Genomic DNA, 112211 nt, shown 5'->3' on the forward strand with positions numbered 1-112211 from the left:
ACTGTAGAGCAACCAATGAGTTTATTGGACTTCCTTGCAGAGCAAAGGTGAAGTGTTACTCACAAGCAGGTGGGACCTTCTTTCACAAAAGACCATGCCCCATAGAACTGCCACCATAGCCTGAGGACTTCATGTTTTCTTTCTAAGGCCTCTTGTATCAAAGCCTCTTATGCTTACGGGTATAAGACAGTAAGTACCTCTGGCAGAATATTTTAAATGAACAAACGGCACAAAAAATGCAAAAACCATAGCACTCAATAAAATGTAAGGGATAGATGTTCACAGTTAAGCTACAGGAAAAAAACAGTGTTGCCTTGCTCAGCATCGATGGGAGCATGTGCTCTGACAAGCCACATTACTACTCTGATATCTACTAACGAACAGTAAAGTGCTATACTGATTCCAGGTTTACATATAAACTTTAGGAAGTAGGTGAAGGAGTTCACCTAATGCTAACCCCCAATCTGCTGCCTTGCTCCACTGTTTGCTTGAGCTTAAGGCTCCTGAGAAAGCAGGGGTGGGAAGGAAGCTCTGCCTAAGAGCAAGCATAGTATTTCCTTAGAGAGAGGAATGCTCAGTGTACCTGGAAGAGAACACTCTGAACTCTGGAGACTGGGGCTGGGCAGTGGCACACGCCTTTAATCCCAGCACTCGGGAGGTAGAGGCAGGTGGATCTCTGTGAGTTTGAGACCAACCTGGTCTACAAGAGCTAGTTCCAGGACAGCCTCCAAAAGCCAGAGAAACCCTGTCTTGAAAAACCAAAACAAACAAACAAAAACCACTGGAGACTGGGAGTTGATATCAGAGCAAACCTATGCAAATAACTCTTATTCTTCATTAGTTCCACAGCCCCCAGGTATTTTCAGGTCACTGTCACATTGGCCCTAGCCCAAGTCTCTTTCATTTGTCACATGTCCACAATGTTCATCGGTCTTATTTAAAGCAGCACTGAAGCTTTTGGACACAGTGGCTTTTTCAGGTCTTTATTTTCTTTATGAAGACACACATGCATAAAATATTAGATAAAACTTCCATTTCTCAAACTGGGCGTTGGTGGCACACGCCTTTAATCCCAGCACTCAGGAGGCAGAGGCAGGTGGATCTCTGTGAGTTCGAGGCCAGCCTGGTCTCCAGAGCGAGTGCCAGGATAGGCTCCAAAGCTACACAGAGAAACCCTGTCTCGAAAATTCAAAAAACAAAACAAAAACAAAACAACCTGCCCTCCCCCCCCCAAAAAAAACCCTTCTATTTCTCTTGTCACTGCTATGGACTGACTTCAAGGTCTAGCCACAACAACTTGAGCATCTAGAAGTTTTTCCTCTGATATAATCAACACAGAAGTTCGTGTCTCCACAAATGTGAAATGTGAATAAGGATTAGCTGTATTATTATGACAAACTAAACTCTGAATTACATGTAAAATCACGACATCAATAAGAACAATCCCCAGCTCCCACACACATCCTTGAGAAGATGTGTGTTGTGTCCTTTGTGTTGCAGGCAGATGGCCAGACTGACCCCCATCCCTTTCCCAGGGCACCACAGAGCCCTGTATGCTCACTTGTAGTTTTCAGATTCAGGAAAAATGAGGCTCTTGCTCTTGTTTCATTCCCTCTGCATCTTCCTCAGGTCTTATTGGGTCTTGTGAGGAGGCTACCGCTGGAAACCTTTCTTCAGGAACACTTTCTCCACATATTTATTTGACAGCTGCTGAGCACTATTCCAGAACACTGGAAAGGCAGACACCCATCCCTGGCCTGCTGGAGCACACAGTTCTGGAGAGGCAGTGTCTCGAGCCCTTACCAGGTTTTGATCTGGGAGGAATGACAAACTTAGCGAGTTGATTTTGAGTATTTAAGTTTTATTTCACACTTATGTCAAAGTAACACACAAGCATAAGCAAACAATCCTAAGAACTACAGACATTTGGCTCACAGCAGGGAGTACCTCTACTGCAGCAGCCCACAAGTGGCCCACAGGTTCGGGCTCAGGACTTCTGTTTCTCTGGATTCAACCTGTTAAGTCTCCTGAGGGCCCAATGTCGTGGTATGGGGTTCAGAATCAGCAGGCGGCACTCAGCTTGATGGACTGGTTGTTTCAGGTTAGTGGAGGAGAGCTCCAGGACATAGAGTTGTGATACACTCTATAATATAAAGTTCCCAGTTCTGAGCTGGTCCTTAAATAGTTTGCTAAATCTTGCTTATCACATTTTGCCACACTCCACACATTCTCACTCTTATCTACAATGGCTGGGTAGTGGACCTATACTCCCTTTCTTTTTAATCTTTCTTCAGCCAGGCCTTTGCTGCCCAGTTGTAACCTTTGTCTTAATCTCCCTCCATCCAGGCCCTTTTGCCTGCCTGGTTACAAGGCTCCTTACAGGCAGATAGACAATAACCACTGAGCGAAGTGAGGCACAGGAGACCTGGAGTGTGGAGGGGATGTGCTTATCACAATGGCAGGTAAACACAAATGACTGGTGGAGGCAAAGTCAGTTGCTGTGAAATGTATATGCATTAATGCACACACAGACTCATATACATTCCTTCTTCTAAGGGGAGGCAAGCATTAAAGTTAAGAAAAAGTAAAAGTTTGCCAAGCTCTATTCCCTTTGTATTATGAAAAACTAATAAAAGATTACTAATTTGAAAGTTTGACAGGATGATGATATATTTTTACTAATGGAAAGTTCACAATTTGTTCCTTATTTTGTACAATGGAGAAATTGGGTTTAATTTCAGTTTTATTATGAATAGATAACATTTAAAGTCATGAAAAGATTTTGCATCTCATTGTATGAGTGGTATTGAAATGCCTTATTTTTACATGTCATAGCAATGTTCTTATCTCAATTTTATAGACTCAGAATAATAGAAAAGAATACATTAAGTTAGATTTTTAGACCTATGGTAATCTCTTCAAGTTGGGGAGAGATACATCAGGATGTATTGAATGCAAGTACGATTCTCACATTAAGAAGTTGTGTCTGACTTTACTGAATTCACTATCAGGGAATATTGTAATTTAGCTGATAGACCTTCAAGTCCAATTAACCTTAGTTTTAATGACGGCTTTCCTGATATTAGTATTCAAGAGTCTCTGATACCCAAGTTTTTCATCTGTGGAATGGTAACTACAGTACTGAACTCAGAGAGTTGCCATAAGGATTGCATGAGTCAATTCACACAAGACTGACTGACAAAGGTGAGTGTGCTTGATGATTGACAATGTTTACAGGTTTTCTTAATACTCTCTAAACATTCTGGGAAACTATGGAAGGAACCTGATATATTAGAATTTTAAAAATAACAATTAGGGTTTTTTTGTTTTGTTTTGTTTTGTTTTGTTGTTTTTTGGTTCTGGGGACAGGACCAGAACATTGTGCTATGCATGCACTGATCCACACCCCCAGGACTGTATTTCTACATAACCAGCCACTACAAAATCTATTTTGTGACAAGGTTCCACGTTGTAGTCTTAGTTGACCTGGAACTATATAGACCAGGCTGGCTTCAAACTCATAGACATCTGCCTGCCTCTATTTGAGTGCTGGGACTAAAGACATGCATCACCATGACAGACCCTAAAATTGCCTTTGAAGTAAAAAAAAAAAAATCCAATTACAGCTATTGGTTGATAAACAGAGAACATGACAAAGACTTAGCTCTAAGGGAGCCACACAAAGACTTCCCTAGAAAGACAGTAGGGCAAGGAGTGGGAGAGAGGGGTAGGGAATAGAGAGGATGTCTTCAGCTTGCCTCTTGAGGAAGGCAGCTGAAGAGAATGGTAAAATGTTAAAGTTAATGACAGTAAAAGAGGAGCCCCTGGGGAGAGGAGTGGCCATGAGGGTTGGGCCGATAGCTGCAGATATGAGCATACTGGAGGAACAGTTTAACACAGCAGGTTATCGTAGCCAGTTCAGCCAGCTTGGTCCTACCCGTGTTAGCTGGATGGGGCCAAACTTCATCTTAGCCTGCCTGTGCTTAGTCTGAAGGAAAGGCAATGATGATGACAGTACCCTGTCTCACAGTGTGCTGCAAGTTAAATCCATTCAGAACATCAGTGTCAAATACCATACACTATGGCCATTAGCTATCACACAGACTTATTGTTTTAATACATGAATCAATTACATTGTGGTCTTTATTCTTGGTTGTCAACTTGGCCACACGTGGAATTAACTAAAAACCCAGGCAGTCTGGCACACCTGTCATGGATTTATCTTAATTAGATCATTTGAGGTGGGAAGATCCACCCTAAATAAGGGCCTCACCTCTTGGCAGCCTAGATAAAGGACATGGAAGAACGCACCTTTTGCTTTTTGCCTGCTTGCTTTCATTCTCACTGCTGAGGTACTCCACTGGTCCTAGAGCTCATTTTCTCAGGATCCTGACATAGTCTGATGACCAGCTAAGACATCCAGCCTTGTGGACTTAACCACCATTGGATTCTTGAACTTCCTTTTAGGAGATAGCTATTGTGGGACTTACTGGAATATATATTCATTCTATATGTTCTGTTCCTCTAGAGAACTCACATATGACATTTTTAAATACAAAATAAATTCACCAATGATCACAAAGCCAACACTTTCAAACCCCATTTAATTTTTTCTTATATTTGTTGTATGGAAGAAAGGAGACGTGAGAGACTGGGGGGTGGAGAGCATGTGCATGCCATGCGAAGAGGTCAGAGGACATGAAGGAGTTGGTTCTCACAACCACATGGGTCCAAGTTCTCACAGCCACACATGGATCAAACTTGGTTTGTAAGGCCTGTCTGGCAAGCATCTTTAGCCACTGAATCAGCTTGTTGGCCCCTCAAATCCCCTGCTTTTTAATGTATTCCCTTTAAACTTAGGCTAGCTTCAAAGGCTTGCTTCTAAAATAATATTCCTCATTAGTATATTCATATCCAAGCAGATCAATTTTTAATCTAAGAAAATGTTACAGTTGCATCCCAGGAGTGAAAATTTGTGTCAGGAAAAAACAATTACTCTTCACCAAACCCAAAATGTGATAATGAAACAAACACTGAGAAAATGACACTCAGCAAACAACTAGACAGTTGGGAATAAAGATTTGGTGTCTGAGTTGACAACTCAACAGACAACAGCAAGCCCTTGCTAGGTTGGACCACTCTTTCTGGCCTGGGAATGAGCCTGTGCCTGGAGGGTTTTAGGCTCTGGAGCAGCTGATGGGCAGATTTTTGACTATTAGGAAACTCTGCTGGCAGGCAGCGGTGAGCAAAATGTGTTAACAGCTGCCTTATGACTTCTGAATTCATTCTCAGAGTGTAATTTGGAGTTGTGGGTACAGCCTTGAACCAGCATGACAATTTCAGAAAGTCGCATCATGCTTACCTTTTCACTGGACACCATCCTGTTAGGTCTCCTTTTAGAGAAAGGCTCTTCTCAGAAATGGCATGTGCTGGAGAAGTAACCAAAAGGTAACAACTTTGTTGTTACCACCGTGGGAAATGCACATATAAACTCTGGAAGTCACAGGTGCAACTTGACTGTGGTTTTGCTTAGCAGAGCCTGTTATTCAGGACTCAGTCTCAACTCTGGCCATCTACAGTTGAGAACCACCCAGGAACTGAATGAAGACAAATGCTTTTTTGATGCTCTGATCTCTGTGCAGCCTGGAAAGGCTTATGGACAGGAGGATTTGGTCTTTCTCAATGGTTTTTCTCTACTTGGAGAAGAATGGTGTTCTTAAAATGGACACAGCTCATAGCGCAGATGAGTACTGAAAGAAGACAGAATGCTCAAGCATTGCTCTATAACCAGGTGGCCAGGAGTTTGGTGGTCATTTCAGGTCATTTCAGAAATGACAGTGGTCATTTCTATCATGTTACATTTCAGGAATATCTCACAAAACACTAATATTGGAAAAATAGCATTCTGCAACACAGGTTGAATCCTCATGTCACAAATGTTCCCTGACTAGCTAGGATGTGTCAGGCATAAACACAGATACAACCCTTACCTTCAAAGTGCAGAGACAGTACATTAGTGGAAGGTACGAAGGAGAACAGAACTGGGGGAGGGGCCTCCGTAATGATGTCTAAGGGAGGCTCACAGAGACGATGTTTGAGAAAAGGTCTAGAACACTTGTTCTCAAACCGACTGCTTCGACCCCCTGGAGGAGGAGCCAAATGATCCTTTGATGGATTGATTCATAACAGCAGCAAAATTACAGTTATGAAGTAGCAGTGAAAATAATGGTTGGGGGTTACCACGGCATGAGCAACTGCATTAAAGGGTGGCAGCATTAGGAAGGCTGATAACCACTGCTCTAGAAGATTCGTCTTCATCTTCCAAATCCAACTGTGTTATGGTCTGAGTCTAACTCTAGGTCAGAGCTGTAGCCTATGAGAATAGCACAGCATTTCACTCAGGGAAGCTCCAAGTTCTCCCTGCTAGGGTGTGTGCTCTGCAGAGGTTTGTCTCTTGGCCCTCTGGTGACTTTCCAGTCCTTGTCTATCTCTAGATTGGCTGTTTCTGAGGACTAGGTGTCTAAGCCTTTTATGATTCTATGAGGGGTCACTTCTTTTGTCAGGACAAGCTGTGACTTACTTTTGTCACTCAGGCATCCAAGTGCCATCCAAACACTGGGCCCGTTCTCTGTAAGATCACAAGTCTGGACTTCTAGGAATGCCCTCCAAATACTCCAAATCTACATTGAGTTTTAAGGACCTTAACAATCCAGCCCCTTTTCAAGGTTCAGCAGCCACTATCTAACAGCTCAGGCTCCTAAACAGATGCCTGGGTGGTGCACCCTGTTAGTGAGGTAGGACAGGCACAGGTGAGACACCACAAGATAAGTGTGGTTGGGTTGGCAGAGTGCTTGCCAAGTATACCCCAAAGTCTTGGGTCAACAATCTGTAGCTCTGTGGTGTGTATGCATACCTGCAGTTCAAGCACCTGGGAGCTGGGGGAAGCTCAAGCTAAGGAGTTCAAGGTCATTCCTGGCTAAATATGCCACTGTGGTTGAGGTTGATTCATAACTCTTTGGGGCATCAGGGTAACTAGCAAGTGTCTCGGTACAGAGTGGACAATGGGGGTCATATGGAAAGAAAGAGGAAAGTGGGAGGTGGGAAGACAGGCCAGAAGCTGAAATGAGAAATGGAAAAGATGAAGTTAGAGACCAGGGATTAAAACAGGAGGCAAATGAAGGAAGAAAGACAATGAAGAAACAAACAGCACTGTGCCAGCTGTGTTAAAGTTATACTATGTTCAGGACAGCAGAGGTGTGACCCAGGCCAAAATCGGTTTTTAGATCAAGGTGGGTCTCCAGATGTTGTCTTTGAGGGGGTCTAGCCAGGAGTCCCCCTGCAATCTCTCTTGGATCGTGGATCAGATATAAAAACAGGCAGGTTTCTTGCTGTGGCTGTTAGAAAGTTCACCTCTCAGGTAGGCCAGGGAAAACAAGTCCAACTGCCCAGCTCTGCCTGATGAAACTTAAGTTATAAACCTACTCCCATGTCTGGTGCCCCAGATATCCCTTGGTATAGGCCCTATATTGTCTTGCAGCACTTTATCCCTTTAGAAGCCTGTAAGTACAGGAGACATCCTTTGTCACAAGGGCTGCTAGTGTGATCTCTACCTCAGAACCCTTGCTGCTATGGCTGGTTATTGAAAACCCATCTCAGGGCCTTTGTAGCCTACAGAATCACCAGCTTTGATCTAACAGTGTTCTCTCTGGTGTCTCCGAGGAAAAACCTGCTTTCCTTGAGTTTTCCCAATTCTAGAACTGTACTTTTTGGCTCATGGCTTCTTTCCTCTATCCCATGGCATCTCTCAGAGCATTCTTCTACAGTTTAAGGATTTCTGTGATTTTACTGGATCTGTCTGTAAAATATATGGTAATCTTGTCTCAAAGTTCATATGATCAAATCTGCCTGGACATTTTGCTATAAAATGTTTCATGTTCACAAATGCTGGGAATCAGGGTATGCAGGAGGTGGAGTAGCATATGCACATCACAGAAATCCTATGTCTTTAGTTGGAGCCCTCTTTTTATGTCAGGGACCAAGCAGCACCCTTTTAGGTACATGGATTTCCAGGCTAGCCATCCCAAATGGCTTTTAGCTTACATACCATTTGTAATATAGAAATAGCACATCAATTACTCTAAGCAATGATATATAATATATATACATATATAATATATGTAATATATATACATATATAATATATGTAATCAAAAGCTAGCATCCACATATAAGAGAACAAGTGCAATGTTTGTCTTTCAGTGTCTAGGTCACCTAAATCTGGATGATTGTTTCAAGCTCTGTTCATTTACCTGCAAGTTTCATGCTTCTGAGTGGGATGATATCCCACTGTGTAAATATAGCACATTTCATTGTTTATCCATCAGTTAATGGGCACCAAAGCTGTTTCCAGCCTCTGGCAGCAGTGATCATGGATGATCAAGTATCAGGCCCCATATACAGGAACAGCTGACCAACACAAATCAGATTCTATTAGTTTTGTTGTGATTTAAATTATTTTGTGCTGTGTTTTTCTAAGAGGGAGAAAGGACTTGAAGTTGGAAGGGAAAGGAGAGGGGAGGGCCATGAGAAGTTGGAAAGAGGGAAAACAATATGGTCAAAATGCATTGTATGAAATTCTCAAAGAATAAATATTTTTGAAAGATTATATTCTGGTATAGATTGGCAAGGACATAAGTAAATTACTGAAATCACCCACTGTGGTAGCATGATACCAGCATTATCTAGAAGCCACCAAAGAAGGCTGCTTGACTCTGAATGACCACTGCCAAAGCTGATGGCTAGCATCTCACTTTTCTTGGACAGGTGAAGAATCGTCCTTACTTCTCTGTGGCTGAGGCACTCTCTTAAGAACTTCTTCCCTCATTCAGAGGCATTTGTCTCATATCATTGTAGTCAGAAACAAGCTGGGTTGAGAATATGGCCAGATGCCCTCTGAAAGTTTGCTTCTGATTCCAAATCATGCCTGGCTCTCACCTTTAGCACCTTTGAACCAAATGTCTGAACAAGCTGGAAATGGAAGTTAAAGATTCCATGTGGGAAAGAAAAAGGAGGTCCAAGAGAGAAAGAGGTGAGCTTTGTGATCATAACTTGCTATCCAGAATAAGCCTGGCCTTCCGGTAGCCAGAACACAGGAAGGAAACGTCAAGCCCAAATTACCCACAGATTGGGCTATTTAGCCTTTTGTTTCCTCCAAATGCAAAGTAGTATTTATTTGTTGGTCACAGAGTTCCCAGCACTTGCTAGTTATTGGGGCTATTAATACTGGGTATCTCCATGGGTCTTATTGGGTGAGTGAGTTTATATGCATAAGAAGTCACACTGCATTTGCCTGCTTTGGGCACATCATAATTTGTGTAAAACCAGCTCACATTTGCTAAATGCTTAACATTCCAGAAGCCGCTTTAAGACAGGCGCTGCTGCATCTGGTACCCAGCAACTCAGAGGTCAGAGGAGACATGAAGTCAGAGAGAGATTAATCATCTTCTTATCTCTCTTGGTCACAGATGAGGCAGGATAGAAAAACGGCTAATCGTGGTGCCATGAGGACAAAAGGCTGGGGAAGGGAGGAGGCTGTGATCCTGAGATCCCATCTGCTTTTGATGCTCAGAAAGGCAGGAGACCAGGCTTCAGGGGCTGCTGATAGGGAGCAAATGGTCAAATGGTCCACCAAGATATGTGTGTTTCTCAAAAGGTATCACATAACAAAGGCTATTAATAAAGTGTGCTCACTTAGGGCCAGGTGATATGTTCTCAAAGACATCTTAATTGAGGGTATAGGGGCAGTGATTAGGTTGTGCTAAATTGGGCTAAAATGGTGTATAATTGTGTATTAGTCAGGGTTCTCTAGAACTTATAGAATTTATTAGAATGACTTACAGGCTGTGAAAAGTCCAAGAATTCAGTAGTTGTTCAGTTCACAAGGTCGGATGTCTCAGCTAGTCTTTAGTACACACTGGAATCCCAAAGAAATAGGCTCTAATGCCAGTGAAGGAATAGATTTGCCAGCAAGGTGAAAGCAAGCAGGCAAAGAGTGAAAACTTCCTTCTTCAATGCCCTTATCTGTTGGGGGCCAAACATCTCAGGGCTTGGCCGGCCACATAGCTATATATTAACCTTTACATAGCAGCTCCTTAGAACCTCAGAAATGAAACAACTTGACCCAGTCCTCCACCCACGGGCTCAGTCACCTAGGCAACCCTTCCTGGACCTCTTACTCATGAATTCTTTACCCTGCCAAACATCCTTTCTTTGTGGCTTCCTAATATCCTGCCCACACTAACACCTGGGGCACAAACAACCCATTCTACCCTTCCCCATATCCTGCTCTGCTGACTATATAAGCTAGCCCGAGAAAAATAACGTTTGCCACTTGATCAGAATCCTGTCTTGTGGTCATTCTTTCTGAGTCTCTTGTCCCCATTCTCTATCCCTGACTCTCTTGCTCCAGGTTGATGTCCTGCAGGTCAGGACACTTATCAAGGCTTGCAGAAGTACATGTATCCCAGATTAGAGGTGAGATTTCCCAGCTCAAAAGATCTGGGTTAAAGGTGTGTCTTCTACCTCAAAGATCAGATTAAATGTCGATCTTCCTACTTCAGATATAACAAAGATCCCTTACAATTGTGCCCCTACTTTTGAGTTTTAGTTAATTCTAGATGCAGTCAAGTTGACAACCAGGAACAGCCATCACAAATGGTATGCTCCAGGATCTCTCCTCTCTTGGACTTAGATGATTCCCATCATAAATATACAACTTTGTTTACTGATTGTGATGGTTTGAATGTAACCCGCCCCCATAGGCTCACAGGGAGTGGCACTATTAGGAGATATGGCCTTGTTGGAGTAAGAGTGGCCTTGTTGGGGGAAGTTTGTCATTGGAGGTGTGATTTGAGGTTTCAGATGTTTAATCCAGGCCCAGTGTCTCTCTCTTCCTGCTGCCTGCAAATCCCAATGTAGAACCCGTGGCTGGCTCCTTCTTCAGCACCATGTCTGCTTGCATGCCACCATGTTTCCCTCCATGAAGATAATGAACTACACCTCTGTGTCTGTAAGCCAGCCCCAGTTAGATGTTTAACCTTGTAAGAACTGTAATGGCCATGGTACCTCTTCACAGCAATAGAAATCCTAAGATACTGATTAAAAAAATACTTCAACTTTAAACCTGTTACTAATAAAGTCTTTGGACAATGTTAGACAGGAGTGGTTTCTTAGCAAGCTTTCTAGATGTAACTTGAGCCACCCAAATCCTACATATCACTATTGTAAAGAAACCTAGCTGCAGCTCTCCCTTAGAGAAGACTGACATATCCTAATCGGTGTGCTTGACTCTCTCCTGAACACCTGTCTATTTTCAGTCAGTCTGAGTTTGCTTCACATGTGACTCACCCTGAAATCTACTGGCTAAGCCACAGGTTCCATTTCATCTGGGTGAAGGTTTTTGAAAAGAACTCTTCAGGAAGCTGCCAGTGTAGTGTGCATCTGTATCCCCACTGCCGGTGACACAAGGATCAGTCACAACATAGGTTAAAACTAGTTTTCTTAACTTCCAAATCAAGTCTCTTTCTGCTTCGGTGTGTAGGGGGAGAAATTCCAGTCACTGCACAGTTTGAGCAGAGTTTCAGTGCCTCTAGAGCTGTCAGAGATGTAACACTAGTTTTCATTTACGATATATATTTAGCAGCAATTGACTATAATTTGGTGGGGTGAGGAGAAGCAACAAAAGGAAAAGAAGATGGCATTTTATGCAATGTTATACAAAAATATAACAAGAACTTGAAAATGAATATTATATAAAGAACCAAAAGGGCTCAGGAAAAAAGCCACAAATCGCTTTGCTGTTATACCATTTTAGAAATAGCACGTGGTTCCTTCGGCATGGTGAGATAAAGGAATCAAACAAGCATATACAAAGGTGACTTTGAAGCTTCAGAGCCCAGCGTGCAGAGCTGTTCAGTATAATAAATTTTATGAAAATCGGTGCTATCTATGCTTTACAATTAATGGTGTAGACATCAGAGCCACATCCCTTACTCCATATATGTCTTTCTTCCTTATCTGACTCTAAGGGCAGGTTCTACACAGACCATTTTATTAAGGAAATGTCAATGTACTTTGGGGGCTAGGTCAGGCTCATACTGATTCTCAGTTCTGAGATTTAATCAGGTTGAGCATTTTTGTCATTTTAAAGGCCGGTCTAAAAGCATGCTACTAACCCTATCTGTTCCTGTTTTTATTCATCAGCTTTTGATAAATGCCATTTCTCTTTTAGATCATGTTTCTGCAACCATTTTAAATATCAATGAAGAGCTCCACAAACACAGATTCTTCAACTCCTCTGAGAGTTTTTCTCATGGCACGTGTAGCAAGTGTGACTATTGTGTTTAGTTAAGTGGGTGAAAAGTGTCTTTTCTTCTATGTTAGTCTGTGAGGAATAACGTCTGGCTCACCTTAAGACCAGACTCATGAAGACTGTCCACTGCCTCAGTCTTAGCTCATGCAAGCAGCATCGAACAACGCTTTGGGCCTTTATTCACCAAACTGAATGCTTTTCATTAGGAATTCTACTCATAGAGAAAGTCTGAGAAAATTATGTAGCAATCATCTTCCCCTTAACCTAAAAATAAAATACAAATGTGAATATGTTCACAGCATTTCATGTTCCCACCTCCCCCTTAACCACCCAGAGACATGGCTGAACCAAGAAGAGGTGCTGTGAACCCTTCATGGGCCCAACATCAAGAGTCTGTGAAATAACTTCGAGATCCTTCACTGATTAGCTGTGTCTTCTCATTTGCATTTGTAGGCTGGAGAAGAACTGGAAAGTCCATATCTGGTGGGGGAGGGGAGACACAAAGAATTAATAATCAGACCAGTTTTTTTTTTTTTCAAGTTCCTTTGATAATGGGGCAAAGGGCAGGTGTTTGGTTGAAATAACAAGCAAATCAACTCACAAGACATTGTTTTGCTAATTACAGGATGATAACTAAACCCATGTTGGACACTGCACATTCCAGGTTCTGTTTTTCATGAAAGCTACAACATGTATGAAAAATGCCATTTATATGGAGAATGAGCTCTAGAGTCTAGTAGTCCATAGCTGCATGCATGGCTTTGTTGGGACAGGAGCTAAAGCTCAGAGCTTGCTTTGTTGGAGAACCCAAGAGGAAGTTTAAAACATAAGGCTAGTGTCCAGAGTAGCCGCCCTTGCTCTTAGGTCTACATGAAGCTCTGTTCTGGTGCTCAGCTGAAGAAGCTTCCTTAAAAACATTTGATGACAAACCAATTAGCACATGAGTTAGCAGCCCATGTCTTTTCGGTACCCATGTCTTCTAGAAGATACACAGAAAATCATTCAGCACAAAACTGTTGGACTCTCAGGGACCTAGCAGAAATGAATGACTTCACATTCCACCTAGCACTAAAAAGTCCCTATAAGATTACAAGAAACTTGAGCTTATAGTCAACACGTGTGTGCACACACACAAATCATGCTCACAGAAAAAGAAACATAGAAACAATGTACATGGACTGAAAAGCTGATAATAACAAAGGATGAGATAGGACCCAGAGAGACATCAATGTTTGCATTTATCAAACAGAATATAAAATAATAGTGTATTTAAAGTTATCAGACTGTGAAATCAATAAAAAAGCCAGTGATTAATGTACTTGAAATTGCATTAAAAAACCAAAGAACTTTAAAAAGCTAGAAAGGGAATTCATGAAGTGGAAGCCCTATCCAAAGAGATTATTCGGAACATAACCCAGACACAAAAAGAAAATGTGATAATGGATTAAAAACTATGAAGGACAGTGTGAAGACAATATGCCTTTTAGGATGAAATTACAAAAGCTGTAACAGTAATATTTGAATTCACAGACCCAAGAACCAACTGGTTTCTCCTACAAAGGCATGTCTCTTTCTTTTGCTTGCTTCTTTCTCTCCTTGGTGATGGTGTGTTTGTGTGTCCAGGTGTCTGTTTATGTGGGACAAGCACACATGCATGTGTGGACAAGTATATGTGGAGGCCAGAAGACAACAAAAGGTGTTGTTCCTCAGAGTCATTTACGTAGGTCATCCTTTGGCCTCCACACATGTACACACACACATGTGCTGAACCTATACTTACACATACACATACCACACATGCATACAAGTGTTCAACCTTACTAGTAAATGAAGAGATAAAAATTAGAGGCACAGCACTATGCCATATCCCAGGCACTATGCCATATCCCACACTCTAGATTGACACATATTTCCAGTCTGGCAATATCAAGTGTTGGCAAGGATGTAAAGCAACAGAAACTCACATGAACTCTTAGTGGGGATGTAAATTAACTCATCAGTTTTGCAGAACTGCTTGATGCTACTTAATACATTGTAAGTGTACATACCCCGTGCCTAAGGGATTCCAGTACTGTGTGTAAACACAAATGCCCTTAGCACTCATGCATCAAGATGTAAGTACAAGATCATTCCTACCAGCTGTTTGTAATGGCAAATAAGGTGGGGTTTACTCATGTTCACCACCAGTAGAATGGATACTAAATTAGGGATTCTTTCTCAGTGAGAATAAACTGACAAAATCCAGACAAAATAAGACCAGAGGCTTAGACAGTGGATTTCAGGTTGAGCCAAATGTGAGGCAAAGTCAGACTGATTAAAAACAGGAGAGAGTCAAGCACATCAACAAAGTGAATCTCAGGCGTGTAATGTTGAGGAGAGCAAAACAAGTTACAGAAAGTGTTACTATACAAAAAGGACATTCGTTTAAAATCCAAAGATGTGCAAAACCAAGCAGTCCTGATGAGGAATATAAATACGGTGGGCATACCAAAAGCAATAGTAGGGGGGTTCCTTCTAAGAAGGAATCTAAGAGGGAATGCCACAGATCAGGGTAACATTATTTTCTCTGGTGGGAAAAGTTTGGTCTCAATATTTGCTTGTATCTGTTTAATAGAAACAGTAACAATTAAAAGTTCTAAGAAGTGAATTAAATAAGAAATCCTCAACCACATTTTGCAGAACTGGGGGGTGACACACCCCTCTGCCTTAGCAGCTAGCAGTCTGCTGCTCTCAATTAGGCAACAAAGGGCTGGAATAACTTTCCCACATCCCACGCTTAACGAATATTTTGCTCTGCTTAGGCCTATTTCCTCCATCCCCACCCCCATCCCTTACTTCTAGTCACACAATTCACCACCTCTGTGTAGTTGCCAAATGTTTCCCTGGACCAAAATGGAAGCCATTGGGGCTGCCCTTTGCTCTCCGTTTCCCCTAGGTCTGGGTGACCACCAACCTATTTCTCCTCCACAAATTCAAAGGCCCTGAATGTTTTTTTGTTTTGTTTTGTTTTGTTTTGTTTTCCTGACTGGAACCGTGGCACACTTGTCTTTCGTGCCTAGCTTCTTTTGCTTAGCATCACACCCCTAAGTCTGTCTCTTTACAGAGTGTGCTGGTGCTTCCCTGAGTCTCCATGGTTCTCTCTGGACTCCTTTACCTCTCTCCTAGCTGCCCCTGCTGATTTTGAAGCATTGAGACCTTCCTTGTATAAACACATCTTAGTTCCGGGCAGTAATTCAGTGATAAAACTGTCTGGTGGAGCCCCCTAATATACTTCATCTGCCTTGCCTGGCGTATACAACACCATTCACTATCTTATCTGAGGGATTTAGGGAGGGACCGTACCAAATAATTTTTGGGTCAAGATTTGTTTCTTCAAAGGCTTCCCATCTCCACAGTCCCCTGCATCTTGATCTTCTGTGTTTCTGCTTGAAATGTTACTTTTCTGGGGAAGCTGTGCTAACCTGAATTTAGGTCAAGCCATTTATTGTTCACTTTGACAGGCCCCATGTTTCTCTTCTGGTAGATTTATTGTGCAAATTGGCCAGCTCTCTGTGTTTCTATGTTTAATATTTGCCTCTAAATCTTATTTGCTAGATTGTAATCCTCAAGATTCCAGGGACCAGGTCTGCGAACATACTGTCGACAGATACCAAGTGCTCTATAAATATTTGATATAGAAAGATGATCTCAGTACACACACACACACACACACACACACACACACACACACACACACACACACACACCTTACTGGGTTTTCTTGGCAGCCAACCATTCGAAGGTGCACTTTGAGCTGCCTTGTTGGGGACAGTTCTCGGCTGCCTCACCCTTCCTACTGCCCTGGCCTGGTGCCTTAATGCTTGATGATGTCTTTGCATGAAACATCACAGATTTCTACCATTACTTTCCTTGCACTGTTCTTAGACACTGAAACCAGTGTCTAAGTATGGAACCTGAAAAGAGAGGAAGAATTTCCGTTTCCCTCGGTGCCCTTTCCCAGGACAGGCAGATGTAATGAATGCTGAATGGTGTTCGATGTGCAATTCATGTCTCTGTATCTTGGCGGAGAACAAGAACCATATGGCTGCTTCTGCTCAGTGGTTGTGAGTTTATTTGAGTTCTATCCAGGCAGGTGGCAATAACAACTAAGCAATCAACATTTTTCTGTGCTCTGAATCATACTCTTTTAGATCCAAGGTCAGTACTATAAACTCTCCTCTCCTTTGCGACTCTATTCCACCTCTTTCCATAGAAAGGAAACCATTAGTCCACAAGGAATTGTTAGTATTTGTCTGAACAGTTTTGGTTGGATTGAATTCTATTGGCTTTGACTTAGAAGAGAAAAAAAAATACTGAATTTAATCCTTATCTTTTTGATGACTGGCTGCAGTTTAAGCTTTTGTTGCTTTTATTCCTTGTTAAACACACACAGGGAGGGGGAGGGGAGAGGGAGAGATATAACACTGTGGAATATGATTCTATCACAGCTGATAGAATTCAGATTTCCTTGTGGCCTTCAGATGTCAAAGGGGCACAGGGTCTAAACAGTCTGTTTTAATCACGCTTCTCAACATTTCATACAGCGGAGTTTCTAAATGTGAGAGCAAGGCACATAATGTTTCACTGTTTAGGTTTTAATTCTTCAAAGACTGAAAATTACCCAAGGAAATTTCTTTTGATACCGACAGGTTTCCAAGAGCCTTCTAGATTTGCACTGGGAGGGTATTTTGAGAAAGACAGGAGACCTCATTTGTGAGCTCTCCAGCTGGCAGCAAACACTGAAAGATGGCACTGTTTGAACTGTCTGCTCTTCATTTTTTAACCATAGCGGTTGGATAACATTTTTCAACACCATCTAAAGAAACAGAGCAACTCAAACAATTCTCTCTCTTCTGCCAGCAAAAGCTACCCAGCGTGTCACCACACCCAAGCAGAGACTAGTATACAGTTACAATTACAAAGACATCTAACAGTTCAACAGCAGCAGCAACAGTAGCAAATGGAGGGTGTGGCTGAAACACACACACACACACACACACACACACACACACACACACACACACACACACACAGGACAGAAATGTGCAAAGACAAAGCTTCATGTGCAAAATCAGACTTTATGCTATTTCAAAGCAAGTTAACATTTCTAACATTTTTAAAGATGACTCAATGGGTAGAAAGTATTTGATATTTCAAATTTAGATTTTTTACAAATTAAGAAATACGACATTCTATAATATGTTTTTAAAGTGAAATTTGAAGGGGTTAATCACTTAATTTAATCAGAAATGTACTTTTATAGTTAGCTCCCTTTCTTTTTCCTTTTTCATATTGTCTTTCTTTTTTCTTACTGTTTGAGAATTTCATAACGCACATAGTGTGTTTTGATCAATTGCATCATTCCCTCCCTTTCAATCTCTTCTCTGCCTGCTTTTCTCTCCCAACTTCACCTGTGCTTCTCTTTCTCTTAACCCATGGAGTGCATGAATTGAGCATCAATTCTCAATCTGTGGGTTGCAACCCCTTTGGGGGGTCAAATGACCCTTTCACAGGGTTTGCCTAAGACCATCAGAAAACACAGATATTTACATTGTTATTCATAACAGTAGCAAAATTACAGTTATGAAATAGCAACAAAAATAGTTTTATGATTGGGGATCATCACAACACGAGGGACTACATCAAAGAGTGGCAGCATTAGGAGGATTGAGAACCACTGCTTTAGAGCCTGACACCGTCTCTCCAAGGCTCATGAATCATTGCTGAAGAGAGGCTGGAAAGATTCTAAGAGTTGGAAGTAGCAGACTTTTTGTAGGGAAACACGATTTTCTGGACTTGACCTGACCATTGCTTATATGAACTTGCAGTGGCTGTGGCCAATGTATAAGACTTGTACAGATTAAGCCAACTGTGGAAGATGGGGAGGATCATGAAGTTTCTTGCTAACTCCTGTTCTTTCTTTCTTTTTTTTTTTTGGTATAGTAAGGTATAAGGGAAAAGTCCAGCAGTTGTTAACTTTTATCCTGGAAGGAGAATAGCTTCACCTAAGTTTCATTACATTTCATATTTCAGCATTTCTGGATGAAGAAATAACAGGAGAAAGAAATGCTGCCTTTTAAAATCAGTATTCATGCACAAAAATAAATTTTTAAGTCATAACCTTCATTTACGGGTCAAATCTCTAAGCACTGGGTAACTAGATGTATAGCACTTGGATGAACAGTTAATATAAATGCCCTGTGACCCTAACAATCCACACACTATTCTATCTTATATCAATTAACTCCCCTCCTTCCCCTTCCCAGGGAGATGTGTTCAGTACCACCATCATTCAGACACAGATCAGAGAGTGAAGTCCTCAGATAGGTCTGGTTCTCCACCTTACCAGTATTAATTTGCATTAAAAATGTTGTAGGCTACTTGCATCTTTCAATTAGTGAATGTAAATCTGGACCTAATTATTGCAACTGGCCACAAATGAAGCATAACATCACTACCAGATGTTTACACTAGAGATCAATGGTGGGCTCAGGGCACAGCTAGTGAGACCTAAGCCCCAGAGACCCTTACCAATGCAGAACATAGACTGGGATCGAAAGACATTCTTACCAAAATCAGAAAGAGCCCTGTCTCTTTCCACACTGACTTTTCTCATGGTAACTCTTTTTGACAATGGATACAAAAGACCTATTAAGAGATTTGGCTAAAGGAAAGCTGAATTGGAGATGGATTCTGTTTGAGTTCAATGGGACTTGATTTTGTGATTTGCAGAAAATCTGGTTAGCTAGTTATTGCTTCCTAGACAGGTGTAGGAATGGCTTAAACAATACTCCTATGTCTTACTATGCCAATGCATGTGCTGGGACGACATTAAAATCCACACCAGACACTGTGACACATCATATGAATGTGTCCTCTGGGCTCTGACCCCAGCAGGATTAGGTGCTGTAATGCCAACAAGGTTTCAAGTGTGCAGAGTAAAGGTTGTCTGTGTGGGGCTGGAGAGATGGCTCAGAGATTAAGAGCACTGACTGTTCTTTCAGAGGTCCTGAGTTCAATTCCCAGCAACCACATGGTGGCTCACAGTCATTTATAATGAGATCTTGTTCCTCCTAGGCCATGCAGGCAGAACACTATATAAAAAATAAATAAGTCTTAAAAAAGAAGTTGTGGGAAATTCTCCCAAATCTTACATCTTATATGTATTAAATAAACTAGATAGGCCTCCCAAATTTGACAATAATCTCTAATCTTATACAACACTGTCAATGTGAGTTGTAAAGGTAGAAGAAATATTTTTAATTCATCAATTATAAAAAAGTAAATTTTGGTCAAATACTGTAAAGGCAGAATTTATTTTTATGCTTTCTACAGAAAATGATATAGTGCATTTACGTTGCATGAATAAGCATTCAAAGAATATGCAGCCATAGGAAAATGCCATATAGGTGAGCCGGTAGCTCCTGATTTTATTTCCCCTCTGATTTTGTGACATACATGGTATTTGTCCATTTTTAAGCACATTAATTTGTTGATTCCTTTCTCTCATTTTAAGCAAATACTCAAGTTCAGTGTGTGTGTGTGTGTGTGTGTGTGTGTGTGTGTGTGTGTGTGTCCTTTTTAAAGAGACCTGACCAAGATTGTATAAATTTTGGGACCCATAAAACCTGGGTCTCCCTAACATAAGATCTTTCAAATATTTATAAATAAGAAAATAGTTCATTTCTTTAACACAGAGGTGTAGGATTGCAGATCTGACCTCTGTAATGGAGTCAGTAGCTCTGGGGTGTCAGGACAGGGAGAGAAGCACAGAATCACCAATCACCCAGCAGCAGGAGCCTCAGGGAGAAGCTGGCACCTAGTCTAAGCTTCTGTTCCAGAAAAGAGATCTTCCACCAAGGTCTACTGAAATGACCTGCAGGTGCTTTTTATCCCACTTAACAAGGAAGGGCAGCAAGGCTTTTCAGTAAGTATGGATGCTGGACTCGGTAGATCTGGGTTCAATTCACCTACTTTAGGTTTTCCTACTACAAATGAGAAGTTAGGAAGAATTAGAAGTGCCATGACATGTGTTAAAACACCACAATGAAACTCTTTGCTTCACATTTTAACTCAAAGTCAACACAGCCCCTGACGCTCTCATTTCACTGTCCCACCCTGTGCTGTCAGTGGCTGATCATTGGGCTGACTGATGGGAGTAACAGGGTGACAGATCATATGGTCAGAGACACAGTTTTATAATACTGCACCCACAGAGACCTCACACTGTACCCCAGAGACCACCCATGCACCCCATCTCTTCCCTTGTAGGAACTGACATTTCAGTTTCATTAAAGGTCAGTTTACTGGTTTTCCTGATAAGTTACACCTAGAGAAAATTCGGTATAGCCATAGAAATGAAGTGTGGCATTTTCTTTTTAATTCTTAAGCACCTCCCTCACAAGAGTGTATGTGACGTGTACCCTGTAATCGTCACTTGTGAGCAAGTTGTGACACAGACCCTGCCTTTCCCTAATGAGAAGCCCTTTCCATGTATTATCAGTGCTTAATTTGTTTGTTAGTACTCCTGAATTCCTGTTCCTTCTGTACATTCTCATTAAAAGATTCAATATTTGTCATTGTCTAACAAAATATCACAAAGTAAAAGTACAACCATTGTATTTCCCCATCAGGCCACAGTTTGGTTCCAATATCAGTAACATGAAATGATCAGAATACTTCTAGTTGCTGAATGGCCATGACCATAGCAAGACATCACAGTTTGCAGGAAAACAAAACCAACCAACCAACCAACCAACCAACCAACCAACCAACCAACCAAAAAATCCCACAAAACCAAAACCAAACCAAACCAAACAAAAAACTTCTCTGCCCTCTTTGAGCTCCCAATTCTGAGAGTATGGGATTCAGTAGTATTTGCGTGATTAAAGACATCCTTTTTCTGGAATCTTCATGGTTCACTCACACAGTATGTTACTTAGCATTACATCTGATGGGAAATACAGGAGGCATACCGAAGCCTTTAAACAGCCCTGGTGCTGTTTTAGTGTGACCAGAGAACTAGGGGAATGCACCGTTCTGGTTCCAGTAGACCTGAAGACAGTAGCTTTTTTCAATCATCAAGTAATCCCTTAAGTTGTTTGGGCGGACTTGGGAGTGATAAAGTCTGCACCCCAAGATCATAATGTATTCCACAGGAGAAAATGACAGAAGAATGGCTTCAAGACAGCAATACAATGGCTGGCTTGATCCTAGATTGCTTAAACAAAGACATTGCCCAACGACCATAAAATATCTCTGGTGTTTTGAATTCTGTGAGATCTTTCTTTACAGTTTTTTTTTTCTTTTTGGATAACATGAACTTGAAAAAATAAAACAATGTAGCAGAGTTGTATGCACACAGAAGGACAGACAGAGGTGGCTGAGCAGAGTGGAGATGTGTACTACATTTTTTTATATTGTGGAATATTTGTTTAATGATGCAAAGATATGTTGCATTCTTTTATGCTGCATTTGTTTAACTCTGTGAAGTTGTGTTACTTTGCCTGTCTAAAACACCTGATTGGGGGCTGGAGAGATGGCTCAGCGGTTAAGAGTTCCGACTGCTCTTCCAGAGGTCCTGAGTTCAATTCCCAGAAACCACATGGTGGCTCACAATCATCTGTTATAAGATCTGGTGCCCTCTTCTGGTGTGCAGACGTATATGGAAGCAGAATGCTGTATACATAATAAGTAAATAAAATCTTTAAAAAAATAAATACCTGATTGGCCTAATAAAGAGCTCATGGGAGGGACTGTCAGGCAAAGAGAATAAATAGAAGAGGGTGGAGGAAGAAAACGAGGAGAGGAGGACACCAGGCACCAGTCACTCATCCACACAACACAGCCAGCCATGGAGTAAGTAAAGAAAGACATAGAATAGAGAAAGGTAAAAGCCCAGAAGCAAAAGGTAGACTGAATAAGTTAAGAAAAGCTGGCTAGAAACAAGCTAAGCTAAAACCGGGCATTCATAAGTAAGAATAAGTCTTCATGTATCTATTTGGAAGCTGGGTGGTGGGCCTCCAAAGAGTACAAACAAACAAACAAAAAACCCCAACTACATTAGCTTTCCAGTACTGGGTACTCTCACCCTAGCTTCCCGGAAGCCAGAGCCCATTTCTCTTGTAAAGAGATGGAGAACAGTACTTGTTTTACATCATCATGGGCATTTAATTATTTTTCTCTAATGATGTTTAGCCTTTCTCTATGCTCAGTCAAGGTAGATGCCTTTCATCTTCTCCGAAATATCCACCAAAGCGGATGGAGTTGGGAGACTGATCCTGTATGGTCATTGGACCTGTTACTTCAGGAAGACCCTGTATCCACTTGGGTCTCTGACATGATGCCCATGACCCCTACTCTCAACTTACCCTACCTTTTTCCATGTCAGTCCTGATCTGTTCCTCAAGGTCCTCTGGTGACACGTAGAAGTTCTCTTCTGATGTCGATGATTTGGGTCTACAATGTCCACAACAACAGTTGCAGCAGCAGCAAAGGCAGCAACAAAAATAGCAGCCTGTCAAGAGGCCGATGATGATGAACAGGGTCTGGGGTAAACAGATCAAATTCTAAGTGAGGGGCATGCCGAGGAAGATGACCTCAGAGACCAAGTCTGGAACTGTGTATCTCAGAGGCATGATGACATCGTAGCATGCCGTGCACCCACACACCCGCCCTTATCCTTACCCCTGCAGAAACCACCTTGTACGTTCCTTTTAAATAACTTCTTCTCTCACAAACGTTTGTACATATGAGACCTAGAGGAAATTATTTTCCTTCAGAGTAGTGAAGCTTGGCACTTTTTCTTCTTTTTTCCTTAGGCCGTTTTGAGTACTAAAAGTGAGGAAATCGAAACAAAAACCAGACCACCCGCTGGACAGAATACCCATTGGTCAAGTGAACTAGTCCCACTGACTTGTTCATGAAGGTCAGTCATCACCCCGGAAGCATGCACTGCAGGGAAGTGCTCCTGTAATGCCTCCCCTGCAGCCTCAGGTCCCTGTGAGTAACCTGGTCCTGCATAGCCTCTCCATGACATCCCTACGCCTTCGCCCCCTTCCCTATTTGGGTCAGAGGGCTTTGCTGATTCTTCTCAGGGTGTCTGGTGTCACTTAAAGAACCTCCTGTTGGTTGCTCTGCCCTCACCCTTGCTTCATTTGACCCCACCCTGTGCAGGGCTGCTGGGGTGAACTATATGAGACCCTTGTTCTCTGGAACTCGTGGGTTTCTGCCAACTGTCCCTGCACTACCACAGCCCTCTTCCCACCATACAGCTCTACTCTCTTCGTACATTTGCTTGCCTAGACATCCCTGCCCTTTCTTCGGTTGACACCCACCTGATGTCTAAGATCACCTCAAAAACCACCCTTATGATGCCTTTCCTGAATCCACTCCAAAACAAGGACTTTGCCTATCCTTCAGATCCCAGTTGTAGGTCAAGACAACTGAGATCTCTACTCGGTTCTTCTGACAGCTGGAACACAGACTGGCTGACAGGTCCGTCTCATTATACCAGGCTTAATGTCTTACAGGCTACAACCAACAGTCATCCTTCAACCCCTTGGGCCTGGTGGATTAGTACCTGACATGTTGCAGACACCCAGTTCCTACTGAGTTAACGAGTATACAAAATAATAGGCAAACAAATTATTTGTTTCTCCCAGGGAACAGTACCAAGATCTCCATACAAGCACCAATGGCTTGCTCACTAAACAGGAGACACTTTCTCTTGACTTCCCCAATCTGAAATTCCAAGAAAACCATTTTTTTTTGTCAACTGAGAAAAATCAAATTTATTATAATACATAAGGAAGTTTGTACATCTTAAATCTTAATGAAGATTTTATGTAATCAATGAGTTGGGGTGGGACACAGATAAAGGTCACGTGTATGCATAAACACTTCTTCATCGACCTAAGAAGAATTCAGGGTTGACATCCCCACTTTCTTTCTCCTCATTACTCATCTACTTATTATGGCTCCAAGAATGGGATAGAGCCTGAAGGTGGCTTGTAGAGGGCATCCTGTGATCACACACATTTAGTCTCTTTGCTGTGTATGCTGTACGATTTCCTCATTTTAGGGAAATTTAAAACTCCTACTTGCCTCTAAGACCTTCCTGTAAGCATTCTCCATCCATGGTCCTCAAGGACTACTACTGCCCTTCTTCACCTCTTCTAACCCACTTTCTTTGTACTGTGTAACTTCCGTACTGTTTTCTGATAGTCCCCCTTTCAACTCTGTCCTGTTTCTTTCTCCAGGGAAATTGGCTTTTGTGGGAAACAGCCTTACTTCATCCCTTACCACATTCATGACACTGTTATGTACAAGCAGGTATCTGGTATTTTTAAATGTACATCTTGGTGGTCCACTGAATCACTCATATGGAGCATATTTAGTGCCACTTTGGCTAGCACCACTTTGTTACAGCAAGAAAGAGAAACACATTTCTTTTTACAGAACTGTGCCTGTAACTGCTTTGCCTCAGATGTCTTTGCTACTGAGTGGGTGAGGCTCGTCCGGTAGAAATTTTCATTATTTTCTTCAGCCTCCTGATTAATAAATTACTGATTAATAAATCAGATAAAATTCTGATTTATTAAGTCTCCATATTGTCTTTTTCTTAACCAGGTATCTATCAATTTCTCTCTCCCTTGTCTTCTCTGCTACCTCGAGGCTGACTCCAGCTGAGCCTGTGATGTAATTACCACTCATTCTCCTAGGTATTGTCTTTGCTGATGTAGCCTATGCTATAGATAGTAAAGTACATGGCTAAATTTGTCTTATAATAATTTATTAAGTAGTTGTCACACTAATAAATTATTTTGGGTTTTGAGCAATGAGTCAGTTCTTAATTAGTCACCACAGGAGAAGAGGGGAGCAGTCAGAATTAACCTGAAGCTCCAAACTCAAATATAATTAATGTCTAGAAGTCTGTTAAGTCATGTTGGATTTCATAATTAATTGATGGACTGAAGAAAAATGGTCTCCAAATAACAGCTTTCAGTGGAAGTGATGTCTCATTTTATTTACAAGAGTTTAATAGAAGGTTGGTCTTTCTTTGAGATGGGGTCTAAAAGAATGAATAATACTGTGATCTTCCAGGAAATTGTTTTTGAAGAAAAAAAAGTAATTTACCTTTGCCCACCAGCTTGACAGCATGAAGTATGTGTTAACGTTTTCATCTCCAAATTGCTCAGCCACATAGAGTCCCAGCGATCCGTACTTGTCATATATGTTTCTCTTTGACGAGTCTGTGAGGATTGTGTGGGCGTTGTTGATTTCTTTAAACTTCTCAGCAGCAGATGGGTCATCTGGATTCTTGTCTGGATGGTACTTTAGGGCTAATTTTCTTTTTAAGTTAAAAGTTAGGAGGAAAAGCATTAACTGTTTATCAAAAATTATAACATTTTATAAAAGGCAGGCTTCATTTGTACATCATACACACACACACACACACACACACACACACATATATATATATATACACACACACACACACACACATACATACCATGGGATGCTAAGTTTCACACTCGTGGCAACTTGCCTAAAAAATAGGTTCTTATTAAATGAGGTCGTTTGTTTCCAGAGTGCAGAAGCAATCAGACTGTTTCTCCCTCCACATTATCAAAGGAATTCTCACTAGGGGAATAAAGGCTGTGCTGGAAACAGCATACTACTGGCAAATGAAGGTGATTGTAGACCACCCCAACACATGGAGATCTTTATGACATCCAGTTTACACTAAAATTCCACATAGAACCCATAGGGCTACCTAGAGTGGCAGAACTTCATGTTACATATTCTTAAAGTATAAAATAAAAACTCTTAAATTTATATTATCATGAACAAGTATTAGAATCCCCTCATAAGTCCCCTGCATGTCTTTAACTCCTTTTATGTTTCTAAAACAGCCCATGATTTCTTTCTTTCTTCTTTCTCTCTCTCTCTCTCTCTCTCTCTCTCTCTCTCTCTCTCTCTCTCTTTTGGTTTTTCGAGACAGGGTTTCTCTGTGTAGCTTTGAAGCCTATCCTGGCACTCACCCTGGAGATCAGGCTTGCCTTGAACTCACAGAGATCCTCCTGCCTCTGCCTCCTGAGTGCTGGGATTAAAGACATGCACCACCAATGCCCGGCACAACCCATGATTTCTGTTGCTTCCAAGTACACACTTGACTTCTTTCCACAGAGTTCTTTCCACTTCCAACAGTCTGGGCATATGTAATAGTGGGTAGAAGGCTCTTCCTCCTTCCCATGGGGATTATAAAGCTGACCCTGAGGGTATGGTCTGTGTTCTGTGTTGGAGACAGTCTTGGATTGTTTTTAAATATGCTCAGCTATAAAAAGCAACCTGTATAATGGACTTAACAGGTCAGCCATGTGGCCTCCTAGCCCATAACCATTTCTCTCACTTCCCTCAAGAAACAATTCAAGTGATTAAAGCCATGTTCAAAATCGAACCTTCACTTTCTTTCTCTCATAAAGTCAATTATATGACTCAGTTAAAATTCCACATGCCTGTTTTCCCTCCTGTGCCTATCCTGGCTGTGCACAGGTGCTGAGCATTGCTGTTTACTGTATTGATTTAGACACAATGGTTCATTTTAGTACTTTAATAAAAGCCCAAATGCAGAACAGAAGAGTATCATACATTAAAGCCAACCTGAAAAATCACACCTATTTTAGGCATTAAAATATGGATTAAGAAATGGATAGATATCTACACAAGCTAAAAATCAAGGATGCTTAAGAAGTACCAAAAATACTTGGAAATGTAAATTGAGGTGTATAATGCATTCTAACCCTCAATGCAGAATAAATATACCTTAATCAGAATTATTCCTTTAAGTGACCGGGGGTTGGTGGCACACGCCTTTAATCCACACTTGGGAGGCAGAGGCAGGCGGATCTCTGTGAGTTCAAGGCCAGCCTGGTCTCCAGAGCGAGTGCCAGGATAGGTTCCAAAGCTACCCAGTCTCGAAAAAAACAAACAAAAAGAAAAAAGAATTATTCCTTTAAAATTCTTTTTTTCTTTTTGCTTTCAGAGATGTTTGGAGTACCATTAAGTTCTTACAGCTGAAACTACTGGTGTTGTGGTTTTTAAATGTGGAATTGATAAGAAAATGTTTACTTTTAGCCCAAAATGCTTGCCTTGTTATTTTTGAACTTTTTCAGTGTTTACTGTATGTCATCACTTGTAGCTTGGTATAAATACTCCCACCACAAGCATGAGAAAGGACTTACAACCATCCCATTTCACATATGAAATGCACAGATGAAAAGTGAAGAGCCTTGCCCAGCACCACACAGCTAACTGAGCTATCCAGGCTTGAAACACACGCAATTTGACTCTCATTCCATGCACTCTTTCTTACATTCTGCTGTGTTGGGATCTAGAGATTAAAACTTTTGACTTTAGTCTGTGTGACATGAGAGACCACCAGAATATTCTGAGATCATCAATATAACGAACTTTATCTTCAGGAGGCTTATGTAATCTGAAGGATGGCCAAGGCCAAAGGCGGCAATTGCTTCTAGGGCCTTTTGTAGTGCTCCAGGCAGAACATGTGGTAGCAGAGGACAGAATAAAGAGTGTTTGGATTCTGGGTACATTTTGAGTGACATCCAATGATTTGGATATGAGGGAGAAAGAACAATGAGGACGACAGCAAAGTTTGGCCTGAGCAAACAGAGATGGGAATTACTATTTAATGAGCTAGCAAGGGACCTTTTTGTAGTGAAAAAGTTTTGATGGATTTAAAGGCTCTATTTTGGACACTTGAGGTGTCTATTAAAACTCTAAGTGGATGTAGAGAGCTTCGAGTCCAGAGTTCAGAAGGAAGATATTGTAAGAGACACGCACGGGGAAGTTCTTGGTAGGCAGCTGATATTTACAATCATGAAACTGCAAGAGAGTACAAACAAAGTGGTACAAGAAGTTCGAAGACAGATTTGGGGTAGGATTTAAGAAAAACTGTCCATGTAGGGTTGGGCACATTTACAACCCCAAGAGGCCAAGGCAGGAGGGTCTTGAGTTGAAAGCAAATATGTCTCAAAAATCAAAAACATTTTAAAACAAACAATAAAAAGCAAGAATCAATGAAACAGAGGAAAAATCTGGACAGTGCACAGTCTTGGGATCCAAGGGAAGAAGGTATTTCAGAGAGGAATAATCCCTGAGACAGCTGATTCAGGGAGGCTGCGAAAGCCAAGGGCTCACAACTGACCACTGGATTTGGTGACCTAATTGTCTTTGTGACCACACACACACACACACACACACACACACACACACACACACACACACACACGGGGGGGGGGGGGCAGGAGTTTCTAAAAGGGGGACAATAAGGGTTAAAGTAGGAAATAGGAAAAATGGAAAGTAACAACCAAAATTGACAGTGTTTATGGCTGTACATAAAAATTACAGGTAGTTCTTTGCTTTATTTTTTTGAATTTTTTATTTGAATTAGAAACAAGATTGTTTTACATTTACAATTCCAAATTCCCTCCCCCCCCACCCCAGCTAACACCCTACCTATCCCATACCCTTTCTGCTCCCCAGGGAGAGTAAGGCCTTCAATAGGAGATCTTCTGAGTCTGTCATATTCTTTGGGATAGGGCCTAGGCCCATGCCATGTGTCTAGGCTCAGGGAGTATCCCTCTATGAGGGATGGGGTCCCAAAGTCCATTCCTATGCTAGGGATAAGTACTGATCTACTACAAGGGGCCCCATAGATTTCCTAGGTCTTTGCTTTATTTTTGCTTATTATAAATATATGTATATATTGCTAATATGTGTTTGTCAAAGCATCTTGAAGCTCCAATGACAAAATTTGTTCTTTTGGAACATCTGGAAATTGCAATTTTATGACCTGTTACTGAGCCAGAGCGGGCTGGAGAAGATGAAAGAAACGTCCACAGAATAAGTTCAGTGCCCACTGTCTCAGCCTCTCTGGCAGATTCTTCAAGCATACATGTCTTAATGGCATAATATTCCTGGAATCCTCACTGTGTGCAGCATTTCTCCAGGTTAGTTCTCAAAATACCATGTGTTATCCAACCAAATGGAAAGACTATGACCTCTGCCCAGAGGGAAAAATTCCCTGGAAAATGGTTCTGATATGCCTTGCCTTGTTTCCAGGCTTCAGTGGAACACTATAAACCCTACCCAGACTATGCCAGAAGCCCGGCTTCCTGTCATTTTTTACCCTGTTGGATCTTAGTCAGATCACAAGGGCAGATGCACTCAATCCATTTATCACACTCCTCTAACAATGCTGTTGGCTGATTTGGAGGGTTGGAACGCCTCCATTTGTAGAAAGTCCAAGTCCTGGTTGTCAGCAGTGTTTTGACTCCTCTTGGCAGACACTCTTGGCTCTGAGATTCCTTGGCACAGATGGCAAAACAGGGGCAGCTGCCAAAATTACACAACTGCTCAAGCAGGTGAAGTCACTGTGTGTCCCACCTTCCTGGGGACTGCCCACAGAGAAAGGAAACATGCAGCTGATGCAAGGATTGAGCAAAGCTGGGACTGCATTTAAATAGAGCAATCACCAACATGTGCTGAAGGTGTTTCTTGGCATTTCTAATTTTATGTGTAAAGTGGCATGGTATTCCACTAGAATGTAAGCCTTCTTCTCCAAACCTCTCTTGCTTTCTAAAGGTGGTCCTTGAGGAAGATAAACAGGACATAGCTAACACTCTCAGATGAGACGTACTTCCTACTCTCACTAGCCTCCTGTCACTTGGGGCAGGTCCTGACCGTTCACTCAGCTCTCCCTCCGTATGCTGGAATGTCAGAGAGAACTTTTGGGGCGTCCTCGGTAGCCACATTCCACAGTTTTGGGGCATCTGTTGCAACCACATTCTACTCTTTGTCTCTATCTCTTTTCTCCTACTCAATACATGCCTCCCTTTCCTCAGTTTCTTTTTGTTGCTTATAATTTCAAAGATACTTTAATTTCTTTCAGACCATAAAACTTGTGCCCTTTGTGATCTCTCAGAAACATACTTGCATGCTGCTGAAAGGGAGATGGGGCCACTGATTTCTTCCTGCATTCTCGAATTGTTGAAACTACCCCCATGGCACAGCCAGCTGGGCTAGAGCCAGTACCAACTGGGATTTTTGTTTCATTTTGATATTTAAAAAATTCTTATTGGGTTTTTGTTTGTTTTGATTCTTTTTGTGTTTGGGGAGTTTATTTTCTTGGTTTTTGAGAAAATGTTGCATGGTAGGGGATAGAACACAAACGAAGTTGGGGGGGGATTGGAAGAGTAGAAAACTGACCAAACTATAGTGTATGAAAACATTAATTAGAAAAATATAGGCCCACTGAATGGTGGTGGTGAATGTCTTTAATCCCAGTACTTGGAAGGCAGAGGCAGTCAGGTCTCTGTGAGTTCAAGGCCAGTCTGGTCTTCAGAGTGAATTCCAGGACAACCAGAGCTACACATAGAAACCCCGTCTTGAAAAACAAAAAACAAACAAACAAACAAAAAACAAAACAAAAAAAAAGGAAAAGGAAAATATAGTTCCAGGCGATAATAAAGAGAGCAAAACCTGGGATCAAGTTGGAAATATTCTTTTTCTAGAGAAAATTGCCCATGGTGAGAATGAGGCCAATGGCAGATACAAAGATGAGCTGCCCTAAACAGTTTGCAGAATTAGAAACCTACCATGGAACATCCGAAGCTATGTGTGAGAGTCAAGAATCTAGACCTCTGTGCCCTCTTGGACTCTGGGGAGTCCCAAGCAGAGATACAGGAAACTGATACACTGACATTTGAGATGAAAGAGTATCTTAATGTTTGTCATTCTGAATCTGTATATGCCTATATAAACCATATCTCTACATATGTATATGTTTTATGCGCATTTGTATATTCATCTATGTGTAATATGATTTATAATAAAGCTGACTATAATAATTATATATAGACAGAGGATATATTTCTGTTTTTACAAACTTTTAGTTTGACTTTAAAAATTAACTTGTTGTATCTGGGAAAATGTACTACCTCTGACACTTTTATTGGTTAAATATACTGATACCTCTACTCCCTTTATTGCATTGTTAATGACGGCAACTTTTGGGGAATACTGTTGTTTAAAGGTCCTTTCTCTGGACTTATAGAACTTTTTGTATTTCATTGACTGACTTAGTTATCTCTCCGCACTTTAGAGAATAGGTTCTTTCATAGAGTTCATTAAAAGTTCTGCTCTAGGGAGGGCAGAGTATATGGCACGTATGTGAGTTCCTGGCTCAGCATCCAACACAAGAACAAAGAGCTCTGGGCAATCTGGATCTTCTGTATTTTGGCATAAATGTGACAGAATTGGCGTGCAAATTTATAAACACACACATTCACGTAACTTATGGAGACTTTCTGTAAAAATTCTCAATCCTATCTTTCCTCTTTTTAATCATATTTGTTTTGAAATGTGCATGTGATAATCCTACCATCTGAAGTTCCCATAGTCCCTATTACCTCACTTCTAACTCCATTGACTTGGCTTCCATAATCTCTGTATGATAATACTAATTGATTAAATTAATATTAACAATCCCAGAAGCAAATTGAAGATAAAGACATAATCTCACACCACAGAGCATTTTATTTCCTACTTTCAGATATCTGGGGGATCATCTTAACCCAATATAATGAACTAAGCTTTTCTTCATTACACAGGTATTGAGAAGTTTAGTGGTAGGTCCATAGGTGCCACTTCAATTACCCAATTCTAGCAGCCCACAAAAGGGTTTAAAGTTTAATGCCCTTGAGACAATGGCATTTGATTTATTTGCTTGGAATGTTATAGTCAGGCAGGAATCCATATGAACAGTTTTTCTTAGCTCTACTTGCCTTTTCTGCGGCAGTTCGGTTGACTACCACTTCCATGTGCCTTCCCCACAGGACTAAAGAGGATATTTTTGGAGAAGTCAGATTTCTTAAACAGTGGTAAGGTGAACCAGATTGCAAAACAAAAGAGGCAGGACATTTCAAGATTTGAAATAACATTATACATTATTTTAGATAGCCTCTCTTGTAGCCCAGGCTGACTGACCTTGAACTCAATAGGTAGTCAAGGCTGGCCTTGATCTCCTGATCCTCCTGTCCCCACCTCCCAGATTCTGGGATTATAAACCTGTACCACCATCATTTCAGACACATTGGTGAAAAAGACTCAGAAACCCAGCCATGATTCAATAAGTCACCATCAGGCCAGCTTTATTGAGGTTCACCAATGGTGTTCCAGCCACAGCTGATTTGCTTCCAGAGTTGGATCCTGAGTTGTGGTACTGTAGCATATCAAGAAACTTTCGAATTCCCATCTTTGGGCCATTTATACAATCTTTCCCATTTTCTGCGGTGTTTTTGGAGCCCGCTCAACCATACAACCTCTCTTCCCTCAGATGGAGGTGTGGTCAGTAGCTCTTCACTCACTTTTGAGACACTTCCTTTTGGGTTTTCCTGTTTCTCTCCCTGGAAGGGAGAACTGGTAGGAATTACTTAGGCAGCGATGGTCAGGAACTTCCCTGAGTATCCTCTCCCAACTCTTTATTAATCTCATGGTGCTTCCTAGCCTGTGCAACAAATGAGATTGCCTGTTTGCCCCAGGCTCCTCCTTCAACTGCAGCTGAGACCCATTAGCTTAAGCCTGCCAAAGCCAAAGGCAAATTTTTACACATCCAATTATTTTAAAAATAGCCCAAACAAGCAGCGTTTTGGTTACTTGGAGCCTTCCTATTTTACACATCCTGCAAGAACTCATTGGCATCTGCTGGGCACTGACACCCCAGGGCTCTGAGTCTCAGCCCTGAGCCTCAGGACCCTGTGGAGTTCTCTGACCAGCGACTCTGCTGCAGGCTGAGTGGTGTTGCACTTGCAGACTCTCTCTGCCCTTGTGGTGCCCTAGCCCTTGTCCTTCAGTCTGGTACCCCCTAGTGTCAGTGTGTGGACCTTGTGCAGGAAGGACTGCTTCTGCTGCAACTTTGTCCAAGTTCCAAGCAGTCAACTGCTTTTGCTGCCTATCACGGCCATACCTTCCCTTGTTTGGTTCTCAAACGTCCAGAGCCCTCTATAACCGCATCGTATGCTGCATCTGGTCAGCAGACCTCGACACAAGAATGCCGAGGGTGCTGATGGGAGACTGGAATGAGAATGCCAGTGGTGTTCAGGGAGGCAGGTACCCTGGGGCCAGAACGGTATAAGGACATCATAAGGGCAAAATAGAAAGACCAGGACACCTTCTGGCTTCATATTGCAGATACAGAAGCCAACCCCACCCCTGCTGTGTGATGACTTCAGGAGCACCTGCTACCATAATGCATGACTCAAATGTTTGGACCATCAAGAAGCCTTGGGGACAGGCTAAAGGCCACATTACACAGCCCTGCGACTTCCCCACATATGCAGACACAATAGCCGAGCAGTCCACCCCACTATTGTTAAAGGAGTTATCCTAGTTTTGTAGGATTCACAGTCACATTTGCGATTCATACTTTGTGGTGGGAGACAAGGACAGGAAAGAGGCAACGATGTCTGCTTCTGAGACTTGGTCTCTCTCTTCTTGCCTGTAGAACTGCATCAAGAGTCAAGTGCTGCCCTCTGGTGGCAGTTTTAGGTAGAATGCCGTTACTATGCTGGTGATGTTCACGAATTTGACTTTTTCGATTTTTTCTTTGAATTATGAGTTTTAAAAATACATCAATACTTAGGATTTCCAAAGCTCCAAATGCCTATTGGTGGCCCTTTGCATTAGTTTTCTTGTTGACGCCATGTTCTTCTATGACGTCCTCAAATCTAGATCCTCAACTTTCCCTGATAAAATAGCACATTAGATACATATACAAGCAACTCTGTAAGCTTCTTTTTGTGCTGGGTGAGGAACTGCTAATCTGAGAAAGAAGCCCTGAACTTCAGACACCACTAAGATCTTGGTATGCTGCATATGGTAATTCCTTGTCCCCTGGCTCAGCTTGCTGAGAGCCTGAAGGCTGCATAAGTTCATCCACCTCTGTATATAGAACAAGCCTCCGGCAACAACTTCTGGTCCTCTAACTTCACTGTTTTCTAGAGGAAAAAGACATTCTTTTCTTAGGCCAACAGCCTCTACTGCACTGTGACTGTTAAGGGACAAGAACACTGGGATGGAGGAGACGTGGCTCGGCTCGGTATACCCCCTCCTCAGCTTGGTACCTGTGTTTCCTACTTCTAGCTGCAGCTCTCACCACTGGTTTGGTGAGAGTGCTCAGCAGGCTGTGACTGCTGCTTCTTTCTGGATCAAGCTCCAGTGACAGTGAACTGCACATAGCTCTCTGCGTGTCCTAGTAACTGCTGTGGCTGGCCTAGCATTCTGGAGGTCTTGCTGATTTAATTTCTGAACATCATAGGCATACTCTTGAAACTTTCTCAACCCTACCAAATTCTTCATATGACTTTCTGCCATACCCCCAAGAAGATGACTGTGGCCACAACTCCTATCTCTAGGCTTACAGCATTGTTAGAAAAGGCTTTACAATTCTGTGAACAACCAGCAATAAAAATATACAATATCCCCTTGGCTGGTCTCCCTTGAGGCTTGCTTGTCAATGTTCAACTTCAGTAAATTCCTTTTCATGTCCCCAAGAAAGATGTCCAAACTTCTCTTTCCCTCCTGATTGCTATTCTCAATTCTCTCATCCTCTCAACATCCTCGGACTTGGGAAGGATAAGATGATGATCAGAAAGAAGCAATTCACACTCTTCTACCTCTGCACTAATTACATCACTGTCTCCCTCCTCCTCCCATCATGTCCTCCTCTCTACTCACCTGAGTGGATCTTAAAGCATCATCGACTCCCACTCCCAACTCTAGTGTTTCCCGTACTGTCTGTACTAGTCCCTTTTCCTCAGCAATTTGCCTAGGTAATGTTTTAAGGTCTAGGCACTAATCAGATTTGCCTAGGTCATGTTTTAAGGTCTAGGCAAGTGTGTACTGTCAAACTGTAGCCCAAGAGTTTCCCTTTCATCTTTGTATTCTAAATTACTCAAGTTAGCCTTGAACTCACTATGTATTCCAGACTGGCCTTGAACTCATTGTCTTCCTGCCTCAGCTCTCCTGTGATTACAGGTCCATGCTACCAAACTTGGCTTCCTCATCTTTCTCTATAAATGTTCTCCTCTTCTCCCTCATCGTAATGCTCCTTCAAAGCCCAGTCTAACAGCAAGGTCACTCTTCAATGATCAACCCCTTCAGCCCACTGTAGCCTCATTCCTATTTTCAGTTCTCTCCCAAACTTACTCTCCCTTCTACGACACTCCAGATGAAAACTCACAGGCTTATTTTTATCCCTCTTACACTTGACCCTTTTGCAATACTTGATGGCTGCTCCTTTCTCCCCTGGGTTTCCTGAAAGTCTTTTCAGTTCTCTGGTCTTTATTTGAGAGGCTCGCATGGGAAAGGCACAAGGAGTATGAAGGGCTCTTGCAGACAAGTTTGGCAAAAGCAGTGTGTTTCGTGCCAAGTGGCCAGTGCACTACAAGTGAGTAAAGTAGGATGGACCATCAAATAATCCAGATTCCAGCAACCATGACTTGGGAGTGGACATAACTGAAAAAGTTTGTACTCATTACCCTTCAACCAGATGAGGGTTTGTCTTTCACAAGGGACCAAGAACAGACTGGCAATCTTTATGTCACTATAGTTTTCTGTTCTCCTTGGTCCTGATACTTTCCAACATCTATTGCTAGAAACCATGTGTGAAGGGGTATAATTTAGGAGACTCACACATGCTGGCTTCTGGTTCTGCAGGTCTGGGGTTGCACATGGTGGTAGAGTCACAGCTGATTCGGCTATGCGATGAAGTCTGAGAACCACTAGCTTTGTAGTTTTGTTATTACATCATTGGAAATTTGTTTTCTTTGTATTTTTGTATACAGAATTGGTCTTCTGATTTATAATTGTGGCATAAAGCTAGTTTAACCTGATGTGAGAATTGATGACTTTTTTTCTCTTATAGAGGCTGTAATGACGTATCCAACCTGAAAGCCAATGGTCTGCCCACATTCCCACTTCACACTTCCACATCAGGTCCTAGACCAACTTCAAGTACTCCACTCACAGCTTGTACTCTCTCCTCTAATGCGACCACAGAGTCACATTAGACACACCTGTGGCTTTTGAGACCCATTTTTGCTTAGAGTATCCCCGTAGCCCGCCTGCTCAACTGCCCTTACTATCTGCATTCTCTCTTCAACTTGCTACTTGTTTTTCTGTTCCGCTGTCCACCCTGATTTGAAAGTGACCAGCTCAGAGAACTAACTCCTGTAGGAAAACCTAGGCCACATAGAGAGATAGAGTGCACTCCATGGGAGTGTGACACAGAAAACAGGTTCATACACTTGACATCTGTATGCTGGTGTGAGACCTGGTGCCTTGCAGTCTCTTTGGCTCTTAATTTTTCTTTATCTGTTTCACTTTGGATAATCTTAGCCTGCATTTGAGGTCAGTTAGTATTTCTCTTCCGTCTCCAATCTCCCACCGAGCCTTTCTACTGAACTTTTCACTGCAGTTATTGAATTTTCAATCCCAGAATTTCTGATTGAGCCCTCTGTGATTTGTTTCTTTACTGACATTGTCTATTTGATGATTAATAACAGTCTTAACCTTCCCTTTCATTCTTTAGATGCCATCTTCCTTAGCCTTTGTAAGTTTGAATTAGCTGATTTAGAGTTTTCATTGTGTCTTATGTCCATGGTCAGAGCTTCCCAAGGTATACTTTAATTTAAATTTATTTAAATTTTAAATTTAATTTTCTAAATTTACTTTTGGAAATTTTCATGCATATGCATTTCAGATATATCCACATCTATGACCTCCCTTGAACTCTCTCCAGGACCCTCTGCTTCAACCTATCTCTCTTCTAACTTCATGTCCTCTGTTGTTGTCATGTATTATTATTATTATTATTATTATTATTATTATTATTGCTATTACTAACTATGTCTCTGAGTTAACTCGCGCTGACTATATGTGCAGATGTGGAAGCATCCAGTGGGGGCATGGGCAACCTACTAGTGCCACCTCTCCAAAGAAAAGTGACCCTTTCTACCTCAGCAGCCATCAACTAGCAATAGCTCCTGGCTGAGACTGGAACTTAAAAGACTCTTCTTTATCCATGCTGAAATGACGACTGGCTGGACCTGGTGCAAGTCTTGTGCAGGCAGCCACAGCTGTCATGAGTGCATGTGTGCAGCAGCCATGCCATATCCAGCAGACAGTACTTCACAGCTCTCCTCCTTATCCTCTGGCTTGATCCCCCCGCCCCAACCCTGAGTACAAGCCATACTTTCTTACATGCATGCCTCATTTATTTTGAAAGCTGGACATTTCAAACTGGATGTTTGCAGCAACTCAACAAACAAGACTCCTTCCTCGTGGTTTTGGTGGTTGTTGTTACAGTTGTTGGTTAAAGTCAATTTTCTGACTTAATTTGTAAAGCTTGTATGTTCAGGCTTAATAATCAACTAGAAGATTAGATATGGAATTCCCTATACACCTGGCACCAGAAATTTCCCAGTCTTTGCAAAAGGTCTTGTGTTTGCCATGCACAAGACTTAAGTCCAAATGGATCAAAGACCTCAACATAAACCCAGCCACACTGAACTTATTAGAAGAGAAAGTAGGAAACAGCGTTGAACGAATTGATACAGGAGACCACTTCCTGAACATAACACCAGTAGCACAGACACTGAGATCCACAATTAATAAATGGGACCTCCTGAAACTGAGAAGATTCTGTAAGGCAAAGGACACAGTCATCAACACAAAACGACAGCCCACTGATTGGGAAAAGATATTCACCAACTCCACATCCGACAGAGGACTGATGTCCAAAATTTACAAAGAACTCAAGAGGCTAGTCTCCAAAACACCAAATAATCCAATTAAAAAGTGGGGTATAGAACTAAATAGACAATTCTCAATAGAGGAATCTAAAATTGCTGAAAGACACATAAAGTGTTCAACATCCTTAGCCATCAGGAAAATGCAAATCAAAACAACTCTGAGATACTATCTTACACCTGTCAGAATGGCTAAAATAAAAAACACCAATTACAGTTTATGCTGGAAAGGTTGTGGAGAAAGGGGATCATTTCTCCACTGCTGGTGGGAGTGCCAACTCGTACAGCCACTTTGGCAATCTGTATGGCGATTCCTCAGGAAAATGGGAATGAGTCTACCACAAGATCCAGCAATTCCACTCTTAGGCATATACCCAAAAGAAGCACATTTATACAACAAGGACATCTGTTCAACTATGTTCATAGCATCATTTTTTTGTAATAGTCAGAACCTGGAAACAACCTAGATGCCCCTCAACTGAAGAATGGGTAGAGAAAATGTGGTATATTTACACAATGGAGTACTACTCAGCGGGGGTGGGGGGAACAATGGAATCTTGAAATTCGCAGGCAAATGGATGGAACTAGAAGAAACCATTCTGAGCGAGGTAACCCAGTCACAAAAAAACAGGCATTGTATGTGCTCATTCATATGTGGATTTTAGACATAGAGTAAAGGATTGCCAGCCTGCAGCCCAAGCTGCCAGAGAGGCTGGTAAACAAGGAGGACCCTAAGAGAGACATACATGGTCCCCTGGAGAAGGGGAAAGGGACAAGATCTCCTGAGGAAATTGGGAGCATGGGAGGAGGGGAGAGGCAGCTAGGAGAATGAGAAGGGGAGAAGAGGAGGGGTGAGGAAGACATGATGGGACAGGGAGGTTGAGTTGGGGGAAGAACAGAAGACAGCAAGATAAGAGATAATATAATAGAGGGAGACATAAGTTCAAAGAGAAATCAGGCACTAGGGAAATGTCTGGAGAGCTACAAAGATGACACCAACTAACAATCTAAGCAACAGAGGAGAGGCTACTTTAAATGCCTTCCCCTGATAATGAGATTGATAACTAATTCATATGACATCGTATAGCCTTCATCAAACAGCTGTTGGAAGCAGAAGCAGATTCCCACAGCTAAGCCTTGAACTGAACTGAAATCCAGATGCAGAGAAGGAGGACTGATGAGCAGAGGGGTCCATACCAGGTTGGTGAAACTCACAGAAACAGCTGACCTGAACAAGGGAAAACTCTTGGTCCCCAGACTGATAGCTGGGAAACCAGCATGGGATTGATCCAGACCCCCTGAATGTGGGTGTCAGTGAGGAGACCTTGGAAATCTATGGGGCCTCTTGTAGTGGATCAGTACTTATTGCTACCATAGGAATAGACTTTAGAAGCCCATCACACATGGAGGGATACTCCCTGAGCCTAGACATAAGGGGGTTGGCCGAAGCCCTATCCCAAAGAATATGACAGACTTTGAAGATTCCCTATGGAAGGCCTCACCATCCCTGGGGAGCAGAAAGGGTATGGGATGGGTAGGGTGTTAGTTGTCGGGGGGGGGGCAAGGAGAGAAGCGGGGAGAAAAGGAACCTGGATATGTAAAATAAATTTCTTTCTAATAATAAAAAGGAAAAAAAAAAGGTCTTGCGTATGTTAAGGCACAAGTTTGATGCTCATCTAGACAGTTTAAAGATCCACCTATTCTTAGTGTGCTTGAACAGAACTTGAAATCAGCCAAAAGTGAGAGCTCAAGGCCTTCATGGGTCTTCTCTAAGTGTGAGCACAACTTCAGGCATGGGAGTGGCTTCTGGTTACTGAGGACTGTGACATGACACGACCTTCCAAAGTCTCATTCCCTAGACCACCCCATTCTCTACCAGTCCTTCCATGACTCTTAGTGAGCTGTTCCCCATAATGGCCAGGGATGCAGTTGCCTACACACACACACACACACACACACACACACACACACACACACACACACACACATACATGAGAGAGAGAGAGAGAGAGAGAGAGAGAGAGAGAACCCATGTGCTCAGACCTGCTCCACAGCTCTGAAACTGGACAGCCACGTAGCTTGTTTTTCTAAACCTCTTTGTTCATATTAGCAAACAGGATCAGAAGACATAAGGACAAAATAGAATTATGAATGGAAGTCACAAGGCACAGTGCTTGGCATACCATGAGCTTTCCATAATGTTGGTCATTTTGATTAATCTTGCTATTAAGGGATTGAGTGTGGCTGTGTGTATCCCTTCTGGCTTTTCTTCGATTATCCACAATATAAACTGACATTTACTGTATTAAAATTAAGATTGCATTTACTTTCATAGGGAAGTTGTCTTTAACCTGTAGTGTAGATTTCTGTATTTGTTATATACTCCCTTCAAAGCTCCCAGAAAATCAGAAAAAAAAATCTACTCATTTTTCCGTTATTCCAGTGGTGGCACACACCTTTGATCCCAGCACTCTGGAGACAGAGGCAGATGGATCTCTGTTAATTCAAGGCCATCCTAGGCTACATGAAACTGATCCAGTCTAAAAGAGAAACAGTTCACACAAAGGTGATCTCAGCACTTAGGATCCCACGTCCTTAGTCCCAGGACTAGAGAGGAATATAAGGCAGGAGGAGACAGGAATGCAGTGCAGTCTAGGCAGTCTGAAGAGCAGTGCAGTCTGAGGATGGTTAGAGGTGAGGACTCTCTAGTGGCTGGCCACTTTGCCTCTCTGATCTTCAGCTTTAACCCCACTATCTGACTCCAAGTTTTATTCGTGCTACAAAGTGTATAGGACATGAATGGGTGATGGGAAGCATTTGGTTTTAATTAACATGAACTCAGTTCATCTCCACTGATTGCTAAAACCTCCCTTGTTTTGTTTGCCATAGAGTATGTAGATATGCAGTCCACCTGTTTAAGAGCTTACTGTGCAAAAACAAATTTAGCAAGACACATATTCCATGATGAGCAAAATCAGGAGCAAAATCAGTGAGACCATGATGAGAGGGAATGACGAGACATAGGGTTCATATTAATGAAGAATTAAATATGTCCCCCAGTATAACATAAGTGAGCATGTGACATGGACTAAGTACTGAGTGAATGGAAGTGCCATTGACTGTGATGATCCCAGTGCTGAGAAGGACAGGTTGGTGCTCCAACAGGAGCCAAGAGAATGAAGACGACACAGACATGTAGAAGAAGGGAGGTGGCACAGCCACCTGGAAACCGCCTCTAGCATGGCCTTACATACTTCTTAGCGGAAGTGTTTAGAACTCAGGAAACAAATTAGTGCCTGATAGAGATTAATTTCAATTAATCTTGTGAGCTTGAATCATCGCTCTGCCTTGTCAATATTTACAATTCTTCTATTAGCTATGCATTCCCCTGACAGCCTTGCTTTATTCAGAAGCAGCCTCTCTTTCTACCTGTAATTGCTAATAAAGATGGGTGAAAACACCACAGATCGGGGTTGCCACAGAAATGACACTCTTCCTGCTCCCTGCAAAACCAGCAGTTGCTTCAGTCTGGTCCACTCAGAAGACTCACGACTTCAAATATGGGATAAGTTTTCCGGAAAGTTCCACCGAATAGGGAATGACCTAGAAGCATTGTCCGAATTTCTGGCTGCTTTGTGGACAAAGGTACTTGATACCCTGTCCACAAGAGGCTAGACTGGTCCACAAAGCACAGGGACTTAAGTGATGAGTGAGACCAGTTTCCTTTTATTTGCAGTTCTCTAAGGAGATAAGAAAGAGCCAAATCTCTATGATTTCTCAGTCAGGGGGCTGGCATTTTGTTAGGCCCTATGCTTTGAATTTCTTAGTCTTATTTCTGTACAACCTTGAAAGTATAAATATTGGTGTAAACATAAAATAACATTTGTGGCTCACGGTTAAGAGCACTTAGTGCTCTTGCAAAAGACCTGGGTTGGGTTCCCAGCACAGATATAATTGTTCACTACTACCTATAACTTGAGCTCCAAGGGATCCAGTGCCTTCTTCTGACTTCCACAATCTCCTGAATGCACATGGTGCACATAATACACTCAGGCACACATCTACACAAACTAGTTAAATGTTTTAAATTAACATTTATGAAAGATTTTGTTGCTGCTGTTTGAGACAGGGTCTAGCAATCACAATGTAAATTAACTTGTCTGAGTTCACAGCATTCTTCGTACCTCCTGCTTCCAAACAGAGAAATGTGGGTGTGAGCAATCATACCAGCATGTGGGATTTTGAACACTAAAAGCTTCCATTTTCTAAACTGACTCTATGTCCTTTCCCTCATCCCCTGTTTCCTCCTCATTGTGGCCCAAACATAAGACATGGTCTTTCCTCGTCCATCAGCTCCCCTCCACATATGCTGGGTTAGCTGACTGCTCCTCATCTAGCAAGGTGATTAAGTGTACCATTTGAGAAATGGTTCTGAAGAGCTGAAAATGAAAACACAATCAAGGAGAGAGCAGGCAGAGCCACACAACCAAAATATACTTGCTGATCACTTCAGTTTTTCATCTGGCAAATGTTAGCATGGGGATAGGGCTGGAAGCACAGAAGGAGGGGCATTCCGCCTGACCTTAGGAAAGTTGAAGTGGGGGATGCAGAAAAGAAAAAGTGGACCAGGCACCTGGTGGAACAAGACAGTAAGTCATGGAGCATTTAGAAAGTGCTGCACCTTATAGGAAAGGAGACCTGCTGGGAGCTGCAGTCATTTAGGAGCGGTCTAGTCTGCTGCTTCTCTCCTTTCTTTTGCTCCTTCTTTCCTTCTCTCATCTCTTCTCTCTCTCTCTCCTCTCTCTCTCTCTCTCTCTCTCTCTCTCTCTCTCTCTCTCTCTCTCTCTCTCTCTCTCTCTCCTTCTTTCTTCCTCTAACTCTTTCAGTTGAGTTCTAACATTTTTTGGCTTGGTAATCCCTTAAAATAAATTTGAGAAACCATAATTTTTTTTAACTTAGTATAAAAAAAGCAAAGGATGTGATTTTCACAATACAACAAGCACTAGCATGCTAAAGTAAAAACTATAATATTTACTTACTCACTTGTTCCTATATTTTGGTTTAGGGGATCAAACAGAGACCTGGCACTTACCAGGCAGGTGCTCCACCACTGAGTTATACCCCTAGCAACTGTTGCAATCTTCTAAAGATTACGTGTGTTTTGCCTGCATGTATGTATCTGCACTGCATGCATGCCTTCATAGAGACCAGAAGAGAATGTTAGATACTTTGAAACTGGAGTTGGGGACCATTGTGAGTCACTGCGTGGATGTTGGAAGCTGAATCTTGGAACCTATGCAAGAGCAGCCAAGAGCTCTCAGCCTCTGAACCAGCTTTTCCAGTCCCCAACTTTTTAATGTATTCAGTGGAATCTAAATATTTCAAAATATGATATCACAATATGTTCCTTGGAGAGTCTCCTTGTACCATGTCCTAGCAAAGCTTGATGACTGTTCAATATTTATCTGACTCTCTCTCGACTTGGGTGAAGAAAGCACTTATTGATTGGCACTTATTTGATTCTCAGGAGCCATCTCAAGTTAGTATTTTTATCCATGTCACTTTTCAACAAAATGAGGCTGATAAAAAGAGTTTAAGTCCTGGTTTCCATAGCTTCATGTTTTGTACTCCTAACCACTACTTCATATTTAGAAGAATTTAGTGTGAAAACTCACGTGGAACACTTGGAAGAGAATAGGCAATTTCCAGGTTACACCTAGCACTCCCACTTCCTGCCATGCCTTGCTTTTCTCCACAGTAATTAACATGTCAGAGTGCCTGTCTCATTTGTTTATCATTAAGCTCCCCCAGAATACAGGCTGCATGAGGCAAGCATGTGATCCTTCTGGTTTACGGGTACTTTCTCAGAATCTAGTCTAGTGTCCAGTGACTAGTGTCCAGCACAAAGCTGATGCTCAGTGAGAACTCTTTGGATAATGAACTTGCTTGTGTGAAGCTATTGCTCTTGTCAGAGACTCTCTAGACCAACTTGTGATTTCTAAGTGCATTGCCAACCCTCATGATGTCTGTTATAATATGTATCGGTGTAGGGTACAGAACAACAATCGGATAGCTTTGGAATAAGGATGCTTATGTACTAATTGGTGTCGATGAAAAGAGGGACTCTGATCACACAGGCAATGCATTTCAAGAATGTCAGTAACAGTGATGCTAACATGCTAAATTTGGCAAATTTACAGAGTTCAAGTTACTTAAGGTAGCCTTGCTGCAGAACTATGGGTGGACGACATCTTTGCATCATTACACACTCACTGCTGGAAATCTGACTTCTCAGGGCACATCTGGAAAATCAAGGCAGTGGCCTTTGAGAAAGGAATCTATGTTAACATCAGGGCTTCCCTCAAATGGGTTCATGGAGAGCCAGTGGGGAAACCTTGAAAAAACCTGAGTGAGCATGGCATGGGACTGGAGTCTCCTGGAAAAGAATCCACCTAAAAGAAGGAACAAGGCCTGATGACCTTGACCTAGGAGCAAATGTTCATGTGTCAGAGAGGACTGGAGTTCTGAACAGGACATCCATGCTACTAGTCTCTGGCTCATTCTTGAGCACACATCTAGGTCCTATGGGAAGTAAGAGCTGATCCTTAGGGAGCTCAACAGAACATATGAAAAAAAAGAGGAAATCAGTTCCTATGTTCAGCTCCATACCTCTCCAGGTCACAGTCCACCACCAGGGATTAGTGCCTCAAGGAGCAATACTAGTGAGACTTCTGGGCCAGAAGTTGTCAGAGGACTTGAAGCTTCAGGTGGCTAATAGGCAGCACCTGCGTTACCTGCCATGCATGGGTGATACACACAGATGCAGGGCAGTTGTGTCCAACTGAGTGGCAGTGGAGCTACCAGAGCCAGAGTCAGATGTAACAGTGACCACAGACATACCCACTGAGCAAAGTGTTGTCATTGGCAGGGTAGAAACTTGGCTGGGAGGACACCCCTGAATGGGAATGACCTGGTTCTTTGGTTCTATACATTTTCTCAGAAGGACCCCAAGAATAACTTAGGTGGTAGAAACTGCAACTCAGGTTCTTGAGTTAGTTGAAAATCCCTGAGTCCCTTATTTCAAGTCCCTATTAAATCCCCAGCTGTCTAGCTAGCCTGCATTTCACTAACATCTCTCTCCCTTCTTTTACCAGCTTCATTCAGGAACTTCCTAAGAACTCTATTGACTCAGAGAAAGTAAGCTGGGAAGGCAAAACATGCTAAAGTTAGGACAAATGAGGAGAAGATAGATTATCCTTTAACGTTCTGGGAGCATCAGCATTTTAACAGAGCCTCCTTCAAACAATACATTAAGTAGGCGGTAGGACTTCTAAGTGATAGAATAACAAGACATTGCTCATCTCCTGCAAACACTGGTGAGGATGACATGCTTTTGCCCATCAGTAAGAAGACTGGATTAAACGAGCCTCGGATACTAAAATCTTTGAATGATGAAAGTCCTAGTGTTAAAGACAGTTTATTCCTTACTGAGGGTAACAGAAAAGACATCACAAGTTTCATTTTCTGTGGTGTGTCACTTTAGATAGAGACTGAACATTCACCTTGTGCTAGCTAGATGAATGGTCTTTGAACAGCCATACCAAATGGCTGGCTAATTTTAGACAAAGAAGGATGAGCATGCTCTCCCAGTCACAATGGTGCCTGGTATTTCCATTCTGCTTTCTCACAAAGAGCTCCACATACTTTGAGTAAAATAGCTTCATTTCTTCCTACAAAATCTCAACAAGGCAAAGGCTTAAGTGACTGATAGACTGACATAATAAAAGCCTTCCTATCACTACCTTTCTCAACTGTCTTTGAGGTGGTAGGGAACTCTATACCATATCAGCTACTTAATGAAGGATTGACTTTCAGAAATTAAAAGGAGATGAAATTTTACAGACCCTGAGACAGAATTATCTAAAGATATGGGAGGGACTCATGGGGGTCTTTGAAGCAGCTACTTGTGGCAATTCTCCTAAGGAATAAAGAACCCAAGGTGCCAAAATTTTCCTTCCTAATTTTGCTCACCCCTCTTAGAGGACGTTTCTCCTTCTCCCATCGACAGAGTGAGATCCTATGTCCTTGCTTATTGGCAATGGGAAGGTTATAATTTCCCATCCCTAATCAGAAACAATCAGGAATGAATAAGTAAATGGTTTGTCTGGGTCTTTTGGATCTTTGTTTTGGGGATTTGGGATCAGAACACACTATAACTGGGAAGAGAATGTAAAGGAAGACTGTTTTATTTCTTCCACCCCTTCCAAACTTTCTGGGGCAATGGAGTTTCTCTTTATGAGAAACTCAAACACTGCTTAACAAGACAGCCTTGAAGGGTAACCACCTTGTTTTGCTCTTGACAAACAGCAACTTAGGGAAGCCGAAGTTTAGTTTGGCATAGACCATGGTAGAATACAGTTCATCAAGGCAGGCAAACTGGTGACAGGACTATGAGGTAGTTGGTTACATTGCATCTGAATCCAGGAAGCAATGAGTGGACAGGAAATAGGGCCAGACTACATACTCTTGAGGCCCATATCTAATGACCCACTTCCTCTACCCAGGTTCCACCTCCTAAAAATTCTACCACTTTCCAAAACAGTGCCACTATCTAAGTATTAACTTTTCAAACACAGAAAAACCATAACTATCAACAGAAAACTGATGAAGCCATGGGACATCTGTATCATGGCAGTTAACAAAAAGAATATGATTCCTTTTGAACTGATCATTGCTGACCCATATTGTTAAAATGTAATAAATGAGATGGGATGGATAGTTTATTCAAATTTGTTTAAGAAAAGAGATATATGTGATTGGCTTTTGACAATATACACTTTATGTTAAGGATTAAGTCCATTTTCTCCTTTGTTTTGTTTCTATTTGCTATTTCTTCTCCTATTTTCTATTTTTTGTCTTGCTATGGGTTATATGAACATTTTAAAGGATTGCATGTTGACCTATTTGTAGTGTTATTACATAGTTGTCTTAGTAGTTTGGGATGGGAGTCCTCAAATAGTCTGGTATCAGTGTTTCCTGATTTTAGTAAAGTGTGTAAATCTCTCTGCCATCCAGGACCATCTAGTGTCATGTGGTGCTGCAACTTTTGATCCAATAGTTTGTAGTTTAGGAATCTTATGAAGACAGTAGTCTTATTTTACCCAGATTTCAACTTTCTTCATTTCCTCTTGACAATATGACATTCATTTTGTTATTTTCGGTAGTTTGAAAAACTTCTTGAAGTGATTCTTTTCAATTTTTTTTTTTTGTGTGTGTATGTGTGTGTGGCATGTGTTGTGTATGTTCACAGGTGTATGAGTAGATCTACTAGTGACAAAGTCTTCTGTCTGAGGATTTCTTAACTTCCTTAATTTCCCCTGATAGTTGAAACACAGTTTCAGGAGATGCCATATTTGCAGTTCTCCTTCTGCCCTTGAAAAATGCTGCATCTACTTCCTTCCATTCTCTGTTGTTTCAGGCCTGTCACTCAAGTTGTGTTTCCCTGTAGATAGTATGCTGTTTCTCTCTACTTTCAAGTCTCTTTCTTGGTTTTACTTTTTAAAGTTTAATGTTGTTATCTTTTGAGTTAGATTTCTTCTGTTAGCCCATTTGGGTTCACTTGGGATCTTATAATCATACTTTTAAAGTTTTTTTTTTTCCAAATTTGGGGAGATTCAGCCATTAATTTCTTAAATACTCCTCCAGTCCATTCTTTCTCTCCTTTCCACCTGAGACTCCAATGCTGCACAGTAATGTTACTGAGCCACAGATCCCTAAAACTTGCCTGTTTTCAACTCATTTTCTCTCTGTTGTTCTTATTGGGTAAGTTTTACTGATCCATCCTCAAACCCAGGGATTCTGCTCTAAGTCATCCCCACTGTTGCCCAGCTCAACCTCTTAGCACTGTTTCTGCTACATATCATATGTATACATCCATTTGGTTCTTCTTTGACCTTTTATTATTATTTTTTATATATTTGAATTACAAACAAGATTGAATTGCACGACAATCCCAGTTCCCTTCTTCCTTCCTTCCTCCTCTACCACCCCCGCCAACTAAAATCCTACCTATCATATGTCCTTTCTTCTAATCTACACCTGACTCAACCTTTCTGCTTCCTCATGACCTCAGTATCCTTCCTTTTCTTCCCTTCTCACTCTCATAGCTTCCTCCCTCCTCTTCCCATGTTCTCAATTTGCTCAGGGGATGGTGACCCTTTCCCCTTCTCCAGGGGACAAAGTTTGTCTCTTTTAGGGTCGTCCTTGTTTACTAGTTTCTCTGGCAGTGTGGATTGTAGGATGGTAATCCCTTACTCTAGAGCTTTTTTATTCCTGCATTTTTTACAGTTTCATTTGTTTCACAATAATTTGTGACCTGTTATGTCCTTCCAGGAAGCCCTTACAGTTTTACTTGCAGTATGTGTCTCCTGTCAGAATGAGAGTCAGGAGCTGACCTTTCTCATTCAAGTTGTGACTTTCTTAGTTCTTTTATGATAGGTGATATAAAATGTCTGGGTATCTTGACTGTAATTTTAGCATAATTGGGGTTATTTTTTTTAAATTATAACAAATAGTCATCTGCTTAGGTTTAACTTGTAAGTCTCAGTTTACTTTTGCAGATGGTTCAAATGAAAATCTAATTTTCAGAGCCTTTGTGCTGCTATTTTGATTTACTAGTTTGTCACCTACGGGACTTTCTTCTAATTTTTATTTTTATTTTATGTGTATGGGTGTGTATGTTTTATGTGTATGTATGTGCCTATATGTCTGTGTGTCAGATATATGCCTGGTGTGGGTGGCGAGGCCCTAAGAGGGCATTGGATTCCCCTGGAAGTAGAGTTACAGCCAGTTGTGAGCACCCATGGGTATACTGGAAATAGAACCTGGGTCTCCTGGAAGAGCAAGCAATGCTCTTAACTTCTCAGGCAACTCTCTACCCTCTTATGAGCCTTTCTGCTGGCATCATTCTTTATAGTACCTGGGAAGCTGAGAGGGACTTCGTTTCGGCTGAGTGCTTTTAGGTGGGGGAAGGGAATCTCCAAGCTCCTTTGACAAAAGCACACTTCCAGGACTAGCTGCCTACTTCCAGAACGAACTGGCTACTCTAGAACCACTCTTGCTAGTGTCCTTTGCCAAATGGAGTCTCTGAGTCAGAGAGGGAGTATCAGGTTATAAGATCGAAAAGTGCTTCCCTATCCTTATGGCCAAGGGACTTTCAATTGACAATCTTTCTATTATGCAGGGCTTAATAACATCACAGGTGATGTGTTCAAGTTGGGGAAAGATTAAGATTACCTGGGTTTATTCTGCTGGAAGAACAGGTAGGAATTGAGGAAACACCCTGCCTGGGTTACTTTCTGATGGGTGAAGAGTGGAAAAGTCACAGGATGCTCTGTGGCTGTTACTCCTTCGGTCATGAGGTCACCAGTCAGTTTACCCCTTCTAGCTGTCAGAGTTCTCTTGTTGTTTCTTGTATCATCCTCAAGAACTGCAGCCAAGCATATCAGGAGGGGCAGGGAAAGATAAGTCTACTCCACCTTGTCCAGTCTTATCTTATAGCCTGAGATTCCATCCTCCACTTGGAGACTCTGTTTGTAATAAGAGGTGTTCTACAGTAGGAAGTTAGTTCCAGAAGTTCTATGTGCTCATATAGGCATTAGGTCTCTTTAGAAAGGTGTGCAAGTAAGTATTGTTTCCCCTAAGGAGGCAACCTTGAACATGTTTTTATTTTAACTCAATGAACATATTGTCTAATATCTATTCAAAAATAAGAATAAAGGTAAAAGAAGAAACTTCCTAACTCAATCTTGTTTTCAAGAGGACAACTGGATATTATAATGGAGGTCAAACAGCATATGGAACAACAGTTGGTAATTTTATTACATTTCACTGGCCTTTAATTTCACTATGTTGTCACTGCTTCAATCCAGATCTCTGAGTATAAGAATAATATTCTCAGTGGATTTGCAGCCTGCTCCTACATTTTGAATAACTAGCAGAATACAAATGTCTAATTTAGGTAGAAGTAGATGCTCTGGGCAGCATGCTAGTACCCTAATCAGCTGAAAAATAATATTTGTTTGACATTAAAACCAAATTAATGACAAGACACTGATTACATGAAAAGACTTTATGTTGTGATTACTAAACTTGCAAGCAGCTCTGCATAATTAATGCCTTAATGAGGATATGACCTGAAATCTCAGCTTCCAAAATTAATAAAGGCAATTAAAAGTCACATTTCTAAATTGAGCCTTAAGAATGGAAAGGAAGTTTGATGTAGATTCTTAACTCCTCATTTTTGCAGTTATTAAACCTAAAATGCGATTGCTCTGACTCTCATCCCCAAGGTCCCCACAAACTAGCTTAGCCTGAAGAGAGTTTCAGCTCCTGTTCCAAAGAGGGCATTCATCATCTGTGGACTGTGCCACAGCTTGGCACATTTCTGAAGCTATGGTGCCAAACGAAATAGTAAAGACTTCTCCGCCCCTAGCACTCCAAGTGAAATATGCCTTAGCAGAGCTGCATTGACCTTAATCAGCCTCTGTCATTTTCAAAAAACTGGATCCAAATGGCAGCCTGAAGGATCTTCGCTTATAAAAGCTTCTTGAGGCCCCATGAGCTGCTATAGGTCATCACATTGTAAAGCTCAGGGCCAAAGAAAGTCTAATTAGTGACAGAATAGGACAGGTTAATAAATATTGGTGGGCTAGTGATTTGGTAAAACCAAGTCTGGAATTCTGCATCTTTCCTTATACCATAATAAGGCCTGAAAGGGTCAAAGATTTAATATCAAAGCAAAATCATAGATGTACTAAAAGGAGAAAGGAGATGATATTATTATGATATTGTAATCAAAAGAGGCGTTTTAGTCAAGACAAGTATGACAAAGATATAACAGAAATTACTAATGATTTGTTCATTTCAATTTTTTAAAATTCCATATATTTAAAAAGAACTAAGATTTTAAAAACCCAGTTCAAGATAAAAACCAAGAGGTGCTGATTAAAATGATCATGTTTTGCTTCATTTTGTCTTTATTCCTCAATTAGGAAATAATAGGAAATAGGTACTGTGATTTATATACAGGATGTTAAGCATAGAGAAAAACTGAAAAGCTTCCATGTTAAATAATAACTTATAAAATGACTAGATACGTTGAGAATAACCATAGGTTACAGTCATGAAAACAGGATACTTGATAACATCAAGAAGCTTTCATTACAGGATTTAGGAGAAAGAAAGATGAGTGGAAACTGTAGACAAATTCAATTTAACCTTTTACTGTCTTATCTACACAGGAAAGGATGAAGGAAACAAACTCTCCATGAAAATTATTTTAAGCTAAAATTACAGATGCACATTATCTTCACTTTTGATTGTTTAAAATTAGCGATTTTATACTTCATATGCATTTTTATTTCTTAGAATTTTAAGTAAAATGGTATTCTAGTGTTTCCCTACATTAACTACTAAAGACAAGTCAGCTATGGAAAGATCAAAACTAAAGGCCTCAACAGTGTAATTGACAGTAAAGCATAGGTGACAAACTTTTCTACCAGATGCAGTGATGTCCTGTCACAGGGGTTGAACTTTAGCTACTGATTTGCTTAGGTTTCCTTCCTCCTTTGTCCTTGATGGCTTCCTCTCCCAATCTAGAGTACTAACTATCCTTTCCTCAGGGCTAGACATCGCATGGTAATTCTTTCAAAAACTACTGCTATGCCTGTCTATTCTGAACTGTTAATGTTACAAAACAGGGAAGAACATGGGTTCAAAATTAAGATCACTTGGCCTTGGCAAAAAGCTTATGCCTTTAAGTTGGTACCACTTGCCAGTCACCAGAAACCACCAACAGGAGCCCAGGACCTGTCCCCACTGAACTTCCATGGTACCTGTAAGTTTTCTTAATTTCTTCGCAAGATGCTCCCTTCCGCAGACCAAGAATTTCATATAGAGTTTCTCCTGTTGTTGACATAGTCCGCTGTCTTTGGTTGGGTATGTTAAACTCCATTTCTCAAACTACAAAACCAAAGAGGGAAAAGAGCCATGAAGGTTATGCACTCTGGATCCTGCCTCCTGCAAGGGAAGAAAGTGCATTTTTAACACTTGGTAAAATGATAATCAGAAGTGCCCTTGTGTGCTAGGTGCAGTATGAGGGAGAAAATGTTGAGAGTAGGCACAAGTGTGTGTGTGTGTGTGTGTGTGTGTGTGTGTGTGTGTACAAGAACATACACACACAATGAATAAACTAATTAATAAAATGTTAAAATATTCTAAAACAAAGAGCTAAGAGACCTTAGGAAGGTGGTGAGTAACCACTTCCTGAAAAGTGCTGAGACACAGAAGAGTGACTCAGCAAAAAGTCCCTTCACACAGCTCCAGTGCAGTGGCTTTACAATGTGGAGTAGGGGAGGCAGAAACTCCATTTAAACAGTGGTTGCCCACAGTTCTCACAAAATTCAAAGCCAGCTGTAGTTTTCCGTGAGACGGAATGACTCCACCAGTGGGTCAAGTCAGCACTGGAGGAGAGTTCCACTGTACACTCTACCCCTTGGTTCAGACGTCTATGGTTAGGCAAAAACTTGAAGGGGACCCAATATTTAAAACTAAGCTACCCTGGGGATCTGAAAATGGGAGTTAGAAAGTCTGACATCAATCATACAGTCCCAACATGAAGACAGATCCAGAAGGCAGCCTCAGAAAGTGGAAAAGCCAGACACTGAGAAGCAGGTGGGCAGGAGGTTTGGCTCAGGAAGTGAGATGCACAAGGGGGATGCAGTGCCAACATTAGTGTCTAGAATCCAACCTCATCATTTAGGAATTTTGGAGTTTGATAAACACAAGCCTGAAGTCAACAGTTAGGTCAACACCTAGAGACAGAGCATTGTATCTGTCACGAGGTTCATTTAGGTAGAAAGTACTCTCAACCTCCAGAGGACTACCTAACATCTTCAGCCACATCTCTCTGGCAGGAAAGAATGGAGACAGGGCCACCTGTAAATGTTGCAGTGCTGCGTTTGCTCTCCCCACTACCAGTACACTTGGGGGTTTCCTGTCTAGAACACTAGCCACACAAGAGTGTACAAACTGAGGCATCTTTCAGAAGATGCCCAAACCTGGCCAGGTTAAAGATACATGGTTAATATGGCTAGGAGAATCACGTGGTGCATGAGGAAGAAAAGACACTAACGTGAAGACAGCTCTGGAAGACTCCCAACACATGTGCTGGCTCAGCACCATCATAAACCACAGAACAGACAAGAGTGTACAAATTCAACTGATTGTCCCTTTCTACAGACTCCAGCTGTAGAGGACCCCAAAGGAAGCCACTACAGCATCCCCTTTATTGTTGTGTTTCTCTCTTACTTTTACTGGGGTTTTAGCAGTGTTCTACTTTATCTTTATTTTTAAGAGAGAAACTTCCACATTTTTGTTATTCCTCTGATTTTGTTGATGCGTGAATATTGGTTACTCTTCTTATTGTGTGACAAAATAAGTGATAAAAGTCAGTTAAAGAAGGAAGAGCCATTTGAGCTCACAGAAATTGCAGCCTATCATAGCAGCCTGTCATGAAGTCATGGCAGCAGATGTGTGAAGCATCTGGTCCTTGGCATCCATAGTCAGGAAGCAGTTATATATGCTAGTATTTACTTCACTTTCTCCTTTTTGTTTAGTCTAGGAATCCAGTCCACAGAATACTGCTGCCCATCCTCAGGTGGTCTTCTTGACTCAATTAACCCAAACTAGAAACTCCCTTACATACACACAGATTTGCTTCCTTAGCTGTCTCTAGGTTCTCTGAAGTTAGTCACCAACAACAACCATCACCACACGCAAGCCTTTTATTTCCTTTTTTCTCTTGCCCACTCCTTTCCTTTTCACTATATTTTTTTTAGTATTACCTTGACTTTATCTTTTTTTAAGGTTTTACATTTGATTTTTCACTCCAACATTAACTTTGCTTATGTATTTTTCCATTACTGGGCAATATTTTTAAGTCAATGAACTTTCCTCTTCCTCTTGGTAACATTCTTCTCTACTCTTCTTCTTCTTATTTCCCCCTTCTCCTAACACTTCATCTCATTCAGCTAGTATCTCTATATTTACCCAGTGATATGTGACTTTACCACATGTTCTACCCTACTTCTTCCATTTGTTGTTTTATGGTTACCATTGGATGACTAGGCTTTAACAAATTGTAAGTGCATTTCTATATTTTGTTCAGTTTGATGTTGTTGCTGTTATAGCAGTTTTCTCCCTGTGAATGGTACTGGAAATTAGCACTCAAAAAGAAGTCACTCACTTATATGCTCCAATAAAAGTGGAAGAGACATCCAAACCAACATATGCTCAATCTAAACACAGACATGCAAGAAGTATGAAAAGGAAAGGCAACATGACCCCTCCAGACCACAACTCCTTAAAACTTTAAGACAGGGCTGGAGAGATGGCTCAGAGGTTAAGAGCACTGACTGCTCTTCCAGAGGTCCTGAATTCAGTTCTTAGCAACCACATGATGGCTCACAGCCATCCGTTATGAGATCTGGTGCCCTCTTCTGGTGTGCAGATATCCATGGAAGCAGAATGTTGTATACATAATAAATAAATAAATAAAATCTTAAAAACAAAACAAAACAAAACCTTAAAGACATTGAAATGGGTACAATGCCAGATGGATAAATGATATATTTACTTATAAAAATAATCAATGATATAAAAGAAAAACTCAATTAAAGACCTGAGGAGTAGACCCAGAAACATAACTGAAAAAGTCAGCAAAAATGGATAAGAAATGCAAACTAGAAAACTGAGATGTGGGAGGGTGAAAACAGAGAAAATTTGGAAATTGAAAACAACTAATCAAATAGTAAGCAAAGGGAAAGGTATCACCAGTAGACTTGACCAAACAGAAGAAAACACACCAGGGGTGGTAGAAAGGAAAGAGAAATACTGCATTCAAATATCAACTACTTAAAAATTATCATGGCTATAAATTTGAAAAACTACAGAATATAAACAGACCAAATCTACCCTAGACTGTGTTGTATATGAAGCTGAAACTAAAGTCATAGAAAATTCAATGAAATCATAGAAAATTCTCCAAGTCTAGGGAAAGAAATGAATATATAAGTATAGATAGTTTAAAACTCCAAATAATCATGATTGGAGAACCTTTCCATGCGTCAGCAATAGGGGAGAAAGAAAAGAACAACCATTTAACTATTTTTTAATTACAGAAACTACAATACCTCTATCAATAAAAATTGTAAATTTGCATGGTCTTAACTTTCCAATTAAAAGATGAAAACTAAGCTGGGCATTGGTGGTGCACGCCTTTAATCCCAGCACTTGGGAGGCAGAGGCAGGTGGATCTCTGTGAGTTTGAGACTAGCCTGGTCTACAAGAGCTAGTTCCAGGACAGCCTCAAAAGCCACAGAGAAACCCTGTCTCAAAAAACAAAAAAAAACAAAAACAAAAACAAAAACAAACAAAAAAGATGAAAATTAGCTGATTGGGTTAAAAGAGAAAAATAAAACTATCCATTGTCTCCTAGTAAAACAATGCACTAGCAAAGACAGAGATTAAGAAGGAAACTATGGAAGTTAATTTATCAAAGCAAGTGTAAGTTTAAACCCAGTTGGCATAGGCATCTTGATCTGATAAAATTAACTCAGAACCAAAATTATCCAGAAGAGATAAAGATAGCACCTATGTGTTAATAACAGAAACAACCCATGAAGAAAATGTAACAGAGCCAGATATGGTGGTACACAGCTGTAATCATCTGTAATTATGACACTTAGGAGGCAGAGAGAGTAGAATTGGGAGTTTAAGGCCAGTCTCAAGCAAATAGTGAGTTTGAAGTGTATTAGAGCCTGTCTCACAGGATGAAAAAAAGCAACACAAGAAAAGGAAAAATTACAAATTTAAGTATTATAAGTTTTCATCAAACATTGAGCTTCCCAGTTTTGAGAAATACTAAGAGGCATAGAAGAACCGCTGGGTCCTGATTCAATAGTAGTGGTGACTTCAGCATTTCACTGTCACCAACAGGTAGATCATCCAGACCAAAGTCCACAAAGCAACTTTGGAGTTAATCTGCACCATAGACCAAATGGACCCAGCACACATTACAGACTATGCCATCTAGCTGCTGTAGGATAGGCTTTGTTCTCAAAAGCACATGGAAATCCTTCCAAATTAGCATTCAAGTAATCTCATGTATCAGATCATAATGGAATAAAACTAGAAAGCAATAGAAGGAGAAATCACAAATACTATACAAGTACTTAGAGATTGAACAACATATTTTTAAATGGTCAATGGGTTGATTAAAGAAAACAATATCCATCAAGGATTTTTTTAAAAAAAAATTCCTGCAACAAAATTAAAATAAAATCAGAACTTACTGTAACCTCTAAGATGCCACCGAGGCAGTTCTAAGATGAACATTTATAACTGCTCATAATTAAAATGTTAATTGGAGAGATCTCAAAGACTTTAGTAACTTACATTAAGGTCTTAGGGAAACAAGAATCAGCCAAACCCCTAATAAGTAGATGTAAAAAAATAATAAGGATGAAATTAATGAAAAGAGAATCAAAGAACAAAACATACAATTTAACAAAAAAAATGTTCTTTGAAAAAATGAACAGGATTGATAAATTCTTAACCAAAGTTGAGAGAGAGAGAGATTAATAAAATTAAAGACAAAAAAAAGGGAAACACTGTGACAAATAGCAATAATCCACAGGGTAATTAGGAAAAATTGAAAACGCATTAAAATATACTGGAAAATCTGCAACAAATGGGTAAATTTCTAGAAATATATGACCTACCAAAACTAAATCATAAGGATATAATTAAAAATATCAATAAAAAGGTACACATTAAGTAATGAGATTAAAATAGTAACGAGTTTCATTGCCAAAAAAATCTCAGAATTTGGGAATTCACTGTCAAATTCTATCAGAATTTTAAAAGAACTAGTTCTAAAGAGGAGCCAACACCAGTAATTCTCCCACTGCTCCATAAAAGAAGGAAAGAAAGAGGAAAATGAAAGGAAAAACAAAAGAAAGCCAAGGAATACAATTCATTCTATGAACCTGTATTACCTTGATACAAAATCAGATAAAGAAAAAGAGAAGAATTTTGAGGAATACAAAAATTAAATGAAATTATATAAAAATATTATAGACAGTATAATCCTTACAGACTGAATTAGAGACCACAGTGAGAAACTCCTACACTGTGACAGTTGGTTTCATTCAGGATTTAAGGATGGGTCAGAAAAGGAGACAATCTGTAGAGCAAAGGGACAGCCTACAGAATGGAAGAAAATCATTACCAGCTATACACTATCATGGGATTAATATACTCCCAAAATCACACACACACACACACACACACACACACACACACACACACACACACGACACACACACACACACACCACACACTCACACACACACACTCTCACACACACACTCTCACACACACACACACACACACACACACACACACACACACACACACCACACACACACACACACACACACACCACACACTCACACTCCAGTGAACCAATGTGAATGAATGAATATAATATACCAGGGTCCAGGAGCTGGTTTCAGGGCTTTGGAGACAGTTCAAAGAATCTCTGGTGACAATAGTGGTATCTGTGGGGAGTTGAGGAAGCCTTGAGTGTGTGAATTCCTGAGTGAATGTGTGGTCATGCACTAGTCCTGTCGAGGACCCTAGCCTCAAACCCATGGGAATGGCAAACCCTTTCAGCTCCAGGTAAGGCTCAGACATTTCCGGGCAAGGCTCAGAGGGATGGCAAAGCCTTCCTTTTGGTCTATGTGTGGATGTTGATAGTGTGTGAAGAAAATGCCCACTGTAGCTGCCTCTGACTGGGTGTTTACGGCCTGAAGACTACTCCCTACAGTGACTGCGCCCTTCTAAAAGTAAAGCTGCCTCTTCGTTCAGCTGTGTACAATAAACCCGTTTCCCTGTTTATCTGTGTGTAATAACCCTGTTTCCCATTTCAGCTGTAGGTAACAACCCGGCCTCTCTGTTCAACTATATATAACAATCATGCCATGCTTCTGCAGTGCTGTAAGGATTCAGGCATTATTCTGGCCTGTTCCTGTTACCTGGCAGAATGAACTTGGGCAGTACTCTGGTCAGCCGAAGTGCAAAGGACCCTTTAAAAGAAAGACCTTCATCCACATAAGCTCTCCTCCTGTCTCTCTCCCGCTATACCCCTGGGTCAGATAGGACATTTCCTGCCTCCCTTTTTCTCTTACGTCCTCCTCCCCTCCTCCCTCCCTCCTCCCTCCCTCCTCTCTCCCTCTCCCTCTCCTCTCTCTCTCTCTCTCTCTCTCTCTCTCTCTCTCTCTCTCTCTTTCTCCTCCCTTCTCCTCCTCTGTCCCCCCTCCTCTCTCTCTTTGCTATCTCTTGTCTTTTTCTCTTTCCTTCTCCTTTCCCTCCTTTTAAATGAAACTGCTTACTTAAGCTCTGTCTGCCTGGCATGTTTGTTCCCCGCCTCTGCCTTGGTCACCCTTGCCTGCCATGGAATCCACCAAGGTTCTCCACGAGCTTTATGTTAACAGTTTCTCCATCAGAAAGTGCAGTGCATTTGATCCCAGCTTTTCTGGGTATGCGTTTTCTTTCTTTTTCTTTCTTCTTCTTCTTTTTTTTTTTTTTTTTTTTGAGACAGGGTTTCTCTGTGTAGCTTTGGAGCCTCTTTCTTTTCTTTCTCCTTCCTTCCTTCCTTCCTTCCTTCCTTCCTTCCTTCCTTTCTTCTTTCCTTTTCTTTCTCTCTCTTTCTTTCTTTCCTTTCTCTCTTTCCTTTCTTATTCTTCTCTTTCTTTCTCTCTCTCTTTCCTTCTTTCTCTCTTTCCTTCTTTCTTTCTCTCTTTCTTGTTCTTTCTTCTCTTTCTTCTTTCCTTTCTTTCTTTCTTTCTTTCTTTCTTTCTTTCTTTCTTTCTTTCTTTCTTTCTTTCTTTTTTGGTTTTTCGAGACAAGGTTTCTCTGTGTAGCTTTGTAGACCAGGCTCAGAGATGTGCCTGCCTCTGCCTCTGCCTCCCGAGTGCTGGGATTAAAGGAGTGCGCACCTCTCAGCTGTGTGTCTGTCTTTTTGTTGTTGTTGTTCTCTTGACACCCTTAGTCAGGCCAAGTCATTGTAGCAGTGCAAGGATGAGACAGGCATCCAAAGAGCAGCATTACATATGGCCGTGGTAGGCAGGCACAGTTGGAGGACTCCTAGCTCTCTTCCAACAAGGTCCGTGCCTGAACCATTTCAGAAAAAAGCAGAAGCTACAGACAGCTGGTGGGTCACAGTAATCTTAGACATCCCTAAGACTTCAGCAAGGAAAAGTGATACCCGATGCACATGAAAACAACAGCAACGTGAAGGGATACTCTCTCTCGACCTGGACACATGGAGAAGGGCCAAGGCACTGCCCAGGATGATGTGGTGGACTTTGGGGAGCCCCCGGGGAGGGCTTTAACCCTCCCTGGGGAGCGGAGGGAGGAGGAGTTGGGGGGCTGGTGGAGGGAAAGAGAGGGAGAAGGGATTGACATGTGAAGCAAGCTTGTTCCTAATTTGAATAAAAATAAATAAAAAATAAAAAACCAGCAAACGTAATTTCAAAATGTTTTTGTGAACCTTCAGCGTCTTTAAAGAGAAAAGTGGCATTATTCCACAGAACTCCTACTGACCCGAAGGCTCTGAGACCAAAAGCAGCCTACCCGAGAGTGTTAAGACTGTAAAGGTCAAGGGCACACCTTGTAACTTTGCACATACCCCTCTCCCATGAAACTGGAGTCCCTGGGCATAATTTGCAGAGTCTTACACAAAAAAAGTTGGAGAAGAAATCCTGACTGCCCACCACAACAGAAAATCAAACACGTCCACCAGCAGCCTCTCTGCTTGGTAAACTGCTGAACTTTTCATCTGTTCTAGCAACTCTAGCTGCTACTCTGGTCCTCCACCTCAATCCTCTCTTGGTACCACAGCCCTGGTGACCATTCACAATGGAAAGACAAACTGCCACAGTGACGGATGACCTCAAATTCCTTTCCTCTGCTTCTAGTAATGGAAGGAACCAGTCAGCTTTTCCACAAGTTGCACTACACACAGGCTGCAAATTAAAAGGACTGGAAAGGAAGGATTTCCTTTGGCTTAGACACCATCCTGGCATACCTTTGTCTGAGATTCCAAGAGCTTGTTGGTTAGCAGGATTCTGAAAGTCACCAACTGCTAACACTATGGATGCATCATCAAATCTCATTTGTGGGTGTGTCAAGAAGAAATGAAATCAGTGTATTGATTTCCAGTGTTGAGGAGACATCTGCATCCTTAGCTCATTACAACGCTGTCCACAGTGTGAAGATATGGAATCAAGTTAAGCACGTATGGTATAGGGTGAGTTGTGGTGTGTATATCTACATGGTGGAGTAGTATTACTGCACTTTGAAAAGACAGAAATACTGTCATTTGCAAAGTCATGAATGAACCTGGAGGACATTATGCTAAGTGAAATAAAACAGACACAGAAAAAAAGAGTAACACATGACCTCATTTATATGTGGTATTAAAAAAATAAAATGCCCCAAACCGTGGACTCAGAGAATTACAGAGTGCTGGCTACAAGGAACTGGTAAGGAGATGTTGAAGAGATTTTGGTCGAAGGATATAAGGTTTTGGTAGGACAGAAGAACATACTCAGAAGACCTGACATACAGTACAGTGATGATAGCAAATAGTGACATACTGTGTTCCTAAAAACAGAATAGAGCTTAGGCATTTTCACCACAAAAAGAACAGAGAAGTAAGTGTAAGATAATGCATATGTTAATTAGCTTGTTTTAGCCATTCTGCCATGTATGCGTAATTTAAAACATCATGTTGCACATAACAAATATACAGCATTTTGCTAAGTTAAATAATTAGTTAATGTGCAAACATAGTAATCCAAATCCTAGAATCTGAAATTAAAGGTCATCTATCTAAGCCTATTATCATCAAGTACACTTTGGGTCATTCTGGCCAGAAATCTTTATAAGTGGTAATCTTCCTACTGGCCAATTGACTTGCTTTTTATTTTTCTGAGGCATATGTAGGTCTCCGGTGTAGCACATGCCTTCCCCAAGACCTGCTTCGGTTTTGAGTTTCACCTGATAAGGTGAAGAGCTGCTACCTGATCCAAGCCAGACAAATTAGCATTCATCCCTAGATTATTTTACAGAGAATGATGACCCGGTGTGTCTATCAAATGGGCAAATTGAATATTGTTGGCTGCTCTGGAATAGTCTGAAACTATAGAAGAGCAGCAACAGCAGGAGGTAGGAGGAGTCCCACTGGATCCCAGTCCTCTGGCTTAACATCTTTCAGGGCTTACTTGTAGCTCCCACCCTCCTACAGTGGCCATTCCATCTTTTCCTATATTGAACCAATCAATACCACTACAGACATTTATACACTCCCACCCTTCCTTCTGAGGATGTTTTAGTCACTGTCAACTAAGCATTCTGTCATTCTGTCTTAGTTAGGATTTTAGTGATGTGAAGAGACACTTTTCTTTTTTGAGACAGGGTTTCTGTGTTTAACAGCCCTGGATGTCCTGGAACTCCCTGTATAGACCAGGCTAGTCTCGAACTCACAGAGATCCTTCTGCCTCTGCCTCCTGAGTGCTGGAATTAGATGTATGTGCCACCACATCCAGAACCAAGGCAATTCTTATAAAGAATAACATCTAATTGGGGTTGGCTTACAGTTCAGAGGTTTAGTCCATTATCATCATGGCAAGAAGCCTGTAGTGTAGAGACAGACATGGTGTTAGAGAGGTAACTGAGAGTTCTACATCTGGATCAGCAGGCAGTAGAAGATAGAGTGCCACTGGGCTACTGAAACCCCAAAATCCACTCCCAGTGACACACTTCCTCCAACAAGGCTACACCTACTCCACACCTCCCAATAGTGCTACTCCCTATGAGCCTATGGAGGCCATTTTCATTCAAACCACCACCCCTACAAGTACCTTACACTCTCAAACACCTATGGTGATTTCCTGGGAATCTCCTCCTAGTCAGGCTAATTTATTGTGTTTTTTTTTTTTTTTTATCTCTGATCTTTAAGTTGAAGGTGCTCACCAGGTCCATGGTAAAGAATAATTTGGGGAAAATAAGTGATATAGTAAACTATTTGAACCAAACACATCCAGTTGTGTTGTGTAGCTCTTCACAGTAGAGATAAGAGAAACTGATATATGTGGATGATGAAGCCTGCAAAGAACTATTCAAGAGAACTAAGGAAAAATCAAAGTACAGCAAGAAGTTGTGTGTGTGTGTGTGTGTGTGTGTGTGTGTGTGTGTGTGTGTGTGTGTACTAACACATGTCCTTGCATGGGCACACATGTCCATGCATGGACACATATGTCCTTGCATGGGCACACATGTCCGTGTATGTGTGCACATGTGCCACATGAGAGGGGAAGTCAGAAGTCTGCTTCAGTTCTTCAGAATCCATGCATCTCTGCTATCAGACAGGGTCTCTCCGTGGTCTGGAACTCTCTCACTCCGTTGCCTTGATTGGCTTGCCTGCTAGCCCCAGGATCCATTTGTCTCTGCCTCCCCTACACTAGAATTAAAAGTGTGTGGAGCCATAGCTGGAATTTTCTGTAGACACTGGGAACTCCCGTGAGGGAATCACATTACCGACTAAGCCATCATCCCAGCCCGGTTAATTTTCCTTTGTTGACTTTTCTCTATAGTCAGTGTTCAAGATGGTTTCAGTTTGAGGGAGAAAAAATGCATCACTCTGTCATCTGTCTCATAGAACAAGAGAGATGCCATATGTTCTAGTTTTATTCTGTTGTGATAAAACACCATGACCAAAAGTAATTTAAGGGAGGAAACTATTTGTTTGGTTTATGCTTCCAGGTCACTGTCCATCATTGGAGGAGTCAGGACAGGAACTTGAAGCAGAAACCATGGAGGAATATTGCTTGCTGGATCACTCCAGCTCATGCTTAACTAAGCTTTTTTTTAATTATTTAAAAAATGTATAATACAATTACATTTCCACTTTCCCTTTCCTCCTTCCAAATCCTCCCCTTTCTTGTTCTCTTTCAAATTCATCGCCTCTTTTGTCATTAATTATTGTTACAGTCATATGTTTATATACATATATGTATCTCAATACATAAATACAACCTGCTAAGCCTGCATAATGTTGCTTATATGTATGTTAACTAGCTTTTTCTACAACCTAGTACCAACTACCAATGGTACCACCTGCAGTGAGCAGAACCCTCCTACATCAATTACCAGTTATGGTACCCCCACCCCTACAGGCATGCTCACAGGTCAATCTGGTCTAGGCAATTCCTCAGTTGATGCTTCCTTCTCAGATGACTCTAAAGGGTATCAAGTTGACAATTAAAGCTAATTAGGACATCATGGCTCCCATAAGTCAACAGATTGTCCTATAATACTTAAAGCAAAACAAAAAAATATCCACTTTCTCATTGTATATATAGCCTAGGCTGGCCTTCAACCAGTAACTCTCTTACCCCAGCCTCCTAGGTATTTGGATTACAGGCATGTATTATAATGCACCTGGCTTGGCTTATAATGTACAATTTATCAAGGCTCAGAGATGTTAATTTCTGAGCTCTGTACTCTCTGACCAGCTGTGCTTCCTATTTGGGTGCTGCTGTCACCAGTACAGAGGAAAACAAAAGAGCTAAAGGTTGCCGAAGATAATCTGAAAGGGCAGGAAGGAAGAATGGGAGTGGGAGGAGCATCCAGTTTTACTGCACATACTTTAGATGTGATTAATAAGGAAAACACCAATGATATAAACCAGGCGTGGATGATGGGAGTGAATAGCGGACCTTCAAGCCCCTCTTCAGATGCAGGGGATGATGATGAGGCCTTGTGGTTGTACAGGCTAGAGCCTTCCAACAGAGCAGTACACAAAACAGTGAGGCAATTTTATCTGCACAACTTGTGGGTCTGAAAACAATTTGTTTGTTACACTCAGCAAAACACGTGTGCTCTCTCATATCTCTTTACCACTGTGCACTAGTCCTTAAAGCTCTCTGTGCGTCTGGCTTTGTGGACACATTCTGACCCATAAGGCTGTTACAGCTTTTGTATGGCACAGAAGAGGTGGAGAGGGAACTAGAGTGACAGAAGGACATCTCTGCGTGCATCATGTCGCCTGATCCTGGTGTCAGCACTGAAGAGTGTCAGAGAGACTGCGTGAATTCAATCTTGGAGGTCAGGGCATGGTGGATCTTGGAAGAACTACCTCATCTTAAAGTTATCTTAAAGAGATAAATGTCCCCTGGACTTCTGAGACCCTATGGAAACCTTGGATAACTGAATGATATAACAGATAGAACTAGGTTCCACGTGTGCTGTTCTTGAAGCGTAATTAGTTGCTGCCTTAGTTTAACTTTGCTGCTTCGATAAAATGTTGCCTGGACCAAAGCAACTTAAGGAGAAAGAACTCAGTTCCAGTGGGCTGCAGTGTCTTGTGGCAGGAAAGACATGGCAACAGGCAGGGAAAGCATGCTAGCAGGAACAGGAAACTGACTGGTCACATTACAGCCATACTGAGATAGTAGAAAGTGAACAGGAGGTAGTGCCAGTCTCTTTACCACTGTACACTAGTCCTTAAAGCTCTCTGTGTGTCTGGCTTTGTGGACACATTCTGCTTTGACAAACCTTCAAAGGCCCACCACCACCTCCTAAAGGTCCCCCAATCTTCTCAAACAGCAGTACCAGCTGGGGACCATGTGTTTGATCATGTGAGCCTATGGAAGGCATTTCTCATTCATACCACAATAGACATGGACATGGACCTCTGTTTATTGTGTCGTGTTGAGTAGGATGCTCCACAATTCACAAAATCTTTCACAGACAGTGTTTAATTCACATCTCGTAAGAACTTGAATGTCTATTTATCCCTAGTGTACGAATGGGCTTTGGGAGCTCATTCCCTATGGAGGAATACTCTCTCAGCCTAGATACATGGGGGAGAGCCTAGGCCTTGCCCCAAATGATATGACAGACTTTGACGATCCCTCATGGGAAGCCTCATCCTCCCTGGGGAGTGGATAGGGCATGGAATGGGGGTTTTGTGGGGGGAGGGCATGGGAGGATGGAAGGGAGAGGGAACTGGGATTGGTATGTAAAATACGATTGTTTTTAATTTAAATAAAAATTTATTTAAAAATAAATAAAAGAGTTGTGCTTTGGACACAATAATAATAATAATAATAATAATAATAATAATAATAATAATAATAATAAAATAAAAGAACCTGAATGTGATGACATTGACCCTGTGCAGCTTTACACTGTACCTGACCAGGCTATGAGGGGCCCTGCAGCTGTGTCCAGGATGAGAGGCCTTGGGTAGGGACAACAGCATCTAAGGGCTACCATGATAGGTTCTTCCTTCAGCACATACAGTGAGACTGTTTGTAGACTAAGAAGGAGTTCCCAAAGTAAGATAGGCAAGACTTAAAGGAAAGGCAAGAGCCACAGAAAAGTTTAGGAACTTCTGCCTGCAGGGCAGTTTGTAAGTCAGGTAAGTAGAAAAGGAGATTCTCTCTGTGTCAAAACTCCTCGGGGCATCTCCAAATAGTGCCATGGCTGCTCGCAGGGCTCTGTAAGTCACACCACCCCCATCCCTAAGGCCTTCTGGTTTTAGCTAAAATTTGCCCCTGCCTCCTATGAAAAAGCACTCTTATCTTCCATTCCAAAACTTCTGGCTCTCACTGCTGACCCCTGCTGGCCAGTCCATGATAGAAGGTGAGTGTGTTAAATTTGGTATCCAACATCATTTTACCAGGCATAAAACTAACATTAGCATTCATAGGATTTACAGAGGACCTCCAAGGTTCCCAGGGATGAGAGTGCCTGCATACTGATTCAGTACACTTTCCACTGGGAGTAAGGCAGGTCAGGGATCCTGGCAATATCTTCAGACAGCATTGTAATATTAGTTTCTCTTAAAGCTGATGCCTTCACACTTGTCCCTTGTGTGGAACAGGGAGATTGGGCTATGCCTAAGCCCTCCAAAGAAAAGGCATGGATATATCACCGTGGGATGTTTCCCTGTCCCGGGGTCATGCTTTCCTACATTCCTCTTCCCAATGGAAAAATAAAGATAGATTTCACTGCTCAGTTTCCTATATGGAAATCTATATCCTGGAGAGCATGGTGACCCTTCAGTTTACGAGGTTTTTCAAATTATCATTTGAAATGTTACAATTTCTAAATTTAATATAGTAGTGGACTATTGATTGGCAGTCAAACACTTCTCTGTAGAAGGTCAGTTAGAATTCAGAGCATTGCTCGTCATTCCTCAGTGAGCTCCCTTTGACCTTTTTAAGAAGAAAAAGAACAACAACAACATCAATCTGTATGTCTGTCGTGTGTTCAACATGGACAGCTATGATGAGCTGATACCTGAGTACCTGAACTTAATCCACAGCATGGTTGACTCTGAGGACCTGCCCCTGAACATCTCCTGAGAAATGCTCCAGCAGAGCAAGATCCTGAAAGTCATCCACAAAACCATTGTGAAGAAGTCCCTTAGTTCATCTCTGAGCTGGCTGAAGACAAAGAGAACTATAAGAAATTCTATGAGGCTTAAGTTCTTCTCCAAGAACTTAAAGCTTGGACTCCATAAAGATTCCACTAACCGTCGATGCCTCTCTGAGCTGCTACCCTATGACACCTCTCAGTCTGGAGATGAGATGACTTTCCTGTCAGAGTATGTATCTCCCATGAAGGAGACACAGAAGTCATCTATCACTGATGAGAGAAAAGAGCAGGTAGCCAACTCTGCCTTTGTGGAGCGTGTGCGGAAGTGGTGCTTTGAAGTGGTAAAGATGACTGAGCCTATTGATGAGTACTTGCATGCAGCAACTCGAGGGGTTCAATGGAAAGAGCCTGGGCTCAGTGACTAAGGAAGGCCTGGAGCTACCAGAAGATGAGGAAGAGAAGAAGAAAATGGAGGAGAACAAGGCAAAATTTGAGAATCTCTGCAAGCTCATGAAGGTTGAGAGAAGGTGACAATCTTCAATAGGCTTGTGTCTTCACCCTACTGCATTGTGACATGCACCTACGGCTGGACAGCCAACATGGAGGGGATCATGAAGGCCCAGGTACTCCAAGACAACTCTACAATCGGCTACGTGATATTCAAAAAGAACCTAGAGATCAGCCCTGACCACCCCATCATGGAGATCCTGAAGCAGAAGGCTGAGGCAGATAAAAATGACAAAGCTGTCAAGGACCTGGTGGTGCTGCTTTTTGAGACTGCTCTGCTCTCCTCTGGTTTCTCACTTGAGGATCCCCAAACCCACTCCAACCACATCTACCGCATGACCAAACTAGGCCTGGGTATTGATGAAGATGAGGTGACAGCAGAGGAGCCCAGTGCTACTGTTCCTGATGAGATCCCCCACTCAAGGGGGATGAGGATGCCTCCCACATGGAAGAAGTAGATTAGAGATCCCCCGAGAAGACCATGTCCTATGTATAGTTTCCCTGTCCCCCCTCCCAGGAAGCCTTGGATGGTCCTGCCCTACCTGGCTCTCTGCTCATGCTAGAGGATCTCTTTCATCCTGTCCTTGTGCCTTAAGGCAGGAAAATCCCCTCCCACAGAATAACAGGGTTGGGTATTACTTATTGTGGGTTTTTGTTTGTTTGTTTGTTTTATTTTGTTCTGAAATTAAAAGTATGTGAAAATAAAAAACCCTCTTCCTAAACAACCTTAAGTAAATAATGGGCCCATAGCTTTATTTAATCCTGCATGTAAATTTAATTTTCATAAACTTTTAAAATACTTTTATTCCAGTATCCCTAAGCAAAATCCTGTAAGCCATTCAAAGGGGAAATATTATCTTACAAAATCATCAAGTAATTGACATTTGATCATCCAATATGTGATACTCAATCATCTGAACTGAAAATGACTTTTTGGCTGCATAACAATCCTACTAGCCTCATAATATCTTAAAGCATTGACTGCTGTCACCAAACTTCATGCTGTGCACCTGCTTCTGGGTCATAGTTAAAAATGAAAGGGTCAGTGCTGTGCCGGAGACGGTCATTGCGTCACAATAAAACTAATATTCTAAAAACCCTAATTCCAGGGATCTAAGAGTATTCTTTTGCCATGCTGCTGTACACGAATTATGAAAAATAGTGGGAAAATAAAACTATGCCTTTCATAGCATGGTTCTTTCCTTACTAGAAGATGTGAGTGTGCACCAGAGATCAGCTGGTTAAACACAGACAACACTCTTCAGTGGCTGTCACTGGGGAAAGAACAGGCCCTGCCATTTTGTTGGGACTTCTCACAATCTAAAAAAGACGCCATGTTTTAAAAGCCATCACTGTCCCTAGAATAATCATTTATTTGCTATTTGGACATAAATGTTTCTTAATTGTATTAGTATTTACATAAACAGCAACCTGAAGACGGGGCAATTCAGGCGTGTTTCCAATACCCCACAGTACCTGTTCTTATGACTCCAATTCTGTCCTCCAACAGGAAGAACTTGCTGTTTTCACCGGGTCTGGAAACAGGTGTGCAGAGAAATGACGGTGGCAGCGAGCAGAGGAGCTCTACTCCATACCCGTTCCACTGTGGCAGAGTTAAGCGCCACTCCGTTCCATCCTTCCCTCTGGGGTGCACAGGTCAGTGGAGTCAGGTTACTTTTCATTTGTTACTTTATCAGCCAATTGGTTATCCCTCTGGAAAACATAACAAAGGATGAATAAAACATAAATGACCATCCATCTGCTATTACAGAGCGTCATGACACCGAACCTATGCAGCGTCCACCCTTCATTAGCCGGTGCGCGGCTCAGCCAGCTCTACCGTGGCTTCCAGCAATACTTCGCTGCTCTCCTAGCCTGCGGAGTGGCTTCTTTCAGATTTCATTGTCCTTTTGGTCTAAGGCTACTATTAATCAGATGAGCTAAAACTATTGGGAAATAATAAAGGAGCATTTTAATGACTCACTGCATTGATACAACTCTTTCCATAGCTTCACACGAACTTTTTGTCAAGACCAGTTCACGGTCGTTTAATCTAAGTTTAAACAATCCCAAGCGCTCACACAAAAAAGCCAAGTGAGAAAACAGCTCCTGATGGCTGGTAAGAGCATACTAATGACAGTCTCAGGTGGAAGCAGTACTGCTCCTGAATTCTAGGGTTAAAGGTGGAGTCAGTAAGGCCTAAGGCCACTCTGTGAGCTCATTGCACACTCCGCCTCTAGGGGGCGTTTGCATTTTAGGTACCAATAAATAAAAATCTCACTGATCCTCATTTCCAGTCAGAGTTTAGGAAGCATCCCATCACACAGAGAGATGGGAGTAAGAACATACCCCCTAAAGAGATTTATGAGCTAAATACTCAAATCCCAGCATCCCTTTAGCCTAAGGACAGTGCCCTTTAAAGAAATGAAAATAGTTGCTATGTTAACAAGGGATAGATAGCTTTAAAAAAAGTGACAGCATCTGTTCCAAATTCAACTTAATATCAACCATTGCAGTAAAATTCATATTTTTCACATTAATTTTCTTACATCCCTAATATTTTAATATTTCATAATTCATTAGCTTTAAAAGTGCACTGTCAAACTCTTGACTCAAGTGGAATTGTAGCTATGTTTTAGCAAGAAAGTTTTTTTAAAAACAACAAAAATAATAAAACAGAAATCACAGATTCTTATCATCCTGTTCTTTCATACCAGTCACCCACTGGGTCCAAGCCAGGAATGAGTGCTGGAAAAACGCTGATTTTAAAAAGGGACACAGGCTTTGGGGTTGTTGGCCTCAAGAGTTCAAGACTTCCAGAAGGGTCAGTAATCAAGTCACTCATGGAAATATAAATCTGTATTTTTGGATAGATGCTACAATGTCAGGTAAAGCAGGAAGAAGACCCAGCCATGCTTCCCTGAACAGAAACAACCAAGTAGATCAGGAAAGAACTTCATGAGGAGATTGCTGGTATATGCCAAATGGGTGGATGAAGTAAAGGGGCTCCCTGATGTGTCCTCTCACACATAGGATGTTATTACATGCCTAGGCGTAGATGGTTTCTGTTTTTTGTTTGTTTGGTTTTGTTTTGTTTTGTTTTTCGAGACAGGGTTTCTCTGTGGCTTTGGAGCCTGTCCTGGAACTAGCTCTTGTAGACCAGGCTGGCCTCCAACTCACAAAGATCCACCTGTGTCTGCCTCCCATTAAAGCTGCCACGCATTAAGGGTGTGCACCACCACTGCCCAGCTAGAGGGTTTCTAAACACACATTACCAAAAGATAATAGCCAGAGCCTGGTGAGATTTCCTAGAAGGATTTCAAATGGTATTAGCCAAAGGGAGAACTGGGGGATGGCACATAAGTAACTGATCTAAAAAGCATTAAACTGAAGGCACTGTGAAGCGAATGGTTCACAGTTTTAAAAGGAGGACTTAGAACTAAAGGGGACTAAAGGGACCTTTCTTGTGGAAGAATGAAACAGAGCCATGCTGATGGTGAGAGGATTGTGAAATTATAATTGTCATGGTTTAAATCCAAAACACTCCATAGGTTCATGTTTTGAATACTTGTTTCCCAGCTGGTAGTGACATTTGGGAGATTCTGGAAACTCCAGGAGGTATGGATAAATGGCAGAAGAAGGCCATGGTGGACAAGCCTGTGAAGGTTATGCTGGTCTACCCTGATCTACTTCCTGATCTGCCATACTGTGAATAGGCTTCCTGCTATACTCTCTTGCTGCCACAGACTAAGTTGTTACCCTCCCCTCCTCACCATGATAGACTGAAACCCTCTGAAATCAGGAGTCAAAATAAACCCTTCCCGAGTTCTCTCTGCTAGGTATTCTGCTCACTATGATAGAAAAGTAAATGAGTACACTAATCCTGCCCCCCCCCCCCCGTTCTAGGAAGGAGTTCTGCTCTGCCGTTCCCTTAGAGGCTCATCAGAACCTTTTCTATGTCATTATCAATGAAAACACATGGTTAGGATTATCTGAAGAAATACTATATTAGCACAGAAGCTGCAGTGGCACCCATCAGACAGAGTCCTTGAATACTCAGTCAAATCAATGAGTATGAGGATACACGGTCTTTCATTTAAATTTCCTGTCTAAGAAGGCTCAAATAGCACTCTTGTTAAATAAGGGGTGTGCAGGGACACACAGTGCTAATAAACATCTTCAGGCAAAGGCTTCCTAACAGCATGAATAAAGACAACCTTGCTGCCCGTGTTACAGTTTTCATCACCTGTAGACATCATGCTGTGTTGTGAATCTGAAATGTTGCCCACAGACCCATGTGTTGAACCCTTCATCTCCAGGTGGTTATGTTATTTTGAGAGGTGACCTAGCTAGAAGGAGGAGGTCTTTGGAGGTGTGGCTTTTAAGGTCACATGTGATCCCCAGTCCCTTCCGATGTCTGTTTCCTGTCCACCATGAGGTAAGCAGCCTCCTCCTCCACATATAACTCTTCCACAATGTCCAGTCAAAGTACATGGAGTCAGAAACCCACGAATGGAAACCCCCAAGACCATGAAACAAACAAACCTTTCTCTCTGTAAGTCCTTTGTCAAATATGTTGTCACAGAGATGGCAAGTCTGGCTAGCAACAGCTGTTTAGGTATTTAGTCATCACTACTATCATCATCATCATTATCATTACTATTATTGTAGAACCCAGAACACCACTGTTGATTTCTTTGTTGTTGCGGCTGTTTAGTTGGCTTGGGTTTTGGGTTTTGTTTACAATGCTGGGTATGGACCTCAAATATGGCAGGAAAATGCATTGTCACTGGGTGACATATCCAGTCTCACACCATCGCTTGTAAGTTTCAAAGAGATCTGGTCAGAATTCATTGTGTTAAATGAACATGTACAGGTTTGTTTCTTTGATTCTGTAAAATGAAGAAGCCACTACAGCAGTGTCTTAGCCATAACTACACAGTGACCCTGGCAGCTCTGTAGAATCGAGTTCTATACAACATAGGAAGCAAACAGGTTAATTCCTAGCATGTTTTGTTATTTTTTGTCTTTTTTTTTTAAAAAAAAAAAAAAACTTTTGCTAACTATCTACAAAGCCCACCTTTCTGGTTTCAAAGCTGAGGCCCATTGTTTCCCACCTGGAGATCTTGAAAACTGTTTTTTATATAATTTTAAAGTTACAAGGGGGCTGAGATTCTAATTTGGTCAAATCTACAAATCTGTAGAAAGTATGGAAGCTTAGACGGTGAATGAGGAAGAACTAGATCAGGATGCTAAAGAATGGCTGGCAACCATCCTAATGTTGTGCAGCCTAGGGCCACACTAACTAACCCAAAGCAAGATCCTGCAGTGTGGCTGGGCTTGAGGCTTTTTAAAGAGCTCTCCAAGTGTTTCTAGGGAGACACCCAGCTGAGAGCTTCTGTTGACCCCACCTGAGAGACCAGAGTCGGAGAGCTCTAGAAGATGTTTCCACAGCTCAGGTTTCCTAAGGAAATATTCGCCAAAGATAATGACATCCATGTGATTAAACACAAAGTCAAATTTGGTTTCAGAGAATTTAGCCCAAGCTCCAGTATCTGAAAAATAATACCCCCATTTTCTTAGATTTCTAGCAAGTCACTCACTCTTTTTAAGTATCTCTGCTGTAAAAGAGGACTAGCACATGGCTTCCTTAATACCTCCCAAGACTATTGTAAACTGTCAACTACAAAATGTCAACAATTACACACGGACTTTTATAGCCCAATGCTTTCTGGGGTTAGTTTGGACTGATAAAGTGTGTGTGTGTGTGTGTGTGTGTGTGTGTGTGTGTGTGTGTGTGTGACAGAGAGAGAGAGAGAGAGAGAGAGAGAGAGAGAGAGAGAGAGAGAATGTGTATATGCGTATGTGTGTGTGAGTGTATGTAGTGTGTGAGTGTGTGTGTGTGTATGTGTGTGTATATGTGTGTGTATTTGTGTGTGAGTGTGTGTATGTATGTGTGTATATGTGTATGTTGCATGTATGAGTGTGTGAGTGTGTGTCTCATGTCCTTTTTATCTTAGTTTTTATTGATGTTTGCTTTCTGAAGAGAGAGAAGAATGCAGTTGGGTGAGTGAGGAGGTGGGGAGGATCTGGGGGGAGTTGGGAGTGGGCAAACTGTGACCAGAATATATTGTATGAAAAAAATTTCAAAAGTAGTAAAGATACACACCTTTAATCCCAGCTCTCAGGAAACAGAGGCAGGCAGACCTCCTGTGAGGTCAAGACCAGCCTGGTCTAAATAGTGAGTTCCAGAGTTCTGGGGCTACGTATAGAGACCCTGTCTCAAAAAGACGAGGGAGTAGAAGGTGGGACAGGAGGGGAAGGAGAGGGAGAGGAGCAGTGGCAGTAGGAATGGGGGCAGGTATTGTTTTCTTCCCTTCCTCAATCAGAACCTAGTACACTGGAAGTATTTTAAGAGTTTGAACATGCAATCCTGACAGATTTTATCCCAAGTCTATAATTCATCACTAAGTTGAATGACTGATACAGGAAGTGGAAACTGCTTCCTGTTATGTTATGTGAGTCACTCTGCCCCATGATGGTTACATCAGTGCTGGAGATGGGAGTAGCTGACACTAACAAGACTGGTTCACTTAAGGCCTAAAACATATAAAGTGGTTTAAAAAAAAAGAGAATTTCTTATTTTTAAAATTCAGTGTTGTATAAATAATTCACTGTGTTCATGATCATATTGACAAAGACTTTGAATTCTGGTTTTCCTTCTAGAACTCCAGCCTAGTGTGTGTCTGTGTCTGGCCTGCACTACACGGTTTACTGAGTCACGAGAACTCAGTATATTCTTATTTTTTTATTACATTTGTTTACTTTGTGTGGGTGGGCCATCATGTGCCATGGTGTGAATGTGGTGGTTAAAGGACAACTTTTGGGAATAGGTTCTCTCTTTCTACCATGTGGGGGGTTCCAGGGATAAGACTCAAGTTGTGAGGCTTGGCAGCAGGTGCCTTTACCCACTGAGCCATCTTGCAAGCCCCTAAGCTTAAAAGAGACTCTTCCATATCAATGTTAGAACCCTCAATATCTAATCAAATTCCTCATCCCTCATACTTGGTACCCTAAGCTACATTCAATTAGAACACTAAGGTCTGCTTCACCAAACTCCTTCCAATCCCTGATGTTTCCTTTCCAGTAATTGTCCATCTGGCAGTCCAAACTTTGCCCCTGGCCTGTAAATCTTGACTGGCTCATACTGAATGCAGAATGGAGAATGGAACCCAGTTCTATACTGGGTTTCCCTGTCATAACCATTACTGAATAAAGTATGCTTGTACTACTTTTTAAAAGAAAGCATTCATTGGGCCATTTTATATCACGATTTTATAAGAGGAAACTACAAGATGGGAGTAGTTAAGAAAATTACCCAAGGTCCCCAGGTAGGAGATAGTGGACGTTGGCTTTGAAAACAGGTTGGCTGGTTCTGAAACAAAGGTCTAACTGGCTACAAGAGCTTGTAATTGGAGGGGGCTTGCTGTTTCCTTTCTCACCAACCTGTGACCAGGGTGGGCAATGAATGAGCTGAAGGTTAGAAGTAATGTCTTTAACATGGAAGTACTAATGGCAGCCACTTTACAGTCTGGTGTCGGGGATGATATCCATTTACTTAAGTAAATCACTAATCTGAGACCTCTGTTGCTGAGAAAATATTGATGGAGTCTTGTCACCTGCTAGGAAATGCAATATGTATTTCACCTGTGTGAAGTTTGAGCGCCTTGTTGCTTACTTATCATAAGAAATTGCTGCAATAAACCAAGAAGGTTTGAGCCCAACGGGTGTCCGTCTTTGACAGAGTGTCTGTAAACAGAACCTTGACCAGTGACTCTAGAGCCAGTCCTTGTCTCCTGTTCAGGCTAGCTCAAGTGACTCATGCTAGTCAACTAAAATCCAAGGGAAGTCCTCCCTGCTCAGAGCAAAAGTCTCTTTTAATAGGGTTTCGGTTATAGAGATTGTTCTGCAAATTGTCATCTGAATGTGGTCAAACAGCCTACAAAGGGAAATGTGGACAGAAACCAAGATATGGTTTCGTGGTGGTGGTTTGAAAGGTCAGACCTGAAGCTTGGAGCCTTTCCTAGGTAACAGACGTAGCCTGCAAAGAGAAGGAAATGCTAAATGTGAACCACACATATGCCACACTTGCTTTCACAGTCACAGACATTTGAGGACTTCATGTCCATTTAAGAAAGAGATCTGGTTAGTTGTGGTCACATGATTTCTCCTAAGGACATCAATCACAAAAGGCTAAAAGCTGGAAAAGGGATTCAGACGTTCAGCTACCAAATTGTGTTTCTATAGTCTTGTTAAATTTAAAGAAGCTGAGATGGACAAGAGAACTTTAAGTGTTAAAGTGTGTCCCTTCATTTGGTATACATCTTCCTCCCCATGTCAATGGCCCGTAGCCTGGGAGAGTGAGTAGTTCTCTGTCTGCCTTAGTACTTAGTGCTTAGCCCACTGTGCTAAGTAATAGGTGCCTCCATAAATCTCTAGTGTCTCCAGTGGATCTTTGTAGCAATGCATTCCAACCTGCTCACGGGAGGAATGGCAGCTGACTTGTAGGTGGACCTTCTCACTCTAGTTGTGAAAGAGAAGTTTCAAAGCAATGGTCAGAACTCCCTGAATTGCAAGCAGCCTGTGGCTGTAGTTCTTGATTTCCCAGTCATGGCTGCCTGCCAATATTTATCTAGCCTCATCTCTGCCACAGGCTCCTGAAGGCCCTGTGCATGAACATCTGTCAACAGCCTTTTTAAAAACTCAAGCAAGATATTCAAATAACACTCAGTTCAGTCCAAACACAAAGTTGACCTGCATTCAATGTGACTGTATTGCCCTCTAGTGTTCTAAAAGAGCAACTGTAAGCAGCTGTTTCTCACTTCAAAATATTCCTTACTCGCACCAGTTTTCCACATCTTTAGTGCCTCCCCTCCTGCACCCAGAATGGTAACTGTACATGTACTGACTAGTTTATATGTAATTCATATAAAATTTTAAATCTGAGTGTGTATCCAGGCCACTATGCTTCCTGGGCATACCTACCCTTCTCCTCTAGCTCTTCTGGACACTTTGCCCCAATCCTTGGTAATGCTACTACCTACAGATTCTCATCCTGGTGCAGCCAGTCTCAGGTCTGGTCCTTCATCTCCCAAGGTAACCTTGCCATGCAGTTCACTCTCTCTATCCCATTTGCCAGGCTGGTGGCCTTCCAGCCCATGTGTCCCTCCCAGTCATCACCTTCATCCTCCTTATTTTCCCTTAACAACTCTGGTCCCTTAAGCTCCAGCCTCACACCATGCCCACCTGACCTGCCAGCCAACTCCCTTCTAAACTTGATGCTGCATGAGTAACTCACTGACACTTCTGATCACAAGTCTGCCAGCTGTGTACCTTTTTGTACCACTTTCCTGTAGTTGGAAGTTTTTCTCTGTCTCACCCCGTCTCACTGGACTGGTTTCTTACATGCCCACCAGATACCCACAGCTGCTTATGAAATAATCACTCTGAGGCTAATATGTCAGTTACAATTGTTTGGCCAATAGCTCAGACATATTACTGGCTACCTCTCTCTTTAAAATTAACCCATTCCTATTGATCTATGAATTGCCATGACACTGAGGCTTACCTGTAATGCTTTGGCATGTTACTCCTTTGGTGGCTACATGGTGTTTCCAGACTCTGCCTTCTTTCTCTCCATAACTCTTTGAATTTCCCAACTAGCTATATTCTGCCTGAGCCATTGGTCAAAACAGCTTTATTCATCAACCAAGAAAAGCAACACATATTCTCACCATATAGAAGGACATCCCACATCACCTTCCTGTTCTGCTAAGACCCTCAGATCAAGTGTAGCTATGCCTTTGTTGACAACACTAACTCATCCCAGTCAACACTTGCCCATGACATTACCCACACAAACCGCACCTCTAGTCCTAGGAAGAGCTCACACTTTCCCGCTGATCCAAAGGAGGCTTTCACCACTCTGCACCACTCTTCTGACCACCCCACCTCAGTTCTATCAGAAGACACCACCTCTTATTGTGAAGGAAAATGCTGTATTCCATTGCCAACAAAGCATTTTTATGTGGATACATTTGACCTACGCAATTAACTGGGACAAACTCTTACAAGCCCAGAAACAAGGCCCAGAGCACCTTCACAGCTGTTAACAGAGCCTGGGTAGGAATAAGCATCCTGAGAACCCCAGTCGTGTGGGAAGTGGATTCTCTGTCCACAGGCTCCATGGAGACTTCGGTCACCACTGCTGGCAAAGCACACGTAGTTCATTTATTCCTGTCCAGAAGAAAACAGTGGAACAGCATGGAGAGCAAGAGCCTTATCTGCCTTTTGTTTGCAAACTGTTACTCCTAAGGATGGAGTTTCCTTGTATGCCTATTGATCTGCCATTTTCAGAGGCGGTGCCTGAGACCTGACTGTCCACTCTCAACAGTCTGGGTCACAGCTTTGGAACCAATCCCATATGGAAAGTCAGACCAAGCTCTGGTAGAAGCATCGTGCCACAGAGTCAAGACTCATGGGTATAGGCTGTGACAGTGCCACAGAACACTCTCTGACCCAAGTGCACTTAAAAATTAGCTCATTTTCTGTAAACACACGATAGGAGCTAAAGCCATTTCTCCTGGGAATAGGGGACCCAACTGAGTTACCCATCAAAACTCCAGGCAGCCAAGACTCTCAGCTCCTTTCTGGGCCTTTCACTGAAGCATGAAGACGAGGGAGCTCTGTTCCTGTCAGTAAAATGTGTACTCCTCTGTCCCCATTTTCTTCTAATACGTCTTTCTTATTAGACGTGCACCTATATTGTTGTACAGTATGCTGACCTCCAACATGGACCTTCCCACACATGCTGTCCTGGATGTGGCCCCACATTGGGTGGGTCTGGGAGGGTCCCCTCACTTCATCAGAGATGGTATCTACAGGCTACACCAGAAGCCCTGGCCTGGGAGATATGGCTCCTAACTGGATTTTGGTAAGGAACTCACTCTCTTCAGCCTCTGTTCCTTAAACAGGGTTCTTTAAAGGGTTCTTTCTGCTGGGTCTTTGCACATGCTATTCCATCTTCACACACTTCTGGGTTCTGTGTCTCCCAAACTACCTGACTCAACCTTCACAGCATGTCTACAAGACTGTCATGACTAACAGGTAAAAGCAGAGAGAAGAAAGCAGGGCAGAGGATATAGCCTCAGAAATGCTAAAGAATTTGTGTGAAGACCACAAAGATGAGAAACTGCTAGGTCAACAGGAAGTTGAAAGTAGCCAGATCCATCTGCCTTATGGGGGATGAGGAGAATAAATGAGCGAATGGGTGGCTTAACAGAGCTGGAAGGATAAAGAGCCTCAAAAGTCAAGCAAATGCAGCCCTTGCTTTGCAAACATCTATTTTTAAACCAAGGAGTGACAGTCTCTCAGTTTTAGAAAGGAGTGTCCAATGCACTGCAGAGAAGTGCAGGGAGGGAGATGAGCCAACTTAGGAAAAGATGGTAAGAACTTGACCAAGCAGCAGGAGATGGACATTGCTGGAAATGATCAATTTGAGGATGCGGAGCTGTGAGCTTATGAGCAGGATGGATGAAGGCAGAGAGACAGGTAGACTAGGTATCCAAGAGTATTCTGGATACCCACTAGAGCAACTGGGCATCCAGTATGGTCACTGGTTGAGATGGGGATCTCCAAGGGGAGCAGGGTGACAGAAGACAATGAGTTAGATGTGGAGTATGCTGATGTTGGGGTATTTGCTCCCAAATCAGCATGCAGGATTTAGTTCAGACCTAGCCCTAGCTATAGCATGCAGCACTTTACACTCAGATACCTTCTTGGACCCTTTTCATTCTTCCCTGTGTCTGCATGCTTCTAGAACTCCTGTTTTCCATGTCCCAATAAGGGATGTGAACCGTTTCCTGTGCTTGCGGGGTTGTTAAAGCAAAGGGAGAAACTGGGAAGGAGACCAGTCCCACCAGGGTCAAAATTTTCATTAGTAAATGTTTTTCTTTCCCAAACATGGGTCGGTTAGCCATATTGTTTGTCTTCCTCAAGATTCCTCCCATGGCTCAACGCTTCGTAAACACTCCAGACCACTTTGCCTCTTCTCTGCTGAGCCCCAGGAACACATTTTTCACAGAGCTGGAGTTCCTTCTTTGCCTTTGAACTCTTTGCAGGCATACATATCACACCAACTAAATCTTTGAGCTTTGAAAAAGTCCAGCTTAAACAGTATTTTACTTTCCTGCCACCCCTGTACTTGGTGGAGTCCCAGGCACATATATTTTCAAAAAGATATGAATTGGATTGAAACGGACATTGAATTCTTTAGGGTGAAAATAATAACTTTGAGATGATGTGATGTGATGTGATGGGAGATGGCACAGTGGTTCAGAGAGGGAAACCACATCAGTCCCTAACATGGGAAGGAACATAGCCCTGTGCAACAAGGAGCCTCCTTTAAACGATGGCTTTCCAGTGTAAACATCCCCCAAAGGAGGAGATTGCTGGATGTAAGGTGTAGCTTGGTGATCTTGCCTGATATGTTTGAGGCCTGAGTTCAACTCTCAGCTCTGCAAAAAGTCAGTCAACCAATTAAAAGTTCATTTTCTGAGATTGCCCTTAGTTTGTGAACAATATTGGTTCATAAAACACAGCACTCTACCACTGGTGCCACTATTTCATATAAACTCTCCACTGGGAACATCCTTCTCCCTCTGTGGGGCACATGAGACCTTCAACACATAGCTTGTAACGGAGGTGCAGCTGAGACTAATAAGAGTGGGCCCAAGGCGGGTGACCGGTGGGTCAGGAATGCCTGAGAGCCATGCCTCTGAAGGTAGAAAGGGGCACGTGCTACAGTGGCTGCCTCACAGCTCTGCCAGGGCTTGGTTTTCAGCATACCTTTTCCCTCCCGAGCTTCCCAGGAGGCACAGGGTAAACAGCAGGAGAGATCCTTGTGTCCCAAGTGGCACCCACATCCACTGACTCTGGATCACATTCCTTTCCAGACTTCAAGGGTCTCAGGTTACAAAGGCCTTGTTGCACAGTCCTTAGAGGAGTGGGCATGATGGGGTCTGGGTTGGGCCAAAGGGGTGTGCCCAGCATGTGCCCATGTGTAGCCAGATGCCAAGACACCCAGTTGGTGGCAACAAGACTCACCATTTAATGCCTCTGGATCTTTGGAGATGTGCCTGTCTTTCTTTTATCCCCTCCTGAGGCTTTTAAGTAACATTGTCAAACTACAAGTTTTGGAGTAATTTTAGGGGAAACATTCCAAAAGTTTGCTAGGCGTACCTGTCTGTCAGTTTACTAGAGAGAGCTGGGACTTCACAACCACATAGCAGAAGCTGAATCTAAACTCCCTTTCTTCCTGTTTTCCACAGTCAGCTTCCTCCTGCCATAGTGTATGCAAATTTCTCAATGTACTACACACACAACTTTTGGAATCAATATGGAAGCAGAAAAACAGACCACAGCTCTGCTCAAAGCCTATGTCACGATGGACTGGTTTTCCTTGGAGGAGCACTCCATACTTCTCTTTACCACAGACAAGTCTGCTTGGAAAGCCAGGAATATATGTGAGAGTCTTTTAGGAGTTAGATGTTTCGGTTAAACCGATATGAATCTATAATATAAAGGACCATCTGCATTTACAATAGCAACAAAAGTATTCACCTCCTACTTCCAATGATGGAGCAAGCTAACAATGACAATTAGGGTGTATTTATGTTAAATGATTATTTGTTTCACTTCATTTTCTTCCAGAATTTAGACTTTTGAATAGATATTAATGTATTTGCAAGGAATTCAGTTAGAAACGTGAAGTATCTGTGTCCAGAGAATGCCGAGGCATAAACTAACAAACTGATTGGAGACCTAAGATATATACAGTGCTATAGAAAAACCTTGGACAAGGCTGATGAAGCACCTAACCTAACAAGATAATTCCAAATAAAATCTGAAATCATAGGAAAAGTTCTAGAAGCCCCGCTTAGCAAATATATTGGGTAATAAGAGTAAGTCACTTATCACTTGTGTGTGAAATGGCCTTACAAAGTACTTACCCATACACATGCCGGCTACACATATACACTCATAAATGAACATGGTCTACCAACACTGGAAAAGGCAAGACCACAGGAAGATTGTAAGGGTTACAAAGCAAAAGGCTTGTAAATTGTGTAAATGTTTATTTAGAGTGTATACATGCAATGTGTGCCTGTATACATGTTTGTGTAGTATTATGTGTGCGCGTGAACATGTGGAAGCCAGAAAGCAAATCTGAGTGTATCCCTCTCCTCATTATTATTATTATTATTATTATTATTATTATTATTATTGAGATATATTCTCTTGAGTATCCTAAAGGTCACTGATTAGCCAAGACTAGCTAGCCAGTAAGCACCCTGGATCCTCCAGTCTCCATATCCCCAGGTCTGTGCTTACAGGCATGTACCACATGAGTACTGGGGATCCGAACTCTGCCATCATGTTTGCCTAGTGAACACATTAAGACTGAGCCATTCCTCCACTCCATTTTTCACTATTTTGTTTTCTTTGTAATAGGCTATATCCAGTCAGCTTCAAGACAAGGTAGCTTGCTTATTTTCATAATTATCTTAGCCTTTTGGATGGTTTGGGGTCTTTTTGTGACCTTAACTCCAGCTCTATTAGTCTGGTGGTGGTGCAGATGCTAAGAAGTAAACACTGCATTCACCAGTAACCGCCGGGGAAAATGAGATACTCTCAGTTTTAGAGTATTCTTTTTTTTTTTAGTTTTAGAGTATTCTAACCTTCAAATGCCAAGAGTTAGGTCAAATATAAACTAAGTCAACATGAATCAAGGACAGAGTGTACTGGACCAGTCACCTAGTTGACTTGGTTCCCAGCCAACACACAATCTCTGTGTTGATTTCCTTGGGGGATGGAGCCAATAGGATGTTTCCCTGGTCCCCTACAACTCTAAAATCCCATGCCACATGACAAACACAAAGGTCATAGGGTATTACTGTCAATGAAATAAGTGCAGATGAATTGGGAAACTATGTTTTTTGTTTATTAGTTTAGGTGAAGACTAAGCCTATTTTTTAACTCTCTATAAAATGAAAGAAATCCAAAAAACTGGCCAATAACAATTTAATTTTCACAGTATTAAGAAATTGGACCAGAGGAGTATCATCAACCAAGGTAATTCCTTCAGAAAGTTGCTGTGAACTGACCACAGTACCCATGCCTTCTGCTATTCCCAGTGATGGGGGAGAGGCCAGTGGCAGGGTGTCTGGGAACTTAGGAAATGCCTTTGTGCTGCAGCATCACGGCCTCATGGATGACTCTAGAGAGGACATATCCCAGATCTGCTTCTGCTGGGAGCCCCACTGGATTTCTACCCCTCCTTAGGAATGGTAGATACCTTGGCTATTGCCTCTGTGCCACACTGCTCTTCCTGGAGACACATTCACCTGTGGGTACCTCCTTTTCCTCTAGACACTAGCAAGTTCTACCCTTCGTTTAGCAAGTCATGTACCTGTGCTGGAGGCATGGCTGGCTGATCCTTCTGGGTCCTTCCAGTAGTGTTCTGCCTCTGCTCTGTCAATAACTGAACTTCTGTTGCTTTTCCTTCTCAGATGCTAAGATCAGTCTATGTTGGTTATTGTGATGTCACAGAGTAGAATCCTTAACCCCCCCCCCACCTCCACCCCATGCCCCTCTGAAACTTCTCAGCCCACATCCATGGCGATCTCTCAATTCCCATTTCCTTTAGCCTTCAGAACCTTGCTGGAACTCTCAGGGAAGAGACCTTTCAGGCCATCCAGCTCTGTTGCTTTATGTATAACAACAACACGGAGGCCCTGGATGGTGAAGTCTGAGCTAACTAGAGCCAGAGGCCTTCAGTGCTGACCTCTAGCCCATCTGAACATACCATATTTCTACTCTGCTCTCCTCTCCCGAGTTGGTCAACACCAGAGGTTTCTGGCAGGCAGCTCAAGAGACTACCTGCCTCTACCCAGGGCCAGAAGCCACCCAGACACAGTGCATGCAATAATGCAACAGTCACCATGGAGACCATTTGTTTTTCTGACAACCTGTAGATGCCAGAAACCTCATCTTAATCCGGACTCAGAAATCCTGACCCACCAGACCAATTCTAGAATAGCAAGTTATGTGACTTCTGAGTAACTGATGTTTTTACAGATTTGGAGATGAGTAACAAAGTAAAAGCTATCCATCATATTCACTGCAATGACATATCAGTTCCTAATATTTACCGGAAAAGGAATATCAGTAAAGAAACAGATTCTCACTATTATATAATTCTTGTCTCTATCTCCTTTCTGTAGACATTGCCCCTATGGTGTTAAGTGATTATCTTCACTGCACGGGATGAAATGTACCACTGAAGTCATAGAATTGTTTTTTCAGAGTACCTTGGGGGTGGGGGAACTGATATTGAACTGTTGCAATAACAACAAGTAACATTTTATATCATGCTTCAACATTTACAAGCCACTTTCACATCTTTCATTTACCATAATCACCCCCATCATCATTCTCTTCATCATCTCCTTATCATCATCATCATCACAATTTTCATATTTATCATCAGCATCCTCATCACCATCATCACCATCATCACCATCACCATCCTCACCCTCATCATCAGCATCCTCATCATCAGCATCCTCATCACCATCACCACCATCACCATCCTCACCCTCATCATCAGCATCCTCATCATCAGCATCCTCATCACCATCACCACCATCACTATCCTCATCCTCATCATCAATATCTTCATCATCACCATCATTACCACCACCATCATCATCATCATCCTGATCACCATCCTCATCATCACCAAAATCCTCATCAACATCACTACAATCATCATCATTATCAGCATCACCATCATCATCATCCTCACCATCCTCATCATCATCTTCATCATGGTGATTGTGATGATGATGATTATGATGATGATGAGGTGCTGAGGATGGTGGTGATGAGGATGAAGATGGTGATGGTAATGATGGTGATGGTGATGATAATTAGTAGGCCCCTGAGTCTAGTTAGGGCTGGCTATGTGTGAATGGGTGTGGAGTCATCTACTCTGGCTTGAGCAACCTATCAGCTGCCACATACCCAAAGAAAAGCAACTCTCTTTCTCCCTTAGTAGCCTCCAAATGCCACCATCTTCTCAGTTAAAAGGTGGGACTTCAAGCCCTTCTGTCAAAATGGGACATTTTTAACAAAAATATTGTTTGGGGATAGACACCACACTTTGAGCACCACTCTACTTAGCTCAAAATAATAGACACATTCTAACGGCATTTCCCAAGGCCTACAAAATACAGTGTGGGAAACAGTCTTCACCTACTAGAGACTCAAAAAAACAAACAAACAAACCAATTTCCTCTTTATTGAATTTTTCTTCTTACTTAGCTTTTAGGTTTTATTTTCATTCTTTTCTTTTTCTTCCTTCCTCTCTTCCTCCTCTCCCACCTTGTCCTTCTCTGTCTTTTCCTACTCCTTCCGTGGCATGTACTCTATCACTGAGCTGTACCTGCAGCCCACTCGTTGGCTGCAAATTCTTTTTATTTTCCTGATAAAAATGCTTGTAGTCTATGTCTATCCATTTAGGATTTTCTAAAGTTAAACTTAATTCTTGTCTTTTATTTTGCACTGTTTACAATGTTATATAAATAAATAAATAATATAAATATCATTATATATAATATATAATAATAATATATTATTATATATAATATAATAGATATAAATTATATATATTTATTATATATAATATAATATATATCTATTATATATAATATAATAGATATAAATAAATAAATAAATAATAATCAGGGTACAGGCAGAGTTGGAATGAGGGCATCACTTTGTTGGTATAAATGTGGGCTTCAGGTAGGATGCTGGTAGGGCCTTCTGGTAGTGTAACCTCCTTACTCTGGGATGGACTGGCATTGACTCCACCATGACGTGACCACTGGTATTGAACTTGAGGTGTCTGCTGGTGTTGGGCTTGAGGTGACAGCTGATGATGGACTTGAAGTGACTGCTGGTGTTGGACTTGAGGTGACTGCTGGTGTTGGACTTCAGGTAAATGCAGTAGGAGTAGAGGTGACAGCTGGTGTTGGACCTGAAGTGACTGCTGACTTTGGACTTGAGGTGACAACTGCTGTTGGACTTGAGGGAACTGGTGGTGTTGAACATGAGGTGACAGCAGATCTTGGAGTACAGGTGAAGGCTGATTTTGGAATTGACATAACTGCTGCTGCTGGACTTGAGAGAACTGCTGGTTTTGAACTCAAGGTGATGGCAGGTGTTGGAGTGGACGTGACAGATGACATTGGACTTGAGGTGATTGACATTTCTGCTGGTGTTGTTCTTGGACTTGAGGTATTAGCTGATGATGGACTTGAGGTGACAGCTGATGGACTTGAGGTGACTGCTGGCATTGCACTTGAGGTGTCTGCTGGTGTTGGACTTGAGGTGACTGCTGGCATTGCACTTGAGGTGACTGCTGGTGTTGGACTTGAGGTGTCTGCTGGTGTTGGACTTGAGGTGACTGCTGGTGTTGGACTTGAGGTGACTGCTGGTGTTGGACTTGAGGTGACTGTTGGCATTGCACTTGAGGTGTCTGCTGGTGTTGGACTTGTGGTAACAGCTGGTATTGGACTTGAGGTGACTGCTGGTGTTGGACTTGAGTTGACTGCTGCTGTTGGACTTGTAGTGACAGCTGCTGTTGGACTTGAGGTGACAACTGGTGTTGGACTTGAGGTAATACAAGTGGGACTAGAGGTGACAGCTGCTGTTGGACTTGAGGTAACTGAACTATGACTAGAGGTGACAGCTGGTGTTGGACCTGAAGTGACTGCTGACTTTGGACTTGAGGTAACTGAAGTGGGACTAGACGTGATGGCTGGTGTTGGACTTGAGGGAACTGGTGGTGTTGGACTTGAGGTGACAGCAGATGTTGGAATAGAGGTGATGGCCGACATTGGACTTGAGGTGATTGTTGAAATTGGAATTGAAGTAAGTAACTCCTGTAGCTGTAGTTGACATATCTGCTGGTGTTGTTCTTGGCCTTGGGATGACTGTTGATGTTGCTCTTGTTCTTGGGGTGACTGCTGGTGTTGCTCTTGGTCTTGGGGTGACTGCTAGTGTACTTGTTTCTTCTGAGTGTCACATTTGAGTCTCTTGCATTTTGCTCCTTGGTTCTTGAACCAAACCTGTACTCACACCATGAGAGGCTGCAGCACAAAGATTGTGGTGAATGGCCAGCCCGCGCTTCACATCTGTGTGTTCCATGGTCAGTTTTGAAGCTCTTTCTTTGACACTGGCATTTGGATATGGGTTCTTTAAGAATTGCATGTTCGTCCTGCAGTGGGTGCCCTAGGCTCAGTGGGTGCCCGAGCCTCAGAGCCATCATCCAGCGGCTGATGGAAGCAGAGGCAGACATCCACAGATATACACTGAACTGAACTCAGGAACTTAGTTGCAGAGAGGGAGGGATGAAGAGCAGTGCAGCCATGCTAGGCTTTTAGTTCTTGCTGCTTTGAACACAGGTGATAGAGATTTGATCTGGGATCTTGATGCCGGCACAGCAGGTGCTCATACCCACCGATCCATCTCTTCATCCTTAGAATTCATTTTAACAGCAATGACATTATTAAGAAATTATGTCATCCATACTACAACAAAACATCTTGAAACCAATCAAGTATTTGAGTTGAGTGCTTTAAAATTAAGGCTAAAATAGTAAGTGATCACAGAAATATTATATTCTAGTTGTCACCAAGACAGAATTACATTATGCTAGGACATCAGTAGGGTATAAATGACCCCTAGATTCTTTAAGATGACTATATAGGGCCTGGCTTGTCTCTAAAGAATAGAAAGTAATATTTGATAAAGAACTCAAGCACTTTAGGAGTGGGGAGATATTTATATTGGGCTCTGTAGTCCATCAGTGACGTTTCATTTGAAACAGGGTTGGGTGGCCTTTTGGAAGCCCCTTAAGCCAAAACAAGAGATACACACTATGAACATCTACATTCTCCCAAAGTGGAATTCCCACCAGCCTAATTCCTCCATCAAATCCATCTTGTCTAAAAAGTCCCAACTTCTTATACCCATGAGAACAATCTTATCCTTTCTCCGCTTTATTTACCCCAAAGCCTTACAAGGAACTCAGGACACTGCATAGACCATTCCTATTGTAAATGGTCTCTGCTGTGGTCTGTAGGTTCCTCAAAAGTTCATGGGAGAAACAGGATTTCCCAATTGTGGTGGTATTGAGTGGGCACATTTGGGGAAGTAATTAAGTCCTTCACAGTGAATTTGTGTCTTACAAAGGGGCTAGAGGGAACTTTTCTCTTCCTTTGGTTTTCTCTTCTGCTTTTCCACCATGTGAGGACTCTGATTTCATTTGAGGACAGAGCAACAGGAAGCAGAAAGTAGCCATCAAGAGGCGCCAAGCCTGCTGCTCCCTTCATCTGAGACTCTAGTGCTAGGAGAAACCGCTCTATTATAAATTCTCCTCTCTTGGGAACCATGAACATATGCATAAGCAGACCAGGACAATTCAACTTCAGCTGTGCCTTCAGCACAAGGTAGCCCTGCAGTGTCTCCTGCAGCTGCTCTCCTACCTGTTACATCCTCATTCTTAGCAAAGAACCTAAGAGCCATTTGGCATCTTCTGTCTTGGCCCCATTGCACCCGAGCCTCCTTCCAGGCACACACACACACACACACACACACACACACACACACACACACACACACACACACACTCCCACCGCCACCACAGAAGCAGCTTCTTTCAGTTCTGTCTCCTTGTTTAAGCCATCCTCATTGAAAAAAATTGCTTATTATGGTTCCTTTCAAACCGAAGCACCAACACCCCCAAGCAAGACAAGGAGGACATAGGGGCATTTTAATCTCTTCCTCCATGATATCCTGACCAGTCTTCTAGGACTTCCTTCAAGCTACAGTTACAAGGCAGACTATCTGAGTCAGCCTGATGCTCCTTCTGCCTGTGCTTTCAGCTCACATCAGGGTTCAGATTACAACTCTATACTCATCCAACAATTCCCAACCAGAGGTCTTGGGTCACTTGACACCACCTCACAACTTCTTGTGTAGTGTTCTTCCTTTTCAGTGTTCCCCTCTGAATTTCCCCTCAGCTAACAAGTGGGAAAACATTAAGGAATCTACCTTTATGGTAATCTTTTCTTGGAGAAGTTTGGATTGAATTGCACTTGTTTGCCTCAGTAATGGCTTGATTCTAAGATGGAATTCTTTCAGAAACCTCTGGGGATTAATAGCACTCTCGAGAAAAGGAGAAAATGCTACTATATAAATCAAGGCATCGTTTTGACAAGTGTTTCAGTTTAAAGGGCTTTTGGTTATAGAAAAGGGGTCTACTTTTGGACTACAGGAAATACAATAACTGTTGACTATTTCCTATTCAAAACCCTGTGGTAGGGGTATAGACAACTTTACATAATGATACTTACCCTAAAAAACTTGCCAAGTGAGTGGGGAACCAAATCTTACACTCTATACAAAGGTAATTCAAATATCGAAGCTGTGTTGCTTAGACTGTTGGTTTTAGAGTTAAAACTGATTCAAATCTGTGCTTGGCTTCTTTTGTGTATTGTGGAAATGATATAGACTCTGCAGGAGTGCTGCAGAGAAGAAATGAGATGTATCATTAGTGTGACTTAGGGCGTGGTGGAAATTCTCACTGATAATTCAGTATGGTTGTTACCACTGTTTGCTTTATTAGGTGATCTAGACAGAGGCACAAACTAGATTGAAAGGAGGAAGGAATTGTATATGCTATTTAAAAAAATTCATTCAGTTGTCAGTCTTGTGATGAACCTTGAAGGATGAGACAATTTTTTATTTACTTTATTTTTTTTTAGGAACAAGATAAAGGGTCACTTCATTTAAAATCGTCTTCCTAAGAGTTAACTATGACACTGCCCTTGGGACAACTTGGGGGATCATGGGCAGAGATGGAAGCTTTGCACATGCTAAATGCATATCACCTGCTTGTTATTGAAATCAAGAATTCATTATTCAATAAATTCCTATTCTACCTCTGCTATAGGCAATCCTTTCTGAGGAGCTATAATATTCATGAAATAGTCAAAGAATCAGAAATGGTATTTTCGAGTAAGTGTTATGAAATTCTTTCAAAAGTGTGTGCTCGCTATTAATGACAGATGTTATACTATGTGCCTCTTAGACCGTCATCCTGTCTCTGGAAACATATTGCAAAGGAAGAAAAGTGGGTAATTATATCTCACATGAACATCAAATTGAGTGTTCCTTCCTAGGAGTTTTGTAAAGTAGAACTGTGGCTTGATTGTCCCCTGTTAATGCCAGAAAAAGTGAAAAATTAATGTCTTTTTACAAAATGCCTCTGACAAACAAGTTAAATCTGTTAAAGTGTTTGTAGTCATTGAGCACAGATCAAGTCCCATTTAGACTGACTCCAGGCATAAGTCTGAATCATTTTGTTGTTTTGATATTTTATTTCATATATTTATATATTTCTTAGCATGAAATTAAATATATAGTTTGTATCTAAGTAAAAGAAATAGCAATGCTACTACTAGTTAAATCATTACTGGCAGATCCAAACACTTTTGCTATATAAGTAGTTTTAACTCTATTTGTATTTGTCTAAACAGGCCCAATCTTACTGTTCCAAAGATGAGTGAGCAACTTCTCAATCTTGTCCTGTAAGAATAGAAATTGATCAGCTGGGTGGTAATGGCACACGGCTTTAAACCCAGCACTTAGGAGGCAGAGGCAGGTGGGTCTCTGTGAGTTCGAGGCCAACCTGGCCTACAAAGTGAGTTCAAGGACAGCGAGGGCTACACAGAGAAACCTTGTCTTGATAAACAAACAAACAAACAAATTGGTTTTTTTTTTGTCTTCAATCATTGCTTTTGAGTTTTTGTCAGAAAGACAAGATTATGAGTGTGTCATTAAAACTTGTGTATTCTTCCTTAAACTGACCTCAAATATATTTCTCTAGAACATAAAAAATTCTCCCACTCATTGCCTTGCATATCTCAGTCTTATTCCCAAGGGGATTCTCCATTGCTGGTCACTGTCTAAGACTGTAATTACTGCCTGGGTTTTAATACTATTGCTAAATATTGAAACAGATATAGATATCAAATGTGACCTAAAGGGTATCAGACTCTAGTCATGGGAATGCCATTTGAAGTTGCATTGTGACTTCACTTTTAGATAAAGCAAATCATTACCCAGAGGCCCCTTAACTTTGTCTCCTAACTGTCCCCTCACCTTTAGTCCCTGGAAACCCTTTGTTAGCTGCATTAATTAATTATCTCTTGCTATGGGAATTCTACATAACAATTTGTCAGTAATATGTAATAACAGAACATTTACTTCCTACCTGTAAGCTATAACCATGCTGCGCTGTGGTATGGTACAGGATGAGATCTGTGCCACTGAGTCTCATACCTTCGGACCAGTTCTCTCACTGTGGAAGGTAATCCTCTAGTTATCATTAATGTTAGAAGAAGGGGCTCACTAAAGGTCAAGAGATCAAGTCCAGTAGAATAAACACACTCAAAGCTTCTTCTCATGGTTATTGCCTTTCACGCATCACATCCAGCTCTCCAAAGGGGAATCACCACCCAAAACAAAGGGAGCACTGAATGCATAGGGCCCACTCCACAAATGGTGAGACTTGAATCCTGAACCCACTTCACCTGTGTTGTACTGGAAGTTTAATTTTTACAAAGGGTACTACCAATCAGTATCGTAGTAAAATAAAAGAATAAATTCAAGAAATTTGAAGTCAGATTCTATTTTTTAGAGTTAAACTAGAAAAAAAACGACAATTTTTGCTGAGATAGGAATAGCTGACCCTATGGGATAGCATTCTTAAGACTTTGTTACTGTATTAATAGGGATGTAGAAGACATTGCTCTTTAGTCCTTCATTTCATACATTGCATATGAGGATTGAACATAGTCATCTTAGATGTTTCATACATAAAATCTTAATTATATATGATATGAAAGTTGAAGTTAAACTGTAAAAGGCCATAGAGAGGCTAGTGAAAGGGGTTGAGGGTAGAATGTACAGGGGTGAATGATGAGAAAGTAGGGGGAAGTGTCAGGGAGAATATGCTCAATTTACAACATTTTCCCTTCCCTCTTCTCCTTCCAGATCTTCCCCACCTCCCCATCCATCCAAATCCATATCTTTTTTCATGCTTTAGAAAAGCAACAGGCAAAACAACACAACAACAAGACAAAAACAAACAAAACCATTACCAACAACAAAAAAGAAAACCCACCCCCCCACACACCCCAAAACAGAACAAAACTACAAAATCTGAAACCATAATATACAAGCAAAAGATTTTTTAAACGATTAAAGAAAGCAGACTGAGACAAAGAAAAATGTACAAAAACTACCATTGAGTTCATTTTGTGTTGACTATCTACTGCTCTACCCTTAAATACAGTTTGTATGCTCAGTGAGACATTGTTGGAGACAACTAATTTTTCCTTTGCAAGTAGTCATCCATCAGAGATAGTGTCTGGATTAGGGATGGGAACTCATGTCCACTTCCCCCTCTCTGTGCTGGGACCCCACCTGGCTTGAACCTGTGTCAGAACATGATCCAAGAATGGAGTCGTAAGAGAATTCTGAGGGCTTGTGAGAAAACAAGTCTTGTGATTTCAGTTTCTTCAAAAACAATGAATTGTTCCTGGAATGCATTTTGTGCTTCTCTCAGGACTATCAGGTAGAAGTGAGTTTACTTCAGGTTACTCATTACCACTGACTATTGTTATTTGTTTACAAACCCCTATGGAAAAACATGATTTTGCCGCCACATGCAACTTGCCTGACTTGTGCAGCTTATCCTTATGATTGTACACTTTACTCATGTGACTCCTCTTAACCCCCAGAGTATAAATTGTCTGATGCTCTGAATAAAGTTGGCTATTGTTTGCGACTTTAGTCCACCTTATTTTTAGGCTCCACTCTCTCAAGTCACACCACCTCTAGAGCAATTAAAAAAATGAAACAAAACCAACAAAACAAACAAACAAACAAAAAGCCCCTGTGCAGGCCCTGTGCATACTGGCACAGTTTCAGTGAGTTCATATGTGCATGAGTCCTGTTGTGTCTCGGAGACACTATTTCTTTGTTGTCATCCACTCCTTCTGTCCCTTACAATCTTTCTGCCTCCTCTTCTGCATAGTTCACTGAGCTCTGAGGGGAGGGGCTTGATGAAGAAGACATCCGATTTAGGACCAAGTGTTCCAAGTTCTCTCGCTCTCTGAATATTGCACAGTGTGGGTTTCTGTATTAGCTACCATCTACTGCAGAGGACGCTTCTCTGATAATGTCTGAGAAAGACACTGCTCTATGGGTAGAGTGAAATGTTATTAGAAGTCATTTAATTGTTATGTTCCTTTAACAGAACAATAGTATGTGATTCTCCCCATAACCCATGACCTATCTAGTCTCAGGTTCCTGGCCACCTGAGCAATGTCAGGCATGGATTCAATGTCATGGAATAAGTCAAATCCAATCAGATATTGGTTACCTCCCACAGTGTCTGTGCCACTATTACAGCATCATATCATGTACACAGGTCACCCTTGTATGATTGCTAGGTTTATAGGTAGGTTGGTGTTTGCCTTTCTCCTCTGGTAGCATGCAGAGTACCTTCCAATACTCTGAAGATTAGTAAGTAGGTGTGAAGGCTTTATGTAGGCACAAGCTAAATTTTCCTATTTTCAATGAGATATAAAGGTGTTGTCTTTAGCAATAGGGTATTACCATCAGTTTGTGGAGAATGACTGATGGCTTTGTTAAATAGCCTGAGTTGTTTGGAAGTTTCCATGAGGCCCCTTTGGCTAACAATTTGTGGTAGAATATTATTTTCAGGTGTGTGACTTTTGTTTATGCTGTATTTGTTTAACTCTGTGAAGCTGTGCCTGTTTAAAACACCTGGCAGTCCTAATAAAGAGTGGAATGGCCAATAGCAAACAAGGAACAAGGATAGGCAGGCAGCAAGTATAAATTGGAGAACTGAGGAGGTGGAGAAGAAGGAACAACAAGAGAACAAGGAGAGGAGGAAGACAGGGGCCAGGCCCTGTCAGCTTTGCTGAGCAGATCTGCATACCCAGAGATCTGGAAGAAGCCATTCCTACGTGGGCCTCCTGAGCATCTGTGCTCTGCAGAACTCAATATTGGCTGTGGATCCTGTGGGAGTACTTTACCCCCTCTCAAGAGAGAGAAGGCAGCTCTTACTAGGTCTCTCCCCATTAGTTCTGATAAGAAAAAAGGAAAATTTATGGAAAGAGCAAACATGGAGATGAAGCTCAGTGGTAGAGTATTTGCCTACCATGTGTAAGGTCCTGGATCTGGCTATGATCCTGAAAATTCACAGCACAAAGACAAATAGATTACAGATAAACATTTTAATCCAGCAAGGACAGAAATGAACTGGGGAAATACTAGCCAGTCACTGGTATGATGAGGCCTTTACATCCAGAAAATACAGAGGGGTCCTTGGAGCCAGCAACAACAATGCTTGATCAAACATTTGCTAAAAATTTAAATAGCTAGCTCTCAAGATAAGACACACAAATAGCCAGCCGTTGTATTTCCAAATGCTTTACACCTGAATGTATGCTTTCTACTTGTCAATCAAATATCTTTCAAAAATTTACTTTCCCTAGAACACAGAGCTTCTAATGTTAATTTTCTCTTCTTTGAAGTTGTTATTCCTGAAAAAAATACTGTATATGGAAATCTAAGAAATCATGTATTTTTTCAGGTTTTAAAACCTTTTATTTGCATATTAAAAATTGTGCATTCCAATAATTAAAATCATTTGAACAAAAAATGGCACTCTGATCAAACTGCATTTTACATCCTGCAGGACACCTTGAACCATCTTGAATTTTTCTCTATATTTCACCACCTCCCACCCAGCTTTTTCTTTCACCAATATGTAAGTTCTTTTCCCTCCCTGCCAGCCAGACCGACAGATGGGTGGGAGAGGCAGGGGAGGCCTTCCTGGTCAGTAGTTCTGATTCTTTGATGTGAAAGGGGCAGCACAGTCATTTAAACTTGATTCAACCTCTTTGCATCTTACAAAGTTAAACAGCTGAAAGAAGTAAAATAAGAAAGCAATGCTTGTGGAATGTACAGTGCATATTGGCGGCGCTCGCCTCATTGAAACGCAAGAGAAAAATCCTCTGCCTTCAAAAGAAATCATGTATCATGGGCAGCATTTAGAAAACTGTAGAGAATACAACCTTGTTTCCCTCCCACACCCTTTCCCATGTTACTGTCTTCCTCCATCCCCTTCCCATCATGCTGTACCCAAATATTATTCCTCTAAATAAAGGTTTCCTTGAAGAAGGTACGTAGGTTCAGCCACCATGGACTGCTCTTACCCAGCATAACATGAATAATATAAAAATGGCTAATATGTGCTTGCTGAATAAATGGTGACAGGCCCATCAGATAGCAAGAAAAAAAGGAAGTTCTACCTGTATAACAGAATGCATACCCTCAAAAGATATAGGCTATGTTCAGATGAGATGCTCCATGTTTTCAGTTGTTGTGACCTTGATCTCCAATGGAACACACCTTCCTGTGAAATGTCGCTCCTGGTCTTCAAAAGGCTGCATCTGTCTATTCTCTGTAGTCTATACTGCATTATACAATATTTAAGAGATGAGCTTTCCCCCTACCTCTCTGTCATCTGTCATGATAGGAACAGTGGCCAGCACATTCATGCCATGGTGACATGATGTACCCTGCCTTTAGGATTGGATGTGACATGCCTTTAACACCACGATGGACTAAGCCCTCTGAAACCACAAATCTAAATAATTTTTCTCTGCTTCTGTCAGGACTCCTGTCACAGTGGTGCATGCTGGGTCATTATATGTGTCGACTTGCGTCATGGTCTGCAAAGTATACATTAAAAAATTTCTGATGGGGACTGGAGAGATGACTCAGGAGCTGAGAGGGCTTATTCCTCTTCCAGAAAGGTAAAGCTCATTTATGAGCACCCACTTGACAATCAGTCAGGGAATCAAACCCCCTCTTCTGGCATCCTCAGGCACCATGGGATGTTCAAGGAGACTAAAGCTAACCCAAGGCTGTCTGGCTATGGTGTGCAACATTTTAACTCTCCATCACCAGACATTTGGCTTTGCAGAATTTTAACACAGGATGAGGAGTGTTGTGGGACTTTCAGTTTACAATGGAAATGCTTTCAGTTCACAGGGGAACTGGAAGATCTAAGAGGGAGCATCCTGCTGGTACAGCTGAAGGCCTTTAAGGCATTTTATGGTGGAAGATAAAAGGGCATGAGGAGGGAATGAGAGAGCAAGAGAAGTCCAGTTGCAGGTTTACCACAGACAGACTCTCCTGGCATCTAACCCATGTCTAGAAAGGCTTCAGTGGACACACTGGACTATCCCAGTGTGACTCCAAGCCCCATAAGTAATCTCAGTCTTCCCACCCCATCCTCCTGCTTTACTTCAGTGGAGGGTTAGGTCTCCAACACAGTCCAACCACAAGGAGCACATACCAGCCCATTACCTGGTTAAGTTTCTTAAATTTTAAGCAAAGTCTCTTGGGAAATGTCAGGGCAGGAAAGGTCAGTTCTCTTCTGCTTGCCTCTAATCAGCATCTGCTCCGAAGAAAACAGCTCACACTAGAGGAGGAACACAGCTGCCTACCTGAACTCTGATGTAATCAGGGAACAAAAGAAGGAAAATGCATCAAGCCTAAAAAAAAATTAGTAAGACTTTCAGTATATTATTTTGTTATGGAAAGGGGGAAAACTAAGGGAAGAGGATACTTTAGCAAAAAGAAAAAAATCTATTAGAAGAGAAATTTAATAGAACACTTATTCCTAAAGTAAGATTGAGGAGATTACTCCCATCACAGCTCACCTGGGATTTTAATTGTGGATCAAATATAGAACTGAAGGTAAAATGCAATTTGTATCTCTAACCTGGCAAATCAAATCAGTAAAAGAATTGCATTTAATAAAAATGTAAGCTATGCTTCCCTGAATATTATTAACAAAACAATGAGATGCACAAAACATACTTATTATTTAAAACAAGTTATATCTCTCAGTTACTTTGGAAAGTCGTGCGTGAAAACCCTGGTGTGTGGTTGAGTTCATACTCATTGCTTTCAAAACTTGCTCTGTCTCTACTGTGTTCCATTCCTGGACTCTACTGAGCAGTAAGGAGATTTACAAGAAAATGTACAAGCCTTAACAAGTTTCCTTCTTCCTGACACCTGAGCGGTCACTTCCTATGAGAATGAGCAGAAGAGGAACATGCAGGATGTGTGTGGGCGTGCGTCTACACAAGGTGCTCAGTGATCATGAATATCTTCACTTTGGTGTCTATGGAGACAATGCTGCCACCTCTTGGCAGAGTCTTGAAATTCTTATTAGACTTCTAAATACGTTTCCTGTCTTCAGATATATTCTTATATGTTCTTATATATTTCAGATACATTTTGATATGTATTTCAGATACATTCTGATGTATATATATGCATATATATACATTCAGATATACTGCAACTTCTCACATACTATGTAGCTCCAAACAATATGAATTTGCAATCTTGCAGTTCTGGTCATCAGTGGCTCTAAAGGAGTTAAAATCCACATGTTGAGAGACCTGTATTTGTCTGTGAAAGCTTTTAGAAGCCTCACCTGTGGCTCCTTCCCACATTACCAAACCATATCCTTGTAGAAATGCTTCCATTATCTCATTTCCTCCCCCCTCTGACACACTTGCTTCCACTCATAAAGATCTGTGCTATTGCTGTGGACTCACAGATATAATCCATGGTAACCTTCCAATCCTGATACTTCCCAGACTTATTCACAGCTGAGAATTCCTTCTCATAGGTCAGTGATTGCAGCATGCAACACCAGCTCTGGAAGATAAGGACATGAACAGATGAGGACTGGAAGAGCAATCCAATGACCAGAGCATTCAAAAACAGCAGGCAAGCCGGGCGTTGGTGGCACATGCCTTTAATCCCAGCACTCGGGAGGCAGAGGCAGGCGGATCTCTGTGAGTTTGAGGCCAGCCTGGTCTCCAGAGCGAGTGCCAGGATAGGCTCCAAAGCTACACAGAGAAACCCTGTCTCAAACAAAACAAAACAAAACAAAACAAAAACAACAGCAACAACAACAAAAAACAGCAGGCAAGCAATATCTCCCTTAGAAAGCAAATGAAATCAACAAGAAACAATGCAAATGAACAATGAGTAATGGATTTGAATAGACATTGTTCTGATGAAGATCTATCAGTGATCAACAACACATAGAAAGATGCTATGTGCTATTGGTCAACAGAAGAATAAAACCAAAACTATAGTAGCATGCTATTCCACACCTGCTGCACTAGGATGATTATTGCAAAAACAGAAAATAACCAGCATTGGTAAGGCTGTGGAGAATTTACAAGGTTTACATTTAGTGGCAGGAATGTAGGCTGGAGCTTCTGTGCAAAAGTGTTCCTTCGCTAGTTGCATACCAAACTAGCAATGATCAACAGTAAAGCACTTCTATTTTTTAATATATCACTAAGAGAATGGAAAACAGCCCTTTTATCTTTCTTTTCATGTATTCTTTGTGTCTTTCACATTATGTATCTCTATCCCATTCATTTGACATCCCTTAGTATCTGCCCTCTGTCCTTGCAACAACCACCCCCCACTTGCCCTCATGCCCCAGATAAAATTTTAAAATCTCATCATGGAAGCTGTAGTGTGCCATATATATTTTACTTCCAAGTGTTATTGCAAAGAGTCATTGGGTCCAGGCCTCTGGCTTCTGCTACACTATCAATGCTAGGCCCTCACTGGAACTCCTCTTGATTATCCTGCTGTTGCCCTGTGTTGTAGAAAATTCTGCAGCTTTGGGTCTGCAGGGCCAGTCCCTTCATGTGCTCCATCAGACCACAGATGGTGTGGATATCGGGGTGGGCCAACACATAAGTTTGGTTCTGGGACTCAGTAGTTGCAGGGTTGGTCAGCCCTCCAGCTCTCCCTTGTCCTCACCATCAGGGTGATCTCTCCTGCATTATCCTTGGAGAGTTCACCCATTAAAGTGATGAGCAAAGGGTGGGGCCGGTTCTCCTGCTTTCACGTCCTCAGGGTCAGTTCTCCCACAGCTACACCTTTAAGACCAGCTTCACCGTGTTGCCCAGGCATGGCGTACTGGCCATTCTCCCAAGTGCTGTAGCAGATGAGGGTCAGGGCCAACTCTCCCACTCTTAAAGCCTCAGGGCCAGCTCTCCCACCTGCCTCAAGTGTTGATAGGCAGGCAGTGGGAGGGCATCTCTCCTCTGCCCATCCTGTCCTATGACAGATGAGTACTGTGGACAGCTCTCCCATGCTCACAACTTCGGGGCTGGCTCAGCTTCATCTCCACAACAGGAATGGCTCTATTGTGCTGCCCAGGTGAAGTGCACAACCTGCTTTCCTGAATGTTGCAGTGGTGGGCAGGTGCAGCCCTCCTGCTCTTCTGACCCCAGGGCCTGCTCTGCCACCTGCCTCAGACATTGATAGGTTATGAGGGTGGGGGAGCACAGAAAGCAGTTCTTACCAATACTCACAAAGCAGAAAGGTGGAAGCCACACGAAGCCACATCCATGAGTGGATGAACGGAGAACAAAGCATGGTGTATGTACACACAACAGAATTTTAGTCAGACATAAAAAGGAACACAGTCTTGTCTCATGGCACAATTCATTCCTTGAAGACATTCGAAATGAAAGGAGCCCTATTCACAAGACCAGGAGTTGTCTGTTTCTGTTTATTTCAAATATCCAGAACAAGTAAATTTGAGGAGACAGAAAGTAATTACTAGGGTTGGTGATTACCAGAAGATTAAGGACAGAAAGGATTAAAGGGGAGCTATTACTGGATAAAGAGATTTTGTTGATGGTGATTTTAAGATTCTGGAACTGGATAGTGGTGAAGGAACAGCGTTGTGACATATGGAACTGGAGGGGGTGATGGTACAACATTGTGACACAAGTAATGCCACTAACGAGAAATAAAATGATGCATTTGTGTTATGTGCATTTTACCATGGTTTTAAAAGCTAATAGGGCCATACCTAGAAGAGCAGGACTGTCATTCCAGCTAAAGGAGGAGAATCTCAAGTTCAAGACCAGCCTGGACAATTTAGTGAGAATGGATTAAAATAAAAACTAAGCAGACAGATGAGCATGCAGTTAATGATATAGCACTTGTATAGTATGTATGGGACCCTACGTTCATTCCCCAATACTGGAAAAAAAATACCTAGGTATAAATGCCGCTTAACTCGTGTCTTCCAGAGTTCCTTCTCTCGAAATTTACACACCAGTAGTCTATTGATCTTACTCACATAGAGTGCTTCAGACGCAAAGCATGGCCTCTCTCTGTACCTAAGCAATGTGTGAGCCGGAGAGTTAGTGAGGCAATGGGCTGTTTCCAGTTCCTGATTTAAGCAGGGAGATCAGGGTCAGTTTCTGGTGCACTAGTTGGGTTATTTTCTCTTGTGAGTCACTAGGTATTTTATTGAAAACTTTGGAAGTTCTGCTTTTAAAATTTAACTCAGGGTTAAAAAAAAAGAACTACAAATAAGTGAGGGAACTAAAATCTGAGAGAAAAAAGGATTGACTCACACACAATTGTTCCTCTGCATCTTCTTTATTTTTCTTCTTTCTCTCCTTCTGTTCTGTTTCTGTTTCTGTCTCTGTTTCTATCTATCTCTGCATTTCTTTGTCTCTCGAATTCTTGTCTCTTTCTCTCTAACCTTTGTCTCTGTTTCTTTGTTTCTCTATATCTGTACCCCCCCAGTTTTGGGGGGGCATATATATATATATATATATATATATATATATATATATATGTGTGTGTGTGTGTGTGTGTGTGTGTGTGTGTGTGTGTGTGTGTGTATGTGTGTGTGTGTGTGTTTGCAACAGTAATTCTTTTTACAATATAATGTGAAGCTTGAGTTTCTCAGTGTCAGCAAGGCAGATAAGATTTACACACAGAGCAATAAACTAAAACTGCTACAAGAAACTTTTAGCATAAGTTACTTAGGGCTTTAGGTCAGAGAGAGGGTCTAAGTTTGATTTGCACAAGAAACAAAACCTGGCACCTTCCAGTGCTCTAGTGTCATTGGTGGCACAGGCCCTCATGAAATTTTACTTTTCCCTGAGGATGAGCAAATGGTCTGATTACATTTGTCTTTATCTTCTCGGGGGAAACAGGAAGGAGCAGTAAATCTCTGAGCTAAAATCCTGAGTTAATACAACAAGAAGTTTGAGATTCTTTTAGTGAAGGGTTAGTTTAGGTTATCGCTTTCTCTCTCCCCAGGGAACTTCAGTGTTGGGCAGGCCTGTGGATGTCTTCAACCAACCCTGACTGTGAGGACCCAGGTGGGCCTGTGGATGTGATGTCTAGGTCTGAGCTGTATCTGAGGGCCATGTCTGGGTCTGTGCCCTATTGCAACCAGGTCTGTGTTGAGGTTCATGCCTCCTGTTACTATAAAAACAAACAAACAAACAAACAAACAAACAAACCATGGGGACTCCCTGGGTCTGGGCTCCCACCTAGAGCCATGTTGGTATCCCAGGGCCATGTTGCCACCAGGGCCATGCCATTCTCGGTGGCCTACACTGCCACCCAGGGCCATGGTGACATCCATGTGCAAGCTGCTGCTGAGGGCTGTAGAAAGACACCATAACCACACCTCCTAAGGGCTGGTTACAGGCATGCTTAACCATGCCTGTCAGGGCATGGTCAGGGGATGTTTAGGATGACGAGTCGGGGGGGGCGGTTTCTTAGGGTGTGGCAGACACGTGGGAGCTCTCTCTCTGGCCTCCCTAGCTTGTTGCCTCTGAGCATGCTCTGGCTTGTGTTTGGCCGGTATTATTTGAATAATGGATATCTTAACCTGCAAGTTCTTGTCACAGAGGGCCATGTCTGAGTCCATAGCCCTACACCAGCCAGCATCTGAGTTGATGTTCATGGTATGACCGTGGGGATACCTGGGGTCTTGTCAGTCACCTGAGACCATGTTGATATCTGAGGGCTATGCTGACACCAGGGCAATGGTCAAGTCTGGGGTTCAGTTGCTGCCTAGGGCCATGTTGGGGTTTGTGTTCTTGCTGCAGCTGGGGTCTGTGTTGATCTCTGTGGCTCATGTTACCACAGTGGCCAAACAAACCATGTGTGTTGAAATCTGAGGGCCATGCTGAGGTAACACCACCCTTCACTGGGCCTGGGAGAGCTGGCCCTGAACTTCATGGCCACTGCAGCAAAAGAGCTGGTCCCACCCTCAGGGAGAGCTGGCCCCAAACTCAGGAGAGCTAGCCCCAATGGCATGGATTTAAAAGAGCTGGCTCTGCCCTCACCTGAGGGGGTTGCTCCCAACTGACCAAATTAGCATCCATCCAGGCCCACATTCAGGGCTTGAAGTTGACACACCTGAACATCTATCCCATCTATGACCTGCAGGAGTGAGTGAATGGACTGGTCCTGAGGAATCTCCACGATTCAGGGCAATAGCAGGATATCTGAGAGGAGTTTTGGTGAGGGTCCAGTATCGACCGTGTACCAAAAGTTGGAGGCCTTGAACCTGATCAGCCATACATTACACAATGAACATTTGCAAGTAAAGCATGATGGACAAAAGGAAGTACTATGTGACACAGTACAGCTCCCAGTGCCAATAAGATGAATGAAGAAATGGAGAAGTGGGAAAGATGAGAAGTGAAGTGGTTTTGTTTGTTTTCTTTTAATTAATATATTTTTTTTTCTTTGGAGAGAACACTACGGGGCTGAGGGGTGGGGATGGAGGGACTAGGAAACAAGTGGGATTGGGGTGCATGATGTGAAATTCCCAAGTAATCAATAAAAATTATGTTTAAGAAAAAGAATACTGCTTTGCAGCTTCATGAGCTAACTGGCTTTGCTGACTTCCTTGATCTTTGATGGATGGAAGGAACTATCTACATTTCACTATCAGGAATGCACAGCAGGCCATATCTTTATGAGTGGTTTCTAATTCTGAATGCTACTTTGCAAGAATACTGCTACCAACATACATCCTATGCCCAACAGTCAGCTTTATTTTTGTAATTGGACATCTTTAGAATAAATGAAGATTGGAAAATACTGAGCACTGTGCCCACTCTTAGAAGCTTGTCCATTCACAGAAGCATATTAAGGTTTCCAGGGATTCCTTCGGGAGAGGAACTTGGTAGGTTTCATTGTTAAGAGTAGTGCTGCTCATGCTTGACACAGCGCTCTTAGGGAATTTACTTATTTATTTTTTTCTTACCAGAATGTCATGCATAGCTCATCATTTCTGTGTGTGCTGTAGCACACGTGTGAGTGTGAACCCCTCTGTGTAAGCCAGAAGCCAATGGAGGTCTTTCGCCAGTCACTCTTTACCTTGTTTTTTGTGCCAGGGTCTCTCACTGGACATAGAGCTTGTTGATGGCTGGGGTGACTGGCACTGCCCTTTGCGTGTCTGCCGTTTCTGCTCCTCATCACCAGCATCATAGACATGCATTGCTATGCCTGTCTTTTACATGGTACTGGGGACCTGGACCCAGGTCCTCGTGCTTATGCAACAGCACTTTACCCATTGACTCATCTTCCCAGCTTCTTAGTATTTATTTATATTGTATCTAATAATACAGGTGTATTTATTGTCCTACAGACAACAGCATGCTCTTAATGTGGGTCTGGCTCCCATATAGAGTCACATAACTGAATGTAGTGGTCATCAAAATTTGGCCTCAGTAAAAGGCTTCCAAATGTTCAGTGACAAAAATTTAATTCAAAACCAAACATGCAGTGAATCTGAGGTGTTTGTTTCCTGAAGCACTCACCTATGTTGTATTGTGTGACTTCACTGCAACAATGGTTTTAAACACCTGATGTGCACACTTTTCGGTAAGCATACCATCACACCATGCAACATTGCTCCCAACATCAGGCCAAGTAAAAGCTATTGCATTATTAACTACAGTGATGTCACTGTTCATACAAAGTTGCCTGCTCTTGCAGAAACACAACACTTTAATTATAGAAAAAAGATTTTAAATATTTTCCTACCATTAATCATCAGCATATATCAAGGTACCATACCTTTGAATTATATTGTACTAGAATGCTTGATTTTTAACCAGAAACACATTTCAAGGGTGATGGTAAGTGCAGAGGCTCACAGCTGGTCAAAGTACTGAGAACAAGGAACTGCTGGATGCTAAGACCTAAGTGAGACATCTGCATCACTCTGTACTAGGTCCAGGGAACAGGGCAGAAGAAGGGGCAAAAAGAGTGTAAGTCCTGGAGGGTAGAGATGTGCGCTCTGAAATGCTGGCTCCTGGATGTAACATGATCTTCTCGACCACGAACACACAGCAGATGTGTTTGCCTGCACAGCATATGTGTACACGTACACACAAACACATGTGTATGTGCACACACATGTATGCACACACACATGCACACACACACACACATGCACAAATACATACACACACATATACACACAGGAGCAGGGATTAGTTAGGTTGAAAAGAGCAAAAGTGGAAGAGAGGTAAGGAACAGCAGTAGGGGTGAACATGATCACAGTACATTTTGTTAAAAATAAAAATAAATGCTCAATGAATATTGATTTGACATTAGGACAGAATTTCCAAAATGTCTGAAATGGCCCTAAACATATTTTTCCATTTGTTCTACATATTTATACACAGCAATGACAGTTAAAAAATCAAAATATCAATCAACTCTAAAAGCACTGACAATACTTTATGTCTCAAAGTGTCAAATATTCACCAAAATTTAATACTATATATTAAAATAAATAGGTGCACCCATCTCCATAGTATGGAAATTTCTTTAATCATGTGCATAACCAAGAACTTTTGTCCGGTGGAAGGATGGCTGGAGAGATGGCTCAATGTTTAAGAGCATTTGCTGTTCTTATGGAGGACCTGAGTCTAGTTCCCAGCACTCACATGGCAGCTTAAAACCACACTTAGCCCCAGTTTAAGAGTATCTGACACACTCTTCTGGCCTCCATGAACACCACACACACGCATGGTGCATGCACATCCATGTAGGCAAAACACACATGTGCATAAAAGAAAAGGAATAACTCTTGTTACACTGAACTGAACTCTGGAGCCCAGTTGCAGAGAAGGAGGAGTGAAGAACAAAGGGGTCGGGACCAGGCTGGTGAAACCCACAGAAACAGCTGACCTGAACAAGGGGGAGCACATGGACCCCAGACTGCTGTCTGGGAGGCCAGCATGGGACTGATCCAGACCCCTGAACGTGGATGTCAATGAGGAGGCCTCAGCACTCTATGGGGCCCCTGGTAGTGGATCAGTATTTATCCCTAGTGAAAGAAGGGACTTTGAGAGCCCATCCCACATGGAGGGATACTCTCTCAGCCTGGACACATGGGGGAGGGCCTAGGCCCTGCCCAGGATGATAGGACAGATTTTGGGGAACCCCCATGGAGGGCTTTACCCTCCCTGGGGAGCAGAGGAGGGATGAGGTGGGGAGCTAGTGGGGGGTTGGGAGAAGGGAGGGAGAGGGAGAATGGATTGACATCTGAAGCAAGCTTGTTTCTAATTTGAACTAATAAAAATAATAATAATGAAAAGAATTGATTTTTCATGAATGTGTATGTATTAGTGTGGACACACATGTGTTTATAGGTATATGTATATATGTGCACATGTTTGTGAGGTTGGCAGAGGTCACCATTAGGTGTCATCTTCTGTCACCCTACAACTTGTTTCTTGAGGCAGGGTCTCTCTACCTGTAACTTGCTGGTTTGACTAGAAGGGCTGATGAACAAGACCAGAGGACCAACCTGTTGTTTATAGCCCCTGGGCTGAGATCCCTTGTATGTACCAAAATGCCTTGCTTTTTTTTATGTGGGTTCTTGGGAATGAACTTTGGTCCTCATGCTTGTATGCCAAGTTCTTTACTGACTAAGTCATCTCCCCATCCGCAGTAAGCATTTTAAACAAATTATCTTTGTGATTTGTTATCAGTAAATGTTTACATTATGTAACTATTTTACATACCTATGTGCCTGTATATACCTGTGTCACACAAAAACTTCTCAATAAAAAGGAGTCACTAGTGGAAAAAGTGTAAGAAGTCCTGGTCTCCTGTAGTTTAGAACCTTGAATCTCTTCTTCATCCAGCTATAAATAATGGTCTATCAAACTATAAATGACAATGGAAAACGGGAAATGCATTAATGCAGAGTATAAGAATATATCACCTTCATTTCATTCCACTCAGTCCACAGTTCAGCAAGTCTGCCTGTCTTCCTGAGGTTGGGACCTCATCCTGGATGGAGCAATGTTTCCATCACCCTGGCAGAGGCTGAGGACAAAGGGAGACAACTGGAGGGTATGTATGTTTGTCACAGATGAGGAAACAAACATGCCAGTGATACTATTAGATGTTCCCCTCCTGCTCCTTATTTTAATAACAAAGTATTCATGTAAGCATTAGACACATCCATGAGGTACAGAGTCAAGTTGCAGCACATGTAGACAATGCACACTGATCAAGTCAGGACAATTAGTGACTTCATCTAGAATTTATTTATGTCTGAAGCCCTCAAGTTCTTTCCCCCAGTTCTTCATAAAGTATATAAAGGTCATTGTGAACAGTAACCACTCACTATATCATGGAACTTCTCTCTTTTGTGTTTTGGTAGCTAATATCCAACCTTCCTCCATTGTTCCCCTCTCCTACCCCTCTCAGCCTCAGTGTTCCACACCCAGCTAAATAAATTTTAGCTATCACATGTGAGAAAAATCATGTAGAATGTGTCTTTCTATGTGTGGCTTATTTCGCTCAAAAGACTCTTATCTAGTTCCATCCAGGTAGCTGAAAAATTAAAAATAAACACAAAACTATGTATTTCTTTATAAGTGTCAGTGCTCAGCCACAAGTGGGACTTCTATTTCACCCAACTGCTCAGGAACCATGACAAAAGATGGGGTGAAAAGATTGTAAGAGCCAGGGGCCGGGGAGGACCATCGCAAAACAGTGTCTTCTTGACATGATAGGGCCACTGTACTCATGAACTCACAGCAGCTGTGGTTGCATAAGATCTGCACAAGATGAAGCAGCCAGCATTCTATCATGTAGGGAGGGTTTGCAAGTCCCTAACCCTAACTGAGGAACAGCTGACAATTGCTGATCTCTGTTGGAGGTGTGTGACCCCTAGGGGGTTGACCATGTAACCCATGCATGACACATACCCACGGGTATATGGGAAGCACAAACTGAACTCAGTGGATTATTTAAAACAAACAAACAAACAAAAAACAAAAAGGACCTGAAGTTAGGGAAAGATAAGTGTGGATCTGGAATGAGTTAGGAGGAAGAATGGGGGTGAGCATGGTCAAATACATCTTATGAGATTCTCAAAGTTTATAAAGTATTAAATTAAAATTTAAGAAGTGGATCATGCCCCTTGGTAGACACATTGGCAGTGAGCTGAAAACACACACAATGATGAGCAGCACTTCCATTTCCCAGTACGCATTTCCACTTCCCAGCATGCATTTCTGTTTCCCAGTGTGCCTGGGCTAACACTGCCATGATTACCTATGAGAGAGGTCTCAGCACAGAAGCTCAGGGGCATCCCAGATCTGCCTGGTAAGATGAGCAGGAGGGTTTGACTTCATCATGACTATGATCAATCTGTACTTCCCCAAATGTGGAGAACTGTCTGCTGTACACACTACTCACCAGACCTTAGAGTAGGAGGAATGCCCTATTATTACAGTGGTTGCATAAATGTATCTATGCATTTTAATCATACACATAGCATCAGATGCACAGGTTCTCACTATCTCAACAGGATAGCTGAAGTTAACCATCACAGCTGCCCACCTGACACAAACTGCACCCATACAGGCTGCCCAGAGCCACTGGGTAGAGACATCTCAATTTACAGAGTTGCTCATAAAATGTTATAAAGTTGGGAAACTAACCCTTGCTTTTCACATGATTTCCAGGGCTTTTTACAAAATTTTTAGCATGTCAAGCCTAGTTTTCTTCATTGTCCCATGCTTCTACCCAGAAAACCATTGCCTGGGAACCAACAGAATTGAGGAGAAGGATCCATGCCTGGGCAAGTGTAAATGCAGAATCATCCACAGTCCACAGGTGAGCATAGCCATTGTAACAGGCTTTTTCATAATTTTAATAATGTTGTAAATCCCATATGAGAGAGGAAGGAAAATTTTCTAAAACAAAGCCTTTTTATTACTCTAACTGTTTGTGGTGTGTGAGTGAGTGTGTGTGTGTGTGTGTGTGTGTGTGTGTGTGTGTGTAGTGTGGTATGTATGTGTGGTATGTGAGTGTGTGTGTGTGTGTGTGTGTGTGTAGTGTGGTATGTATGTGTGGTGTGTGTGTGTGTGTGTGTGTGTGTGTGTGTGTGTGTGTGTAGTGTGGTGTGTGTGGTATGTGATGTGTATATGTGGTGTGTAATGAGTGTAGTGTATGATTGCATGCACAGTATGATCATGGAGGTCAGAGGACAAATTCCAGGAATCAATTCTCTCCTTCCACCATGGAGATCAAGCACAGGTTGCCAGGTTTGGGGGCAAGCATCTTTACCCACTGAGACATTTCACCAGCCCTAATTTTCCTTAATTAAGATTTAGAATCTAATTTGTTGGCAAATGCCTATAATCCCAATATTTGGCATAGAGAGGGAGAAGGTCAGGAACACAGCAACTGCCTCATCTACACGGAAAGTTTAGAGCCAGCCTGAGCTATCTAAGACACTGTTTCAAAAAAACAAAGAAATGATTGTTACTTTTTGTTTGATTCTTTTTTTTTAACCAGAAAAGATTTACATTTACTAAAGTAAGATTATAATTTTAAAGAAGGAATGCAATAATTAAATCCATGATGAAAAGTATTTCTATTATTTTTATCCCTCAAATGCAATCTTCAAAAACAACTTTGAAAACATAATGTCTTGTGTTTTTTTTTTTTTCCCACACTGATTTTCTGCAACTTCCAAAGAATTTATTGTTTTCTGTGGTGTGATCCACGTATTCCTCCTTGGGGATAATGAAGACTGAGGGCCATTTCTTGGCAAACGCTCTGGATTTACTCCAGCTTATTTGGTAATGTAAAACTGGAAAAACCATTCTAGGGTGTGTTAGTTGGTGTGAGAGGCAGGGTGGCCGAACAGACTTTTTTTAGACTATGGAGAACACTGAGAGAAGATCAAAGCAGAACACACAGGTGACTTGTTGAAAGTGTGGGTGTGTGTGTGTGTGTCTGTCTGTCTGTCTGTCTGTCTCCTTGTATCTGTATAAATAAAAATATTTACTTAGTTTTAAAATATAGATTTTCTTTTTATCCTTGAAAATAACTGGTTTCAACTATTCAATTTGTTACTAAATGCTCTTACTGTCAAAAAACAAAAATAACAACAGAAAACCCATACTGCAGCAATTGTTCACATGATGAATTCATAAGTCACAAATAAACACTAGTCCTTGTGGGTGCAAGTGTAATTCATTAAAAACAAATAAATCACGACACTATCATCAACTCAAATCCAAAATGTGAGAATAGCCTTGGCTCCCCAGGTGTTCACACACTAATTTTAAGGGTCCACTCTGAGGGGGTTAATTTTAAAGGTTCACTCAATAAGTGATTTATGGATAAATGAAAATCAGAAATTATGACAGGGTCTATTGTGGTCAGTCAAGGGAATTCCTGTATGATGCGTGTAGAAATCACCAGAACACTAGGCTGAAAGCTTGGTTGTAAAGCTAGTTGTTAAATGACAGACGTTGTATGTGTGTGGGGGGGCACTTGGAATTGGCTCAGACACACTCTGACACCAAATTCTCAGCACAAAGGATATTTATTACTCTAGAGGGGTAACCAGAATGTGCACAGGGGTGGAGGGTGGGGTGAGGGTGTGACCTCTGGATTGGGCAAAGACAGCAGCAGGGTTTTTTGTTTGTTTGTTTGTTTTTTTCAGGAATGGGTTTTTAAGGAGAAAAGGGAAAGTCTGCAACAGGGTGAGTTGGTAAGACCTGACTGGACAGGTTAGTCATTATAGCCAAATAATGAAGTTTGAATGCTGGACCTTAATGTTTAGTCTCAGGAATGAGTCAGTGGCCAAATGATGGAATAGAACTTGGGGAGCAAGCTTTAGACATGTAATCAAATGGTTTAGCAGAAAAGAAAAAGGGCAAAACCTGTCTGCAAAGCTTGGGTCTTCTAGAGAGATCCCCTCAGTATGAGCTGAGCAAAGACCACCATGTCTCTGGACAGTCAGGTGGCTTCATGGAAGAAGTGGCCTTCAATTTTAACCCTGAGAGTAACTGTGATTTGAACAGAGAAATGGCAAAAAGAAGCTTTATCAAAATAAAGCAACCAAATTTGAGAAGCCTGGGGCAGACAGCATTTCAGGATTGGTGAAATCTTCTGGGGATGCTGGGTAATCCTATATGCGAAACACTGGTGCAGACTCCACTTTCACAGAAGGGCATATTTAGCCTTCCTCAAGACCTACCAGGGGGATATGTTTTCCCACTGGGGATTGGGAGCTTTTGCTCGGATAATTTCTTTGCCATCTGCATGTGCATTTGAAGATGCAAACTAGATCAAGCCTTTCTTCCACTAAATGCCTGCCATCCATGTTAGCTTCAAAGCTCTTCTTCAGAGATTTGTTCCATTCTGTCATTTGGGTTTTCCTGTTTATTCTTGATGTCTTCTTGGCCTGAGTCACCTGCTGTCTCTAGCTTGTCTGCACATGCGGCAAAGGTTGGGATGCCTTGCTCTTCGATGCAGTCCAAGCACTTTATGCAGGGATCATTCTGCTGTGTGATAATCATTTGTAGTAGGGAAGAAAAGAGAATGAGAGATATAAAACAAAGGAGGAAATGTTAGTGAACGCTGTGTCCTCAAATCGTGACTGTAAGCCTTAAAAAGTGGAAACTTCAGTGGATAATGGAAGTTTTCAAAGGCCTCAGAGCAGTGAAGGAAAATTCTAGTGAACAAGACCATAGGGCACGTTGAGTCACTGGACTGTGGCTGATAAGGTGGATTTAGTAATGTGAAGTGCAGAACTGTAGGCGGGGGTTTTTTTCATTGAGGCCCAACTCCCAAATTTCCACACAGATTTAATATTATTTATACATGCTCAGCTGATAGCTTAGTTTCCTTTTTGGCTAGCTCTTTATTTTTTTTCAGATTTTTTTATTTGAATTAGAAGCAAGATTGTTTTACATGACAATCCCAGTTCCCTTCTCCTCCTCCCTCGCCCTTCCACCCTGTCCTCCCCTACCACTCCCCCAACTAAAACTCTACCTATCACATATATTTTCTGCTCCCCGTGGATGGTGAGGCCTTCCATAGGGTGTCATCAGAATCTGTCATATCCTTTGGGATAGGGCCTAGGCCCACCTCTGTGTGTCTTGGCTCAGAGAGTATCCCTCTATGTGGAATGGGCTCCCAAAGTCCACACCTATGCTAGGGATAAGTACTGAACTACTGCAGGAGGTCCTGTAGATTTCCGAGGTTTCCTCAATGAAATCCATGTTCCTGGGGACTGCATCAGTCCCATGCTGGTATTCCAGCTATCAGTCTGGGGAGCAAGAGTTCCCCGATGTTCAGGTCAGTTGTTTCTGTGGGTTTCACCAGCCTTGTCTGGACCCCTTTGCTCTTCACTCGTACTTCTCTGCATCTGGATTCCAGTTCAGTTCAGTGCTTCTTCTTCCACCAGCTGCTGGGTGAGGGCTATTGGGTGGCATATAAGTCAGTTATCAATCTCATTTTCAGGGGAGGGCATTTAAGGTAGCCTCTCCTCTGTTGCTTAGATTGTTAGCTGGTGTCATCTTTGTAGATCTCCATTGGCTAGCTCTTATAACTTAAGTCAACCCATTTGTATTCATCTATGTGCTGCCCCCAGTCTCATTTACTTCACATACGTACTTCCCATCCTGCTTGCTCTGCATCTCATGGTGTCTCCTCGTGACTCCACCCTTCTCCCCAGCATTCTCTCTGCCCTGAAAATCCTGCCTAGCCATAGGCCAATCAGCTTTTTATTTACAATGAGAGCAACACATCTTTACAGTGTACAAAAGGTTTGTTTCACAGCAGTTCTCCTTTTTGTCTAATTAAAAAGGAAGGTTTTAACTTTAACATAGAAAAATTGTATACAGAAAAACAGTTATCAAGTAAGAATTATAACTACAATATCCATTTCATTTGTATTTTGCAAATTTAGAGAAAATACTCATTCAGCTGTCCTCTCCTGAGGAGTCCAGAGTTTCATACCTAATTTACTTTTTACACTGTAAATATGTATTGCTCTTGTTGTTAATAAAAAGCTGATTGGTGGATGGCTAGGTGGGATTATAGGGTAGAGTGGATGCTAGGAGGAAGGAGGGCAGAGTCAGAGGAATTGCCAACCAGACACAGAGGACAGGGACATGTACAAAGTGAGGTAACAATCCATGAACCACACAACAGCACATCAATTAATAGAAATTGGTTAATTTAAGTTATAAGAGCTAGCTAAAAGACAAGCCTAAGCTGTTGGCTGAGCATTTACAATTAATTTAAGCCTCTTTGTGGTTATTTGGGAGCAACTTCCTGGACACAGAAAACCTCTGCCTACATAGAATTGC

The 112211-nt window shown here is 41.9% G+C and overlaps 1 protein-coding gene and 1 pseudogene across 1 annotated transcript; one reads left to right on the top strand and one right to left on the bottom strand.

The window, feature by feature from the left end:
• Positions 1-11674: 11674 nt before the first annotated feature.
• On the bottom strand, positions 11675-52315 carry Dnajc5b (DnaJ heat shock protein family (Hsp40) member C5 beta). Its single transcript, XM_027398704.2, has 4 exons — positions 52197-52315; positions 25547-25760; positions 22785-22956; positions 11675-12850 (listed from the first exon to the last, which is right to left on the bottom strand). Exons 1-4 carry the CDS (start codon positions 52313-52315, stop codon positions 12756-12758), a joined length of 600 nt encoding a protein of 199 aa, XP_027254505.1. The 3' UTR covers positions 11675-12755.
• Positions 52316-62143: 9828 nt separating this feature from the next.
• On the top strand, positions 62144-67846 carry LOC103163251 (annotated as a pseudogene).
• Positions 67847-112211: the final 44365 nt, after the last annotated feature.

This window comes from Cricetulus griseus, chromosome 2, assembly GCF_003668045.3.
Source record: "Cricetulus griseus strain 17A/GY chromosome 2, alternate assembly CriGri-PICRH-1.0, whole genome shotgun sequence".
Classification (NCBI taxonomy): Eukaryota; Metazoa; Chordata; class Mammalia; order Rodentia; family Cricetidae; genus Cricetulus; species Cricetulus griseus.

Coding starts and splice junctions, on each gene's coding strand:
- Dnajc5b (XM_027398704.2), bottom strand. CDS start 52,315: ATGGAGTTTAACATACCCAACCAAAGACAGCGGACTATGTCAACAACA. Junction 25,761..52,196: donor GAAATTAAGAAAACTTACAG/GTACCATGGAAG, acceptor TAACTTAAAAAG/AAAATTAGCCCTAAAGTACC. Junction 22,957..25,546: donor TGTCAAGCTGGTGGGCAAAG/GTAAATTACTTT, acceptor TGTTTACCCCAG/ACCCTGTTCATCATCATCGG.